At 41.1% G+C, this 114,579-nt stretch overlaps 6 protein-coding genes across 18 annotated transcripts; 3 read left to right on the top strand and 3 right to left on the bottom strand.

Annotated features, from left to right (window-relative positions):
- Window positions 1–3,429: 3,429 nt before the first annotated feature.
- Window positions 3,430–38,908, top strand: LOC106579873 (dedicator of cytokinesis protein 5). 2 transcript variants are annotated; one of them, XM_014160189.2, is made up of 51 exons: window positions 3,430–3,584; window positions 17,545–17,628; window positions 17,917–17,957; window positions 18,050–18,105; window positions 18,190–18,286; window positions 18,446–18,594; window positions 18,707–18,842; window positions 18,953–19,110; window positions 19,369–19,450; window positions 19,735–19,864; window positions 20,691–20,763; window positions 21,122–21,264; window positions 21,501–21,626; window positions 21,763–21,887; window positions 22,128–22,226; window positions 22,466–22,538; window positions 22,678–22,781; window positions 23,786–23,966; window positions 24,180–24,277; window positions 24,368–24,457; window positions 24,629–24,729; window positions 24,877–25,011; window positions 25,110–25,215; window positions 25,558–25,628; window positions 25,740–25,846; window positions 25,957–26,093; window positions 26,223–26,318; window positions 26,607–26,705; window positions 27,059–27,229; window positions 27,359–27,459; window positions 27,638–27,696; window positions 27,951–28,105; window positions 28,228–28,313; window positions 28,463–28,619; window positions 28,868–28,908; window positions 29,240–29,330; window positions 29,477–29,596; window positions 30,199–30,288; window positions 31,121–31,225; window positions 31,657–31,798; window positions 32,059–32,140; window positions 32,227–32,311; window positions 33,642–33,728; window positions 33,916–34,092; window positions 34,285–34,368; window positions 34,461–34,598; window positions 34,830–34,993; window positions 36,174–36,324; window positions 36,441–36,591; window positions 36,796–36,905; window positions 37,003–38,908. In XM_014160189.2, exons 1-51 carry the CDS (start codon window positions 3,542–3,544, stop codon window positions 37,105–37,107), a joined length of 5,592 nt encoding a protein of 1,863 aa, XP_014015664.1. In that variant the 5' UTR covers window positions 3,430–3,541; the 3' UTR covers window positions 37,108–38,908. The 2 variants fall into 2 exon arrangements, with proteins under 2 accessions (XP_014015664.1, XP_014015663.1); XM_014160188.2 differs by having other exon boundaries at window positions 36,438–36,591.
- Window positions 38,909–47,448: 8,540 nt separating this feature from the next.
- Window positions 47,449–53,142, bottom strand: LOC106579874 (coxsackievirus and adenovirus receptor homolog). Of its 2 annotated transcripts, none has more exons than XM_014160191.2 (8): window positions 52,931–53,142; window positions 52,418–52,509; window positions 50,362–50,531; window positions 49,905–50,106; window positions 49,465–49,617; window positions 49,214–49,336; window positions 48,994–49,132; window positions 47,449–48,879 (listed from the first exon to the last, which is right to left on the bottom strand). In XM_014160191.2, exons 2-8 carry the CDS (start codon window positions 52,497–52,499, stop codon window positions 48,630–48,632), a joined length of 1,119 nt encoding a protein of 372 aa, XP_014015666.1. In that variant the 5' UTR covers window positions 52,500–52,509; window positions 52,931–53,142; the 3' UTR covers window positions 47,449–48,629. The 2 variants fall into 2 exon arrangements, with proteins under 2 accessions (XP_014015666.1, XP_014015667.1); XM_014160192.2 differs by lacking the exon at window positions 52,931–53,142 and adding an exon at window positions 52,796–52,816.
- A 7,104-nt stretch (window positions 53,143–60,246) lies between these two features.
- LOC123729314 (uncharacterized) lies at window positions 60,247–61,996 on the top strand. Its single transcript, XM_045704195.1, has 3 exons — window positions 60,247–60,714; window positions 60,918–61,200; window positions 61,296–61,996. Exons 1-3 carry the CDS (start codon window positions 60,455–60,457, stop codon window positions 61,962–61,964), a joined length of 1,212 nt encoding a protein of 403 aa, XP_045560151.1. The 5' UTR covers window positions 60,247–60,454; the 3' UTR covers window positions 61,965–61,996.
- A 16,759-nt stretch (window positions 61,997–78,755) lies between these two features.
- LOC106579875 (leucine-rich repeat transmembrane neuronal protein 4) lies at window positions 78,756–82,100 on the bottom strand. The gene is made up of 2 exons (XM_014160193.2): window positions 81,666–82,100; window positions 78,756–81,187 (listed from the first exon to the last, which is right to left on the bottom strand). The coding sequence occupies exons 1-2, from the start codon at window positions 81,667–81,669 to the stop codon at window positions 79,566–79,568; spliced, it is 1,626 nt and encodes a 541-aa protein (XP_014015668.1). The 5' UTR covers window positions 81,670–82,100; the 3' UTR covers window positions 78,756–79,565.
- Window positions 82,101–86,730: 4,630 nt separating this feature from the next.
- On the bottom strand, window positions 86,731–91,140 carry ddx51 (DEAD (Asp-Glu-Ala-Asp) box polypeptide 51). The gene is given in 16 exon segments (NM_001139764.1): window positions 86,731–86,909; window positions 87,045–87,179; window positions 87,457–87,520; window positions 87,773–87,874; window positions 87,984–88,100; window positions 88,198–88,313; window positions 88,397–88,574; window positions 88,754–88,899; window positions 89,014–89,122; window positions 89,286–89,392; window positions 89,536–89,607; window positions 89,688–89,833; window positions 89,928–90,078; window positions 90,181–90,380; window positions 90,492–90,832; window positions 90,988–91,140. Coding segments are annotated over 16 exon segments (2,034 nt in total). The 5' UTR covers window positions 91,011–91,140; the 3' UTR covers window positions 86,731–86,882.
- Window positions 91,141–91,432: 292 nt separating this feature from the next.
- cenpe (centromere protein E) lies at window positions 91,433–110,672 on the top strand. 11 transcript variants are annotated; one of them, XM_014160197.2, is made up of 58 exons: window positions 91,433–91,620; window positions 91,917–92,026; window positions 92,122–92,211; window positions 92,787–92,905; window positions 92,990–93,109; window positions 93,922–94,003; window positions 94,110–94,177; window positions 94,257–94,331; window positions 94,423–94,474; window positions 94,601–94,688; window positions 94,776–94,905; window positions 95,026–95,145; window positions 95,246–95,398; window positions 95,497–95,638; window positions 96,429–96,504; window positions 96,594–97,020; window positions 97,119–97,175; window positions 97,846–98,013; window positions 98,235–98,309; window positions 98,444–98,512; window positions 98,615–98,746; window positions 98,873–99,050; window positions 99,161–99,315; window positions 99,700–99,993; window positions 100,091–100,237; window positions 100,321–100,434; window positions 100,514–100,597; window positions 100,710–100,826; window positions 100,919–101,140; window positions 101,237–101,341; window positions 101,430–101,642; window positions 101,747–101,809; window positions 102,358–102,456; window positions 102,615–102,776; window positions 102,874–103,095; window positions 103,376–103,459; window positions 103,546–103,662; window positions 103,752–103,973; window positions 104,070–104,177; window positions 104,266–104,478; window positions 104,561–104,656; window positions 104,753–104,836; window positions 104,923–105,039; window positions 105,129–105,350; window positions 105,526–105,609; window positions 105,697–105,753; window positions 106,009–106,089; window positions 106,197–106,334; window positions 107,526–107,720; window positions 107,811–108,026; window positions 108,131–108,343; window positions 108,455–108,658; window positions 108,754–108,930; window positions 109,034–109,146; window positions 109,303–109,400; window positions 109,491–109,626; window positions 109,718–110,034; window positions 110,444–110,672. In XM_014160197.2, the coding sequence occupies exons 1-58, from the start codon at window positions 91,451–91,453 to the stop codon at window positions 110,521–110,523; spliced, it is 8,070 nt and encodes a 2,689-aa protein (XP_014015672.2). In that variant the 5' UTR covers window positions 91,433–91,450; the 3' UTR covers window positions 110,524–110,672. The 11 variants fall into 11 exon arrangements, with proteins under 11 accessions (XP_014015672.2, XP_045559046.1, XP_045559048.1 ...); XM_045703090.1 differs by having other exon boundaries at window positions 91,446–91,620; window positions 104,594–104,656; XM_045703092.1 differs by lacking the exon at window positions 104,561–104,656 and having other exon boundaries at window positions 91,446–91,620.
- The last annotated feature ends 3,907 nt before the right edge of the window (window positions 110,673–114,579 follow it).

The raw sequence follows: 114,579 nt of genomic DNA, 5'->3' as shown, positions 1-114,579 counted from the left end.
TTCCAGTTCTCTGCTGCCAATGACTGGAACGAACTGCAAAAATCTCTGAAGCTGGAGACTCTTACCTCCCTCACTAGCTTTAAGCACCATCTGTCAGAGCAGCACACAGATCACTGCACCTGTACATAGCTCATCTGTAAATAACCCATCCAATCTACCTCAACCCCATACTGTATTTATTTTGCTCCTTTGCACCCCAGTATCTCAACTTGCACATTCATCTTCTGCCCATCCTACCATTCCAGTGTTTAATTGCTATATTGTAATTACTTTGCCACCATGGCCTATTTATTGCCTTACCTCTCTTATCCTACCTCATTTGCACATGCTGTATTTAGATTATTCTACAGTATTATTGATTGCATGTTTGTTTATTCCATGTGTAACTCTGTGTTGTTGTATGTGTCGAACTGCTTTGCTTTATCTTGACCAGGTCGCAGTTGCAAATGAGAACTTGTTCTCAACTAGCCTACCTGGTTAAATAAAGGTGAAATAAATAAAATAAAAAATAGAAGTTGTAGTAGAAGAAAATTGACTACTTAAAAATAGAAATGGCCTCAATGGCGTCTGTCAGTGCGCTCACATATGCATATCGGAACCGATACAATGAAGAGTCCTTTATGATTCTCTATGGTGTTTGATAGTAGTTGTATACCACTTCCTGAGTTTTTGTTTTGCCATTCAAGAAAAGTTATGTTGTAATAACAAAGGTCTGTCACATGATGGCAATATTGTGTTCCTTATTCACAGCTTGCGGAATTGCTTTTTATTTGACTGGTCTCTATGTCAAAGGATCTTTTTTTATATTAATACATTAAAGTAACCCATTTGTGGTTGAGATTATATTTGTGGAAGGTTTTAACATGGCAAAAGTGTAAACCTGAATATAACTAGAGATCTTTACTCTATGCAAAGTAAGGCCTATGCTGAATCATAAACCTAAGAATACACAAATCACAAAAATTCTCAGATCAAACAAAACCATGTCAAATTATTGAAAAGTATTTAGGTACATAAACTGCTCAATATATACCCACGTAAGTGGTCCAATCTTTTAATCACTTACAGGTGTAGGATCTTAATTTGACCAGTTTCTCACAACATGGAAATAATCCTTCTGTAACCGGAAATGTGCATTATTGTGTGGATTAGAATTCATAGTAATTTTTGTAGGGGTTGATACATGTTTAGTTAGGGCAAATCAAGTCTGACATTTTAAAGAGAAAATTACAAATTTTAGAAGCCTTTTTAAACCTTGAACGCACTACGAGTTTACATTTCCCCGCTGTGCAGGACATTTCCTTCAACAATGAGGTGATCAAATTATGATCCTGCACCTGTAGATGAGGCAGACAATGAGAAAGTCATTCAAAGAGAACAACATTCCCTAACATAAATAAGCCTAAATGCTGTACTAATATACAATAACTGTCCCTAATACCTATATATTTACATGGTAGACAGTACAGTGTGTACAGTGTAATTACATTGTAGGTACCTTATCTGTATCTGATATTTGTAATTACATGTTAATATGTTTATATGCATTAGATTTGTAAAAACGAACTTAAATGAATTGTAGCTAAAGTAAACCTTCTCTCAACACCCAATTATTGTTTAAGATTATTTTTCTTTTGTTGTGACTTATTTTTGCTAATTCTTTGTATTGTGCATGCCACAAACATGGATAGCAGTTGTAAGTGCTATGTAAATGTATACCAAAACTGTACCAATCATTTGTCTGCCATGTGATGTGAGTTTTGGGAGAATCTACTTTTAGGAGTTGAGGGCTGACTTCTAATGCCCTCTGCAGTTCCCCTACTGTTTCCATGGGGGATATGACATTTTGCAGAATCAAATGAAGATATATTTTGTGATGGTTAGCAGAAACCAAATACTGTATAATGCAAAAAATGTCAATAGCAATTGCCCTGCCCGAACCCGTGCGAAATTTACATGAGAACAATGACAGAGCAAAATGCACAGAGAAATCACCATAAAAATAGTGAGAGCTAAATCAAGCTGTCAAGGGGAAAAACAATGTAAATGGATGGCTAATGGTTATTGACAGCAACATTTGGTTGTGCAGTGCTATCAGCAACACATGATGTGAAGACAAAAGACTAAGTAGAATAACAGGCCGGATCCACTAAACAGCTGCATCGGTGAGGAGGGGGAGGGTGGGGCCCATTGTCTTACGGGGAGGCTGGGGCCCATTCATAAATAAAATATCACAATCAATGCACGTATTGATGCAAACTTACACAGACAAATGCATGAATGGTAACCTCAGACGGACTCATCCTCTAAAATACAAACACTGTGTGTACCTGATGATGATCAAGTAGGCTAATGCAATCATTTTCCTCATGTTATTTAATACACACACACGCACATCCTCTGACAGTGTCCACTGAGCCATACATTGTTGACAATGGGTCGATTCCTTACATTCCTGACCTTGAGGAAAACAAAGCAGTCAATGGTTGAATCACTAAAAATCTAAAAAGTAAAAATCATTTGAATCAAATAACATACGGTAACGTTAAAAAAAGTCACTAGAATATGCTCTATATCAGGGTGGAAGGTAGTCTAGGGTTTAAGAGTGTTGGGCCAGTAACTGAAAGGTTGCTGTTTTGAATCCCCAAGCCAACTGGGTTAAAACGCTGTCAATGTGCCCTTGAGCAATGCACTGAACCCTATATTGTTCCTGTAAGTCACTCGGGATAAGAGCGTCTGTAAAATGGGTAGGCAACTAGATTCAGCTGCCGGATGATTTTTGTTTGAGCGACTGGAACATAATTATAATAATTTTTACACTGCAAATTGACCACAACTAAGCCCAAAAATAGATTGCCTTTGAAAATAACAATAATTTCATACCTTGATTACATTGAGACATTATCACATGTTTTTTTTTATTCGTGGGAATACTAGGGAAAAGACTTCCTAAACTAAACACATTTTTAACAGATTTCCTGGTGATTTTTTTTTACATTTTTTTAACCAAAACTAACATCCCCAAAAGTCCTTGCAGTCCAGTTTTGGCCCATAGGCCGCCTCTGGCTGATCTATATTATAGTACACTCAGTGTCTGCATGAGTCTATACATGATACCTCTGCATTGTTACAGACCATTGCTCTCTCATGTCAGTCTAACTTTATCTCATGACAAAAATGTTGCTCCGATAATGAAAAATGTTTTATCAGTAATGTGCCCAGTTTTATTTTGCACAATGGATTCTCATGGTGAAAGGTATGGTATCCTAATGTACACTACACGGTGTAGTGTAAGTGAGTTTCTCTAATCACTTATTTGAAGTTTGGTTCTATTGTTACATTGGCCACATTTGTTCAATTGAATGATCTTTAGCCTACGCAACGAGGCGCGGCAACGCTTGCTGCTGGGTTCAATTGCATTGCCCTGTTTTTTTCCCCTCCCCCCTTTTGAAGTCATGATGGCGAAACTGTAGTGTTCAGGACGAGAAGTGTCCCACCCGCCCAGCAGTTCATCTATTTATTTATTTATCATTTCACCGCAATGACCCGCTGGATTCCAACTAAAAAAGAGAAATATGGCGTTGGTAAGTTAGACAACTATGTCGTCTTGTTTACAATTGGGTTGTATTCACACAGCAGTTTATTTACTAGTTGGCCGAGGCAACTAAACTTGGAAGTTATGTAGCTAGGAATCTTTAGGAAAAGGCGAAGTTAAGCTACTTTGACTGTCACACATGTAGCTTAGGAATCACTGAAAGAAAGTGAATGTTGATTCGACGTGAATACGTTTGGTCAGCGTGTGCTCTCTATGTCCATACAGTAACAATCCCTAAATCGAGTGGTTTGACTCGAAAATGAGCCTTGCTACACGTCGTGCCAGCTGAAACTTTCTTGCTGTCCATATACTGTAGCCTTAGTATACATGTAAGCCTATAGTTGGAAATGTGTAAGACTTTGTGATTTTAGCCTATCATATATCATGAAAACAACCTAGGCGCATAGACTACATGAGTCACTTTAGTTCAGGCATGCTGTGTGGAACGTTATGTGGATACACGCCCTCAAGGTAAATCAAAACTAATGGGGAACCATTTCAGAGAGCATGATGACATCAGTAGGCCTATAATAAAGCAATTGGGTACCTGTTGTTTTGTATTTAACCAGTAAAAGTCCATTCAGACGGTCTCTTTTTGCAAGCGATACCAGGGCTGCGTTCAGTACGTTTTTACGTTCTGGATCGTTCAATTGAACAGAAACGGTGCTGTACTGAACGACCAGTTGAAAAACGAGGAGGAGGGGTTGGTTGGTCAACGGTATCAGCATGGCCACTGCCCTTTAAAAACGTCACTCATTGTTTCAAGCCACACCCACCCACACGTACCTCAAAGTCTGTGTTCAAGAACGTACAAGAAAGTTTTGTGGAAACGCACCTCTGGCCATGAAGGCAGCAGCAATCAAATCAAATTTTATTGATCACATACACATATTTAGCAGATGTTATTGCGGGTGTAGCGAAATGCTTGTGTTCCTAGCTCCAATAGTGCAGTAATATCTAACAATACACATATCAAAAAGTAAAATCATGGAATTAAGAAATATATAAATATTAGTACGAGCAATGTCAGAGTGGCATTGACTAAAATACAGTAGAATAGAATACAGTATATACATATTAAATGATTAAAGCATTATGTAAACATTATTAAAGTGACCAGTGATTCCATGTGTAACCGATGTGAAATGGCTAGTTAGTTAGCGGTGGTGCGCGCTAATGGCATTTCAATCAGTGACGTCACTCGCTCTGAGACTTGAAGTAGGGTTTCCCCTTGCGTTGCAAGGGCCGTGGCTTTTGTGGCGCGATGGGTAACGATGCTTCGTGGGGTGTCAGTTGTTGATGTGTGCAAGGGTCCCTGGTTCGAGCCCGGGTTGGGGCGAAGAGAGGGACGGAACCTACACTGTTACACATGTTTATGTATTTTTTTATTTCACCTTTATTTAACCAGGTAGGCAAGTTGAGAACAAGTTCTCATTTACAATTGCGACCTGGCCAAGATAAAGCAAAGCAGTTCGACAACATACAAAAACACAGAGTTACACATGGAGTAAAACAACATACAATCAATGATGCAGTAGAATAAAAAAAAATAATAAAAAAATAAGACTATATACAATGTGAGCAAATGATGTGAGATAAGGGAGGTAAAGGCAAAAAAATGCCATGGTGGCAAAGTAAATAAAGTATAGCAAGAAAAACACTGGAATGGTAGATTTGTAGTTTGAAGAAAGTTCAAAGATAAAATATAAATAATATGGTGCAAAGGAGCAAAATAAATAAAATAAATAAATACAGTAGGGGAAGAGGTAGTAGTTTGGGCTAAATTATAGATGGGCTATGTACAGGTGCAGTGATCTGTGAGCTGCTCTGACAGCTGGTGCTTAAAGCTAGTGAGGGAGATAAGTGTTTCCAGTTTCAGAGATTTTTGTAGTTCGTTCCAGTCATTGGCAGCAGAGAACTGGAAGGAGAGACGACCAAAGGAGGAGTTGGCTTTAGGGGTGACCAGAGAGATATACCTGCTGGAGCGCGTGCTACAGGTGGGTGCTGCTATGGTGACCAGTGAGCGGAGATAAGGGGGGACTTTACCTAGCAGAGTCTTGTAGATGACCTGGAGCCAATGTGTTTGGCGACGATTATGAAGCGAAGGCCAGCCAACGAGAGCGTACAGGTCGCAGTGGTGGGTAGTATATGGGGCTTTGGTGACAAAACGGATGGCACTGTGATAGACTGCATCCAGCTTGTTGAGTAGGGTATTGGAAGCTATTTTGTAAATGACATCGCCGAAGTCGAGGATTGGTAGGATGGTCAGTTTTACGAGGGCATGTTTGGCAGCATGAGTGAAGGATGCTTTGTTGCGAAATAGGAAGCCAATTCGAGATTTCACTTTGGATTGGAGATGATTGATGTGAGTCTGGAAGGAGAGTTTACAGTCTAACCAGACACCTAGGTATTTGTAGTTGTCCACAAATTCTAAGTTAGAACCGTCCAGAGAAGTGATGCTGGACAGGCGGGCAGGTGCAGGCAGCGATCGGTTGAAGAGCATGCATTTAGTTTTATTTGTGTTTAGGAGCAGTTGGAGACCACGGAAGGAGAGTTGAATGGCATTGAAGCTCGTCTGGAGGGTTGTTAACACAGTGTCCAAAGAAGGGCCAGAAGTGTACAGAATGGTGTCGTCTGCGTAGAGGTGGATCAGAGATTCACCAGCAGCAAGAGCGACATCATTTATGTATACAGAGAAAAGAGTTGGCCCAAGAATTGAACCCTGTGGTACCCCCATAGAGACTGCCAGAGGTCCAGACAGTAGGCCCTCCGATTTGACACACTGAACTCTGTCAGAGAAGTAGTTGGTGAACCAGGCGACGCAATCGTTTGAGAAACCAAGGCTACTGAGTCTGCCGATGAGGATGTGGTGATTAACAGAGTCAAAAGCTTTGGCCAGGTCAATGAATACGGCAGCACAGTAATGTTTCTTATCGATGGCGGTTACGATGTCGTTTAGGACCTTGAGCGTGGCTGAGGTGCACCCATGACCAGCTCTGAAACCAGATTGCATAGCGGAGAGGGTGCGGTGGGATTCGAAATGGTCGGTAATCTGTTTGTTGACTTGGCTTTCGAAGACCTTAGAAAGGCAGGGTAGGATGGATATAGGTCTGTAGCAATTTGGGTCAAGAGTGTCACCTCCTTTGAAGAGGGGGATGACAGCAGCTGCTTTCCAATCTATGGGAATCTCAGACGACACGAAAGAGAGGTTGAACAGGCTAGTAATAGGGGTTGCAATAATTTCGGCAGATAATTTTAGAAAGAAAGGGTCCAGATTGTCAAGCCCAGCTGATTTGTAGGGGTCCAGATTTTGCAGCTCTTTCAGAACATCAGCTGAATGGATTTGGGAGAAGGAGAAATGGGGGAGGCTTGGGCGAGTTGCTGTGGGGGGTGCAGTGCTGTTGAATGCAGTAGGGGTAGTTAGGTGGAAAGCATGGCCAGCCGTAGAAAAATGCTTATTGAAATTCTCAATTATAGTGGGCTTATCGGTGGTGACAGAGTTTCCTATCCTCAGTGCAGTGGGCAGTTGGGAGGAGGTGTTCTTATTCTCCATGGACTTTACAATGTCCCAGAACTTTTTAGAGTTGGAGTTGCACGAGCGAATTTCTGTTTGAAAAAGCTAGCCTTGGCGTTTCTAACTGCCTGTGTGTATTGGTTTCTAACTTCCCTAAAAAGTTGCATATCGCGGGGGCAGTTCGATGCTAATGCAGAACGCCACAGGATATTTTTGTGTTGGTTAAGGGCAGTCAGGTCTGGGGAGAACCAAGGGCTATATCTGTTCCTGGTTCTAAATTTCTTGAAAGGGGCATGCTTATTTAAGATGGTGAGGAAGGCATTTTTAAAAAATAACCAGGCATCCTCTACTGACGGGATGAGGTCAATATCCTTCCAGGATACCAGGGCCAGGTCGATTAGAAAGGCTTGCTCGTTGAAATGTTTCAGGGAGCGTTTGACAGTGATGAGTGGAGGATGTTGCGCCTTCTTCACCACACTGTCTGTGTGGGTGGACCATTTCAGTTTGTCTGTGATGTGTACGCTGAGGAACTTGACGCTTTACATTTTCTCCACTGCTGTCCCATCGATGTGGATAGGGGCGTGCTCACTCTGCTTTTTGCTGAAGTCCACGATCAGCTCCTTCGTTTTGTTGACGTTGAGGGAGAGGTTATTTTCCTGGCACCACTCCACAAGGGCCCTCACCTCCTCCCTGTAGGCTGTCTCGTCATTGTTGGTAATCAGGTCTACTATGGTGTTGAAGGCTGAGCTATAGTCAATGAAGAGCATTCTTGCATAGGTATTCCACTTGTCCAGGTGGGTTAGGGCAGTGTGCAGTGCAATGGCGATTGCATTGTCTGTGGATCTATTGGGGCGGAAAAACAAATTGAAGTGGGTCTAGGGTGTCAGGTAAGGTAGAGGTGATATGATCCTTAACTAGCCTCAAAGCACTTCATGATGACAAGTGAGTGCTACGGGATGATAGTCATCTAGTTCAGTTACCTTTGCTTTCTTGGGTACAGGAACAATGGTGGCCATCTTGAAGCACGTGGGGACAGCAGACTGGGATAGGGAGAGATTGAATATGTCTGTAAACACTCCAGCCAGCTGGTCTGCGCGTGCTCTGAGGACGCAGCTAGGGATGCCATCTGGGCCGACAGCCTTGCAAGGGTTAACGCGTTTAAATGTCTTACTCACGTCGGCCACGGAGAAGGAGAACCCACAGTCCTTGGGAGCGGGCCGCGTCGAGGGCACTGCGTTATCCTCAAGTGGGCGAAGAAGGTGTTTAGCTTGTCTGGGAGCAAGACGTTGGTGTCCGTGATGTGGCTGGTTTTCCCTTTGTAATCCATGATTATCTGTAGACCCTCTCACATACATCTCGTGTCTGAGCTGTTGAACTCCACTTTGTCTCTGTGCTGATGTTTTGCCTGTTTGATTGCCTGACGGAGGGAATAACTACACTGTTTGTATTCAACCATATTCCCAATCACCTTGCCATGGTTAAATGCGGTGGTTTGCGCTTTCAGTTTAGCGTGAATGCTGCCGTCTATCCACGGTTTCTGGTTTGGGTAGGTTTTAATAGGTGGAAACAATATCCATCAATACACTTCCTGGTGAACTCAGTCACCGTGTCTGTGTATACATCGATGTTATTATCCGAGGCTACCCCAGTCCGTGTGATCAAAATAATCTTGAAGCATGGATTCGTATTGGTCAGACCAGCGTTGAATAAACCTTAGCACAGGTAGTACCTGTTTGAGTTTCTGCCTATAGGAAGGGAGGAGCAAAATGAAGTCGTGATCTGCCGAGGGGAGGGCCTTGTAGGCATCCCGGAAGAGAGAATAGCAGTGGTTGAGTGTTTTCCCTGTGCTAGTACTACAGTCAATGTGTTGATAGAACTTTGGTAGCGTTTTGTTAAAATCCCCAGCTACAATAAATGTGGCCTCAGGATATGTGGTTTCCAGGATATGTGGTTTCCAGTGTGCATAAAGTCCAGTGTAGTTCCTTGAGGGCCGTCGTGGTATAGGCTTGAGGGGGAATATACACAGCTGTGACTATAACCAAAGAGAATTCTCTTGGGAGGTAATATGGTCGGCATTTGATTGTGACGTATTCTATATCGGGTGAACAAAAGCACTTGAGTTTCTGTACGTTATCACAATCACACCATGAGTGGTTAATCATGAAACGGACACCACCGCCCTTCTTCTTCCTGGAAAGTTCTTTATTCCTGTCTGTGCGATGTACTGAGAACACAGCTGGCTGTATGGACGGGGACAGTATATCCAGAGATATCCATGATTATATCCAGTATATCCATGATTCCATGAAACAGAATACGTTACAGTCCCTGATGTCTCTCTGGAAGGAGATCCCCGCCCTGAGCTCGTCTACTTTATTGTCCAGAGACTAAACATTAGCGAGTAATATACTCTGAAGCAGTGGATGGTGTGCCCGCCTCCAGAGTCGGACTAGAAGTCCACTCCGAATACCTCTTCTCCGCCAGCCTCTGGCATAAGTTAACTTGCCCTAGGGGGTGAGAACCAAATATCAAATTCGGGAAAGTCATATTCCTGGTCATTGTGCTGGTGAGTTACCGCTGCTCTGATATCCAAAAGTTATTTCCGGCTGTATGTAATAACACACAAAACGTTCTGGGCTAATAGTGTAAGAAATAACACACACAAAAACAAAATACTGCAAAGTTGCATATGAGCTAGAAGCAAAGCTGCCACGTCTGTCGGCGCCATCTTGCAATCAACATTACACAATTTAAAAATGATACAATACAATCACAACAGCAACAACTTGATCCAGCCTACAGGAAATATTAACACTCATCCTGAACAGAGTCTTGCACCATCGTTTTAAACACATTGAGTCTGTTATTTGGTTGATATCACTGTATCAAGCAATAACACCTTTCATAGATTTTTACAAAAACAAAGTTATGTGGAAATTAATCACAATTTCATGTGGTTGTTTTTTCTCCATTGTTTACAAACATTGAGATGTGTAAATATAATAGGCCTACAGATTTATGAATTCAGCAGGACAAAAAATAACCATAATCTCGTAGAATGACTTAGGTCTCATGTACAGAATGTTAATTTTGTTCTGACACTAATTTGGGTTTCAACTTTGTTTGAACATGGATATTGGCATCATTCTAAAAATAACAATATTCTAGTAAGGAATGCCCTTGATTTAGCTTGCCAACCCCCAAAGTAGCTAGCATACCTCTGTGGAATGTTGTGTTCAAGTTCTTGTTCATCTTTTGCTATGTTTGGTAAAGACCACAGATAGACATGTCATTGTCGAAGGGAGACTGAAGTCATACTTTGTATTGTTGCTGTTCCACTACATTTTCCCCCCATTTTGAATATGACAGATGACTCCATGCAACTGTGTATTGGTTTGTTCTTATTTGGGTAGATACCGTTTGAAACAGACACTACTTTTTTAGTTATGTTTGTGTAATGCTGATACAATCAGAACATCCTTGAAGCTTGTTGTGTGTCAATTGCTGCTAAACGCTAGTAATATTTGAAAATAAGACTTACCCCTCACTTATGGACTAGCCTAATGTCTGTGATACATTGTATTTCAAATGTGGCTACCAATTTGTAATCGTCAAGATGCCAGTGATAGTGTAGAGGATGTCATTGCTATAGAATGAAGAAATTGACAATTCATTGATATAAATGCAATATCATCACTCATCAGAGCACACATGCATTTCACACAAACAGAGGTATAATGGGTTTGCACTCAAAAAGATGTCGCATAAAGCTTACGTTATTATTCAATGTTTTAAATTATTTTCACTGCATCAGGGATAGCGTACACAGACGTTTTGGCTTTACAGCCTTCTTCAGTGTGTAGGTACAATAAAACATGTCTAAACAGCATTTGTAAAGAACAGCAGATGGGCAGCAGGTGCTTCTAATCAGGGTTGTCACTCACCTACCAATCAGGGATGTGGCTTTTCTGGTCTACCTGTATATAAATGAGTCACAAAGAAATACAGAATTATAGGGTACGGGAGGGTGTACGAAGGGCGACTCACAAATCAATCGCCCCAGGTTTCCACTCACCTAAATACATTATATCAATTAATGAGATAGTCCACCACAAAGGACATCGGGCAAAGCCGTTCATAAATATGTGGGGCCAACTCATAAACAATATTTAAAATCTGATATGGACAGTGTTCTTCTATAACAGTCTAAATGTGGCATTATAGGAAGGAGGTGAAATCTAATTCTTTGTTTAAACTGTGTGGAAAAATAGATTTTAATTTGTATATCCACATGGCTTCTCTTTTAGAGTAATTTGTTGTCATAGTCACCTCTTCTACGTGGTGGATGAACTTTTTAGATCCCGCAAAAACGCAATTCTTTAATGGAAGGATTTTTGTTCTATGAAGTGTCTTGCAACTGGCGAGTTGATATCTTGACGTCTAATAGTGGATTTATGTTCTCCGAGATGTACTTTCAAGGTGCAGGATGTTTTTCCATTATAAATCTTATTACAAAAACACTGACATATAAATAACTCATTTTAGTAGTGCAAGTTCTACATTATTTTATCTCATAGGTCCTAGAAGTCTGAGGGCATACTAAATTAGAACATTTCCTTATGGTGCTACAAGAGGTACAAGCTCTACAGGGGAAACATCCTTTTATGAAGGCCTCTTTTCTCTCTCTGACCACATCTGATTTAACCAATATGTTTGATAGATGTCTTGATCGTTTATAATTGAATAAAGGTGGATTCTGGAAGGTAGAATTTAAAGACGAGTCTGATGATGATATGTGCCAGTGTTTCTTGACAATAGACTTGATGCCATTATGGCTATCATTGAAAGTAAGTATATAGTTTACAGAAAACAGTTTATTCTGTTTTTGTTGGGATTTGTTAAGTAACTGTCTTCTGTTCAAGCTTTTAACTTGTTTTTGAGCTTAATCAAGCCAGGTTTTCAAACGAAAACACTCGGAGAGTATTTGATTGTCTATCATATTCTTCCTCTGTGTCACAGATGCGACTCAGTCTATGACATTGGCTTCCTGGTAAACCTCTTTTTAGGGGAAGAGGGTGATAACTATCAGCTGTCAATATAATATTTTTATCTGTAGGTTTTCTGTGAACTGTAGTACTTAGAGATTGTCCCTTTGTAACAAGTACATCTAAGAAATGTATAAATGTAATGTTATTTTCCATAGTGAAGGAAATTGATTGTACTCTAGAGTAATTGTAGTTAAGATATTCATTTAATTTTGGAACCCGTCCAGATCATAAGGCAATCGTCTATATAGAGGATCCAATATTTGACATGATCTTTAAGGATTATTTACATAAATAAAATCCCATTCAAATTTCCCGAAATGCATTTCAATCTGATTTGGTCAGATTATAGAGAGCCGGTAGGATTTTGACAAGAGGCTGTCTGTGTGTGTTTATATGTAACCTGCCAACCAGGGATGTCACGGTTGAGGTGCAAAACAGTGTGAAGGAGCTGCACTAGTGAGCAGTGCTGAGGCACAGACAGTAGCGCTTAGCGGTGACAGAAGTGCTGCATCACAACATGCTTTGGGCAGATCTCTGCTGTTGCCAGGCATGGCTCTGGACACAGTCAGAACGATGTCAAGTTGGTGAAATGGGCAATTGTCACTCTCTGCATGACTAGAGGGAGATGTCATTTCTTTGGTTTTTTTATAAAGGCTATTGTTTCTGAGTTGGCAGAGGGAGTTTTAAAGTGGAACTGGCAGCATTTTAGCAACATGAAATGGTATTCAAGTCTGTTTATATACACCCCCAGGAAGAATGACACTTTTAAAAACATTTTCTGACAAGCGAGCACTTAGATATGGTAATTTTCACTTTTTCATAAATTCTTAGAACATTTGGGAATTAAGTATACTAAAGCATTTGTGAAAATTCTATAGAGGGAAAGCGTAAATAAAACGGAAAAAAACCCCACCTGTCTCATTCAGGACCGGAGTCTAGTCAGACCCATGCACCATAGCCAACCAGAGCTACAGTAGGCCTTTATACAAACAAGCCATTTACCACACAGGCCTGCCATCATTCACTTTGAACTGGACTGTGTGTTTACAGGCAGTTACAACAGCACGAATTTAGACAATTAGAACACATTCCCAAAAGCTACAACATACACCTGAATGGATTTCTGCAAATATGTCAATACCACGGAAGTCCTCTTACTTTTGGGACCATTACAGTCCTATTTATCAAACAGCCATAAAAAAAAAAGCTAACTGGCTGTAGTTGGCTAGCTACTTCCAGACACAAATGAGAGAACACCTCACTCTGACTATTTTACTCGCCCAAGCAGAACTGGTTAGCTAGGCTGTTTACATGTTATCTAGCGAGATTGTGACTAACTATTACTTTTTTTGCCTACATTTACTGACACCGGTCATATTCAGCAAGTGTTGTGCGTTCGTAAATTCATCAGTTATTCTACGCTCTGGCACACTGATGAGAGTGCTCTGAAATCCGAGTAGATAGTCAGTGAATTTGAGTACGCAGAGAGATGCTAGCTGGATAAGTCGTTCGAGTTCTTGCTAGCTAACCAAATGACACCTGCATCTCTAGCTGTGTATAGCCACCGAAAAACGAAGGGATAAAGTTAGTCACTCACCCACTCCTCCTAGCAGCTAGCTAACGTAAGGCTCTGTGTTTTTAGCTTGCTACATAAATAGATTTGCTAACCTATTATCCACGTTATGACTGACTTGTGATCATAGTTTGATTCTATTGACATTCACAGGTTTAGTTACATTTGTCCGTTTTTGTCCAGAATATTGAGTCATTGAAACTGAATCAGTGCATCCTGAATGGAGGCAGTAAACAATGTACCAGACCAGCTGTGATTTATAACCTGATGGCAATGTTTTTTTGGACTACCAATAAATGTATTGGCGAATTATATTAATAATACATTGAACTGCATCAATCCATTCTACCAACAATGCCTTAGTGTACATCATGGAATGTTGAGTCAAATGGAACCTATTTTTCAAACCTCGTATAAAGTTGGTTTTGTAGCACAAACTGGGAATTGTATATTTTTTACTGATATTATGATTGTCTGTTATCTACAAAGTAGTTAAAACGCTGTCAGTTCCACTTGAACTACGAATAAGGAAATGTTTTGATGAGGTTTGATGCTATGCTGAAATATATTATTTACATCCTGTATAGGCCTGAATGGCACCACTCTCTGCTACAACATGACTAAGGCCTATCCGATTGAATTTGTATTGGCCTATGTAATGTGATGAGCGATCTCAAATAATCTCAATGTTGACAAAGCCATACACAGCCAGGTGGATGTTTTTTCTTGTCTTGTAGATGATCTAGTCTGGATCCTTATTGTTTGTTGAAATTAGGTTAGTTGTACCACTGCACTATGAAAAAAAAGCGGTATTTGTAGAAGGTCTTTCAAAGATCATAGAAGATAAAGATCATCATAGTGGCTATATAACTGTTCCAGATCTACATATTACATTAGTTCTCACAGAACAAAGAGCAGTGATGAAAACTCGCCTATTCATTTGGATTCTATTCTACTGTATCTTGGACATTGCTCGTCCAAATATTTTATATATTCTTAATTCCTTTACTTTAGATTTTGTGTATTGTTGTGCAATTGTTAGATATTACTTGTTAGATATTACTGCACTGTTGGAGCTAGAAACACAAGCATTTTGCTACACCCGCAATAGCATCTGCTAAACACATGTATGTGACCAATACAATTTGATTTGAAGGGGAACTGCAAACAATTAAATGGGAAGGATACTTATGGAAAGGGAAGGATGCTTATGGAAAGAAAAGGATACTGATGTTCAGCTGTGAGGTGTGATGTGCTGAGCCAGTTGAAGCGTGCCGTGAGATCTAGCCTCCGGCAACAAGGATTATCACCATGCAAGTCAGGACAGAGCTCCTCACATTGTTCCTGTTATAGAGGGAAGATAATGCTGAGTGCTAGGCTTTGAAAGTGTGTCTGCAAGTCATGACAAGGAAGTGTGTGTGTGCGCGGAGAGCAAGTCAGCGGGAGAGCGAGAGAGCATACTGTGCTGTGTGATTTGTCTCCCACTCGTGTCCTTCGGAGAAGAGGAGGAAAGAGACGGAACCGTCTCCAGGAAGACACTTAAGTTAACAAACTGAGGAGAATAGAGGGCAGGGCACTCTGCTGACCCAGTTGGCTGCAGTATGCCCTGTATAAAGTGACCTTTAACCGACAGTCTCCTTTGGGATTTAGAAATTAATAATACATGATGTCAAGCCCCTCCTCTCACGCCACCTCCCTCAGTGTGGATGTTGTAATAAACCTGCAGGGGGAAAATTCCTCTTACTCCACCCAACACATAGCCTCAAGAAATGAAAAAGAACAGGAATAATGTTAATCATCTCTTTTTATTTAAAACGTGAGTTCAGGTTGAGTCCTAAAATCCTAATCATGAATACATGCATATACTGTACACTACCGGTCAAAAGTTTTAGAAAACCTACTCATTCAAGGTTTTTTATTTTTACTAATTTCTACATTGTAGATTAATAGTGAATACATCAACACTATGAAATAATACATATGGAATCATGTAGAAACCAAAAAAGTGTTAAACAAATCAAAATATATTTTATATTTGAGATTCTTCTAAGTAGCCACCCTTTGCCTTGATGGCAGTTTTACACACTCTTGGCATTCTCTCAACCATCTTCATGAGGTAATCACCTGGAATGAATTTCAATTAACAGGGGTGCTGCTTTAAAAGTAAATTTGTGGAATTTCTTTCTTTAATGTGTTTGAGCCAATCAGTTGTGTTGTGCCAAGGTGGTGGGGGATACAGAAGATAGCCCTATATGGTAAAATACCATATTATGGCAAGAACAGCTCAAATAAGCAAAGACAAAAATGACAGTTCATTACTTCAAGACATGCCGATCAGTAAATTCAGAACATTTCAAGAATGTTGAAAGTTTCTTCAAGTGCAGTCGGAAAAACCATCAAGCGCTATGATGAAACTGGCCCTCATGAGGACCGCCACAGGAAAGGAAGACCCAGAGTTACCTCTGCTGCAGAGGATAAGTTCATTAGAGTTACCAGCCTCAGAAATTGCAGCCCAAATAAATGCTTCACAGAGTTCAAGTAACAGACACATCTCAACATCAACTGTTCAGAGGACACTGTGTGAATCAGGCCTTCATGGTCAAATTGCTGCAAAGAAACCACTGCTAAAGGACTCCAATAATAAGAAGATACTTGCTTGGGTCAAGAAACACGAGCAATGGACATTAGACCAGTGAAAATTTGTCATTTGGAGTCCAAATTGAAGATTTTTGGTTCCAACCGCCATGTCTTTGTGAGACGCAGTGTGGGTGAATGGATGATCTCCGCACATTTATTTCCCACTGTGAAGCATGGAGGAGGAGGTGTGATGGTGTGGGGGTGCTTTGCTGGTGACACTGTCTGTGATTTATTTAGAATTCAAGACACACTTAACCAGCATGGCTACCACAGCATTCTGCAGTGATACGCTATCCCATCTGGTTTGTGCTTAGTTGGACTATCATTTGTTTTTCAACAGGACAATGACCCAACACACCTCCAGGCTGTGTAAGGGCTATTTGACCAAGAAGGAGAGTGATGGATTGCTGCATCAGATGACCTGGCCTCCAAAATCCCCCGATCTCAACCAATTGAGATGGTTTGGGATGAGTCGGACCGCAGAAGGAAAAGCAGCCAACAAGTGCTCAGCATATGTGGGAACTCCTTCAACACTGTTGTAAAATCATTCCAGGTGAAGCTGGTTGAGAGAATGACAAGAGTGTGCAAAGCTGTCATCAAGGCAAAGGGTGGCTATTTGAAGGATCTAAAATATATTTTGATTTGTTTAACACTTTTTTTGGTTTCTACATGATTCCATATGTGTTATTTCATAGTCTAGATGTCTTCACTATTATTCTACAATGTAGAAAATAGTAAAAATAAAGAAAAACCCTTGAATGAGTAGGTGTTCTAAAACTTTTGACCGGCAGTGTACATGTATTAGGATATGATTTAGAGTAAAATGAAGTTCAAAGCAATTGAGGGCCCTTCTATTAACTGCGTTTCCAGTATACGGCAAACACCGAATTCCACGTGCACCATGAGAATGCACCTGTACATTCGTTCAATGCATAAAAAAATTTGACTCTAACTCAAGCATGCTTTTTCACAGCGCCATATACCTTTTTATATACTTTTTATCAGATATGACTTGGGAAAAGGCCAAAGTCTATAAGCTTTTCTAGGCTCTTCATATCATTTTTCTGTCTCCACTTCTTTTATCTTGAGCTTGCTGGGGATTGTCATTTTGTGTTTGTTTGTTGGTTCACATAGTAAGACTGTCTCTCTTTTCTCCCCTGCCTGTCAATTCTCTCAGCAATTTATAATTATGACTCCAGAGGCGAGCAGGAGCTGTCTCTCCAGGTGGGAGACACTGTACATATACTTGAGACATTTGAAGGTGAGCATGAACAGTCTAGCCTCACTCACATACAACAAGCTGTCACATGTTAAAGAACAGTTTGCAACACTCTGGAACTTTGTAAAACATTGAACCAAGGCTGTGCTCAATACCAGACATGCATGGAAAATAATCAGCGATGTTTAATGAAATGCTCTTGAAAGATAGAATGGTCAATATCAGCATCTGGATCTAGTTTGCCCTCTTCTCATCAATCTTATCTATTGTATTTATCCCTATATCTCTGTCATGTCTCTATATCCATCTATCAATCTCTAATCTCCCCAGGCTGGTACAGAGGGTACACATTACGGGACAAATCACGGAAGGTATGGCAACAACCGTACATCCGTTCATAGTGTTTCATTGAAATGAGAAAATAGTTTGAAGAAGAGGTTTACGTTTACGTTTCATCTCACAGGGCATTTTCCCAGCCTCGTACATCCACCTGAAGGAGGCGAAAGTTGAAGGGACAGGGTAAGGTGTCACTCACTTCATGTCATGTTATTAGAAATGCATTGTATTTGGGATATCTGGTTATTTCTTTCCTTCCCCCTTCAGCCAACAGGAAATAGTTATCCCAGGAGACCTACCACTGGTACTGGAGCTCGGTGCCACTCTGAGGGAATGGGCACAAATATGGTACAAGCTGTATGTGGTACGTGGTAAATATTAGTTTCTTATCAATCTCCCTACTTGCATTTTATTCACTTTACCCTTCTACTGTTCTCCAACTCTGACACTCACTCTGTTTGGAAAAGTGTGACTATGTAAGTCTGGGTGGCTGTGATGATGAATATGACTGTTTGTTTGACAGAACAACAAGCCCACTCTCTTCAGGGGCGTACAGCAGATGGCCTACAGCCTCATCGAGTATCGATCTCAGATAGTTTCGGGAACATTGCCCAAGGATGACCTTGTGGAGCTCAGGAAGAAAGTCACAGCTAAGATTGATTATGGAAACCGGTATGAATTGTACTCGAATTCCACTGTGACATAAACGTGCTTGTAAAGTCATTGTGCTAAGAATATGCCCTTGTAAATCTGTCTAAAACTATATGTGCTTCTTTCTGTACAGGATTCTGGGTTTGGACTTGGTGGTGCGAGATGACGCGGGGAACACTTTGGACCCGGACTGCACCAGCACAGTCAGTCTGTTCCGGGCCTTTGAGACTGCATCCCGCAGTATAGATGACAGAATACAAGAGGAGAAGGCATGGGCCAGCTGTTGTTTTTCTCTCTCATTTGTCTCTCTGACTCATACTGGTTGCCCTGCCAGTGCATTGTGTGTGTGCTCATACAGTGTCTCTGTGCCCCTCTGTAGACCCGGCTGCAGAACCTCGAGATGAGGCGCCAGTCCCTGTTCAGCACGGTGCACACCTATAGTCTCTTCGTGAACCTCAAGAACTTTGTGTGTAACATCGGGGAGGATGCAGAGCTGCTTATGTCACTCTATGACCCTGACCAGTCTGAGTTCATCAGGTCAGATATCAATGTATTCAATTCATTGCATTATAGTAAACCAGATAACATCACGGCCAATACCATTTTCTGACACCATAAAGAAGCTTTTATCCCGTAATCATGTGTATTCTATGTCGCATATATGCAGATATTGCATAACATTATATCACCCTTTTGATATATTTGTGTATCTTGTCAAACACCGAAAAAGGGTTGTTACAGAGTGGCTATAGTGAGGTATGTGAGTTGGGATTCCTGATTCGTTTATGTCTGCAGTGAGAACTTCCTGGTGCGCTGGGACAGCATGGGCATGCCCAAAGAGATTGAGAAACTCAACAACCTGCCTGCCCTTTTCACGGTAACAGATGAAACCCTCCCTTCCACTTTCTGTCTTTTTTCTCTGTTGTAAATGTTATAAACTAGTAGCCATGTGGCCTGACAGATGGGCAGTGACAGTCCTTGGATGGGGCATGCTATGCCATGCCATTTATTTCCTCAGACAGGCTCTGAACTGCTCACATTAAGCTTTATGTAAGCAGATTTGCATAAGATATTGAATATTTTCTGCCAAGCAACTTTAATTGTACTTGCATTATGTAGTTCTTATCTTTGCATTGAAATTCTCTCCTCCAATCTGGCCAGGATCTGAGCAGCAGTGACCTGATTAGGCCACGTCTCTTCCTCGTCTGTCAGATTATCAGAGTGGGCAGCATGGAGCTCAAGGAGGGCAAGAAACACACTGGAGGGTTAAGGAGACCATTTGGTGTGGCTGGTGAGATGTCTTTTAATGGTTCACTATATTTGTTTGCTCACAATTCACACATTCAATTCAATGGAATTCAATTAATCTGAGATCAGAACACTTCCTATACTCCGAGTTTGAGTGAATGGGTAAATTGAGAGCCGAAATGAAAAGTTACAGTAGGAATCCCTGTCCTTGATAAAAGCCAGACACACCCTAAGCACACCTGCACCTGCTTACCTTCCTGACCCCTAAAACACTTCCAGGTTGTATGCCTCGCCAAAGAAGTCAGGGAAACGTTTTTTAACAGCCCTCTTTGTTTTGAGTGAAGGATTACATTTCTGTGTTGGATGAGAAATGGTTTCCTCAGGTGTCACAACAAATGGACTGAACCCAGAATCATTGGGAGCAATAGAGAGCTCTCATTTCCCTCAGCTATTTCCTAAGAAATTACACATTTTGAGAGAAAGAGGAATGCCGACTGAACCATCTATTGCAACACAAAGCTTAATGTCACACATACTGGCCTGCTGGAATCCTACCTATGCTGTTTTTGTGGAAGTCTCTTGTTCCCATTGTCTCTCTGGTACATTGCAACAGGTGTGTGAGGACCCTATAACTAGTTTTCAAACACAAACGACATTGTGGCTCTACTCTGTAGTTTACTTAATCAGAGTGAAAGACCTCTGCTGTAAAATGGCTCGAGCTGGGAAATCAAATACCGAAGATATTCCAGTGAGGCCATGCTAGCAGCAGCAGTGGCAATAACTAGAGAACTGAATTGATATCAGCTTATTATATTAGCCATGGCCCCCTATCACCGCAGCATTCACAACGTCATGGCCTCTGTTCACAGTGATGGACATCACAGATATTGCCCATGGAAAAGCAGACGATGAGGAGAAGCAGCATTTCATCCCCTTTCAGCAGTGAGTGTTTTAAAATCTCCAACAGCCTCTGCTCATTTTCACCCTGGGTTAGTGGTCCCCACTCCCCAGTCCATTTGAAATCAACCTGCTTTTATACTATTATAGTCAAATGGCTTGGAACTCTGTTAGGATACAGCATTATGCTTTCTATTGCTATACAATACTGTAGATCAAGTCTAGGTTTGTTGTGCAGTGTTAACAAAAATGCAACTGGAGACTGTTTACTATTCCTTCTTGGTCACATACACTTTTATATTTTGTGGATTTCCTCCTCCAATATCTTAATATGCTTTTCGTAGCTCTGTGTTTTGTGATCAATCCACTGGTCAGTCCCACTTTTCCAATCTATTTGTCCCAGGATAGCTATGGAGACCTACATCCGTCAGAGGCAACTCATCATGTCTCCTCTCCTCCCATCCCGGGTCATTGGAGAGAACGAGCCTCTCACCGCCGTCTTCAACAAAGTCATTAACACCCGGGAGGTCAACCACAAGGGCCAGGGTAAAGAGAGACCCTCACTGACATTATGTGGCAACAACTCACCAGTTTGCCCAGAATATAGCAGAGTAGAACAGAATATGAAATACAAAGGACTATAACTGGGAAGGGGCTTTTGAAACGTGGGTCTGGGTTCTAAATAGGACCATTACAGGTTGTGTGTATCGATTCTGAACATTCTGTTACTGCCTCTGTCATATTAACTTTCTCTTCGTTGACGGGCCCTGTTGGGTTCTCAGGACTGTTTGTGACCCTGAAGCTGCTTCCTGGTGACCTGTCCCAGGTCAGGAAGGACTACCCTCACTTTGTTGATCGCACCACCGCCATCGTCAGAAAGATGGGCTTCCCTGAGATCATCCTCCCAGGTGCCATAAGTTTACATTTTCATCTTTTGTAGCTGAATTGTGTCTGAAACAATGGGTTGCATACTTTGTAGCTGCCTTTACAGCAGTGCAAGGCAATAGATCCTTGTTTAGTATTAACCAACTAATTCTCCTCTAGGGTATGTGAGGAACGATATCTATGTCACCTTGCTGCAGGGGGAGTTTGACCGTGGTAAAAAAACGTCACCCAAAAATGTTGAGGTGATGTTGAGTGTTCTAGATAACGATGGCAATCTCATGGAGGTAAGGGCGCCGTCCTAACATTTTATATGTGCTTCCACCTTTCTTTCTTTAACAATTTTGATCTCAAGTATTGCATGTCGGTGAACTCATGTAGGTTGGTTGACTGTAAGACAACATTGTAGTTCAAGGTTTATTATAAAATTATCCCAATTAATGTTTACATGGGATGTAAAAAATGTTCTTATCTGCAAAAAAAAGTATCCTATGTTTGACTGAAGCTCATTCCATCCCCTTGAATAGAAAGCAATATTTCCTGGAGCTGGATATGATGGGATCACAGAATACAAGTCTGTAATTTACTACCAGGTCAAGCAGCCAAGCTGGAATGAAACAGTCAAGGTACAGTTAACTTACCAGCATCCCAGGTGTTTCTGTCAGGACTCTCCTCATGGTGGCTCAAGTTCAGCAATTACTTTTCCAAATCAATTTGGCAATTTAACCATAAAACCTTTAGGGGAGATATTGGCAAGGATTGTTTCACGCATACAAAATGCTAGACAGACACCAGATATTACTTTCTCTGTTCATAATCTTCTCATGATAGTCTTCTCCTCATCCTTTTCTTCTCCCCCTACAAGGTGACTATTCCTATTGAAGATGTGGGCCGCTGTCATCTCAGGGTGATGTTTCGACACAGATCATCTCAGGACTGTGAGTGCCTCACATTTCTAAAACACTCGACAGCCGGGCAGCCTCCCCTAACCCTCTGGGAGCTGGTCAGCATGAGTATGAATGTGTTCTTCAGAGTTGGTTGATTGGGTCCCCACTGACACGGCTGTGTTTCCTTTAGCTAGAGACAAATCAGAGAAGCCGTTTGGCATGGCGTTCGTCCGCCTGATGAAAGGAGACGGAACCACACTGAGAGACGGCAGACATGATCTCATCGTCTACAAGGTGGGACCAGCACACCAGTCTGTTGCTGTCACTAGGGTTGTTAAGGGAGGGTATATTACTGGAAACTTTTGAAGTTTACAAGTAAGCTACCAGAATTTTGGTATCTTTCAAGGATTTTATGTAATCTATCACAAGACATCTAGTGGCCCTTTTGGGTACTCAAATTATCACAGGTGTCTGTAATTGTCTCTGGCCCTTTTATGACCATATCACATATGAAATAATAAGATGATATAAAAAATATAACGGCAAAGCTGTAAAACATTAGCCTAAATTTAAACCATCAACTTGGTGAATACCATTGGTGTTTAATATGAGGGTTTCAGCATGATATATTAAGAGGGTTGGGCCAGTAACCGATAGGTCGATGGTTCGAATCCTCGAGCCGGCATGGTGGCAAAATCTGCCGTTCTGCCCTTGAGCAAGGCAGTTAACCCTAACAACAAGTGCTGCCCGGGCGCCCATGATGTGGATGTTGATTAAGGCAGCCCCCCGCACCTCTCTGATTGAGGGGTTGGGTTAAATGCGGAAGACACATTTCAGTTGAAGGCATTCAGTTGTGCAACTGACTAGGTATCCCCTTTCCCTATCTACTAGAAATTTGTGGACAATATGGACACAAATAAATACTATATATGAATATATATATTTTTTAAGTTATTCAGATATAAATGACCAAAGTTATTAGATTGCCATAGATGTTCTGTTAATTACCAAAATTATTAAAGATTTCAGTAACATTGGTAAATTACCAGTAGCTTTGCAACCCTAACTGTCACAGACCCTGTATGATGTAGACATCTTGGTGGAACCAGAAGGTTCTGATACATTTGACTACAGTTGGAGATCTTTCTTTCCCTGTAGGGATTATTTTTCATTATCGATTAAATAGTGAAGTCATTATTTTTTATATTTTATATAAAATAAAAAGCTCCCTGGTCAATGAATATCAAATGACATATCAATGAATATGTTCTAGTATTATATCTGTTTTTTTCTCTTAGGTTGACGCAAAGAAGTCTGAGGATGCAAAAACATACCTGACTCTGCCAGGCTCCTGGGCTGAAGTGGAGGAGAAGGAGAGGCAGACAGGGAAAAACTTTAACCATTCAGGAGTCATCCCACTCACCAAGGACAGCTTCCAGATTGGCACTCTCACCTGCTCCACTAAACTCACCCAGAATGGTACACAATCATCTCTAATCTCTAAGCACCATGGTGGAAATGGATATGAAACAATATATTAAGTATCAAACCGCCTCCAACAAATATAATAAAATACAACCAAACTCTTTCTGCACTTCGGCTCGTAATACAAATCAGAGTGGTGTTGACATACTCATTCAAGTTTATATGAAATCCAAGGGTCAGTAAACGTGATATGCTGCTGTTTTCCAGTGGATCTCCTGGGCCTGTTGAACTGGAGGTCCAACCCTGAACAGCTGGACCAGAACCTGCAGCGTCTGATGGAGGTTGAGGGAGGGGAAATTGTCAAGGTGAGTCTGACTGCTCCAGAGTTAGCATTCTTAACTGTCTTTACATACAAGGACACCCAAGCCTAATGCATTTGTCTTTTGTGGTCTTAGTTTCTACAGGACACACTTGATGCCCTCTTCAGTATCATGATGGAGACTTCAGAGGAGGAGACTTATGACACGCTGCTGTTTAATGCTCTGGTGAGTTCTGTACTGGTGGGTTACTTACTTGCATTAAGTTATCAGGATCAATGGCATCTGTCATTAATATACCAAAAGACAATTGTATATTAGAAATGATTAATGTTACACTCTTTTCCAGCAGGATTCTGTATTACACTGGTTCCTGACTGTGCTCTGCATTTCTTCTAGGTGTTCATAATCACACTGATTGGAGACATCAAGTTCCAGCACTTTAACCCAGTACTGGAGACATACATCAACAAGCACTTCAGTGCCACTCTGGCTTACATGTGAGTCTAGCTCTCTCCTTTCTCACATTTTCATCTCTATGCCGTTCATTTTTCCTTCCTCCTATTTTGACACCTCACCACCCATTCAGAATTCATTTATATGTAATTACTGGTATGCCTGAGTTCCCTATTCCATTTATTTTTCAGGAAGCTGACCAAGGTTCTGAATTACTATGTGGGCCATGCAGATGAGCCTGTCCTAACCGAGAGACTGTACTCAGCCCTCAAAGCCCTCAAGTACCTGTTCAGGTTCATTGTGCAGTCCCGGGTCCTCTACCTCAGGTATTATAGCCGGGACCTTCCTTCCTCATACATACTAATACATTTGCGAGACAATATTAGTTTGTGAAATGAGCAATGTCCTTATTTTGTTTACTTAGATTCTATGGGACCAGTGAGGATGCTTTCTTCAACTCCATACGGACACTCTTCCTGTCCTTCAACACACTCATGGACAGACCGCTGGATGAGGGGGTGAAGATAAAGGTGAGTTGGTTTAGGGGAGAGAAACTGGGATTGGCACTTACATGGTATTTCATCTTCTTTAATGCACACTGTTAACATGGCATAGCCTGGTAATGCAACATTTACTGTGTTATTCTGATAATTGTCAGCTGTTCAAACCAACTTACCCTTTCTATGTTTATGGAAGCCTTATGCTGGCTTCGTGAAAGATAGTTGAAGTAAAGTTTTACTTGATAAACTGCAGAAGAACGTTAATTAAAACACTTTCGAGCTGACTAGAGCTGTAAAACACAGAAGCCTTATCCGGTGATATTTCCCTCATGTTCTTTTTTTAAAGACTTTTGAGACCTTCGTCTTTTTCAGGGGGCGATACTGAAATACCTTCCCACCATCATTAATGACATCAAGAATGTCTTTGATCCTGTGGAGCTCAGGTAACTCCTTGTAATGACTTTTCAACTGTCGAATCTGCAGAAATTATACTTTTCGTGTATATAAAATGTCCTTGTCTCTTTCTGAATTTCATCCTGTCTCTCTCTCACTAGTGTTCTTTTGACCAAGTTCATTGAGAGCATCCCTGACTCTCAGCTGGTGCGCCAGAAACTTGGTTGCATGTGTAAGATGGTGGAGAGTGACCTTTTCAAACAATCAGGTACTGTAGTGCCTCTCTGGCTTAAACATAACTTTAGAATCATCTCTATTTAAAAACAGAACCACAGGATGACACATTTGAATAGGCTCTATTCCTCTTTGACCCCACAGAGTGTCGAGATGTCCTCTTGCCGCTGGTGACTGACCAGCTGAGTGGGCAGCTGGATGACCACTCCAATAAACCAGACCACGAGGCCTGTGTTCAGCTGCTCAGCACTGTGCTGGACAACCTGGACCGCAAGAATGTGGTGAGTGGCTACTGGCTATAGCACACCTCTATCTCTGCCATTAGAAACACTGAAATCCGTGACATCCATAACTCTTAACTGGATTGGTTTTGATACATTCATTTTTGATCTGACCTGTTTGTTTCCCAGGGTCCAACCCGGGGCCATGTCCAGCTGATTATGGAGCGGCTGCTTCGCAGGGTCAATCGCACTGTCATCAGCATGAGCAGAACCTCCACTCTCATTGTAAGACTCATACTCAGTACTCGGACAGTTCTTCGTCTAACTCAAAAGAAAAAGTCAAGTTACTTTCAATTGTTCATTTGGAAATGATTTATTTTAAGTTTACATGTACAAGGCACAGTGCTGAAAAGCTGCTTCTATGCATCCTATAAATAACTTAGTCGGCACTTATAAGCATGCAACAATGAATGATATCTTATAATTAGCTTCTAAGCATAAAACATGTTATATGTGGGAACCTAAAGTAGTTTTACAACTAAGGTGACTGATGCTCTGTTATCTCAATGGCAGGGTCATTACCTGGCCTGCATGACCGCCATCTTGAAGCAGATGGATGACATGCACTACGCCCACTACATCAGCACCTTCAAGACCAGACAAGACATCATTGTAAGTGGGCCGGCACACCTCCCCTGCCCTGGGCATGACTCTTCCTGAATCATCCAGTCGATAGCTGGCATTCAACCACTGGTGCTTGTAACTGCTCCTGAAGTGATTATCGATTATAGACATTTCATGGGACTGACTTGGAACATCGGGAGGATCTCCCTGTCTTGCTTCTTTACTGAGCTGTGTGGGTCTAATATGAGAAATGCAAGGGGACTGCTGTGCGTAGTTCAGGATGTTACTAATCGATCGGCTTGGTCAGAAACAGAACCCCACATGTTTGTGCAGACATGAGATGCATACATCTAGGTACTTACACTACTGGCAAGGTAACTGTTCTCCCTGGCCCACTACAGGACTTCCTGATGGAGACATTCATCATGTTTAAGGACCTGATGGGGAACGTTTTCCCCTCCGACTGGATGACCATGAACCTCCTGCAGATTGGTGTGTTTCTGCGGGCCATCAACCAGTACTCTGAGGTCCTCAACATGTACTTCATGGACCAGACCCACTTTGAGCTGCAGGTGGGTCTCCAGTTGCCACCTTCTGATGGGGTGGACAAAAGACATCCGTGTCTCTCTGCTAATGTAAACTTCTTTAGCTCAATCATTGTCCCAATGTCTGTGTAAAAACGTTTCATATTTTATTTTCAGCTCTGGAACAACTACTTCCACTTGACTGTGGCATTCCTTACCCACAAGTCATTGCAACTGGAATCCTTCTCTCAAGAAAAACGGAATAAAATACTGAACAAGTATGTTTTTTGTTGTTGTTTTTTTTGGTTCAATTAGTTTAAATACAGATTCCCTTAAACTAATAATACAAAATAAAAATTTGCACAGAGAACTGAATTTTATGTATAAGAAATGATGCTGTAAGTTCGTGTGCATATGCTCTACAGTATGTAGTATAATTCTATGTTGTGGTTACAGGTATGGAGACATGAGGAAAAGCATTGGCTTTAAGATCAGAGATATGTGGTATAATCTTGGTAAGGACTGTCCGGTGGTTGTTATCTCTGTAAGACAGAAATTCAACAAATAAAGACATCTATATAATGGCCTGTTCAGTGGCAAAGGCTCTGAGGACAATGTTTTATTGCCTAGTTTCATGGTGGTGGCCTGCTTTTTGTTTACCACTTTATGAGTTTACTGTCCTGTTGTTTGCATGAAAATGGAGTGCCACTTATTGCCCTTTCAAATGAGCTTGTGTAACATTTTGCTTCTGACTTTATGCATCCCTCAGGCCCCCACAAGATGAAGTTCATCCCGGCCATGGTGGGGCCCATCCTAAAGGCTACCCTGGTGCCTGAGCCAGAGCTGAGAAAAGCCACCATCCCCATCTTCTTTGACATGATGCAGTGTGAGCACAACTTCACTCCCAGCCGCACGTTTAACATGGTGAGATAGCTGCCCACGGTAGTGCTTCCTGTCTGGCTTTACAGTATTACTGTACAAACAGAGGTTCCCAGCTGTATTTGGCTGAGCATATTTTTGTTGTTGTTGTCTTTCTGTACCTGTAGTTTGAGAATGAACTGATCACCAAGTTGGATCAGGAGGTAGAGGGAGGCCGTGGGGATGAACAGTACAAAATCCTGCTGGAGAAAACGTAAGCACCCTGACAATAAACCTGCCAATCATTCAGAGGCTAATTCCTTTTTCTTATAAGTCATACCTCATGGTTTCATAGTCAAGACCTAAATAAGGACTATATAACTCCCTCATTCATTGACATTTTGCATTGTTGGTATTGTGTAGACTACTGGAGCACTGCCGGAGGCACAGATACCTGTCTCAGTCAGGGGAGGAGCTGGCTCTGCTGCTCAGCAGTCTGCTGGAGAAGCTACTGGCCTACCGCACCATCACACATGACGAGAGCCCTGAGCTCCGCATGAGCTGCACCGTCAACGTCCTGGTATGCCCTTACAGTACATCACTAAGAGACAGGAGAGCCTACCAGGTGCAAACTAACACCTCGGACTGGTTTATGTAGAACTCAAACTCTAATCTGAAAGATTGAGCCACACTCGCCACCTCAGAAGAGTATTATATCAAGATGTTATGTTTCTACACTGAACCAATTGATTTTAACCCCCCAAAAATATTATCAAGCAATTGTACAAAAGCGGAGTTTTGCCACTGTTTTTATTCTGGTTGTGACAGAACTTCTACAAGGAGAAGAAACGGGAAGACATTTACATTCGGTGAGACCGATGATTTAATGAATACTCTTCTTTGGATCCCATTTTGTTAGCCATCACTCTGGAGAAACAGGAAAAAGTCTCTGCACACTTCCAGTCAGATGCAAATTTATTTTAATTGTAACTGAGCTTTCGGGCAGCCAACCTTCTTCAGAGCAAGGTCGACTGACCGAAGCTCAGCTATAATTCAAAAGTGTGCGGGGACTCTTTTTTTTCTTTGTTTCTCCAGTTTTGCATTTTACCTCCAGCACCTTCACAAATCAGCTTTGAGTGTGCGGTAGATTCTACCTATTATCTGTTAGATATCACTCTAAAATACTGACCTCGTCCTCAGGTATCTGTACAAGCTAAGGGATTTACACCTTGTCTGTGAGAACTACACGGAGGCAGCATACACCCTGTTACTTCACGCCGAACTCCTTGAGGTCTCACTCAGATTAACATTCAATTCGACTTTCAATGAAAACAACCGTCTTTGCCTTTTTTCCATAAAATTCCAGTTAAAATACTATAACATACATTACTAGAAAACTAAATGCACTTTGTGTATTGTGTACATTGCCCTCCTCAGTGGTCTGACAAGCCCTGTGCCCCACATCTGATCCCCGGTCATGGCAAACATGTCTGGACCCAGCAGGAGCTCAAAGAGAGACTCTTCCAGGAGATCATCTGTAACCTGGACAAGGGCAAAGTGAGTTCCCACCCTCAGCCAGTGACCCTATTAGGAAGCATGATGTACATATGTGGTCAAATATATTGGCACCCTTGCACTTTGCAATGGAGCAGAATGTTCTGTTTTCTCTTTTCAAAAATTGTTGAATGGCTATTTTTACCTTGTAAAGTAGATAATGTTGGGACTTTTTATGAAATGTTTTGGTTCTGTGCTGTTGTGAATCAAACAAATACATGTAGGAACAACAAAAGTTTTTTTTTTACATTTCAACTTATTTGAGAAGAAGTTGTGAATCGTGCAAGGGTGCCAGTATATTTGACAGCATATGTAGTCAGAGATCCTATGCTACTTACCCCTGAACATGCCATATGAGCTACTGTCAGAAATATTTGTGTCTGTTTCATTTGCTACAAAAGAAGCTGAGGGCCATATTCAATCAAACATGGGTACCAGGTTTCTGGGTTAAGCTAAACATTTCTCCTGTTCATCACAGTAGATCAACGATGAAACCTGCTGTTAGGGTTTGATTGAATAGAGGTGTTAGTGACGGACAGATGGTGATGTCTAAACCATGTTCACATCTCGTGTCTTTTTACCAACTGCTGCATTTATCTGTTCAGATGTGGGAGAAAGCCATTGAGATGGGTAAACAGCTGGCAAAGATGCACGAGAACCAGATGTTTGACTTCATGGAGCTTAGCCAGCTGCTGGTAAGAGGACTTATCATTTGCTATCGTGTTTGTCTGAGATTTAATCAAAATATTGTCACTACTAAATAGAAATTGTCCCTAAAACATGCAAACAGTAAAACCCAAAATGATTATCCTCTTAGTTTCTACATGTAAAAAAAGAACGCTTGTACAATGCCACATACAATGCCAGAAAGGGATAGCCCACTGCGAATTTAGTGTGAGGCCTTTTCAATAGGACCAGTTCAACTGCTCTACTAACATGCTTTTCAGTGCCCACAAAGTCTAGGAGTTAATTATGGCAATAAATTGTTCACGATACATTGTCAATGGCTAGGACGACCATGTATTGTCTAAGACAGAAAGTCATTTCAGCTAGCTCAATCCAAATGACAGTGATAGTTGAAGAAAAAAACAACCCATTACTGCAGAAACAATTTGAGGAAATGGGGAAGATATCGGAGTTGCTGCCACACTTGTGTCAAACCTTTTTATCCAATAGTCCCACCCATGCATTGCCGGTTGACATACTGGCATCTGCCATTAGGAAGTAACACTCAGTTAATTATGAAGTGATACTCTATTTTAAGTCATGTTTTTGTAAATACTGTCATCGTGGTATTCAACAGTCCTTATCTGCAGTGGAGTTGTTTTGCTACACTGCTATGAATCTATGTTCATTATGGATCCTCCAATTTTGACACTTAACTAAGTTAAGTGCACAGGGAACTGGTTAGCTTCTACAGTATTTTAGGTGTTTCCTGTTGTAAGTTATCTGTGTTCCTGATTGTGGCTCTGTTATTTTAGCTCATTGTTACTATAGCCTCTATACTCTCCCTACTGTTGTACACAGAAACAGCAAGCCCAGTTCTATGAGAATATAATGCATGCCATGCGGCCTCAGCCAGAATACTTTGCTGTGGGATACTATGGCCTTGGATTCCCAACTTTCCTCAGGGTAAGATTATTACGTCTTTTCAGAAATCCAGCCTCCATAGCACATTTCAAGTTCTGTCTCGTTCGCCTGAGATATTTATATTTATGTGCCTTTTATTCATTTTACTAATGGAACTCTCCATAAAATGAAATGATAGTCAATATTAAAAATGTTTCACGGTGATGATGTAACATGCAGGCGATACTAGTAATCAGTTCCATAAAGCAGTGGGGGATTCTATGGATTGAATACCTTCCATGATCTTGTCAGGTTCCGGTTAGAATAGCCTTCATTTGGCAGAGTGGCACATTCCTGTCTACCACAGTCCATCTTTGACATTTTCTGTAGCATGTCATTCAATAACAACGTTCTAATTAAATCCTATCGTTCATATTTAATTTGCTACCGTATATGGAGACTCACCATATCTTTGAATGGATTTGCTCATACAGAACAAAGTGTTCATCTACCGTGGTAAGGAGTATGAGTGGCTGGAGGACTTCAGTCTGAAACTGCTGTCGCAGTTCCCCAATGCAGCCAGGATGACCAGCACAGCGCCCCCTGGGGACAACATCTGTAACTCCCAAGGACAGCGTATCCTTTAGGCCTGTTGCAGCATGCCCTCACGCTCCCAGCTATGAATGCTATTTAAATGTTAATTGGTGTTAATGCTTCTAGTCAGGACATTATTCATTTGATGTATTTCCCATTTATAAGTAAGTCTTATTATACCTTTCTCAAGGACAATTTTGAGCCAGTAATCCACTGGCCCCCGTCTCCGTTTTCCCCTACAGCACTAAAAAGTTTTTCGTTTTTTAATAATACACAGTCCTATCCTTACCTGCTCTTCACAGACATCCAGTGTTTTACAGTCAAGCCAGTCCTTACTGTGCCCGCCCAGTTCAAAGACAAGGGGGTTCCTGAGCAGATCCTGAAGTAAGGAACACAACAGCTTGTGGTTGAATACATTTTCTTAGTTATTACTCATGCAACTCATTTGTTTGTCCCTCTTCCTCTCCCAGCTACTACAGAACCAATGAAGTGGACCAGTTCCAGTATTCCAGACCCTTCAGGAAAGGTGCAAAGGACCCCGACAATGAATTTGCAGTGAGTACCTGGCACACAACTCACCATGCTGCAGAGCCCTAACAAAGACAAATTCCTCCATTTAACGCACACACTCTAAACTCAGGAATGTAGCCCTTTTCCAATCAAAGACATTTTTATTTGTCACATAAAATGCTTACTTACGAGCCCTTAACCAACAATGTAGTTCAAGAAATAGAGTTAAGAAAATATTTACTAAATGAACTAAAAAAATAAAAGAAAAAGTAACACAATAAAATAACAGTAACGAGGCTATATAAAGGGGGTACCGGTACCGAGTCAATATGCGTGTAGGTAGGGATAAAGTGACTATGTATAGATAATAAACAGTGAGTAGCAGCAGTGTAAAAACAAAGGGGGGGTCAATGTAAATAGTCCGGGTGGCCATTTGATTAATTGTTCAGCAGTCTTATGGCCTGGTGGTAGCAGCTGTTAAGGAGCCTTTTGGATCTAGACTCACTCCGTTACTGCTTGCCGTGCGGTAGCAGAGAGAATAGTCGATAATTTGGGTGGGAGGTGTCTTGGACAATTGTTTTGGGCCTTCCTCTGACACCGCCTAGTATATAGGTCCTGGATGGCAGGAAGCTTGGCCCCAGTGATGTACTGAGCCGTATGCACTTCCTCTCGATGGTGCAGCTTTTTGATGATCTGGGGACCCATGCCAAATCTTTTCAGTCTCCTGAGGGGGAAAGGTGTTGTTGTGCCCTCTTCACGATGTCTTGGTGTGTTTGGACCGTGATAGTTTTTGGTGATGTGGATACCAAGGAACTTGAAGCTCTCAACCTGCTCCACTACAGCCCGGTCGATGAGAATGGGGTGTGTTCGGCCCTCCTTCTCCTTTAGTCCACAATCATCTCCTTTTTCTTGCTCACGTTGAGGGAAAGGTTGTTGTCCTATAGGCTGTCTTACGTTTCTAGTGATCAGGCCTACCACTGTTGTGTCGTTAGCAAACTTAATGATGGTGCTGGAGTCGTGCTTGGCCACGCAGTCGTGGCTGAACAGGGAATACAGGAGGGGACTAAGCACTCACCCCTGAGGGGCCACAGTGTTGAGGATCAGCGTGACAGATGTGTTGTTGCCTACCCTTACCACCTGGGGGCGGATCATCAGGAAGTTCAGGATCCAGTTGCAGAGGGAGGTGTTTAGTCCCAGGGTCCTTAGCTTAGTGATGCGCTTTGTGGGCACTGTGGTGTTGAACGCTGATCTGTAGTCAATCAACAGCATTCTGACATAGGTGTTCCTTTTTGATTAGCAGTTGAATACAAGAGGTTGTTGCTCAAAACATTTGTGTTGTTGACCATTCATTCATATTTTCCGCCTCATGTTACAGACCATGTGGATCGAGAGGACAACTTACATCACAACCTATCACTTCCCAGGGATTCTCAAATGGTTTGAAGTGAAGTCCATCTCTGTTGTAAGTTCTCTCAGTAATGATAATGACAATCACAGTAAGACAAACGTACTGGTGTTAATGTGCTGTATGTTTAATCTAAACGCTGTTGAGTACTCCCTACCACCCATAGCAAATAGTTCCTACTCACCCAATTTGGTCTTTTACACTTTAATGTCTCCTCACCTCTCCTGGTTTTCCTACTGGTCAGGAGGAGATCAGCCCTCTACAGAATGCTGTGGAGACCATGGAGATGGCCAATGAGAAGCTCAGTAACCTGGTGCAGCAGCAGGCCTGTGACAGCTCCACGTCCGTCCACCCACTCTCCATGATGCTCAATGGCATTGTTGACCCTGCCGTCATGGGTGGCTACTCCAACTATGAGAAGGTTTGACTTGACTATTACTACCTAGGAGCTTGAATCCTATACAATTTTGTCTCACATTTCATTGAAGATTTGTAACCTGATATTCTTATTTTCTAGGTCACTGTTATTTTAGTTGGCATTTAATGTGCATATGACAACATCTTCATGTCTCAAAATGATAAACTTGTTTCCACCCCCTTTCTGTCTCTACAGGCATTCTTCACTGACACCTACATGCATGAACACCCAGACGACCTTGAGAGCATTGAGGTCCTCAAACATCTTATTGCCCTCCAGGTAAATCGTAATTCTCTCCTTGCTGTTGAACCTGTACTTAGACATACAGTACCTGCTATAAGAACAGAGGCTCCCTCCTCCTCTCCCATCAGATCCCTCTCCTGGCTGATGGGATCCGAATCCACGGAGAGAAATCCACTGAGCAGCTGAAGCCCTTACACAACCGCCTGCTCACCTGTTTCTCAGACCTGCGGGAGAGAGTGGAGAAGCATTACGGCGTCATAACCCTGGTCAGTTTCCAATGGCAAACTCTTATTTAATGTAAGAGTGTGCCAAATTTAGCTATTGGCTCCTCTGCCTCCCTATCAAACTTCCCTCATTCAAAGCAGAGTGTACATTATATTGCTGCAGGACCATAAATCTTGCTTAAGGCACTCTATTGTTGTTAGTGTTTTGCCTGTCATTCCACTTAGCCCCTGCCAAGTTTCCTGATGATGTTTAATCCCATTTGTGTGTCCCAGCCCTGCTCTCTCACTGAAAGGAAGAAGAGTCGTGTGGGCTCCGTAGTGATGCCCTACATCCTGTCCTCCACCCTGCGCCGCATGTCCACTGTCTCCACCACCTCCTCAGGCCTCTCCAGCAGCTCCACCTCCTCTAACGGACCCTCCCGACCCTCCTCCCAGGAGTCAGTCCCCATCCACCATCCTTTCTCCTCCTCCCAGGAGTCAGTCCCCCTCCTCCCCCCTCCCAGGAGTCAGTCCCCCTCCACCATCCTTTCTCCTCCTCCCAGGAGTCAGTCCCCCTCCACCATCCTTTCTCCTCCTCCCAGGAGTCAGTCCCCCCTCCACCATCCTTTCTCCTCCTCCCAGGAGTCAGTCCCCCTCCACCATCCTTTCTCCTCCTCCCAGGAGTCAGTCCCCCTCCACCATCCTTTCTCCTCCTCCCAGGAGTCAGTCCCCCCTCCACCATCCTTTCTCCTCCTCCCAGGAGTCAGTCCCCCCTCCACCATCCTTTCTCCTCCTCCCAGGAGTCAGTCCCCCTCCACCATCCTTTCTCCTCCTCCCAGGAGTCAGTCCCCCTCCACCATCCTTTCTCCTCCTCCCAGGAGTCAGTCCCCCCTCCACCATCCTTTCTCCTCCTCCCAGGAGTCAGTCCCCCTCCACCATCCTTTCTCCTCCTCCCAGGAGTCAGTCCCCCTCCACCATCCTTTCTCCTCCTCCCAGGAGTCAGTCCCCCTCCACCATCCTTTCTCCTCCTCCCAGGAGTCAGTCCCCCTCCACCATCCTTTCTCCTCCTCCCAGGAGTCAGTCCCCCCTCCACCATCCTTTCTCCTCCTCCCAGGAGTCAGTCCCCCTCCACCATCCTTTCTCCTCCTCCCAGGAGTCAGTCCCCCTCCACCATCCTTTCTCCTCCTCCCAGGAGTCAGTCCCCCTCCACCATCCTTTCTCCTCCTCCCAGGAGTCAGTCCCCCTCCACCATCCTTTCTCCTCCTCCCAGGAGTCAGTCCCCCCTCCACCATCCTTTCTCCTCCTCCCAGGAGTCAGTCCCCCTCCACCATCCTTTCTCCTCCTTCCAGGAGTCAGTCCCCCTCCACCATCCTTTCTCCTCCTCCTCTGAGTCAGTCCCCCTCCTCCCCCCTCCCCGGAGTCAGTCCCTCCACTCCCTTCATCCTCCCTTCCTGTGTTTGTCTCCCTCTTGGGCTACTCTGGTGTAGTCTATTTGTGTTGCTATGTTTGTAAGGATTATTTGTCTGTGCTTTTCCACATCTCACAGTGTGACATTCTGAAGTCTTGCACATGCCAGTATAACCCTCTAACTGTACACCTCCCCCTTGTCTCTCTCCCTGTCCTGATATCCATCATTAGTTCACTGTTGTCCCGTGACACCACCAACGATCGCCGGGCCTCGATGTTGTCCCGCTCTGAGGATGACAACCGGATCGGTCGAAAGAACCGAAAAGAATGGAGTGTGAGCAAGTCACAGGTTTTGGTGGAGAGACAGCCAGACATAGATGAGGTAACTACAACTATTTTTGGCTCATGCACTAAGGCACAAATGGCTAATACATTCGCAGTAATTACTTGACTGTGATTTCAAGGAGGGCTGTATCTTTGTACTTTACTCCTTAGCAGACCCTTCCAGAGAAGCCGCAGAGACCCAAAAGTCTGCAGTTTGGGGACCGTCGCCTGACCCTATCTCTGTTCCAGGGTGTCTCCTCTCAGCTCAGCCTTGACAACCCTCTCAGCCCCCTGCCAGCCTCTCCTCAGACTCCTCACAGCTCCAGTATGTAGCTTAGTTACACACAAAGCATACCTACAAAGCAGCCTATCCTACACAACCTTAAAGAAATGCTTACAGCTTCACCCTGCACACAGAAATATAGAACCCTGTTTAGGATCCCTTACCTCTTGTCCATGTAGTTCACACACAAATAGTTTTAGCTGTCATGCAGCCTAAAATGTGTGTTTTGTCACTCTCTCTCTGCAGCTTATTCATCTCTCCCCGGTGATAATGATGCCACCACTGACACTCCCGGAACACCCCCACCCATGCCACCAAAGAAACATCCCCATGAGATGTTTGACAACTCCCTTGAGGTACATCTTCACTGAAAACATCTATATTTTTAGTAAAATGCACATTGTGAAACAGAATATTTTTAACATGATCATTTTTTCCCCGGTCTCTCCATAGTTCCACCCTCCTCTGCCTCAGAAAATTGACAACAAGCCCCCTCCACCTCCTCCTAAAACCAGGAAGTCTATGTTCCCTGGCTCCTACGAGAATAATCCTCAGTGAGGATCCTCCACCCGGACAGCCCCTCTCATCTGGTTCAGAGACCTGCTGCCTGGGATAAGGGTTTGGTTCATCTTGTGGTACTGTAGCACTTTATTACAGTACTATTTCAGGACCAGTACTTTTACCTGTTATGTACTTCAGAATTGCATGTCAACAATTGATATTTCTGATACTTACTTCGAGTTATACCAACAAACTGGTACGTGTTATGTGTGTGCCCTGTGAATCTGTAAGAAACAGAAGCATAATTGTTTCCATACTAAAGTAATTGAATGGTATGTTGTAAAATGGAGTGTGACAGATGTCTTTGTAAGCCGTGGCGCATTGGGTCACACCTTTTCATATTTTGAGGAGAGTCCATTTATAGTCTAGTTTCCTGGGAATGGGGAATTAGATAAAGGTGGATTTAATTCATGATTTGGGAAGTGTATATATTTCTGAAAAAGCAATAATAACAATGACCTTAGCATATTTCCCAAGGGTCTTTGAGATGTTGTTGTATATAGTGTAGTATATATTTTGGGAATATCACTGCTAGGATAAGGAATGACCAAAACTTCAATTTTGTCTTTTGTCATTATGTGTTGGAATCACACTGGACTATTAATAATTTCCAGTGCCTGTTTTGGGCATTTATCAAGAAAAGCACAGGATTCATCAAGAAAAGCACAGGATTCATCAAGAAAAGCACAGGCGGTGACTGCATTTTCATGTTTTATTATGCGATATAGCTAGGTGAAAACCTTTTTTATTTTAGAATCACTATTGCTGATCAAGAGCAGGGAATTTGGTCTGTGACTCAGAACTGATTTTCAACAGACTTTGATTCTATTGTTGTTGATTATATAGTCTAAATCTATGGTTGCGACCCTGGATGACTTTTTGGTTCCCTCGACCCAGTCATAGATCATAGGTGGTACATGCGTAGTAGTCCTTTTTGGGGGAATTGAGATTTATAATCAAAATGGAACTTCCCCCCCAAATACGTTTGTGGACGATAGTCACATTGAATAACCTTGGCTAACTCATAAATACTGAGTAACTATGCATTACATATTTGTGTGATGAAAGCACACTAAGATAGTACCTCAATGATTTCAGAATCTTTAGAGACATGCACTGGAAGAATTAATGTAAATTAGATTTTTTTAAATTGTATATTTTTGACGTTTTATAAGAACAAAATACTGTATGTCTTGAACTCTTACTTTCTATACAAATCAGCTTGATATATTTAGCAAGTTGTCATTTTAACACAGTATGGCACAAACTCAATAATCTGTTTAGAGTTGGCGGTATTTTTTCTTTCCCAAGTCCTGGTGCATTTCATAGTTTCATTTTAAGCAACTCATCAAGCAACTTGAATTGGACAGATAGAAACATGGTCATTAACATCAATCTACTTTCAACAGTGAAAATTTCAACTTGATTTCTATATCAATATATACATTGTTTTGTATTATTCGGTCTCATATAGTTTTGTTTTTTTTCAAAACAATGCAATGCTCTCTTTGGCCTCTGAATTGCTCATCTATGGATGTAATCTCTTTCAGAAATGACCGTTTTCATGTATGTAGTGCAAGAATGAGTCAGTATTTTAGTTTGACTATTTCCAGGGATCAAAGATATTTTAGAAGGGAGCTAATATTTTTTGAATGAGTTTTTCTAACAATGATCAGAACAGATATTTGTAAAGAGATTTAAAGCTTTATAGTAGCATGGAGAGATGTAATATATACTTTTTTTTTACCAATAAAACTTGTAAATCCGACCAAACAAAAATAAAGAATTTAACAAACTGCTCCTTTGAATTGTAGAAGGTATTGTTACAACCAGCCTCTGTCCTCAGCAGAAGTTCTTAGAATCATTATCCTGTACTCATATCTATTGCTGGTGTCGTCCCTTATCTCTTATCAAGGACATATCAGGCACTAGTTGGAACTTCATTATACATTTTTGATGAATAATTATGTGATAATTGAGAGGATAATGAAGGACCTTGACATCTGGGAAGATGGTATGACAGTGAGATTCTTTTCATTCTGTCACGCAAAGCCTAATTTTAATTCCGGTAAATAGTGATGTGGAATGTGAGAATTTATGTCTGGCAGTAATTTCATTGAGATACCAGAGGTTCTACATGTAATTCTGCTTCAGTCATATTCATGCTTTATTTTTGTTCTGCATTGAGAAAGAACATTCTTCATAGCGGTATTAAATGTATCAAGATCACAACATTGTTTCTTTAAGTGGACTGTAGTATAACACAAGACTGTTACCTATATGTGAAAGCAGTCTGTTTCTGTACAGTAGTGTTGGCTGGGGAGGGAGTTTTACTACAAGTGTAATTTATTGCAGTAGGCCCTGTGTGATATGTAGATACTGGTCTTGGTAATCTGGCCTCCTAATGGCCTCTTCCTTCCTGTCAGATACTGGGGGACAGGATATCACTCTCCCTACAGTCCCTGAGTCACATGACTAAAGAAGTGATGCTTCCAGGCTGCCCTGTGATATTCGCTCATCCATGGACGAGTTTCATTAGACCTGGTTTTTATCGTCAATATTTAACCAGATCTCCAGGATATAAAAGTCCTCCGAGTCCTAACTACAGGCCTTTGACCAATAGACAGAAGTAGACTTAAATGAAAACTCCACCCAAAAACTAACTTGAGTTTGCATCATACGGGGGATGATTTCTGTATTTGGAAGGTTACATATCTTGAAAACCTGATTGCTGACAAGCAAATCATTTTGGGACTATGTCAACAATGGACTAATGAAACAAATACCAAAAAATCATTTTTGGGGGTGGAGTTTTCCTTTAAGTGCAGTTGAATGATCAGAAATACCCCTGTGTATCTCCACATTAGACTTCACTAGATGGTGCTAGAGAGAATGTAGCAATGGGGTATTGTCAGTGTTGCTGAATTATGAAAGATCATATGGCTGTCACATATTTGTCTTTATATTTTAGATTTGTGAGCAGAGGTTCTACAGAACATATATTCATCCACTATACATGGCACAGATTTTCAGCAAAATATTTGTTTACACTTCCCAAACGCAGTTTGATTGGTGGAGTGTATTGTTTGGTTGTTATGCTAATGACCTGGTTATAGATGTCAGAACAATTTACTGAACCATTTTAATCCCATTCGCTATGCTCTCAGAAACACACTGGATATTAGCTGTTGAGATCAGAGAAACAGGCTGTGACAAAGGCCCCAAAATGACTAGCCATGATATTAATAAGGCCTGTAAATCTTAATATCTATAATGGCAAAAGACACGGGAGGTTATTTAAGCAATAAGGCCCGAATGGGTGTGGTATTTGGCCAATAAACCACGGCTAAGGGCTGTTCTTACGGAGTGCCTGGATATAGCCCTTTGCCGTGATATATTGGCCAAAATAGCACAAACCGCCGAGGTGCCTTATTGCTTTTGTAAACAGGTTTCTTTCGCCTCCATATTCTCTCATATACCATGGCTTTCAGCCAATCAGCATCCAGGGCTTGAACTACTGTTTATTATCATGACTTAACTACACCACATAAAAACTGCTTAATTAAACTGATAACAACATTAAACAGAGACGGGGCTATTATAAAATAACGTGGATAAATAGTTTTTAAGCTATCTATTATAGTTTCATGACTGGAAAAATAAGAAACGCATTTAACCTAATGATGAAGTGAAGTGGTCAGACAAGCAGATGGCTCTAAACCCATACTATCCAAACACGTTAAATGTACGCCAGCCCACTGCCTACCCTGATCTGACCTCAGTGTTTGACTGTGTGAGCAGAGCTGGTTTTGCGTTTGGTCTCTGGCACCTTCAGCCAGGACCGACAGGGAAACTCATCCAGGCAGACATTGTAAGAGTGGAGGAGAACCTTCCAGAAGGTCTTCTTACCATAGATAAGAACCAAGGCACTGAAAGTGATATAGAAGAGGAAAGAGAGCAGAATGGCATTCTCTTTCTTCACCATTACCTGATAGTACATATAGAGCAACCAGCAGTACCAGCAGTATCACCCGCATCTCAGAGTCCAGCTTGGATGCGTGGAAACATTTGGTACTGGTCTTCATGTGCTGGAGATGGATGGCCAGGTGAACAAAGAACATGGTGAGGACGGCCATCAGGCCAGTTACGGCCCAGATATCCACTTTATTGGCTCCTTGCATGGTGCTGTTGGTTCTCTAAACAATGTCCACCAGCTTATTTAGGTGCTCTAAGATTAAACCAGAAATGTTGATAGTACAATGTGACAAATACAGTAGAAGTCGGAAGTTTACATACACTTAGGTTGGAGGCATTAAAACACATTTTTCAACCACTCCACAAATTTCTTGTTAACAAACTATAGTTTTGGCAAGTCGGTTAGGACATATACTTTGTGCATGACACAAGTAATTTCTCCAACAATTGTTTACAGACAGATTATCTCACTTATAATTCACTGTATCACAATTCCAGTGGGTCAAACGTTTACATACACTAAGTTGACTGTGCCTTTAAACAGCTTGGAAAATTCCAGAAAAGGATGTCATGGATTTACATTTTAGTCATTTAGCAGACGATCTTATCCAGAGCGACTTACGGTAGTGAATGCATACATTTCAAACATCTCATACATTTTTTAAATTTGTATTATTATTTTTTTTTTCCGTACTGGTCCCCCGTGGGAATCGAACCCACAACCCTGGTGTTGCAAACACCATGCTCTACCAACTGAGCCACACGGGACCCTGTTAGGCTAATTGTTAGGCTAATTGACATCATTTGAGTCAATTGGCGGTGTACCTGTGGATCTACCTTCAAAGTCAGTGCCTCTTAGCTTGACATCATGGGGAAATCAGCCAAGACCTCAGAAAAAAAATGGTGGACCTCCACAAGTCTGGTTCATCCTTGGGAGCAATTTCCAAATGCCTGAAGGTACCACGCTCATCTGTACAAACAATAGTACGCAAGTATAAACACCATGGGACCACGCAGCCGTCACACCGCTCAGGAAGGAGACGCGTTCTGTCTCCTAGAGATGAACGTACTTTGGTGCGAAAAGTGCAAATCAATCCCAGAACAACAGCAAAGGACCTTGAGAAGATGCTGGAGGAAACAGGTACAAAAGTATCTATATCCACAGTAAAACGAGTTCTATATCAACATAACCTGAAAGGCCGCTCCGCAAGGAAGAAGCCACTGCTCCAAAACCGTCATTAAAAAGCCAGACTACGGTTTGCAACTGCACATGGGGATAAAGATTGTACTTTTTGGAGAAATGTCCTCTGGTCTGATGAAACAAAAATAAAACTGTTTGGCCACAATGACCATCATTATGTTTGGAGGAAAAAGGGGGAGGCTTGCATGCCGAAGAACACCATCCCAACTGTGAAGCACGGGGGTGGCAGCATCATGTTGTGGGGGTGCTTTGCTGCAGGAGGGACTGGTGCACTTCACAAAATACATGGCATCATGAGGAAGGAAAATGATGTGGATATATTGAAGCAACATCTCAAGACATCAGTCAGGAAGTTAAACTTGGTCACAAATGGGTCTTCCAAATGGACAATGACCCCAAGCATACTTCCAAAGTTGTGACAAAATGGCTTAAGGACAACAAAGTCAAGGTATTGGAGTGGCCATCACAAAGCCCTGACCTCAATCCTATAGAAACTTTGTGGGCAGAACTGAGAAAGCGTGTACGAGCAAGGAGGCCTACAAACCTGACTCAGTTACACCAGCTCAGTCAGGAGGAATGGGCCAAAATTCACCCAACTTATTGTGGGTAGCCTTCCACAAGCTTCCCAAAACGTTTGACCCAAGTTAAACAATTTAAAGGCAATGCTACCAAATACTAATTGAGTGTATGTAAACTTCTGACTCACTGGGAATGTAATGAAGAGAAATAAAAGCTGAAATAAATCATTCTCTTGACATTTCACATTCTTAAAATAAAGTGGTGATCCTAACTGACCTAAGACATGGAATTTTTACTAGGATTAAATGTCAGGAATTGTGAATAACTGAGTTTAAATGTATTTGGCTAAGGTGAATGTAAACTTCCGACTTCAACTGTATATTAAAATTCTGTGATGTTGAAGTGTTCAAGGTTGAGGTGAAATTAGTGCTCAAATGTTTCAAATACCATATTTTGCAAGCCTTTTTATTATGGCATAAAATGTACTTTCAGATTCTTACATTTTTAACTCAGACATTTACCAGGGTTTTTGAATCAGAGTGACACATAGCCAGGACTTTCTTTTCTTTGTGGAGGAAATTTACAAATCGAAAATCAACTGGAAAACATTTCAAAGTCTACAAGGCTGAGGTAAGCACCTACACCATTGAATGTGGTTATTTTGTAACTTTACTTCAGACAAGGATCCCTTTGCATCTGATGTTTTCTCTTCATTCTTTTACTACAACTTGAAACAATTCAATATCTTAGCATTGAAGATGAAAAAATATTTGTTTTCAAAGGTTGGCTTTAAGAAGTAGCCTGAAGATGTTGACTGAGAATGGCATGAAGTTGAAGCACAGAACCTTTGATTTCAGAGTCGCCTGACTGGAATTTATAGAGAAGCATCGAACTCTATTCACAATACTATTTGAATTGGTGGCAATGGCAAAAGGCAGTGGTGGCAGTGCATTTCCATAGGCCTGGGGTGAAGATATGTGTTCATTGGGGGGGGGCATTCCGACTCGAGTTAAGTGCTGGTAAATTAAACGGAATTCTCTTTTATGCACTTTTCTCTCTACGCGTATTCTTCCCTGCTATTCATTTGGGGGGAGATCAAAGAAATGGTGTGGCGAAGGTGTCTATAGATACACTTTAGTATGACCTTGACTTGATTCCCTAATAATTCCACCACCTTTATATGGAAAGGAAACCATGAATAAGGTCTAGCGAACCTACCAGTTCCAAGTGGGACAAGCATCTACTTTATTTTTTCCAATTGAATCAACATGCACTGTAATGTATACATTGAGAGCTGTTGATAAGAGAAGGCGATTGTAAATACGCAATTGTTTTAGATGATTTTTTTCCCCCTGGAGACGAATGTGAAACCAGTCATATGAAGCAAACTGAAAATCATATCAACATGACATGTATTGCAGTCCCTTTTCCCAAGTGAAGTAGGCTATAAATAGCTGTGCCTTTATTCAGAATGTTTAATGTATGCCCTCATAATTTGCACGGATGAAATTTGGAGAGCCAGGCTTTTCTTAGTTTTACTTTACAATTTGTGTCATCTTAAATATTAACCACTATGGGGAGCCACCGTCAGTAATACCCACATACGTTTAGAACTGGTAACTAACTTTGTGTTAGTTTCCTTCAATTTTTATCTTACATTTTGCATCATTCCATTCCGTCTACCTTTCTTTCCTCTGTCACGTCTGTGTATCATATTAGGCTAACGTTGTGCAAAAATTTGTGGCATGAAGCCTATTTGAATCATTATGCAACACATACCATACGTAGCAGGTTAAACCTGGAGCCTGGTGCACGGTTCATGACGACTGGACCATTGTCATACAGTTCTGTGATTAGTAAGAATTAGGGTAGATTTATAGGACTATTGTTTCACCCTTATTGTACACTCCACGTTCCAATATTTCATGCATTGATCTTGAATATGGCAACTTTCAGCATGAATTAAACCACTATTTTTGAGTCATCAATATATTTTGTGCGTAAAGGCTCTCCAACCTTGTTTTTATATGATTCAGAAATACTTTCCTAACTAAAAATGTCCTAAATAATCTACCAGATCAGAGTATTTTTAAATGTACCACTTGGTGCTGAAACAGAGACGAATATGCATAGATTACTTTCTTTCATTGATCCCTATATTCTGACCCGTTCTCTAATTAATATAACCATAGACCACTTAAACTGGTAGGCTGAAAAACTTCCACTCACAGATGGCCAAAAACAATTGAAAGCCACGACCCCACTAGGCCACACCTCCAATATAATTTGCCAGTGTTCCTTGCCTTTTCAAATTAATTGTAGAGTTACCACCCATGCCTGTATTTGTTAGTTACAGAGACATGGTTGTTGAATTTGTTCATTTTCAGTCCTCGCCAAGTGAGTTCCTACTGGAGGCGAATGTTATTAAAATTAAACTTTTTAGGACAATAAATTAAATATCATAAGACCTTACTTTGATGGCCAAGTTTTACCTTATAACAGTGGTGTTAGGAACCTCCTGGTTTACAGGCCACATCAGGCCTACAAGTCATATTATGCTGGCTTGCAAAGTGATGTGTAATTGCTATTGGAAGACAGCCTGAGTTAGGGAATCCAACATTTGTAATTTTTATTCACCTGCAACATGCATTCAGAATGACTGTCAGGGTTAGGAACATTGGACTGGTTTAGTTTAGAAAAATGTTATTTATCTTTGATTGATTAATCTTATGCTACACAATCAATGTACATGCACAAGCACAGATATGAAAAACAATCCTAAAAAATGTTTTGCCGTAGAGCATGCTGGGAAATCTGATAACGATGGCCGTGGTTTTGATGGGAATATTTTACTATCCACAAAGTAAAACTGACACAATCACACTCAACACTGGCTATTAACTTTTTATGGATGGTGGCAGTATTGAGTAGCTTGGATGACTGACGTGCCCAGAGTAAACTGCCTGCTACTCACGCCCAGAAACTAAGATATGCATATTATTAGTATATTTGAATAGAAAACACTCTGAAGTTTCTAAAACTGTTTGAATGATGTCTGTGAGTATAACAGAACTCATATGGCAGGCAAAAACCTGAGAAAAAATCCAAACAGGAAGTGGTTTGTAGTTTTTCAAGTGATTGCCTATCCAAACTACAGTGTCTGTGGGGTCATTTTGGACTTCCTAAGGCTTCCACTAGATGTCAAGTCTTTAGAACCTTGTTTGAGGCTTCTACTGTGAAGTGGGGATGAATAAGAGCTCCTGGAGTCAGATGACTGCCAGCAGGGCATGAGCCTCAGCCATGGGCGCTCACGTGAGAGGTAGCTCAGTTCCATTGCATTTCTGAAGACAAAGGATTTCTCCGGTTGAAACTTTATTACAGATTTACGATAAAAACATCCTAAAGATTGATTCTATACATCGTTTGACATGTTTCTATGAACTGTATTGGGATTTTTTGAGTTTTCGTCTGACCTGCGCGTCGTGAATTTGGATTTGTGAACTGAAGGCGCGAACAAAAAGAAGTATTTGGACATAAAGGATGGACTTTATCGAACAAAACACACATTTATTGATGATCTGGGATTCCTGGGAGTGCATTCTGATGAAGATCATCAAAGGTAAGTGAATATTTATAATGCTATTTCTGACTATTGTTGACTCCAACATGGCGGATATATTGTATGGCATGTTTTTGTGTCTGAGCGCCGTACTCAGATTATTGCATGGTGTGCTTTTTCGGTAAAGCTTTTTTGAAATCTGACACAGCGGTTGCATTAAGGAGAAGTGTATCTATATTCCTATGCATAACACTTGTATTTTCATCAACATTTATGATGAGTATTTCTGTAAATTGATGTGGCTCTGCAAAATCACCGGCTGTTTTGGAAGCAAAACATTACTGAACGTAACGCGCCAATGTAAACTGAGATTTTTGGATATAAATATGAACTTTATCGAACAAAACATACATGTATTATGTAACATGAAGTCATATGAGTGTCATCTGATGAAGATCATCAAAGGTTAGTGATTCATTTTCTCTCTATTTCTGCTTTTTGTGACTCCTCTCTTTGGCTGGAAAATGGCTGTTTTTTTGTGTATAGGCGCTGACCTAACAATCGTATGGTTTGCTTTCGCCATAAAGCCTTTTTGAAATCAGACCCTGTGGCTGGATTAACAAGAAGTAAAGCTTTAAAATGGTGTATAATACTTGTATGTTTGAGGAATTTTAATTATGAGACTTTTGTTGTTTTGAATTTGGCGCCCTGCACTTTCACTGGCTGTTGTCATATCGATCCTGCTAACGGGATTCAAGCCATATTAACACCAACACTGGGGTTATTTTACACCGAGTGTTAATTTAACTCCTGAATCAACACTAGGTAACACTGGCCAATTTGCTCTGTGTATATCCGGTGGAATTACTAAACCAGATGTATTGCAGAATGACATGTTGCCAAACCACAGATACTGAACAAAACCTCAGGGTCCAGTTCCCATGCAAATATCCTTCCTGGAGCTATGGCCACAGATCTTCACATCCGTTCCACCGGGTCGATTTACATGTGATAAAGGGGGCAACCTGCGTTTGGCTCACCTTCATGTTCTGTGTGCTAAGATTAAAAAAATCCTTTGATCATAGACTTTCTTCAAGCTTTTATTCTTTGAACTGTCTGGCTTCTGAGGCCAGTCAGTATGAAATCAGTCGTTAACAAGTTTTATATCAAAATCAATATCTTAAATCACATATCTGACTGGCACACAATGTCATTCCGTATTAACAATCATTGGCCTGGTGTATTGAGGGTGGGGTCATTAGCTTTTTCTTTTGGTGACACAAATGTACAGGATACAACTGATTCAGAATCACGTGCTTGATTTAAAAAATGATTAGTAAAAAAATACATTTTCATTGAAAACTTATAGAAAAGATGACAAACATTTTGGTTACTTGTCTGTTAGACAAAATAAGTCGTACATAGAATAAAAAATATACATCTGACCAGTGGTGGAAAAAATACCCAATTGAGTAAAAGTGAAGATACCTTAATAGAAAATGACTCAAGTAAAAGTCACCCAGTAAAATACTACTTGAGTAAGTCTAAAAATATTTGCTTAAGTATCAAAAGTAAATGTAATTGCTAAAATATTCTTAAGTATCAAAAGTAAAATTCTTATATTAAGCAAACTTTTTTTTTTTTACAGATAGCCAGGGGTATGCTCCAACACTACGATATAATTTACCAATGAAGCATGTGCTTAGTGAGTCCACCAGATCAGAGGCAGTAGGGATGACCAAGGACGTTCCCTTGATAAGTGTGTGAATTAGACAATTTATGTCCTGCTAAGCATTCAAAATGTAACAAGTACTTTTGGGTGTCGGAAAATGTATGGAGTAAGAAGTACATTATTTTCTTTAGGAATATAGTGAAGTAAAAGTAGTCACAAATATAGTAAAGTACAGATATCCCAAAAAACAACTTAAGTAGTATTTTTACACCACTGCATCTGCCATACACTTTAAATATAATCTCTCTTTCTCACTCATTCTCATTGGCAAAATCCTCAATTGAGCTTCACGTGACTAAAACATTATCCATTGCACTATTTCTCCAATAGTTGCACTATTGCACCAAGAGTACTCAGGCTGTTGCACAAAGTACAGGGTGGAAGTAGCATGGGAATGAGATTATATATATCCTGTAATGCCGGGCCTGCATGTGATATAGCTGTTTATACTGAAGGTTGGCAAAATATCCTCAAAACTGACAGTTAAAAAATAGCAGGTTTCATGCTTATCCTTACCCCAACCCAAAACATTGTTACACAGGGTAACCATTACTGCTGTCATATTTCAGCACAGGTGGCAAATGAGGAGCTTTCTGCTTGCTGGGGGCAGGCATGCCTATGCTACTGTTGGTGTAGAAGCTCCTATTGTCTGACTCTGTCCTCTTGGGCTGACCTTTTCTCACTGAGCTATAGGCTGCCCCAGGGGGGGAGCGGAAGCCTAGGACCGAGCGGAAGCTGGAGTTCCTGCTGCTGGGTCGGCTCTCTGGGGCTGGGGCATCCTCCCTGTTGGGCAGGGCCAGGCCATGGAAGAGTGGCACAGAACGGTAGGAGTTAAACATATTTTAGTTTGTCTGCTGCATGTAATTCTTGGAAGGTATGGAATGTCATATTTCATACCTGATTTCATGGGCAACCTCTTTCTCATAGCGACGCTTGTGGCAGCAGCAGACCAGAAACCAGATGAGAAGCAGGAGGAGGAGCAACAGTAGCAGTGCACCAATCACAGCAGCTGCTATGATCCCTGCTTTGTTGGGAGCTAAAAAGGAAGTCATGATATTCAGAGACAGGTTCACACATATGCACCGTTCCTCACTTTCTTTCTCTCAATTAAACTTACGGTTGTATGCGTGCAGGGTGTATTTACACTGCTCTTTGCCCACAGGATTCGACACCACACACAGATAATTTCCCATGTAGCTCTCTGAGTGATTTCTTATCATCAGCTCTCCAGTCTGAGAGTCTAAATGGAACACAAAGACAATCACTGCAGCTACAAACCACACCTCACCTCAGTATATCAACAGGTACAGTAGACCTATGGTTATGTATGCCATGTCTTATCTAGAGACTTTAGTTCCTGTTTCCTACTTTGTGTTGCTGTGGGCGGGATGGCCCCTCCACTCTCTCTGGTCCAGACATAGTTAAGGGGGGTGGATCCCACGGATGACTTGCATCGGAGGGAGACATCAGCTCCCTTCTCTTCACCGCCTTCAACCCAGCACTTAGGCACTGATGGAGGGACTGGTGTAAGAGAAGAGAAGAGGTAAAACTGTCTCAGGAAAACAACTTCATAAAGAGTGTGTAGAGTAAGTATACAATACAAGTGAATACCATTTCCTTTGTGTAAATGTGTGGATTCCTTCTAAGTGCATTTCCACTACAACAAAATTTGTATATTGATAAGAACAAAAGGAGCACCAGGGTGTTCAAATTCCTTTTCAGTGATAAAGCAGATTTAAAAACAGAGGACAGTGGAATGATGAAACTGGTAAAACAGAAACCAGTCTGGGAGGGGCGGCATTCCTCACCCATCACTACCAGAGTGACTTTTCGCATGTCGACACCCGGCGCCTTCTTGACTTTGCACTGGTAGGTGGCTGTGTCTGAGGCTTTCACTGCAGAGATGGAGACGGATGCGTCTCCCAATGCAGGGTCTCCTGTGAAGTCCATCCTCTTAGACAAGCCGGGGTCCCCGTAATGTAATTTCTGCCCTCCTGTATAAGATATGACCTGAGAGGTAGAGATTTGCTTCAATGACAAAAACAACAAGTCTTGAGAACAAATGTTAAGAACAGGTTTTTCTACTGCAACAATGAGGATAAGATAGCCTGTAGCTAAACAACATTTCCAAGACTAGTCTGACATAAATGGTATGAGTGGATGTTAAGACTAACATATTCGTTTTACGACACGTTGGATCTCCAAACCCTTCCCTTAAGTTATCCATAACAAGACCCCCCTCTGTCTCCTGCTCTTTAGTCTCACCAGCTGGTCTTTCTGGGTCATGTCTGGATGGACACTCAACCACTCAATGTCCAGATCTCCTGTGTCAGAGGGGGCAGGGGTGTATGTGCACCCCAGCATGACTGTCTCCCCCTGGGCTCTTTGAATGGTCTGAGACCCTGTGGATGTTATCTGCATAGCCACTGTGACATCTTAGGGTTTAGAGAAAAACACACATTCAGGATTGAAACTTGACTAAAGTGACAAGTTCCTGCATTAACAGCATTGTGTTCTAACAACATCCTGTGACTGATACAACATACTGTACAATGCCTTCAGTTACAGCCTGAATTTAAAATGGATTACATTTAGATGTTGTTTGTCACTGGCCAAGACACAATACATACCCCATAATGTCAAAGTGTAATTACATTTCAGATTTTTTACAAATGAATAAAAAAATTAAATTGAAATGTCTTGAGTTAATAAGTATTCAACCCTGTTATGGCAAGCCTAAATAAGTTCAGGAGTACAATAATAGTCACATAAGTTGCATGGACTCACTCTGTGTGCAATAAGTGTTTAACATGATTTTTGAATGACTACCTCATCTCTATACCCAACACATACAATGTATCTCTAAGGTCCCTCAGTCAAGCAGTGAATTTCAAACACGGATTCAACCACAAAGACCAGGGAGATTTTCCAATGCCTCGCAAAGAAGGGCACCTATTGGAAGATGGGTAAAAATGTAAAAAAGCAGATATTGAATATCCCTTTGAGCATGGTGAAGTTATTAATTACACTTTGGATGGTGTATCAATGCACGCAGTCACTACAAAGATACAGGTGTCCTTCCTAACTCAGTTGCCGGTGAGCAAGGAAACCACTCAGGGATTTCACCATGAGGCCAATGGTGACTTTAAAACAGCTGTGATAGGAGAAAACTGAGGAAGGATCAACAACATTCTAGTTACTACACAATACTAACCTAATTGACAGAGTGAAAAGAAGGAAGGCTGTACAGAATAACAAATATTTCAGAACATGCATCCTTTTTGCAACAAGGCTCTAAAGTAATACCGCAAAAAATGTGGAAAAGCAAATTACTTTTTGTCCTGAATACAAAGTGTTATGTTTGGGGAAAATCCAATACAACACGGAGTTGCTTACCAAGAAGACGGTGAATGTTCCTGAGTGGCTGAGTTACAGTTTTGACTTAAATCTACTTGAAAATCTATGGCAAGACCTGAAAATTGTTGTCTAGCAATGATCAACAACCAATTTGACAGAGCTTGAAGAATTTTGAAAGAATAAATGAGGAAATGTTGCACAATCCAGTTGTGGAAAGCTCTTAAAGACTTACCCAGAAAGACTCACAGCTGTAATCTCTGCCAAAGGTGCTTCTACAAAGTATTGACTCCGGGGTGTGAATATCTACATTTCATAAAATGTGCAAACATTTCTAAAAACATGTTTTCACTTTGCCATTATGGGGTATTGTGTGTAGATAGGTGAGAAAACAAATATATGTAATAAATTCAGGCTCTAACACAACAAAATGTGGAATAAGTTAAGGGGTATGAATACTTTTTGAAGGTACTGTAGTTTCACTTCCACAACAGGGGTGTAATCATTATTCCAAACCATACAAAATGTGTTTCTATTAGACAAATTCAGGTAGGTCCTTCCCCGTTTCGTTTGCTTCCATTTGGTTCTGTTTGAGTCCTAGTGAATACCCCCAATTGTTGGACATCTGTTACGCAGTTCATATAAGTTTAATGTGATATATCGAACATGTAGGACAGACACCAGCTAATGGGTCAACAGAGACGGACGTTGTTATGCCCTGGCCTGGGACACTGTCTGGGCTCCACCCGGCTACATCAGGTGACATAAACCTCTTGTAGAAGTATGTGCATATAGTCAATGGCTGTCACACAGGCACATTTTATATCCCCTGACAAAGATAAATGGAAATGAATCTAGAAATGAATCAGTTTAAAAGTGGACTTTGTCTGGTGCAGCGTGGGCTTAGAAGGGCCCGAAATAGTGGATGTCATAGGGCGACTAGGTTAGGAAACATTGCATTACTCACCTGTAGTCAGATAAACTGTTATCACAAACATCATAGCTAACTGTAGTCTTGAGCATGTAAGGCACTTTCCCAAAGTGACCATGTTGGTAAACCTGTATGGCACATCAAGAGAAATATGATTACAATGACTACCTGAGTCATTTGAATGTGTACTTCCTCATTGCGATTTTAATCTAGTTTCTAGCAAACATTACTCAGCAAACAGGTAGTCTTTATCATGCACTGAAATGACAATAATAATGGGACACTTGTTTTCCCTTAACAACATACACTCACGCTTTCCGAGGGGTATAGACAACCCTGCACAGAATTAAAATATATAAACCTGTTCTGTCCAGGGCTAGAGGATAGAATAGACCGATCCTCAACGATACCTACCTATTGTATCCTCTCCAACTTAATGGCTGTTGCTGAGTGAGTCAGGAATTTGTACTTTAAACTCTCGAGTACATCAGCACATATTCCCGAGCAGTATTTAATACAACAATCACATAATGAATTAATCCAAATTACCTTTCTGCACAGCAATATTCCAAAGATAATGTAGTTTCCAAGAGGCCTGACAGAGTGAACCAGAACAAAACTTTTGCTTGCCTTCTCTTCAGTTGCTCTCACCTGAAACTCTGAAACAGGTGTAATCATTAGCCAAACAGCAACTAAAATGAGAGTTTCTATTGGACCAATTCAGGTAGGTCCCTCCCCCTTTTTGTTCCATTTGCTTCTGTTTAAGAAACATTTTGCAACTGAATCGGAGTAATGAGTACGAAGCTCAGGCCACCCCCTTCTCAATTACATGCAGTCCTTCTATTGCCTTAGGATAATTTAAACATTGTACTTTCTATGATTAGCAAATGTTGGCTAATCACTAACACCAACATGGCTTCAAATATTGTCTCTGCTTCTGATCTGATAAAATATGTCTTTAAATGTAGATGCATTTGCATTGTTAATAATTATTGCATGACTAGAATTTTTGTTTTAATTCTCTCAGTAATATATTGTGCTGGGAAATTGAGCATGAAAATAAAAATATATGTTTTGGCTCTTATACTGGAAACTGCTGTGTGTGGCGTATGTCTTTGGTGAGATTAATGATTACCAAACTGATAGCTGCCTCACCTCCTTAGCACTCCTATGAAACTACAGTGGTCTATTCATTACACCGATTGTGTTGCAAAACATTTCTTAGACGGAAGCAAACGGAGTGAAATGGGGTGGAACCTACCTGAATTTGTCCAATAAAAACACTTCCGTTAAACGATTAACGGTTTCTGTAATGAATACACCCCAGGCCTTTTCACAGAACCTCAACATACAACATACAATACCACAAAGCTACAACAATTACAGACTGATCAAGATTTGTGGAAATAATTAATATATCAATATACTGTACCATAGTTAATTACATTTTAATTTCCCTGTAGCTCAGTTGGTAGAGCATGGTGTCTGCAACGCCAGGGTCGTGGGTTCAATTCCCACAGGGGGCCAGTACAGAAAAAAAAAAAAACGTATGAAATGTATGCATTCACTACTGTAAGTCGCTCTGGATAAGAGCGTCTGCTAAATGACCAAAATGTTTTTTTTTTAATTATGTAAATGAAGGTTTTTGGGCAAGCCACATGAAAAAATACTATAGTATACTATGGTATAAATACTATAATATTCACTGTAGTGTTTTTGCGGACTTCACTGTAGTATTCACTTTAGTGTTTAGTATTTACTGTAGTATACTGTTGTATACTGTAGTATATACTATAGAAATTTATGTAGTGTTTTTTGTGGATTGTAGTATTCTGTAGTTAAACTGCAGTGTTTTTGCAGACTGTAGTATACTGTAGTACTTACTGTAGTGTTTTTGTGGACATTACTAGTGCTCTTCCATGCCGTCCCTAGGAGGGGTGCGTCACTTGAGTGGGTTGAGTCACAGACGTGATCTTCCTGTCTGGTTTTGCGCCCCTTCGGGCTCGTGCGGTGGAGGAGATCTTTGTGGGCTATACTCAGCCTTGTCTCAGTCTAGTAACTTGGTGGTCTGTTGATATCCCTCTAGTTGTGTGGGGGCTGTGCTTTGGCAAAGTACGTGGGGTTATATCCTGCCTGGTTGGCTCTGTCTGGGGGTATCGCCGGACGGGGCCACAGTGTCCTCCGACCCACCCGCCTCAGTCTCCAGTATCTATGCTGCAATAGTCTATGTGCCATGGGGCTAGGGTCAGTCTAATATATCTGCTGTAATTCTCCTGTCTCATCTGGTGTCCTGTGTGAATTTAAGTATGCTCCCTCTAATTCTCTCTCCCTCACCTCCCGGAGGACCTGAGCCCTAGGATCATGCCTCCGGGCTATTTGGCCTGATGACTCCTGGCTATCCCCAGTCCACCTGGTCGTGCTGTTGCTCCAGTTTCAACTGGTCTGCCTGCAGCTAGGGAACCCTGACTTGTTCACCGGACGTGCTACCTTGTCCCGGACCTGCTGTTTTCGACTCTCTCTCTCTACACCAGCTGTCTCGCATTGAATATTATATGACCCTGCTGGTCATCTATGAACTTTTCAACATCTTGAAGAACAATCTGGCCTTAAATGGCCATGTACTCTTATAATCTCCACCCGGCACAGCCAGAAGAGGACTGGCCATCCCTCAGAGCCTGGTTCCTCTTTAGGTTTCTTCCTAGGTTCCTGCCTTTCTAGGGAGTTTTTCCTAGCCACAGTGCTTCTACATCTGCATTGCTTGATGTTTGCGGTTTTAGGCTGGGTTTCTAATATCTTTTTTATATATCTTTAAAAAAAATTGTCTGCACATCTACCATTCCAGTGTCTAATTGCTATACTGTAATTTCTTCACCACCATGGACTATTTATTGCCTTACCTCCCTTATCTTACCTCATTTGCACTCACTGTATATAGATTTGTCTTTTTTCTACTGTATTATTGACTGTATGTTTGTTTATTCCATGTGTAACTCTGTGTTGTTGTATGTGCCGAACTGCTGTGCTTTATCTTGGCCAGGTCGCAGTTGTAAATGAGAACTTGTTCTCAACTAGCCTACCTGGTTAAATAAAGGTGAAATAAATTATTTTTTAAAATATCGCACTTTGTGACATCTGCTGATGTAAAAAGGGCTTAATAAGTACATTTGATTGATTGCTGTATAACTTACTATAGTGTTTTTGTTTTATTATCTTTGACATAGAATACTTTCTCCTTGAGGAAACCTACTGGAGAAATACTAAAAGAGCAAATATTCCATAACCTGTAGGTAGGTAGGTAGGCCTGGGGTCTAAATAGATAGTTCCGCGCTTCTGCTCTTTTCTATAACCTGTATTGCACACAATATGGTCTATACTTGACATAGGTTTCTCATTAATGGGTGGCACAAATACATTGGACACCTAAGGCTATAGGCCTTTGCATGCAATGCCCTGGTACATTTAGTATGTTAATCTCTGACAGCTGAACCGTCAAGTGGACCAATTATTGTTTTAGGAAATTAGGCTAACCCCCCCCCCATATGCTACACATCGAAACACAAGGAATAGTGTTTTTGTTTTAGGCTGTTTTTAAGGGCATGTAAATGTGGCTCATTTGGCCAACATCCCTCATTAATTGGTGGCGCTTGATGCAAATGCATATGGATGTCTGTTAAATTTGTAAAATGTTCGGTAAATTAAAATCTCTTAAGGATCAGAAACTTTTTTCAAATTTTTATCTAAAATGACATACCCACATCTAACTGCCTGTAGCTCAGGACCAGAAGCAAGGATATGCATATTCTTGATACCATTTGAAAGGAAACACTTTGAAGTTTGCAGAAATGTGAAATGAATGTAGGAGAATATAACACATTAGATCTGGTAAAAGATAATATAAAACAAAAAAACATGCGTTTTCTTTTATTTATTTTTTCATCATCTCTGAAACGCAAAAGAAAGGCCATACATTGAGATATAATTCTACGTGTAATTTAGATGTTGTCCACAAGATGGCAGCAGTGTGTGTGCAACGTTTCAGACTGATCCAGTGAAAAATTACATCACTACACAATATTTTGTTTCAAGTCTGCCAGGAGTTTGCTAAAAGGTGCCAAATTGGTCAATTTATACATTTTCAAGTACATAACTATAGAGAACATACAAAAATGCTATGGTAATAAAAAATGGAAGTTTGCACACTGCCAGGAATGTCATACATGATGGATAATTAGCATCCCAACAGAAAATACACTAACCTTCACACATCTAGATGGCGGGGTGGGTGTGGAAACAGAGACAGCAGTGGGGTCAAACCGTAGAACCCAGTTCCTACATTTCAATGTAAAAACTTCAAACAAAACTACACAAAATTTAGATTAACAAGAATTTAAGCTTTCTACTCTTATAAGACATGTCTATGTCCCAGAAAGTTGGCTGTTGTTTACAATGTCATTCTAGTTACATTATTGCATATTGAGCAACAACTGTCCCGGTTTAGGGACACTGATAAAATCTTCAATGTCATGTTGTCCAGTGCCAAATTTTCCTAAAGGAAACTCTGAAATAGCATATCGTTTTTTAAGATTTTAGAATATTCACATGAAAATGTTTTGCCAATTGGATAGAAACCTAGCTGTAGACACCCTAAAGACTCTGGCAGACACCCCAAAGACACTAGTCTAGTGTCACTTGATTATGTCTGCACATCATGGTTCACCAGCAGCCCCAAACATCTAAAGAATAAGCTACCAGCCAAACAAGCTTGTAACACTATTACTTAAACTCCCCCCTGATACTCCTCTGGAGATTTAAAATGTTTTTGTGTCTATCACTGTAATGTGACTGTATCTATGTAATTCTGTTTGTATTTTATGTTTTAAAAAAATAGGGACCACAATGGAAATTACAGTTGAAGTCGGAAGTTTACATACACCTTAGCCAAATACACTTAAACTCAGTTTTTCACAATTCCTGACAATAATTCCTAGTAAAGATTCCTAGTCTTAGGTCAGTTAGGATCACACTTTATTTTAAGAATGTGAAATGTCAGAATAATAGTAGAGAGATTTATTTATTTCAGGTTCTATTTATTTCATCACATTCCCAGTGGGTCATAAGTTTACATACACTCAATTAGTATTTGGTAGCATTGTCTTTAAATTATTTAACTTGGGTCAAATGTTTTGGGTAGCCTTCCACAAGCTTCCCACAATAAGTTGGGTGAATTTTGGCCCATTCCTCCTGACAGAGCTGGTGTAACTGAGTCAGGTTTGTAGGCCTCCTTGCTTGCACACACCTTTTCAGTTCTGCCAACACATTTTCTATAGGATTGAGGTCAGGGCTTTGTGATGTTCACTCCAAAACCCTGACTTTGTTGTCCTTAAGCCATTTTGCCACAACTTTGGAAGTATGCTTTGGGTCATTGTCCATTTGGAAGACCCATTTGCGACCAAGCTTTAACTTCCTGACAGATGTCTTGAGATGTTGCTTCAGTATATCCACATCATTTTCCTTCCAAATGATGCCATGTATTTTGTGAAGTGCCCCAGTCCCTGAGGCAGCAAAGTACCCCCACAACATGATGCTGCCATCCCCGTGCTTCACGGTTGGGATGGTGTTCTTTGGCTTGCAAGCATCACCCTTTTTCCTTCAAACATAACGATGGTCATTATGGCCAAACAGTTCTATTTTTGTTTCATCAGACCAGAGGATATTTCTCCAAAAAGTACAATCTTTATCCCCATGTGCAGTTGCAAACCGTAGTCTGGCTTTTTTATGACGGTTTTGGAGCAGTGGCTTCTTCCTTGCTGAGCGGCCTTTCAGGTTATGTTGATATAGGACTCGTTTTACTGTGGATATAGATACTTTTGTACCTGTTTCCTCCAGCATCTTCACAAGGTCCTTTGCTGTTGTTCTGGGATTGATTTGCACTTTTCGCACCAAAGTACGTTCATCTCTAGGAGACAGAACGCGTCTCCTTCCTGAGTGGTATGACAGCTGCATGGTCCCATGGTGTTTATACTTGCGTACTATTGTTTGTACAGATGAACGTGGTACCTTCAGGCGTTTGGAAATTGCTCCCAAGGATGAACCAGATTTGTGGAGGTCCACAATTTCTTTTCTGAGGTCTTGGCTGATTTCTTTTGATTTTCCCATGATGTCAAGCAAAGAGACACTGAATTTGAAGGTAGGTCTTGAAATACATCAACAAATACACCTCTATTTGACTCAAATTATGTCAATTAGCCTATCAGAAGCTTCTAAAGCCATGACATAATTTTCTGGAATTTTCCAAGCTGTTTAAAGGCACAGTCAACTTTGTCTGTAAACAATTGTTGGAGAAATGACTTGTGTCATGCACAAAGTAGATGTCCAAACCGACTTGCCAAAACTATAGTTTGTTTAACAAGAAATTTGTGGAGTGATTGAAAAATGAGATTTAAAGACTCCAAGTGTATGTAAACTTCCGACTTCAACTGTAGTGGCTGACTTTATTGTGCAATCATAGTCACTTTAAAAAATATTTGTGTATATACAGTATGGATTTTTTTAGCTGACAAATAAAATCAATCATTCAATCCAAACTGTGCAGCGGCCAATTGATGAATGGAAAGTGACATCTGTTACAAAACACCAAAGAGTTTAATGACATTTGGAGCTTGTCAAGCCAAGCCTTCAATACTGAGTACAAGGTAGGGAGGGATGTCTTTTCTGTTGTCGAGCTTGACATAGTCTATTTATTGTGGTGTTGGAAACGCAAACAGTACAAGGGGAGGGTCATGTGAGAATATTTTTAACGTTGGGGCACCTTGAGTTGGACCAGCCCCTCCCCCCAGTACATTTCCATCTGTCCCTACGTGATGTAATGTTGCATAGCTTTCAGAGACTGGCCTGCAACAGCCTCCACTCCTCACCAATCTCACAAATTGCACTTGGATGTTTAAAAAATTGCAGGAAAAAGACTCTCATGTGGCTGTCTTCACTGTTTAAAGATGGATTGATGTGATTTGTGGCTCTGATGATGTTGGGTACAGGGTTGATTGATTACCAAGCTGGTTGATGATGGGTGAATTAGGTAGAGAGAGGGGGATATAAGCCAATGGACTAAATTGGTCAGGGCTGAGGATAACATAAAATTATGCAGCATCGATCTACAGGGAATGCATTCACTTGATCACACTTTGGCTTCAGAACAGGATATTGGCTATTAGGAATTCTCAAAGTGCTTGCTAGAGCAATGCCGTCATATCTGTGCATATTAATTAGAATGAATAACAACAAAAATGTTGTAACTTAACAGATGCTGCATCAAACATGACTAGAATTTCGATGGGATTGTACACATCCCCGTAGACTCTCTCTGGTTCTTTTTCTCTATATGTACTACATATGTGTCTCTCTCTTTAAATCACATTCACACACACACACACACACACACACACACACACACACACACACACACACACACACACACACACACACACACACACACACACACACACACACACACACACACACACACACACACACACACACAAACACATTCCTCTCAACTTAGTGGAATAAGAGTTCAGTCAGCAAGACCTTATCAAAGTTTGTGTGTGTTTGCGTACGCTTGTGTGTGTGCATGTGAATGACTCTGACTCTCATGAGAGCAGGTGTTTAACTGCCCCAGTCTTTCCCCCTGGTGTAACATAGCTCTCGGACAACAGATTGTTGTGGGCTGCATGTGACAGGACAGAATGAGCATAGAGGGAGGGCACAGCACTGGAACAGTTCAACACAGGACTTAAATGACTTATTATCAATAGTTTTACAGTTTTTTCCAGTTGCTAACACACTAAAATGACATGCACAGCACAATTATTTAAACTGACACACAGAGAGCAAAACCTCTTCTCAAGTCTCCAAAAGTCTAAACACATTTTCTGCTTTACACACATTTTGCAATTGAAAATGGCACTTTTGAAATGCACCTGGCCAAACACCTCAATGGTTAATTTTTACCACTTCAATCAGGAAGTAAGCACTATGAAAAGACCATAGGTGAGCACCTTTTGTTTTACAACAACAATGGAAGCCGTTGCAGAGAGAGGAAGAGGAAGAGGGAGGGTGAGAATAAGAGGGGGAGGAAGAGTGAGAGGTAGGGGTAGAGCTGGTAGAGGAGTTCATGGCCAAAGAAGACAACAACTTTCAAATGAAATGAGAGCAACCTTAGTTGATCATGTTATCAACCATGGGCTGACAATGCGAGAGGCTGGACATAGAGTGCAGCCCAACTTCAGCCGTTTTACTGTCGCCTGTGTCATTCGGACATTTAGACTGGAGTACAGGTATGTAACCAAAATTTCTTTCACACTATGTAGTACACCCCATGTCATAATGTATCAGTTGGGTGACACCTGTTTACTTCATGAATAGCTGATGTCATACACTAACTGCACACATTTCCTGTAGAATTTACTCTACTGTGGGGGAAATATCTTTAGGCTGAATTGTCCAAGCCCTATATTTTAGTTTTTTTGTTTTTCTAAAGGACTGAGAGACGCAACCATGGTGGAGGAAGGGGCCAAATGTTCATCGGGGTACAGGAAGCTGCCATTGTAAACTTGGTTTTGGAAAATGATGAAATCAGATTACGAGAAATTCAAAGCCACATCATCCAAGACAACACCATATTCAACAACATTCAACGAGTCAGTCTGTCCACATTGGCTCACATTCTCAAGCGAAACCAAATCAGAATGAAACAACTTTATAAGGTGCCGTTTGAGAGAAACTCTCAAAGAAACAAAGAGGTCAGACGAGCATATGTGGATGTAAGTACAATATTGACTGCAGTACACTACACGCAACATTGTTTCCCAGTGTACTGGATAACACCATATTGACTGCTTTTGTTCTTTGTTTTCAGGGAGTACTGGAAATGGATGCTCATGCAATCCCACATGAGTTCATCTTTATAGATGAGGCTGGGTTCAACCTAGCAAAGACCAGAAGAAGGGGGAGAAACGTCATTGGCCACAGAGCCATTCTAGGTGTTCCTGGCCAACGTGGTGGGAACATCACAATGTGCACTGCCATCTCCAATACGCATGGTGTCCTCCACCGTCATGCCAACCTTGGACCATACAACACAGCCCATATTCTCACATTTCTGGACAGACTCCACAACATTCTCACACCACCAGAGCGTATGAATGATGCAGACCATCAAAGAACCCGGTACGTTGTAGTATGGGACAACGTGAGCTTTCATCGTGCAGCCCCAGTCCAAAACTGGTTTGCTGACCACCCACCATTTCTCGTGCAATACCTCCCACCATACTCACCATTTCTGAACCCCATAGAAGAGTTCTTTTCGGCATGGCGGTGGAAGGTATACGACAGGCAGCCCTTTGTGCGCATGCCTCTTGTGCAGGCTATGGAAGAGGCATGTGATGAGATTGATGTGGGTGCGATTCAGGGATGGATAAGGCACTCAAGGCCCTTCTTCCCTCGATGTCTGGCAAGGGAAGATATTGCCTGTGATGTGGACGAGGCGTTGTGGCCAGACCCAGCTGTGCGGCAAGATGCTGCCTAATTATTTTTCTTGCCTCTTATTTTTCAACATATTCTTTCTGCACATTTTTTCTGCAATTTCCTTTTTCAGTTTACTGGGTTTTTTTGTCAGCATATTTTTGTTCAGTCTAATGTAAATATATCTGCTGTGCATATGTTGCACTGACTTGTTTGGGGAAAAATAAAAAATTTAATTTTTCAACAGCATGTGTGTGTATCTGCAAATATTTCTGTGTATCTGAAGAATTTTCTACAATTTGAACTATTTTAGTATTATGGCAAAGCATACTAAAGATGAGAGTGCTTTTCATTATGCCCAACAGTGTGTAGTTGGTTAGACAAAAATCTGGTAATATGAATGAAGTGTGTGCCATTTCGTGCAAACGTTTGATTTTGATAATGCTATATGTAGTTTTGGTTGCAGTGCTTCATTTTGCAGGATATATGAGGTATTTTGCAGTTTGGGTGTGTGGTTTTGTGAATTGTGTTAAGTATTTTGAATAAACCAGCCTAGTTTGCAAAATTGTGTTTTAGCAATTGGGAAAAACTGTAAAACTGAAGCATTATACAACAAATGGGTGATAGTATTATAGTGTGTTGCTGTGTTGTTGCCTGCACTGTGTTTCTATGGCATGGAGACCTGTTCACAGCATCTGCCTGGACATCCTATCCTTTGTTAATTGTCCTAAAAGGCCTAACAGATGAAAAGCAGCCAAAGTGAATTTGTACACCAGCCAAGCCTCTGATAACACCATCTATCTTAATACATTTTACAGGGGGGGCCCTAATGACACTGCATGGTAGCAAACAAGCCACCTTGACAGATGTCGAAATTACAAGTAAACAACCTAACAGGGGAAGCAAACAAATGACCAAACTGGAGAAGCCAAGGAGGCTGCAGAAACATGGGCCTTGCCAACAGCCATACCTAAATAGCATGGCAGCTTGAGTCACGGTGTGTCAATGTCAGAGAGGCAGTTAAGCACATATATTTGTCTTTTTAAGGTGGGACGTCACTGCGACGAGGAGGGAGCTCCTTGCCAGGGGGCTGCAGTCAATCACTGCCTCAATGGCTTACGTGACTAGAATTCTGCACACTCAGGCTTGCTCATATCTGTGTATTCAAACCCTCTCAATTAAATGTAACCTCTGGCAGCGATGATTTGTTTTCGAGATATTCCTTTTCCTGTGAGTTGCAAATTGGCATTATCAAGGGACCACTTTACTGCCCTAATTATAAGCTAGTCCCGGGAGCCATTTTACCTACAATTATGCTCTAATATACACAGAAGCAGCATCATTGTCTTGTCGGCTGTCTATCATCATCACTCTCACCTCAACCTTCTCTCTGTGGAGCTAATTCTCCTGCATGATGACAGTTGTCTCCTTTCCAGCCATGGTGACTCATTTTGTGCCCCCACACTGTGTGGTATCCATGTGGCCACATTATAAAACCAATTATCAGCAGCCAAGTACAAGCTCAGGGCTCCTTTCCCTCTCCGTGACTTCTTTATCTCAGAGGCACAGACAGCTGCAGCAAAGGGGAGCATTGCATATTAAACCCAGGACCAGCTGTACACAGCATAGTATGACAGGGACAGGAATGCTGAAGTAAACAACATGGAACAATAAGCCTCAATAGATGGTGGATTACTAGTCCCTGCTCTAGACACACTAATCCTGATCATGTTGATATCCAGTTGGCTTTCACAATCACAAAGTATGTGTACTTCAGTATCAGTCATCATGTGTGCCTATTCAAGTCTTTTCATAAAGGTCACTGGATCTGATTTGAGGACTGATCATAAGCTTTAGAGTGGCATTCCCTGCCACAATGCAAGGGGGAAGTGGGAAATGAAGTCGTTGCTCCTCCACAGCCACTAAAATATCAGACCTGATATTGATGTCTTAACTCCTCCTAACACGTTCTCCCCTTCATTCTAAGCTGTTCTCTTTAAATTATTTAAGTCGTTTGTTCCCTCTCCCTGATGCTCCTGATTGAGGATAAGGAAGAGGAGGGGGTGAGTAGAGGAAAGAGGGTGAAGGCAGGTTATGTAGAGGAGAAGGAGAGTTTAGGCTTCTGAAAGATACAAACTATTTCGCAACATGTAATGCTTGTTGTTGATTGATGTATTTTGAAGGATAATCTCATTGCACCTATGTATTCAGCTATGCCAGGAGAATTTAACAAGATAAGAGAAGGTACATTGAATAAGGGGCTGAAATACAAATAGTGTTTATCTGTGCCAATAAATTGCTTCCTTTGTGTTTTAAGGACTGCATGGACATCGATTGAGTTGTTTTTATCTCATCAGATGAGATTACTCTGAGCTTTACCGAGAATATGTGCCAAGCCTTATCCTGCCCAGACAAGTCATGAAGGACAGAAATTGGAAAGTTGTGGTAATTTGGAATAAGTAAAAGTCCCAAATCTTAAAAGACATACCATATGGACCACTCCATTCTCCCCTATGGATAGTTTTTCACTTCACTGGCCTGGTTTTGCATCTATTCAGGATGGTTATATCTTATAGACCTCTAGTCTATTTGCTCTCTAAAAATGTTTACCTCACACAACTTCATCAATATTTATTTATTAAATCATGAAAGATGGCAGTGAACACAAATGCAAGAACCTTCCTATTGTTCATGCATTTTATGTTCCATAACTTTTTGTGTAAGAACAGTATTTCAACGTTCAGCCGCATGGTTGTAAAAATCAACACCCATCATAAGCATACAGTATGCAGTATGTTCACAAGATATGATGACCTCTGACAAAAAAGCTCTGCCTTGAAATTAGTTGCCAATATTTCTCTTTCTCTTCTTCTATTTCTACACACATCCAAATAAACACAAAAACAACACAAACATGCATTCACACACACACACACACACACACACACACACACACACACACACACACACACACACACACACACACACACACACACACACACACACACACACACACACACACACACATTGCCTCCAACTACAGTATTTGAGCTGAGATGGTGGACACCATAATCCAAGAGGGTATGCTTAGTCTGCCAAAGGCACTATAGTTTGGCAGAGAGGGAGGGTCCATGGAGATTGTAGTCTCCCAAGCCCTGCTAGGAGAAGAGAAGGGGAAGAATGTAAGGGCTGCCACTTTCTGATAAACAACTTCACATGACTTTCTCCAACTGTTTTAAGCTCACATTTCCAAGATACAAAATACCATGGCTGTCCATTTCCAAGATACAAAATACCACAGATTTGAGGGAGTATGTTGAAAAGTGGACAGTTTTTTAATCATGTAAAATGGTTGGCTCAGTAATAAGTACATTCCTCTTTACTTCTCGTTTACAAAAGGCATTTTGTTTCCTATTTCTAGCTAAAATGCTCTGGTTGTCATTGACCACTGGCAACTAATGTGGGACATCTGGCAACAACTGAATATGAAAGTGGCTCTATGTTATTGAATGCAGCTCATGTTGCATAATGTAAAACTGTTTATGCTCCAACACAAACTAAATAATTTATATGTATCCATAGTCTTCTTGTTATTGTAATTGAGAATGCAGAAATCTATTTTATTCCAAACTAAATATTAAATATTTGAAACAGTATAAAACTGTCACTTGCTTTTCAGGGGTGTCTAAAGGATTATAAAATGAGGACATTTATTTTCTTTAATAACTCTTTTGTGTATTCTCAATCTATTCTGTTGTGCTGTATAATTACTTTCAGTGTGTAAACAACATACAGTGACAATGTACGACAAAATTAATTAAGGCAATTTTCATCAAGAGTAATTACAGTTTTCTAAATCAATTTATCATTTTGTTGAGTCTAGTGCTCCGTGCTTGGTTGACAGGGCTTCCAAATGTGTGAATATTTACTGGATGGATTTTAGATTTGTACCATTATGGCAATCCCAACAAAACAAACTAAAAGTAATTGAAATGTTACATAATTACAAATTAAGAATAATTTGAATAGAACAATGTTGAGTAAGGTGCCCTACTATTTTATAAAATGTTACAACCATGTAAATAAAGGATATTACAGTGTAAATTCCATATTATATAGAGCTTGCTTTAAACTTTGAGTACAGTGACTTGCGAAAGTATTCACCCCCTTGGCATTTTTCCTATTTTGTTGCCTTACAACCTGGAAATAAAATATATTTTTTGGGGGGTTTGTATCATTTGATTTACACAACATGCCTACCACTTTGAAGATGCAAAATATTTTTTCTTGTGAAACAAACAAGGAATAAGACACAAAAACTGAAAACTTGAGCGTGCATAACTATTTACCCCCCCAAAGTCAATACTTTGTAGAGCCACCTTTTGCAGCAATTACAGCTGCAAGTCTTTTGGGTATGTCTCTATTAGCTTGGCACATCTAGCCACTGGGATTTTTGCCCATTCTTCAAGGCAAAACTGCTCCAGCTCCTTCAAGTTGGATGGGTTCCACTGGTGTACAGCAATCTTTAAGTCATACCACAGATTCTCAATTGGATTGAGGTCTAGCTCATTCCAACACATTTAAACCACTTGAGTGTTGCTTTAGCAGTATGCTTAGGGTCATTGTCCTGCTGGAAGGTGAAACTCTGTCCCAGTCTCAAATCTCTGGAAGACTGAAACAGGTTTCCCTCAAGAATGTCCCTGTATTTAGCCCCATCCATCATTCCAACAAATTCTGACCAGTTTCAAAGTCCATGCCGATGAAAAACATCCCCACAGCATGATGCTGCCACCATCATGCTTCACTGTGGGTTTGGTGTTCTCGGGGTGATGAGAGGTGTCAGATTTTCACCAGACATAGCATTTTCCTTGATGCCAAAAAGCTACATCTGACCAGAGTACCACATGCCTTCTGGCGAACACCAAACGTGTTTGCTTATTTCATTCTTTAAGCAATGGCTTTTTTCTGGCCACTCTTCCGTAAAGCCCAGCTCTGTGGAGTGTACAGCTTAAAGTGGTCCTTTGGACAGATACTCCAATCTCCGCTGTGGAGCTTTGCAGCTCCTTAAGGGTTATCTTTGGTCTGTTTGTTGCCTCTCTGAATAATGTCCTCCTTGCCTGGTCTGTGAGTTTTGGTGGGCGTCCCTCTCTTGGCAGGTTTATTGTGGTGCCATATTCTTTCCATTTTTTAATAATGGATTTAATGGTACTCCGTGGGATGTTCAAAGTTTCTGATATTTTTTTATAACCCACCCCTGATCTGTACTTCTCCACAACTTTGTCCCTAACCTGTTTGCAGAGCTCCTTGGTCTTCATGGTGCCGCTTGCTTGGTAGTTCCCCTTGCTTAGTGGTGTTGCAGACTCTGGGGCCTTTCAGAACAGGTGTATATATACTGAGATCATGTGACAGATCATGTGACACATTGTACACAGGTGGACTTTATTGAACTAATTATGTAATTGGTTTCACCAGATCTTATTTAGGGTCTTCATAGCAAAGGGGGTGAATACACATGCATGCACCACTTTTGCATTTTACATTTATTTGAATTTTTTGAAGCAAGTAATGTTTTTCATTAATTTGGACTATTTTGTGTACCATATGTCCATTACATGAAATTCAAATAAAATAAAATCCATTTAAATTACAGGTTGTAATGCAATAAAAAAGGGAAAACGATGATGAATACTTTTGCAAAGCACTGTATAACTCTGCTAAAGCCACATACAGTGCCCTCAGAAAGTATTCACACCTCTTGACTTTTCCAGATTGTGTTGTGTTACAGCCTGAATAAAATATTTATTCAATTACGTTTTTTTTGGTTACTGGCCTACACACAAATCCCATAATGTAAAAGTGTAATTATGTTTTTAGAGATTTTTACAAATGAATAACAAATGAAAAGCTGAAATGTCTTGAGTCAATAAGTATTCAACCCCTTTGTTATGGCAAGCCTAAATAAGTTCAGGAGTAAAAATTTGCTGAACAAATCACATAATAAGTTGCATGGACTCACTCTGTGTGCAATAATAGTGTTTATCATGATTTTTTAATGACTACCTCATTTCTGTACCCCACTCATTCAATTATCTGTAAGGTCCCTCAGTTGAGCAGTGAATTTCAAAGACCAGGGAGGTTTTCCAATGCCTCGCAAAGAAGGGCACCTATTGGAGGATGGTTAAAAGAAAAAGCAGACAATGAATATCCCTTTAAGTATGGTGAAATTATTAATTACACTTTGGAGGATATATCAAAACATCCAGTCACTACAAAGATACAGGCGTCCTTCCTAACTCAGTTGCCGGAGAGGAGGGAAACCACTCAGGGATTTCACCATAAGGCCAATGGTGACTTTAAAACAGCTGTGATAGGAGAAAACAGAGGACGGATCAACAACATTGTAGTTACTACACAATACTAACCTAATTGATAGAGGGAAAAGAAGGAAGCCTGTACATAATAACAAATATTTCAGAACATGCATCCTTTTTGCAACAAATCTCTAAAGTAATACTGCAAACATTTTGGAAAAGCAAATAACTTTTTGTCCTGAATTTCAAAGTCTTATTTTGGGCTGTGATGGGAGAAAACTGAATTTTTCAGGATAAACAAAATGAACTAAATTGAGCTAAGCACAGGCAAAAACCTAGTTCAGTCTGCTTTCCACCAGACAGTGGGAGATGACTTCACCTTTCAGCAGGACAATAACCTAAAACACAAGGCCAAATCTAAACTGGAGTTGCTTACCAAGAAGACAGTGAATGTTCCTGAGGGGCCGAGTTACAGTTTTGACTTAAATCTGCTTAAAAATCTATGGCAAGAGCTGAAAATGGTTGTTTAGTAATGATCAACAATCAATTTGACAGAGCTTTAAAAATGTTGAAAAGAATAATGGGCAAATGTTGCACAATCCAGTTGCGGAACGCTCTTAGAGGCTTACCATAAAGACCTGACCCGTCATCGCTACCAAAGGTGATTCTAACATGTATTGACTCAGGGGGTTGAATACGTATCTAATCAAGATACTGTATATTAGTGTTTTATTTCACAATTGTTGGAATTTTTCTTCCACTATGACATTACAGAGTATTTTGTGTAGATCATGGACAAAAATGATAATTCAATCCATTTTAATCCCACTTTATCACACAACAAAATATGGAAAAAGTCAGGGGGTGTGAATACTTTCTGAAAACATGTGATTTTCTTTCAGGTACAGTCAGGTAAAAAAATTGATGCACCCTTTATAAAGATGAGCAAAAAATAATAAAATAATACAAAATAAATAATTCAAATACTGAGCTATATGTATGCAATTGTTTTTCAATGATATTCTTCTATTCTTATACAGTTGCTCAGAGAAAGAGATTGCATCATGAATTTCAGTCCATTCACAAGGCATTTTCATTCATAAGTATAACAAAAGAGAGCAAGCCTTGGTGCTGCCGTCTAAATACAACAGTACTAATTCCATCAAATTGAGCTGGGTATTTAGTAACATGGCTGGCTGACAGATACTCCTCACTTTAAAACAGATTTTTAAAACCGGAAAATGTCCTCAATCTTATTGGGAGGGTGGAATCAAACATTTTACTGCAGACATGGTTCATAAAGAATTGATATCGACGTGCGTCTCTTTAAAAACTTAAATCGGGGGGCTCCCGATTGGTGCAGTGGTCTAAAGGCACTGCATCTCAGTGCTAGAGGCGTCACTACAGACCCTGGTTCAATTCCAGGCTATATTACAACCGTTCGTGATTGGGAGTTCCATAGGGCGGCGCACAATTGGCCCAGCGTTGTCCGGGTCAGTGTTTGGCCGGGGTAGGCCGTCATTGTAAATAAAAATGTGTTCTTAATTGACTTGCCAAGTTAAATAAAGGTTAAATAAATAGATAAAAAAATCAGCCACTTCTTTTCTCTGACATTTCATAAAATAAAGCCTAATGAATGGCCCATCAGTATTATTCTTTAACCTAAGTGTATAATTTGCTATGACAACTTTACTTTCTACATGACCGCACACATGATCAAATCATTACAGTCAGTGAGCACATTAAAAATGGGGAAATTGCACGAAGTTGTTCTATGAATGTAGCCATCTTGACGATCTTGTCAACAAGTTGGTATATTTTCTTTTATTACACTTTAATCTTTTGCTATTTTGTCATACTGTGTCATAGATGATGACATTGTCCTTGTCGTTACAATAAGTGTAGACTTGATGGAAATGAGCAAATTGTGAAATCATAATATAAAAATGCTATACAGGTATGAATAAATCCAAAACAAATTGTAACTATGGTTTTAATCAAATCAAATCAAATCAAATGTATTTATATAGCCCTTCGTACATCAGCTGATATCTCAAAGTGCTGTACAGAAACCCAGCCTAAAACCCCAAACAGCAAGCAATGCATGTGAAAGAAGCACGGTGGCTAGGAAAAACTCCCTAGGAAAAACTCCCTAGAAAGGCCAAAAACCTAGGAAGAAACCTAGAGAGGAACCAGGCTATGAGGGGTGGCCAGTCCTCTTGTGGCTGTGCCGGGTGGATATTATAACAGAACATGGTCAAGATGTTAAAATGTTCATAAATGACCAGCATGGTCAAATAATAATAATCATAGTAGTTGTCGAGGGTGCAACAAGCACGTCCGGTGAACAGGTCAGGGTTCCATAGCCGCAGGCAGAACAGTTGAAACTGGAGCAGCAGCACGGCCAGGTGGACTGGGGACAGCAAGGAGTCATCATGCCAGGTAGTCCTGAGGCATGGTCCTAGGGCTCAGGTCCTCCGAGAGAAAGAGAGAAAGAGAGAAAGAGAGAATTAGAGAGAGCATATTTAAATTCACACAGGACACCGGATAAGACAAGAGAAATACTCCAGATGTGACAGACTGACCCTAGCCCCCCGACACAAACTACTGCAGCATAAATACTGGAGGCTGAGACAGGAGGGGTCAGGAGACACTGTGGCCCCATCCGATGAAACCCCCGGACAGGGCCAAACAGGCAGGATATAACCCCACCCACTTTGCCAAAGCACAGCCCCCACACCACTAGAGGGATGTCTCCAACCACCAATTTACCGTCTTAAGACAAGGCCGAGTATAAGGCCGTTCACCTTCACACTCCTGGGCCAGACTATACTTAATCATAGGACCTACTGAAGAGATAAGTCTTCAGTAAAGACTTAAAGGTTGAGACTGAGTCTGCGTCTCTCACATGGGTAGGCAGACCATTCGATAAAAATGGAGCTCTATAGGAGAAAGCCCTACCTCCAGCCGTTTGCTTAGAAATTCTAGGGACAATTAGGAGGCCTGCGTCTTGTGACCGTAGCGTACGTGTAGGTATGTACGGCAGGACCAAATCGGAAAGATAGGTAGGAGCAAGCCCATGTAATGCTTTGTAGGTTAGCAGTAAAACCTTGAAATCAGCCCTTGCCTTAACAGGAAGCCAGTGTAGGGAGGCTAGCACTGGAGTAATATGATCAAATTTTTGGGTTCTAGTCAGGATTCTAGCAGCCGTATTTAGCACTAACTGAAGTTTATTTAGTGCTTTATCCGGGTAGCCGGAAAGTAGAGCATTGCAGTAGTCCAGCCTAGAAGTAACAAAAGCATGGATTCATTTTTCTGCGTCATTTTTGGACAGAAAGTTTCTGATTTTTGCAATATTACGTAGATGGAAAAAAGCTGTTCTTGAAACAGTCTTGATATGTTCTTCAAAAGAGAGATCAGGGTCCAGAGTAACGCCGAGGTCTTTCACAGTTTTATTTGAGACGACTGTACAACCATCCAGATTAATTGTCAGATTCAACAGAAGATCTCTTTGTTTCTTGGGACCTAGAACAAGCATCTCTGTTTTGTCCGAGTTTAAAAGTAGAAAGTTTGCAGCCATCCACTTCTTTATGTCTGAAACACAGGCTTCTAGCGAGGGCAATTTTGGGGCTTCATTATGTTTCATGCTTGCTTTAACTATGCTTTGTGGAAAGTTTTTTTTGGGGGGGGGGTTACTTTGGAGGTGACTATAACTATTTAAATACAGATCCCCAAAAACTATTTGAATACAGGTCTGAGAAAGCAACTACTTAAAAAATATATTTGAATACAGATCTCAGGAAGGGACTACTTTTCAGAAACATTTGATTGGCTGCCTTCAACTAATGTTAAAGGAATAGAACACAATCTCCTATACCAATGTATGTCAATATATCTGACAGTTATACTTGATCTGCAATAATTGTATGATACCTGAAAATACTGGACAAAGTCATTTCAAACATTGCAAACAGCAAGTTGGTTGCCTAGCAAAATTTACTTTGAACCTCTTTGTCCATCTGAGGGGAAGTGTTCATGTTTCAAACACACACTATACCATTTTTAAAGGGATAGTTTACTCAAAATACAAACTAACGTGATTTTCCACCTACCATGGCTATTGTTGATTCAAGAAGGCAGTTGGATATTGAGTTTCCTTCTGACACTTAATAGCCATATTTTGTTAATGTTAGCATTCTCAGAAACACTTAACATTAAACATTAAACTGTTCTTGTGCCTGTGTAGTAAAACTGTAATTACTTTAGGAGCAACATTTTATTAGCATGTTGTCACATAATACTTTGGTAATTGCATTTTAATTGCATAGCAATGAGCTGAGAATTTTTGTAACCTCTGTACACGAGGAATAGTGACTTCCTTATTCCACTTATGTAATAACTCCATTATTATGGAATTCTAAAGCAATTTCCAAAGTCCTATGTACCGACAATGTTGCTATTGTAATAATCACAAAGTTACTACACATGTATAAGAACTGGATGTAAAGCTTTACCTTATGTCTCACTAATTATTAAAATATATTTGTTAATTATTTTGAAGCTGCAAAAGTGGTCTAGTCTAATGTTGAGGTGATTCCATGTCCCTTGTGAATTTCATTATAGGCTATATTCACATCTGAGAGCCCTCCAAACCATGTGCTATTGATAGTATATTTTGACTAATTCAACTAACTGTTGAAGTTTTTGGTTCTGGCAGCCATCAAACATATATATTTTTTTGTTTTCAAATATTATTCGATTTTCTGAGAGGTATTCTAAATACTTGCAAATATTAGTTGTTTTTCTGAGACCTGTATTTGAATATGAAAGAAACTAGTTGCCTAGAAACTCTATATAAAAGAAAGAAACTCTATATAAACTATATTTGACTACCTCGGGTATTTGAAAAGTTGGTATTTTCAAATAAACTACAAAATACAACTATTTTCTGCCCAGGTCTGACACGAACTATGCATTATATTTACTGAATGGTGGGTGTATATTGATTTCATAATTTCATAATGAAATCAAATTGATCAAACAAAACCTTGTGCTTTAATAAATGACATATATAGGGGATAATTTCACAAGAGGGATGGTTATCTTACATTAATTTTTCAAGATTTGTATGTAGTAATTTACTTCATGCTTGCTACCCTGATCATGGTTGTACTAACAACACCTGTGTCGTCCAAATAGGAATTACTTAAATGATACACTTTCAGACCTGGTGACAGAAACCCTGTCTCCGCCCCTGAACATAAAAAAAGCCACAACAATTTTTTCATTCATTTAACTAGGCAAGTCAGTTAAGAACAAATTCTTATTTTCAATGATGCCCTAGGAACAGTGGGTTAACTGCCTTGTTCAGGGGCAGAACGACAGATTTGTACCTTGTACCTTGTCAGCTCGGGGATTCAATCTCGCAGCCTTTCAGTTACTAGTCCAACGCTCTAACCACTAGGCTACCTGCCGCCCCGAACAATACACAGTTCATAACGAGATGGGAGAGAAGGCGAGGTTGTAGGACTGAATCATGTTGTCTGTCTTCAAATCAGGGAGGTAGTCTCAATGAAATGTGTCACTATTTCGGAAAAGAAGAAAGTGGGGAATCAGGGTGTCCTGTTCACTTGAAATCCCATTAACACGTAAAAAAAATAACAACCGCAACCAAAAACAATGCTTGGCCCAACTCAAAAAGAAACAGCGAGATGAAGATCCACTGGACCAGAAGCAGGGCCTCTGTGCTGCACATACAGTGCATCAGTGGTGTCATGTCCTGACCAGTATAAGGGGTTATTTGTTTTGCAGTTTGGTCAGGACGTGGCAGGGGGTGTTTGTTTTATGTGGTTCGGGGTTTATTGGGCTATGCTACTATGTAAGAGAGGTGTTTGTTTAGAGTGTTTCGGGGTTTGTTGGGCTATGTTCTGTTAGTTTATTTCTATGTTAGTTCTAGTCTTTCTATTTCTATGTTTAGTTAATGGGGTTGACCTTCAATTGGAAGCAGCTGCTCCTCATTGCTTCTAATTGAAGGTCTTATTTAAGAGGGGTGTTTTTTTCTATGGGATTTGTGGGTAGTTGTCTCCTGTTTTGTGTCTGTGCACATGACAGGACTGTTTAGTGGCGTTTGTTTTGTATACGTTTTTCCTTCTTTTAATAAAAATAAAGAAGATGAGTATACACGTTCCCGCTGCACCTTGGTCTAATCCTTACGACAAGTGGAGAATGTTCATTTCCAACCTCTGGAGTGGTGAATGCCACAGAAGTGACCAGGAGGCATGATGTTGCTCCATGCAATTGGAGCAACATCATGCGTTTGCCCCAAGTGTAAATTCAAAGCTCTATCTATAACATTTTGGATTCACAAGTTGGAGGCTGTGAATGAATGTTTTTGACACTTAAGACAATACATTCTGCCTTTTAACAGGGTATTGTCTAGGGTAATTAATTTGACATGTTCAACACCAGCTCTACACAATCAGTAATACAAAGAGGAAGAAGAAAAAATCTATATAGGCTTATTGCAGTACAACCTGGATCATTTAAGCACATACTGTAGTTTACTAAAATTGCAAATCATAGCTAGCATAGGTTAACTGTGCATCAATTATTGTTTCCCATCTACAGTAAAACACCTAACTCATGAACCTCGGATTGTTCTCTTCACTGCCTCCTTTCCCAGATATAGCAGCCATACAGTGCTATAACCATCTGGAGTTTTCAAGACAATGTAAACCATGTTTCATCTATTAGAATTTTAAAAAGGCAGATTAAAATGCACATAATTACAACATTGCTCTTTTCTACACATACGAAGGCACATTTGTATTCCAAATAGGAATTCATCATAAATGCAGCAGCTGAAAGCATAATAAATGGGTATATAAATCTTGCTGCCAGCAGTACCTCCTCGTCATGACTCATACTGAGAAAGTGAAATAAGTGATGGGCACATAAATCCTTTTGAAATCAAATGGACATCAACCATTCTCAATGTTTGTTTGCATTCACTTTACATCACATGATGGCCATGGACACATCCCCCTCCTGCCATATTTCACTATATGACATTTCTGTATAGACATGCTGTTTAGTATGAGTAAGCTGTGGTTAGATCGTTATAACTTTCTCTGTTGGCCTCAAGAGCAGTGATCACTATGAATATTACACTCTATACACACCAAGCTGTCAAGTAGCTGCTTATACCAGCCTATACACAACACACATGAGGAGAGTCTCCAAGTCTGAGAAATGACATGTTTCTAGTTAAGGACCAGTTGAATGATGATAATACACAGTGGATTATTATCCTCAATTGAAGACTGTGACTGAATTCCACCCCTTTCTGATTAGATAGGATAGCTCAACGATGTAAATAGCTTTTGAACGCTGGCACCAAATTCCCCTAATCCTGTCTGGCTTAACACATGCACACATGCCTCCTTGCCCACTTTAATTTATTTTCCTTTCCGTTGAGGGAGTTGACTGTATGGAGTTGACTAGGGAGGGAGGAGGGGAAGACAGACAGAGGTGGGTGGCATTTTTCTAATAGCAAAAGTGCCCTGACCCTTGGGACCATGTTTGCTGAGTGGCTGTTGCCCCTGTTCTTTCCCTTGCCTGTTACACAGCAGGAACACACGGCCCTCCCACACCAACACAAACAGACACAGCATGGAGAGAGCTAACTTAGGCATTTGCCAGTAGAGGGAGAGAAAAGAGGACAATCACAGAATACAGTGAATGGTAATGGAGGGGCATGTTGCCAAGTTACTCAGTCTTACAGTTTCTTTCTATAGTGCAGATGACAGTATCTGTAATATGAATGGTTTAGTCAAATTGGTGTACTGGCATACAATGCCTACTCTGCCTAAACATAAGTTGACAACCAGTATGCCCATTCACGCTTCGTTTTTACTATTGACAGTATCTGATATTGTCATTGTCCCAACTCATATAGCTACGCAACATACAGCACCAGTCAAACGTTTGGACAGACCTACTTATTCAAGGGTTTTTCTTTTATTTCATAGTTTTGATGTCTTCACTGTTATTCTACTATGTAGAAAATAGTAAAAATACACATTTGGAACCATGTAGTAACAAAAAAAAAGTTAAACAAATGTATTTTAGATTCTTCGAAGTAGCCACCCTTTGCCTTGATGACAGCTTTGCTCACTCTTAGTATTCTCTCAACCAGCTTCACGAGGAATGCTTTTCCAACAGTCTTGTAGGAGTTCCCACATATGCTGAGCATTCATTGGCTGCTTTTCCTTCACTTTGCGGTCCAACTCATCCCAAACCATCTTAATTGGGTTGAGGTCAGGTGATTGTGGAGGCTAGGTCATCTAATGCAGCACTCCATCACTCTCCTTCTTGGTCAAATAGCCCTTACACAGCCTGGAGGTGTGTTGGGTCATTGTCCTGTTGAAAAACAAATTATAGTCCCACTAAGCGCAAATCAGATGGGATGGTGTATCGCTGCAGAATGCTGTGGTAGCCATGCTGGTTAAGTGTGCCTCGAATTCTAAATAAATCACAGACAGTGTCACCAGCAAAGCACCCCCACACCATCACACCTCCTCCTCCATGTTTCACGGTGGGAACATCACATGCAGAGATCATCTGTTCACCTACTCTGTGTCTCACAAAGACACTGCGGTTGGAACCAAAAATCTAAATTTTGACTCACAAGACCAGTGGACAGATTTCTACTGGTCTAATGTCCATTGCTCATGTTTCTTGGCCCAATCAAGTCTCTTTTTCTTATTGGTGTCCTTTAGTAGTGGTTTCTTTGCAGCAATTTGACCATGAAGGCCTGATTCACACAGTCTCCTCTGAACAGTTGATGTTGAGATTTGTCTGTTACTTGAACTCTGTGAAGAATTTATTTGGGCTGCAATCTGAGGCTGGTAACTCTAATTAAATGTATCTTCTGCTGCAGAGGTAACTCTGGGTCTTCCTTTCCTGTGGCGGTCCTCATGAGAGCCAGTTTCATCATAGAGCTTGATGGTTTTTCCAACTGTACTTGAAGAACCTTGAACAGTTCTTGAATTTTCCGCATGACTGACATTCATGTCTTAAAGTAATGATGGACTGTCATTTCTCTATGCTTATTTGAGTTGTTCTTGCATAATATGGACTTGGTCTTTTACCAAATAGGGCTATCTTCTGTATACCACACCTACCTTGTCACAACACAAGTGATTGGCTCAAATGCATTAAGAAGGAAAGAAATTCCACAAATTCACTTTTAAGAAGGCACACCTGTTAATTGAAATGCATTCCAGGTGACTACCTCATGAAGCTGATTGAGAGAATGCCAAGAGTGTGCAAAGCTGTCATCAAGGCTAAGGGTGGCTGCTTTGAAGAATATCAAATATAAAATATATTTTGATTTGTTTAACACTTTTTTGGTTACTACATGATTCCATATGTGTTATTTCATAGTTTTGAGGTCTTCACTATTATTCTACAACATAGAAAATAGTAAAAATAAAGAAAAACCCTTGAATGAGTAGGTGTGTCCAAACTTTTGACTGGTACTGTACTTCTGTACATATACAAGCAATGATGAATAGTTATGGCAATTTTTAAAGTGAACATTTTATAACTCCATCCTTAATTGATATCTAATATTCCACAAAAAGCACGCCTGCTTCCATATGAGTTTTTATGCAGCTGAATCAAAAACATGCAATTAATAAACATAGCCATTTCCTGTACAACAATTGTATTGGTCTAAAAATCATACTGAGCAAGACATTTAATTAAACTGCTTCCACAGCTAGGAGTGATTTGGCCCACGGTTCTTTAAAAGAGCACCGCCCCATTTTTAGACAATATCAAGCTGCCTCAGAGGAAGTATGAGTGTTCTCCTCATAAGTAGTAGTTTAGCCAAACATCACCTATTTTGACTATTTGTAAAATATATGATATTCACTCTTTTAGATACATAGCATCTATCCTTGAGAACACGTGTGATCTGGGGAAATAAATATTCCCTTAAACTAAGACCTCTGTTAAAAGCATAATAGTGATCAAGTGAATGCAATTCAGTGATTCTGCATCTTGAAGCAAACATTTCAATGTCATTGAGATCATAAATGAACACATGCTTTTAAAAGCCTGAGAGAAACAGATATTCAGCTATAGTGCTCTGGAACAATTAGCAACTATTATAAGGATAAGGACAAGAAAATCTGTAATGTGAAATGTAAATACAATCTAAATGGAAATATACACTTCCATAGAGCCTAGATAGAACTCTACCCTGTGAATCCTACATGGCTGCATTTATACTAGCCTTAGTGGGCTGGTATACCCCACACATCCATAAAACATTTGTCCCAGGTGCTGAATCAGATAGGATAAAAACTTTTATGCATTTTTCATAAAATTTGAAATTGTCTTGTTACACCATGTTTTATGTCATGGTGAAGTGCCTCAATAGAAAGCATACTAATGCTGTTGGCTTTTTTGGTATATTGCATGCCAGTAAGAAGAGTAAAAACAGGACAAAATAACATAATCATGTTTGACACCCATTATTTAGCAACTACCATTCACAAGTTTAATGACATAATTCAATTTCACATACAGTTACCATAATTCCATAAAATGAACAAGAGCTAAATATTGGAAAAGACTACACATAAAGTCTATCAGTTACTTGTATACAAGTATTAACACGAAGATCTCAATATTACTCAAGGATAAGAAAAGTGAAAAGTGGGGTAATGTGTAATCAACAGCAGATACAGATGTGCCATCTCAATTTGATCCCTCTTTTGTTGCTGAGAATTTTCCTGCACTGCAGGAAATGCACATTTCTAGTGTATTCAAGGCTTAAAAAGGCTTCTAACGTTTATTATTACTAGCTTAAAACTTGATTTGCCCTAAGGAAAAATGTATCAACCCCTACAAAAATGGCCATTAATTATAATCCACAAATTTCCTGTTGCTGCAGCATTTTTTTTCCTGCTGAGAGAAAGTAGGTTTAGGTTTATATTTACAAACAGGATTAATTCATCCGATCAATTTGTTCTTAATGTGATAACGTTCATTTAAAACAACAATAACAAGAGTCAAACAGAGGATGTAAGTTGTCAGTCACCATGCACACGGTGATCTGTACAGTGCATCCCTGTGGAAAACATTTAGCTCTGACTCCCAAGCAGCTGTAAAGTGCATTTTTAGGATGGATAACTTTAATTTAAAACAACAGTAAGAACAGAGTCAGAGGATGGAAGTTTAACTCAGTCTCCATTCACTAAAGAGGTTTACGGTGCATCCCTGTGTAAAACATTTACCTCTGACCCCCAGGCAGAGTGCGTTTTTAGGATGGACTTGACAGATCATACCTCACATTCCCTGGATCCTGAGATCGTGCAGGGGCAGGCCCTTGTCTCATTTACCAATGCATCCATGGTCTCAGAGTTTGAATGGTAAGTCAAATAATACTCTTGCAACTGAGAGTTAAGGTTAAGCTCCTGCTTCCGGGCCTTTTTTCTGCGCTTGTGGTTGACTGAGTGCTGCTGCAGCTGTCTCATGCTATTGGGGTAGCGCCTCCACGAGACATAAATTACCAGCAGGATCAGTGACACAGACAGAAATAGGGCTACACTGCCTGCAATGATTTTATGGAAGGCCATATGCTCAAACTCTAGTTCTGGGAAAAATGAGGAGGATTCTGGAGAGATGGAGGTCATGAGTATGGACTCTGTTGTGTCTTTGTCTGTCACAATGGGAGAGACAGATTGTGGAGTGAGTCTTTGTACAGTTGATGCAGGTAGACCTTGGGTTATTGTGGTCGTGGCAGAGAGAGGTGTGGTGGGCTTTTTGGTGTCCACAACTAAGGCTGTGGTTTGCCTCATGATCATAGCTGTGGTTTGGTCTACAACTGATATGTCCACACAGATTGTGTAGTTCCTCACTATGTCGATTACTCTGTCTCCCTGAACTGACTTGGGGCTACTGCATATCATGTTGATGTCCTTTGAGCCTCTGAAGTTCTTCAGCCAGGTCACCAGGGGGCAGATAGTAGGGCTGCAGTCCCAGGCGTTACCCACCAAGCTGATGGTGGTAATGGAGACCCAGGCTGAAACCGTGTCCTGAGACACGTTGCTCAGCTTGTTGGATTCAAGATTGAGTATCTGTAAGTTTGGCATACACTGGAAAACAGCTGGGTCCAAGATCTGAATGTCATTTCCTGAGAGGTCTAATTTTTGCAGCGTATGCCAGATCCAAGGCAGGCCCTGATTGATGGCTCGTATGCGGTTCCATTGCAAGTAGAGGACCTGTAGATTGTTAAGGCGTGTAAAAATAAAAAAATGTATCCTTGAAAATTGATTATGCTCCAGATGAAGCTCTTTCAACTTGAACAGCCCCAAGAAGGTGGTGCGGTTAAGGGTGCGTAGGTGATTGTAACCCAGGTCCAGGAACTCCAGGTTGCGACACTCCAGGAAAGTGCGTACAGGTATCCTGTTGAGACCATTGGATCGTAGGTGAAGGTTTTGGAGCTTACGCAGACCATAGAAATGACCTGGCTGCAGAGACTGTAGCTGGTTGTAGGACAAATCAAGATTGCGCAGGTTTGGTACAGCATTGAAAGTCTTATTTTGTAGAAGTGGAATTTTGTTAGAGCTGAGAATCAGTTCTTTGAGCCTACGCACACCCTGAAAGGCTAAGCTATCTATGGCGGTAATGGAATTGTGGTCCAGGTAAAGCCAGATGAGCTGGTTGAGATGAGCGAATTGGTAAGGCAGCAGAGTCAGTAGGCTGTTGTAGCGCAGGGACAGACCCTGGCATCCAGTAGAGATGTTTTCTGGGATGTCTTGAAAGATGCCAGACTCGCAATAAACAATCTTCCCTTCACAGCGACAACTTGCTGGGCACATCCTCTCCCCCTTGCTGAGCAGCAGAAGAAAAGATGACAGGAGAAGAACACATAAAAGATGCCTATCCCACACAAGGGTACCTGTAGATGAGAAGAGATTTGAGTGCATGGGGCTACCAAAGCACATCTCCATTTCAGTATGTGTGCCCTGTCACTGTGCAATGTCCATGACAGATTGATTGATATTTCAGGCAGATGTTTTTTTGTGTCATTCTGTGAAGTGAAAATCCTGTCAACTATGGGTGATGGGTCTTTCTAAGACAAACGCACAGCAGCAGAGAACAGACACTGAATAACTTTCACATTTCATACCACTTATGAGCTCAATAATATATAATGCATATTCATACATATATAAAAGGGCAGGTATATTACTCAGTGTTGGGTTTTAGAGAAGACAAACTACCCCTCATTATAAACCCAATATAATACAATACTGGTTGTACACTGCATAGGAAAAGCAAGCATCGAGGAGTTTTATGTAACAAAGCTTCAAAGCGCCATAACTTTCATGAAATAGAAATATGCATCTTTATGGGTTTCATTGGTGGTCACTTACCCATTGCTGCTTAGTGAAATACGAGCAATCCTTTCAGCACCATGGAACTGTCCAAATAATTCATTTAACTCCTTTCATTCGACACACGCCTTCTCTACCATTAGAAAACTGAAAATATTGCATGAATTGCCTCGTGAGTTTCAAGAGATGCTCTTAAATGTATACATCACTGACAATAATACTTTAAAACAGAATAAAAGACAAGTTAGAACGTAAGCAGTTCCAACAGTTCAATATATCCGCGGAAGATCATAATGTACTCATCCCTAAATAGCCTACTGGACTGGTAGTGACTTCACCCGTACGCGGCAAAAAAATGGAAATACTGGCTATGCGCAATAAACAATTCCGTTCAGGCGTGTCGGATTGCACAACCAAGTGCAACTGCAACACCTTGCGCCTTCTCGCTCTCTACATACACATGCATGCACCCTCGCAAAAGAGAGGGAGAGAGACATAGCCATAATGTCATTTGAAATGTCTCTATTCCTTTGAAACTTTTTTAAGTGTAATGTTTACTGTTCATTTTTTATTTAAATTGTGTGATCTATTTCACTTTATTTGCCAATGTAAACATGTTTCCCATGTCAATAAAGCCCTTTGAATTGAGAGAGAATGTCACTGTATAAGAATCGGTCACATTCGAGTTACTAAAATAGATAAACTGTGCATTTATTGAAAGATTAAAGTTCTTCAAAATACTCTGATTTATGAACGATCTATAATTATTTACAAAAGCTACCTTACTCATGACGAATTTTCATAAATAAGAAAAAGTAGCCTCCATAATCTTGCCTCCCTAATCTGGTTAAAACATAAAAAATGTAATGACTAATTTCGCTGTTGTAGCCTATAGCAGGCCGACTGCCCACAGTATCTATAAATAGCTTCACAACAAAATAGGAAAACGTGTTGTAACAACATTTGGGCTACATACAACTATAAGTAAAAACAAAAGATGTATAGTTTGTCACTGTAAAGTACTACAGGGGACCCTTCAAACATACATCATGTTCAGGTCTGCAATAACAATGAGAACAAGCTCTCCTAATACCTCAATGTGTTTGGGAAATCAGATCAGTGCTGTTCAAACTGATGGCAGGATAAAAGGAAATAATTCAGTATTTTGGCCTTAGTGATTTCTTATTAATCAGACATAAGATTGGATTTTTGTTTTTAAGTCCCTACCCAGCTAGCACATAACGTTCGGAGAACCATATGTTTCTTAGAGCTTGGTGAGAGCATGGTTGACCTATGTTATTTGCATACAACCTTCCTTAACTTTCTGTGAGTAGTGCAGGATAGTTGCTTGGCTTTGGAATATTCTCAGCACATTTAAGGAACTAGACAAAAAAATTAAAATCAAACATGGGTTACATTTCATTTCAATGTTGGTAATGTTCTAGGAACGTTCTCCAACTGGTTCGACATTGGGAACATTCTCAAAAGTTCAGAGAATGTTAAAAAAAAAAAACGTTCTGTGGGAATTTCAGTACTTCAGCATAACGTTTCATTAGAGGTTTCCTCATTGTTCTATTTAAAGTTGTGTTCTCAAATTGATCTAAGAACATTAAGAAAACTTTCCATAAAAACCACAAGAAACTTTGAGTAATATTCAGAGAACGTTTTAAGAATGTTATTTAAAAAAATACAATCCAGTCTCAGCATCAACAAAACTGTCCTTTCTTTCTTTCTCCCCTGACCCATCTGTCTATCGCCTCCTTTGAATTCCATGCTGTCACAATTACCAGCCCTTTCAAGCTTAACATCCTTATCATTTATCGCCCTCCAGGTTCCCTTGGAGAGTTCATCAATGAGCTTGACGCCTTGATAAGTTCCTTTCCTGAGGATGGCTCACCTCTCACAGTTCTGGGTGACTTTAACCTCCCCATGTCTACCTTTGACTCATTCCTCTCTGCCTCCTCCTTTCCACTCCTCTCCTCTTTTGACCTCACCCTCTCACCTTCCCCCCCTACTCACAAGGCAGGCAATACGCTTGACCTCATCTTTACTAGATGCTGTTCTTCCACTAATCTCATTGCAACTCCCCTCCAAGTCTCCGACCACTACCTTGTATCCTTTTCCCTCTCGCTCTCATCCAACACGTCTCACTCTGCCCCTACTCAGATGGTATTGCGTCGTCCCAACCTTCGCTCTCTCTCTCCCGCTACTCTCTCCTCTTCCATCCTATCATCTCTTCCCTCTGCTCAAACCTTCTCCAACCTATCTCCTGATTCTGCCTCCTCAACCCTCCTCTCCTCCCTTTCTGCATCCTTTGACTCTCTATGTCCCCTATCCTCCAGGCCGGCTCGGTCCTCCCCTCCTGCTCCGTGGCTTGACGACTCAATGCGAGCTCACAGAACAGGGCTCCGGCAGCCGAGCGGAAATGGAGGAAAACTCGCCTCCCTGCGGACCTGGCATCCTTTCACTCCATCCTCTCTACATTTTCCTCTTCTGTCTCTGCTGCTAAAGCCACTTTCTACCACTCTAAATTCCAAGCATCTGCCTCTAACCCTAGGAAGCTCTTTGCCACCTTATCCTCCCTCCTGAATCCTCCTCCCCCTCCCCCCCTCCTCCCTCTCTGCGGATGACTTCGTCAACCATTTTGAAAAGAAGGTCGACGACATCCGATCCTCGTTTGCTAAGTCAAACGACACCACTGGTCCTGCTCACACTGCCCTACCCTGTGCTTTGACCTCTTTCTCCCCTCTCTCTCCAGATGAAATCTCGCGTCTTGTGACGGCCGGCCACCCAACAACCTGCCCGCTTGACACTATCCCCTCCTCTCTTCTCCAGACCATTTCCGGAGACCTTCTCCCTTACCTCACCTCGCTCATCAACTCATCCTTGACTGCTGGCTACGTCCCTTCTGTCTTCAAGAGAGCGAGAGTTGCACCCCTTCTGAAAAAACCTACACTCGATCCCTCCGATGTCAACAACTACAGACCAGTATCCCTTCTTTCTTTTCTCTCCAAAACTCTTGAACGTGCCGTCCTTGGCCAGCTCTCCTGCTATCTCTCTCAGAATGACCTTCTTGATCCAAATCAGTCAGGTTTCAAGACTGGTCATTCAACTGAGACTGCTCTTCTGTGTCACGGAGGCTCTCCGCACTGCTAAAGCTAACTCTCTCTCCTCTGCTCTCATCCTTCTAGACCCATCTGCTGCCTTTGATACTGTGAACCATCAGATCCTCCTCTCCACCCTCTCCGAGTTGGGCATCTCCGGCGCGGCCCACGCTTGGATTGCGTCCTACCTGACAGGTCGCTCCTACCAGGTGGCGTGGCGAGAATCTGTCTCCGCACCACGTGCTCTCACCACTGGTGTCCCCCAGGGCTCTGTTCTAGGCCCTCTCCTATTCTCGCTATACACCAAGTCACTTGGCTCTGTCATATCCTCACATGGTCTCTCCTATCATTGCTATGCAGACGACACACAATTCATCTTCTCCTTTCCCCCTTCTGATAACCAGGTGGCAAATCGCATCTCTGCATGTCTGGCAGACATATCAGTGTGGATGACGGATCACCACCTCAAGCTGAACCTCGGCAAGACGGAGCTGCTCTTCCTCCCGGGGAAGGACTGCCCGTTCCATGATCTCGCCATCACGGTTGACAACTCCATTGTGTCCTCCTCCCAGAGTGCTAAGAACCTTGGCGTGACCCTGGACAACACCCTGTCGTTCTCCACTAACATCAAGGCGGTGACCCGATCCTGTAGGTTCATGCTCTACAACATTCGCAGAGTACGACCCTGCCCCACACAGGAAGCGGCGCAGGTCCTAATCCAGGCACTTGTCATCTCCCGTCTGGATTACTGCAACTCGCTGTTGGCTGGGCTCCCTGCCTGTGCCATTAAACCCCTACAACTCATCCAGAACGCCGCAGCCCGTCTGGTGTTCAACCTTCCCAAGTTCTCTCACGTCACCCCGCTCCTCCGCTCTCTCCACTGGCTTCCAGTTGAAGCTCGCATCCGCTACAAGACCATGGTGCTTGCCTACGGAGCTGTGAGGGGAACGGCACCTCCGTACCTTCAGGCTCTGATGAGGCCCTACACCCAAACCTGCTCGCTGCTCTGGCACCCCAATGGTGGAACAAGCTCCCTCACGACGCCAGGACAGCGGAGTCAATCACCACCTTCCGGAGACACCTGAAACCCCACCTCTTTAAGGAATACCTAGGATAGGATAAAGTAATCCTTCTAACCCCCCCTAAAAGATTTAGATGCACTATTGTAAAGTGGTTGTTCCACTGGATATCATAAGGTGAACGCACCAATTTGTAAGTCGCTCTGGATAAGAGCGTCTGCTAAATGACTTAAATGTCTTTGTTAAGTGTGCTCAGGTGTGTTGGCCACGACCACTAATTGGCCACATCTGATCATAATGAGCGCTTGGTTCCTATGAAATGGGGTCTGTTTGAATAGACTAAAAAGAACATGGCATGCTAGCTCCTTCCTGGTGGCGCAGTGGACTAATTCCATGGATAGAGAACAAAAGATCATATGTTTGTATCTCACTGATGCCTTGTCACAATAAAAAAGAAAGAAATATGTCTGCATGATTAATGCCCAAGGAAATACATTTCCATGCATTTTAACTGTGCTTGTAGTTCAAAACAGTTAACCCCAAATAAGCTAGTAGTGTTAAAGTCATGACCACTTGCTTAACATTGAGTGAGTCATTAAAATAATGTAGAATTTATTTTTTCAAAGCATCAACAAAACCTCCCAGGAAAACTTTCAAGGAACCAAAGTAAAATGTTCTCCGAACCTCCCTGCGACCTAAAAATAAACCTTTTTAAAACAGGTAATTTTTCACTTCTGTTCTCAGAACGTTTAAAAAACATTGTTACCAGTCAGGAAGCGTATGGCTTTGTTCCCACAACCAATGTGAAACCAAAAACATACGGTCCCACAACTTCCAAGGAAACAAATGTGCTGGGGATTGACATCATGGGCCTATCATTTTGCAACAGGTCATTGTTCACAGTGGGCCATGTGAACTCTGCTAGCAATGCTCAGCAGTGTTTAACATCTAGCCAATGGATTGTTTCATCAAAAACAAAGATTAATTGACATGTCCCATATTTATTTGAGAAAAACAAACATTTCACACAAAAGTCTACACCTGGAACCAAATCTTGTGTGCATGCTGACCACTGGTTTTGCCTGTCACAACAGAAGGAACAATCTTACAATATATTGACTCAAGTCACTGTGTTAGACGCGCTTCTTGGCCTTTTCACCCTGGGGGAAAAAAAGAAAAAGATGTACTGTTAAAAGTAATGACAACTTGCGACTATGATGACGATAATGCTGGAACAACAGACAACAGTTGTCCTCACGCTGTTTGTTTGAATTTCAGTGATCTGAGTCTACTACCTTTATGGTATTCCCCAACTCCAGTAGTGTCTGTTCATAGCGGGGTTCCATGCTCTTCAGATTCCCAGGCATGACTATCTGTTTGTGGATCCCAGGGCTGCCTGCATCCTTCACCATCTGAAGAAATTTCTTCTCCTATAGAATAGCAACGACCAACATCAACCAGAATTAGCATACAAGAACTGTAGATCTATAACTAAAGCAGCAATTTTATTAAAACTTGTCTGGCAGTTTAATCACAACTAAACCAAACTCAAATTTATTTAAATAGAAATGTGATTTTTTTTATGCAGCAGCAATGAAATTGACAGAATACTGCTTTTCTGCAATGCTATCATTTCAGCCTTGGCCACACATTGAAAATATGTCATTGGTCTTTGTGTCTTATGTTTGAAAAATACATCCATCTCACCTGTACCCCCAACAGAAATGTGAAGGCCAGTCCAGATTTTCCCGCTCTTGCAGTTCTTCCAACCCTGTGCCAACAAAAGGTTGTTGCACAGATTGGCAAAAGAACATTGCATACATTTAAGGGTCCCTTGTAGTACTTTACATTGACAAACTATGCATCTTTTGTTTTTACTTATAGTTGTATGTAGCCCAAATGTTGTTAGAACACATGTTTTCCTATTTTGTTGTATGAACATTCCATACAAAAGCTACAACAAATACAATTCAACCTATGCAGTTCCAAGTGTAACAGTCAAATAAAACATTAGCTAGCTTACCGGTGAATGTAAGTCCTGATGAACTGTGGTGCATCGTAGTTCACAACACATTTCACACCGTTGATGTCAATGCCTCTGGCAGCAGCATCAGTGCTGATCAAACTTGAACAGGAAATAAAAAAAAAAAAAAATATATATATATATATATATATATATAGATAGCAAAGAAAATAGGATATTCAATTATCCGCTAACAGACACTCATACTTACAGTTGGATCTTTCCCTGTTCAAATTCCTTGAGGGTTCTCATCCTCTCATTGGGGGAGAGTCGTGAGGAGAACTCAGCTGCCTGCACTCCACCAAAAAGCTGCACTAGCAGGAACAGTCTGTCAGAGAGAACAGAGAGTAAAATCAAATTGCTGTGGACATGTAAATCTTCATCCAATAATGCAGTAAGGAGAAAACCTGTATAGATTCACCAACCTGTGAGTGGCTTCTCTGGAATTAGTGAAGCACAGAATGGGACTAAACTTCAGGCGCAATATGAAATGGAGGATGAGGAGGGGCTTCTTACTCAGAGTGCAGGGCACATAGTATTCCTAGAAAAGAAACCATAATGGCACAATGCTCTGGAATATAGGAGAAATTATGTTTTTAAAAATTGGGATGTTTTGTAACTTACTGTCAGGCCCTGTGGGAAGTTAAACCTCTCTTGAGACTCAGGGTTGGTCGTTGACTGACTGTGGACAGAGCTGAAGAGTCTGGGCTGATGCAGGCCTAGCTGCTGCAACTTCTCTGGATTCTGAGTCAGTGTGGCTGAGAACAGGAGCTTCTGCAGAGGCATCTGCGGCGGTGACAAGCTGTCAAAGTAAAAATAGACGTATTACATCACTGAAATGCATATACCCTAAAATAATGTATGAAAGCACACAACCCATAGGTGCAGAACAGTTTGTATTCTCACTAACAAACAAACCACAGTTGCCAGTCCTGCATTTTCCAGTACTGTCTGAAAGAATGCTGAGAAGTGAGGTCTTACCTCGCTGCTGTGATAGGTGCAGGCTCTGTCCTCTTGAAGATTGAGACTGCTTCAGAAACTCTCCTGGGTCTGTAAACTGCCTTGGTCACCTGACTGAGCCAAGACTGGTGCATGCTGTCAATCATCCGGTCTGCCTCATCAATGATCTGCAGAGAAGGTTTGATATTGACCATCATGAAATATGAATCCTTTATTGAAATACTGTTAGTCATAACACCCATAAAAATACAAATTACATTGTACTAGTATTAGTGACTCACAAGGAAGCGGAGGTGTTCCAAACTGAAACCATCATTCTTATTGATGTGATCAACTAGTCTTCCAGGGGTTGCGACAACAATGTCTGCCAAACTGTGGCTTATTCCACCTCTGCAAAACAAGCAAAACATGTATTTCTTTCAGATCGATTTTCTATTTAAAATCGTGGTGTTATTTATGCAAAAATTACTATTTTCAATGAAAGGAAACTAAGCTTAAACAAATATAATAATTCATTATCCACCAAGGAAGAAAGACCTTGATGTGTCTTTACCTGTTTTCTGAGAGCAATGCCTGCTCGGCAGCAAAGGACTTTTGACCAGCAAGCATGACCACTTTCAAGCTGTTGCCTTCCGCATATGAACTGAATACTTTGCAAACCTGTTTGAGAAAACATTTAAACATTTTTCAAGCTCAGGTATGAATTACAGTATAAGACATTAAAAGACATTTCCCACTACAAGCTAACCAAAATAATCACAAGTTATCTCCATCATGGAGATTGAAGGTTTGACTCTAGTTACCTGCTGTGCAAGCTCTTTGGTGGGCAACACTGCCAAAACCCGGACTTTACATACAACTCGCCCTATCAGTGCCTAATGACATAAAAAAATGGAAAATTATGACTTATCTAATGAAAAAAACATATATATATAGTTAATAGTTTAATTCATACCTGAATAACAGGTATGACAAATGCCAGAGTCTTGCCACTCCCCGTTGGAGCAGACACACAAACGTCTCTGGGTTTGTAGCCCCCTCTTCCAATCAATAGACCATGAGAGACACTCTCTAAAATGGCTGGGATGACCTCCGCTTGTACTGCAAAAGGGAAACAACAGAAGTTGAGTACTTTCCCCTCCAACATTGTGACAGCAAAATAGATTTCAACTTCCAATCCTTCATGCCTGCTAACCTGGAAAGAGGTGATGAATTCCATTGCTCTCAAGTTTCCGTTGGAGTTTAGTACAAATTCCTGGGACATCACTGATGGGGACTAGGTTGCTTGTAATGTCTCTCTGGATTACATCTGGTTCAGCAAGCCACTTGGGCAGGACTCTTTGTACCTAACATATTAAATATATAAAATGTATCATGAACATACTGTAAAGACATTTCCCACTACAAGTTATATCAATGCGCTAGTGCACTTCACCAAACAATGGTACCTTTTGAATAATCTTTTTCTCAAATCCTCCCAGTATGGTGAAACCAGTCTGAGAGGGATTTGTTTCTGTGTCTTGTATTGACTGATCAGTCTGAATTTTCTCCACCATTTCATCATTTTTTAGCAGCTCTGTTTTGTCAGCAGCAGCAGCCTCTTGCAGGTTTCCATTCTTATTGTGGACAGATTTCTGCTTCATCCCATCTAAGGAGAGAAGCAAAGACAGACAATAAGGAATACTAATATAAAATAAATTCTTATGAATGTTATACCATTTCAACTGTATATGTGTGATATAAAATAATAGATACACACCTTTGTCCTTTTCTGTCAGTTGCATCTTTTTCGTATCCTTCTTCTTTCGTGCATTATCACCCTCGGAAAGTTCTTCAGGGTCTGGTGGGGACACATCCTGGTTTACTTGCTCTTTCCTCTTCTTTGGGTGTTTTGTCACATCGAGGTTGCCTCCCTTGTTTTTTCTTTTCTTCTTAACCGAGGTGACCCTGTCACTCTCAACTGTTGTTTTTGACTGGTATTCTTCTTGACATGACAAGCTCTGTTGCTCCTTGACTTTGGCCTTCCTCTGAAGCTTAGCCAACAACGCTTTGGCTCGAGATTCGTTGCTCGAGCCATCATCTCCCTCATCCCCAAGGTATCTGTGAAAAACATAGTCGTCAATGTACCTGGTTTCAGGTCCCCAATAAACACACTTTATAAACACTTCATAATATAACTACATAGCTAGCTGACTATATCAATCAAGAACTAAGGAAGCTAGCTAACGCTAGCGTACAACAAAAAGTGAACATACCTATTAATAAGGAACAGAGCCATTGTTCAAATGTTGAAAGGGGGCAAACAATGAGATGTGGGCAAGAACTTCAATAATGTAACGTTATCTAGCAGCCATTCCACCACAATAATATAAACCCTTTTTGCTGTTTCACACGTGTGTGTTTTCCCAGAGCTATTTAGAGAAAGGCGGTGTCTTCCTGTTTAAAGTCGCTTTAAAATGACGTTAGTAGGTTCAGGAGAAGAGTTGACAAAAAAAGGGTTGACCACTTTCAAACATTAAGAGGTAATGTTTTCTTTATATCTTGTGATTAAGTAACGCTATTCTTTTTATCTTATTTGTTCATAGCTTAATATTTTAACTCGTGTTATCAATATTTGTATATATTTTTTTAAATGCAGTGAGCGCGTTATGAAAAGCCCGCTACCCTCGGAACCCCCACCACTGTAATGTGCAGCCTTCCGAATTATGACGCCGTCCAATGAAAACAAAGGATAAGACATTGCGCACATTTTCAAACTCAACTTTTGAATCTAGCCAGAAAGCTAACGTTATTCATCGAGTGAAAGGGTCTTATTTTTTAAAATTGTATACAATGTTAGAGGAATCTGCTGTCAAAGTCTGTGTACGGGTTCGACCTCTGATAGAAAGGTGAGGCTATTTTCTGAACTTTTTAAATATAGCTAGCTGGCTTACTAGCTAACATTAGTAAAGAATAAGCTAGCAATTGTGAGTAACGTTAGGTATCGTAACATTCGCTAGTTGGTTAGCTCTGGCAGATGGCTAATTCATCTAACGTAAGCTAACAAAGCCAACGTTGGATAATGTTACGGTTTATGTCATCTACATTTTATAATAACTGATACATTTGAGAAATTAGCTTGCTAGTTAACGTTGCCTAGCTTTATCTGCGGATATCTGTCTAACGTTCGTTATATTCGTCGTAGGGAGGAAACTGCTGCAGAAAGCGCCGAGCCAGTCAAGTTGTATTGGAAAACGGATAAGAAGACAATTCATCAGGTTGATGATGGAAATCTTACCAAGAACTTCAGTTTTGGTGAGCTTTCAAAAAGGCGGGGATGAATGTTGTCTGTCATACTGTGTCTGAATGTGCAGGCAATCACTTCTGTGTCTGATTTGTTTCCCTGACAGACCGTGTATTTAGTGCTGAAGAAACAACTCTGCAGCTGTACCAGGAACTTGCAAAGCCTCTTGTTGTCTCCACTGTTGAAGGTTATAATGGTAAAGGAGGGATTGTGAACAAGTGCAATACATTATCTTCTCAGATTATAGTATTTTTGACCATAACTCTATTGTTATTTAACCAGGTAAGTTGACTGAGAACACATTCTCATTTACTGCAACGACCTGGGGGATGAATGAGCCAATTGTAAGCTGGGGGTGATTCGGTGACCGTATGAGGGACAGCTTGGAAAATTAGCCAGGACACCAGGGTTAACACCCCTACTCTTACGATAAGTGCCATGGGATCTTTAGTGACCACAGAGTCAGGACACCCATTTAACGTCCCACCCGAAAGACGGCACCTTACACAGGGAAGTGTCCCCAATCACTGCCCTGGGGCATTAGGATATATTTATTCCTACTGGCCCTCCAACACCACTTCCAACAGCATCTGCTCTCCCATCTAGGGACCAACCCTGCTTAGCTTCAGAAGCAAGCCAGCAGTGGGATGTAGGGTGGTATGCTGCTGGCTATATGAACACTATTTAGTAACACTATAGTTGTATTTGAAATCTCAATTGGGTTAATTTGTTTGTTGACATATATTAAGTGGCATACATTTATTTTCTCAGGAACAATATTTGCTTATGGACAAACTTCATCTGGAAAGACTTTCACTATGATGGGGAGTTCTCTTACTCCAGGAGTTATACCCCTTGCCATGGAGGATGTCTTCCAGACCATAAAAAATGTGAGTAATAGTAGTAGGTTGTTTATTTTCTATCATTTGCACATGTTTAGTGTTGTAAGTGGTTTGCTTTAATTTTTACTTTAGTGTCCAAAAAAGGAGTTCCTCCTGAGGGTGTCATACTTGGAGATCTACAATGAAACAGTGACAGATTTGCTCTGTGACAGTTGGAAAAGGAAACCTCTAGAGATCCGAGAGGGAAACAATGTAAGTTTGATGGATATATTGTAAGACAATATAACTGTTAGACGATAATAAAGATATGACTGGGGTGTATTCATTACACTGATTCTTGTGAAAAATGTTTCTCAAAGTGAATGAAACTAGGGATGGACCTACATAACCCATTCATAGACGATAACTACCTTTTAACGCCTATTGACGACAGTATCTTCTGGCCGAGGGAGTTTTAAGAGTCCCAACTCTCTTTCTGAATGTCAAAACGCATCGCTTGCGGTACAGTTTTGGGAACATATCTTTCATATCAGCAAAAAAAAAGGTTAAATTACTACACACCATTTTTATGGTTAGTGTTCCCACACGGCCATATCTCCATGTTACAGCGCTTGTTTACGGAAGACTGACAGAAGGCATAGGCTCCTGTGCTAATTGGCAATCTAGCGTGCCCCGAACACATGTGTAAGTGTAACAGAGGAGGAAGTATACTTCGTCAACTGGAGGCACACAGCATATGGATCTGTGCAAAACTGCTTCAGTAGGTGTATCTTTTTTCATTTGAAAGATTGTTTCTTGCTGATATGAAAGATAAGGGGCATATCAGCATACATTTTGAAAACCGTTTCTAGCGACGATTATTGACGTTTCCAAACATTATAACACAGCTTCATAATTGTAGTTCATCTCCGGATAAGGTTTTTCGAGACCTAGAACCCACCTTAATTTGTCCAATAGAAACTCTTTTGTTTTAGTTGCAAAACAGAACATTTTGCAACTTTGGACTGTTTACAACTCTGGTATTTTGAATGGTGGAATAAATGGTGAAATGCCTGTCTTTGCAGAAAAATGTCTATGTAGCTGACCTAACTGAGGAACTGGTGACATCTCCTGAGCAAGCCCTTGCGTGGATTAGAAAAGGAGAAAGTAAAATACTGTTCCTTATTTCAGCCATCATGCTAGACTAAGTATAGTCTATGTATGCTTGAATAACATACTGACACTTCTATTTGATGTTAAATGTATCCGCTAGAGAATCGCCATTATGGAAAGACAAAAATGAACCAGCGAAGCAGTCGTTCGCACACAATTTTCCGCATGGTGAGACATTTTGTTATACTTCACAATAGACAATGCATTTCTGGTATCTGCTGGAGATAATGCTGATGCTTTTTCTTAGATCTTGGAGAATCGTGACAGGGGTGACTCTGCATCTGGTGAAAATCCAGACAGCGCCATTATTGTGTCCCATTTGGTAAGCTGCCACAGTCAAGTGTGTTTTGTGACCTCCGATATGGGTCCTCCATTTTGTATTTTTTGTTACCAGTCTCTTCATTTTCATGTAGAATTTGGTTGACCTGGCTGGGGCTGAGAGAGCAAGTCAAACAGGTGCTGAAGGTAAGTGGTTTGATACCTGTGCTAGTGTAACAGTGTGAAATATCGGAATCTGAACAACCTTCATTTGGTGGTCGATTTCAGTTGCTTGTGGTATTTATGTGTGACTTTTGACAACTGATATTGTAGGTACACGTTTCAAAGAAGGATGTAATATAAATCGCAGCCTGTTCACCCTCGGTCAAGTGATCAAGAAACTGTCTGATGAAACCCAGAAGTACGTGTTAGTTATTTATACTTTTTTTTTGTTTAACTTATGCCATGTGTTTAATGTTCACTAAAGTCATTTTATCCATACATTCAGGGGTTTCACTAACTACAGGGACAGTAAACTCACCCGCATTCTCCAAAATTCCCTGGGTGGAAATGCAAAAACTGTCATCATCTGCACCATCACCCCAGTTACTCTGGAAGAAACACTTAGCACTCTTCAAGTGGGTGACTTTTTTTGTTGTTGTTGTCAGACTTCCATCTTAAATCCTTATTTTTAAATGTTTTAATATCAGACAAATGTTACATTCTTATCTAATCAACTGCCCATCTCTACAACCTAGTTTGCTAGTGCAGCAAAGAACATGAAGAATGATCCACATGTCACAGAGGTTTCTGATGACGGAGCCCTTCTGAGAAGATACAGAAATGAAATTGTGGACCTCAAGCGCAGACTTCATGAGGCAAGTCTACCTGTACCGGCTATTGGGGTTCTTTAGAAATGTTGCCGGCTCTCCTTCAAGTATTTGTAAATTCAACTTTTATTTTTGTACACTGCCTTAGGTCTCATCAGTCACTCAAACAACCGCGACAGAGAAGGAGACTCTGTCCCAGATTTTGCAAGAGAAGGATCAGCTCCAAAGAGAACAAGAGGACAGGATTAAGAATTTAACCAAACTTCTAGTCACTTCGTCAAACTTCGTTACCATCAAAAAGGTAGACTTTTAGTGCCCTGCAGATTAGTATCTGATGCCTTATTCCTTTATTTTAGTACTTATTTTATTTTTTATGTTTAACCATGTCTGTCTGTAAAGATGCCGAAACGTAGGGTTACGTGGGGTGGAAAACTGCCATCACCAGCCTTCCACCATGCTGGAGAATCTGACCTAAGCTTTGCTGAGCCTTTTTTCAAAAAAAGAAAAGCTGATATGTCTGTCTTGACAGAGCAGAATGAAGGTAAGTACGCATAGGAAAAATATACTTAATACCAATCTCAGTGATAGCTTTTACTCTGCTATATACGGTATGCCATATTTGCCATACTCAGTGTTTGACTTGGGCAGGAGCTCAATGGAGCGGAGTACCAGCACCTAAAATGTTCTACTGCTTGAGCTCCTGTTCCTCTTATAGAATTTTAGATTAAAAGTATTGTGGAGCAGTCCTCCGGAGTGGCACAGCGTTCTAAGGAACTGCATCGCCATGATAGAGGTTTACTACAGACCCGGGTTCATTCACGGGCTGTGCTACAACCAGCCATGGCTGGGAGTTCCATAGAATGGCTCACAATTGGCCCAGTGTCGTCTGGGTTAGGGGAGGGTTTTGTCGGGGATGGGTGGGTTTTTACTTGGCTCATCGTGCCCTAGTGACTCCTTGTGGCGGGCCGGGTGCCTGCAAGCTGACTCAGGTCGCCAGTTGAACAGTGTTTCCTCTGACCTATTGGTGCGGCTGGCTTCCGGGTTAAGCTGGCGGGTGTTAAGGAGCGCGGGTGACATTTCGGAGGACGCATGACTCCACCTTTGCCTTTCCCGAGCCTGTTGGGGACTTGCAGCGCTCAGACAATATCAAAATTGGGGAGAAAGGGGAGGTAAAATACAAAATAAATAGTATATTGTGGAGCTCTTGCACCTAAACAGTACCAGCACCCAAAAGTAGTACCGGAACCTATTTCAGTCCAAGTCAAGCACTGGCCGTACTGGTACATGAATCCTGATCAATTGCTTGTTTTTTTTTGTTTGTGTATTCACAGATGGCGATGAGTTCGATTCTACCTTTGACATGGAGATGAACCAGAGCAATCTGACTGTGCGTGGTTTTGCAGAAAGGTGAACATGGACTATTGCCATTTTCTTTACACATTCCTTACTGCTTGTTGTCCTTCATACTCATGTTCCTGCATTCTCTTATTTTCTAGTGAATTTTTATCTCCAAACCAACTGAACAAATTGTCTGAGAAGGTGTCCTGCCTGGAGCTCCAGCTGGAAAATGAGACTCAGCAGAAGCAGGAGGCCATGGAGGAAGTGGAGACTTTTCAGAGGAGGGTTGCGGAACTGGAGAAGCAGCTAGAAGGAAAGTCACTAATGCCTGCTGATGCACAGCTGGAAAAGGAGACTCAGCAGAACCAGGAAGACATGGAGGAAGTGGAGACTTTTCAGAGGAGGGTTGCGGAACTGGAGAAGCAGCTAGAAGGAAAGTCACTAATTCCTGTTGATGCACAGCTGGAAAAGGAGACTCAGCAGAACCAGGAAGACATGGAGGAAGTGGAGACTTTCGAGATAAGGGTTGCTGAACTGGAGAAGCAGCTAGAAAAGTCTCAAATGCCTGCTGATGCACAGGAGCAGGTTGGTGATCACCAATTCCTTCTCACTGTTTTATTGTGCAGAATGTTGAATCCTTTAATCTAAATGCAAAAAAATCTATAACTATCATTTTTTTACAGATGAAAAGGGGATTTGAAGAGACCATTCAACTCTGTGAGACGTTGGTGTCTGAGAAGGTATATAGCTATTTTTATATATACCGTAATTTCTGGACTATAAGCCGCTACTTTTTCCCCACGCTTTGAACCTCGCGGCTTAAACAATGACGTGGCTAATATATGGATTTTTCCCGCTTTCAAATAAAAAAAACATTCTGTGACGTGCTCAGTTTTTTGGCGGCATGAAGCTTTCATTAGACCAATGAAATTGCCGAACGGGTTCAGGTCAAACAACTTTTTTGTTTACTGTTTAGATTAAATCGAGCGCGCTTAAACTTCCCATCATTCTGATTACGGTAGTCATTTTCTCACCCTCATGGCAAAGACACGGAGAAATGCATATGATGCAGCTTTCAAGTTGAAGGCGATTGATCTGGCTGTTGGAAAAGGAAATAGAGCTGCTGCACGGGAGCTTGGTCTGGAGCAATGACTTTCTTGGTAGGCTACTGTTTACTGCTCATTTTTTATTTTTTGTTACAAGCCGTGTTTCGTTAAAGCCTGTGTAAATTTGTTTCAATGTACCGGTAGGCACCTGCTGCTTGTAATCATGTGCGGCTTTTAATTTAAACATTCAGTGGGTGTGGCTTAGATTCAGGTGCGCTCAATAGTCCGGAAATTATATATATATATATATATTACTTTTATTTTTTTATGAATACATTCACCTCACCATGCTGTCTGTTGACAGGAAATGGTTGCTACTGAGCGTGATTATCTCAAGCAGGAGCTCAACATCCTAATGGAACAGACTGAAAACTTGAAAAAAGAAAAGGCTGCACTTCTTCAGGAGATGGAGGAGAAGAAAGAGATGGATGAGTTCAATTCTTTGGAAGAGGAGAGCAAAAGAGAATATGAGGTTATAGACTGCTGCATAGATTGCCTAGAGATGTCAAAGTTATAACTTATTTCAATGTAGTAATTAAAATTGGAATGTGCTATGTATGGTATAAGCCAATTGCAAGCACATAAATATCATATCTTAGGGCCTTATTAGAAGTCATTAAGATGACTAGCACTTCTGAAATGCTCCCTTGTTGATTTGTAGCTTTGCACTCATTGCATTTATTAACCCTACAGAAAGAACTACTGAATGACATTTCCTCCTTAAAGAAGGCCATGGAGGCCTCGGGACGCAAATCTCAAGAGCTTGAGGTAAAACTACAAAATGTTTAGGCAGAAGCAAAAAGGTGCATCTAACAAGATGTATTGTATGTGGGTCTGTTTTGTCAATGAGTGCTGGGTTGCATGGCTCTTTGCTTGATTTGCCAAATCTGATCCATCCCTAGGCTAATCTGGTGGCAATGTCCGAGGAGCTGAAAAAGAAAGGCGACTGGGCAGAGGAACTACAAAGATCGGTACATTCATTTTTGATAATTGATTTGTTCTCGCCGTGTTCACAATGGCTGATGTTGCAGCACCACGCTGGTGTAACATAGCCATCATACTTTTCTCTTAAGAGTGACGTTGACTTGGTCCAACAAGTGAAGCAGCTGCGACGCTCTCTGGACGATGCTGAGGGGTTGAGCCGTGACACTAAGAAGGAGTGGGCCCACCTGCGCAGTGAAAATATCTCGCTCAAAGAGAGGGCTGTAAGTTTCCCCTACTTCAGCCAATATGTCAGTTTGCAGCCTGTATTTAAATGCAAACTGCACTCCATAGATTGACCATTATCATGTTGTATTAGCCCTAACTTTATGCTCTGGCCTTGCTTTCAGGTGACACTAACTGCTGGCTATGAGAGGATGGAAGCTCAGGTGAATGGGCTTCGCCATCAGTTGGAGACAGAAAAATCGAGCTTCAAAAAGATGCAGGTTGACCTTCAGAGGGAGTTACAGGGAGCCTTTGAGGAGAACACCAAGCTTACTACTCTTCTGGATGGAAAAGTTCCCAAAAGTTTGTACTGTTCTCTTTTGTATAGTATTTCCTCTTCTCCAGCCTTTCATGTATTTGCCATGTAGTTATTGAATGAGCTATCTAACATGGGGTGTCCTCTTTTTGCTTAGATCTCATAGACAGCATTGAACTTGAGAAAACAGTTGCTGACCTGAAGAAAGAGCTGGACAAGTCTCATGAAGATGAGAGAACCCTACAAGCTAAGATCGAGGATTTGAGTGCACTGCAGGATCTGCCAGATAAAGTGAACAGTTTGATGATGCAGGTAAACCTGTTTGATACGATGTAGAACAGTTCCCCAAATGTTTATAATTTGGTTGCTCAAGTATTGTAAAAAATATATATATTATTTAAAAAAATAATGTTGGACATAGAATATGGTAAAAACACCAGCAAATCATGTTCAACTGATTTTAATTTTGGGATTCTGTTCCAATGTATTCCCACACATAATAGAGAGATGTAATCAATGTTTTAAATGATTGTTTTGGGCTTCTTGCAGTCAATTTGTTGCCTACAAATTATGTTCCGGCCCCCTGACCATCCGCCCAAGAAAAAAATTGGTTGATCATCCCTGACGTAGAGCAACAGAGACTTGTGTTTTTTAAGAGAAGTCTTATCTTTTAATTAATGTCCTCTGGCTGTTCAGGTATGTGATCTCACGGAGGAGCTCTGTGCAGTCCAAAAAGAGAGAGACATGCTGGTGTCTGCTAAGGCCTGCAGTGAGGAGGAAGCTCATCAATTCAGAGAACTTGCCCAGAGCTCCCAGGAGCAGCTAGTCAAACTTCAAGATGACCTGAGCAAAGCAGAGTTGAGGGAAAACGACCTAACCCAGCAGTGCACCGACATCACTGAGCAACTGGAGACTCTCCATAAGGACTTGGCGCGCTCCTCTGTGGAGAACAGTCAGCTTCTGACTACTGTGGAAGAGTCCAGCCTGAGAGTAAATTGGTCTTTGGTCCTTGTTAAATCACATGATCTTGAATGTGTTTGTTGAATCTTCTGCAAGGCTGTCCTCCAACAATGTATTTTTTATTTAGCTGAAGGAGAATGAACAGCATCGCGCATCAATTGAAGATCAATTGTGTGGAATGCAACAAGTCATGAAAGAGTTGGAGGAGAAGCTTGCTGAGAGTGAATCATCCAAGGAAAGATATGACAATTTATCCCAGGAACACCAAGATCAGGTGCAGTGCCTCTCAAAACAACTAATTTCAGCTGTCTCCTTACAGTAGGTATTTACAATTTATTTGGTTAATTTGTACTTCAGATAAGGCAGCTGAGTGAGGAGGTGATACAAGTCCAGGCAGAACTAAAACGGCAACAGCATCTGAACTCAGAACAGCAGTCATGTGCCCAACAAGATGATCAACATCAGCTACAAGTCAGTGTCTTTATAAGTTATGGCCAGGGATAATTTTTTAAATGGAAGATTTAAATTGTTATCTTCCTCATTTGCACAGATACAGGAACTACGAGCTGCATTAGAGGCCATGACAGAGGAAAGGAGCCAGTTGAACAGTGACTTGCAGCAAAATATGGAAATGGTGAGGCCATGTTTTTGTTCATCTAACCGCTGCACTTTGATGGTGTAGCTAACTGTAAACAAAAACGTGAAGTGTCAGTTAAATTAATGTGATATGACTCTCTCCTCTATAGGCTGCAGAGAGTCAGGGACTTCTCCATTCCATCCAAGAGGAGCTCAGACAACAGAGACAAGTGAACTCTGACCTTGAGAGCCAAAGTTTACAGAAGGAGACTCTTCTAGAACAGCAGGTTAATTTGACTGTTACTACTAAAATGAATGTTTCTTCAATCGTTTTGTAATAAAACAATTAGATCTTACCCTTTTTTTATTTTCCTCAAAGATGAGGCAGCTGAGTGATGCACTTGAGTCTGGGGAAGCTGAGAGAGAACGTCTCCTGTTTCAGAAGACGGACAGCCCTCAGAATCATGCAGAGGAGTTGGAGAAGCTGCTCTCTACTGTGACCTCACTGACTGGAGAGAGAGATCAGCTCCAGGAGATACTGGAGGGAATCCGAGAGGAGAGGAACCAGCTCAAGAGAGACCTGGAGGACAATGTGGAGATGGTGAGTGATTGATTTAAATACACTATTTTGAAAATGCACACTAATTGCAATCGGAAGCTTTTTATATTACAAGTTTTACGTTTTATATTTTTGCAGATTGGAAACCAGGAGGAGCTACGGGTGGCACTTGAAAAGATGCACCATCAAGAGGAAAATATGAAACCTATGGAGACTGCAAATCTAGAGGAGCTGCAAAGTCAGGTAAAATGTGCTTTTACTTGCACAACAGAATTCATTGTCACATCAATTGAAGTGTAGATTCTAACATGAATACTAACCTACTCTTCAGCTGAAGGAGGAGCTTGAGTCTGTGCGAGCTGAGCGAGAGCGTTTCCTGTCTGAGAAGACAGATGGCTCTCAGAATCATGCAGAGGAGTTGGCGAAGCTGCTCTCTACTGTGACCTCACTGACTGGAGAGAGAGATCAGCTCCAGGAGATACTGGAGGGAATCCGAGAGGAGAGGAACCAGCTCAAGAGAGACCTGGAGGACAATGTGGAGATGGTGAGTCGGAGTTACTTTTATATCTATTGAAATACATATTTTCTGCTTTTATCATATTTTGTGTATCCATGTGGATTGACAGAATACATGTATTTGTTCGACAGCAACATCTGAACTCGGCACACCAGCCCCATAGAGAACATCAGGAGACTGACCTACGTTTGCAGGTAAGGCATTGTTTATACACTGAGTGCTCAAAACATTAAGAACACCTCTTCATGACATAGACTATGATGAAACCTATGATCCCTTATTGATGTCACTTGGTAAGTACACTTCAATCTGTGTAGATGAAGGGGAGGAGACAGGTTAAAGAAAGATTTTTAAGCCTTGAGAGAAGGATTGTGTATGTTTGCCATTGAGGGTGAATGGCATGACAAAATATTTAAGACCTACATCGCTGCTGGGTTTTTCAAGCTCCACAGTTTTATGTGTGTCAAGAATGGTCCACCACCTAAAGGGCGTCCAGCCAACTTGACACATCTGTGGGAAGCATTGGAGTCAACATGGGCCATCATCCCTATGTAACACTTTCGATATATTGTAGAGTCCATGCCCTGACGAATTGAGGCTGTTCTGAGCGCCCAAATGGCGGTGGGTGGTGCAGCTCAATATTAGGAAGACGTTCTTAATGTTGTGTATATTCAGGTGATGCCGAACACCATGTTTCAACTGTATTTGTTTATTAATTATTGCTTTATATTGTTGCCGATAGATTCAACTAGAGGCAGTGAAGGAGTTAGAGGAGCGGCTGGAAGCTGTTAAAGAGGAGCGGAGCCAGCTCAAGACTGACCTTCAGGACAATGTAGAGATGGTGAGGAAATGTTATACACACACACACTGCATTATTCATAATTGACGTGAGATTGAAATGTGCTTGTTGCACAAAGGTTTGAATCAGTAATCTGCTCTTACTGTATTTTTTGAAATGTGTGCATGTTAATGCAATTCATTTTTTAACCATTGTTTTAGATGATTGAGAATCAAGAGGAACTAAGGGAGGCTCAAGCGAAGATCAAATCACTACAGGGGAAAATCCAACAACTTCAGACTCAAAATGCAGATGTTGAGACAAGATTGAACACCATAAATGCTCCAGAGAATACGTCCTGTCTAGGAGAGCTGCAAAACCAGGTGAGGTTCTTAGTCAGTTGTCGCCACGATGCACTACCTAAATGCAACCAATGTGCAGGTTGAAGATATTTTTTTATCTCCAAACCAAATCCCAAAGATAAGGCAGCTGAATGAGGAGCTGAAGTCGGTGCGAGATGAGAGAGAGCGTCTCCTGTCTGAGAAGACAGATGGCTCTCAGAATCATGCAGAGGAGTTGGAGAAGCTGCTCTCTACTGTGACCTCACTGACTGGAGAGAGAGATCAGCTCCAGGAGATACTGGAGGGAGTCCGAGAGGAGAGGAACCAGCTCAAGAGAGACCTGGAGGACAAAGTGGAGATGGTGAGTCTTAACTGTTGTACCCTTGGGAAGGCCATTGTTGGGGTGTAGATTGGCGCGTCAAGCTGTGAGTGGGGATGTGAAAGGAATATGCGTTCCCCCTGGATCATACAAGTACATACAGAACCTAAACATCAGCAACATCTGAACCTAGAGGGAACATCAAGAAGCTCAATTTCAGCAGCAAGTTAGTCTCTGTCTATGATTGTATATGGTGATGTTTGAATATAGTTGAAACACTGGATAAGTTTCATTTGTATTTAAATGTTTAACTTTTGTACAGCTACAGCAGCTAGGAGAGGAACTGGAAACCATGACACAGGAGCGGTGTCAGTTGAAGGGTGACCTGCAAGAAAATCTGGAGATGGTGAGGCCATGGCCAAATGTTTTCCAGTTAACCAACCCTCTGACATTGAAGTGTGCTCCAAGTCTAACACGTTAGCTTTATTCCAGGCTGCAGAGACTCAGGGACTTCTCCATTCCATCCAAGAGGAGCTCAGACAACAGAGACAAGTGAACTCTGACCTTGAGAGACAAAGTTTACAGAAGGAGTCTCTTCTAGAACAGCAGGTTAATAGCCTTTTTCCTTTTTGACATGTAGCCTCTTCAGATCACATGCATATTGATGAAACATTTCACCTGTTTCCCCCCTGATAAAGGCTAAGCAGCTGAATGAGGAGCTTGAGTCTGTGCGAGCTGAGAGAGAGCGTCTCCTGTCTGAGAAGACAGACGGCTCTCAGAATCATGCAGAGGAGTTGGAGAAGCTGCTCTCTACTGTTACCTCACTGACTGAAGAGAGAGACCAGCTCCAGGAGATACTGGAGGGAATCCGAGAGGAGAGGAACCAGCTCAAGAGAGACCTGGAGGACAATGTGGAGATGGTGAGTGATAGATTATACACAATGTTTAGACAATGCTCACACTAATTGCAATCAGAAGCTTTTTATATTACAAGTTTACGTTTTATATTTTTGCAGATGATTGAAAATCAGGAGGAGCTACGGGTGGCACTTGAAAAGATACACCATCAAGAGGAAAATATGAAACCTATGGAGACTGCAAATCTAGAGGAGCTGCAAAGTCAGGTAAAATGTGCTTTTACTTGCACAGCAGAATTCATTGTCACATCAGTCGAAGTGCAGATTCTAATATGAATGCTAACCTACTCTTCAGCTGAAGGAGGAGCTTGAGTCTGTGCGAGCTGAGCGAGAGCGTTTCCTGTCTGAGAAGACAGATGGCTCTCAGAATCATGCAGAGGAGTTGGAGAAGCTGCTCTCTACTGTGACCTCACTGACTGGAGAGAGAGATCAGCTCCAGGAGATACTGGAGGGAATCCGAGAGGAGAGGAACCAGCTCAAGAGAGACCTGGAGGACAATGTGGAGATGGTGAGTCTTGACTTAAATTCTACAATACATTGTTGATTTTATTACTTATTTAACCCATGAATATGTGATATCTTTAAACCAGTCCATCAAAGTCCAGGAGGAGTTGAAACAGCAGCAACATCTGAACTCGGAGCAACAGACTGAGAGGGAACATCAAGAAGCTCAACTTCAGCAGCAAGTTAGTCTCTGTCTATGATTGTATATGGTGATGTTTGAATATAGTTGAAACACTGGATAAGTTTCATTTGTATTTAAATGTTTAACTTTTGTACAGCTACAGCAGCTAGGAGAGGAACTGGAAACCATGACACAGGAGCGGTGTCAGTTGAAGGGTGACCTGCAAGAAAATCTGGAGATGGTGAGGCCATGGCCAAATGTTTTCCAGTTAACCAACCCTCTGACATTGAAGTGTGCTCCAAGTCTAACACGTTAGCTTTATTCCAGGCTGCAGAGACTCAGGGACTTCTCCGTTCCATCCAAGAGGAGCTCAGACAACAGAGACAAGTGAACTCTGACCTTGAGAGCCAAAGTTTACAGAAGGAGTCTCTTCTAGAACAGCAGGTTAATAGCCTTTTTCCTTTTTGACATGTAGCCTCTTCAGATCACATGCATATTGATGAAACATTTCAACTGTTTCCCCCCTGATAAAGGCTAAGCAGCTGAATGAGGAGCTTGAGTCTGTGCGAGCTGAGAGAGAGCGTCTCCTGTCTGAGAAGGCAGACGGCTCTCAGAATCATGCAGAGGAGTTGGAGAAGCTGCTCTCTACTGTGACCTCACTGACTGAAGAGAGAGACCAGCTCCAGGAGATACTGGAGGGAATCCGAGAAGAGAGGAACCAGCTCAAGAGAAACCTGGAGGACAATGTGCAGATGGTGAGTTTGACTTAAATTCTCAAGAAATTAACATGATTTATTTGACCCATGAATGTGATTTCTTTGAACCAGTCTTTCAAAGTCCAGGAGGAACAACAAACAGCCCAAGTCAGTAAAAGCCTCCACTCATCCAGGTAATGGTGTCTCATAGTTGCTTGTTTACTGTTTTGTTCAGATGCAGCAGCTAGAGAAAGAAGGCATACACATGAGAGATGAGAGGGCCCAGATTCAGCGAGACCTGCAGGAAAATATGGAGATGGTGAGTCAGTATTATTTATAGGCCTGTATTAGTTTTAACATTTGCATGTTTATAGATAGAATTTTAAAAAGCGTAATCTCGCCCCAGAGGACATTAGAACAGCAACACCTGAACTCACAACAGCAGGCTGAGAGCGAACAACAAGTGAGTCGTAGTTAAACTATATCAACTATAAAAGAAACGACCCTGTCTTTACAAAGATAATTTGAAAGATGAAAGGAGCCAGCTGAAGAACAACTTTCAGTACGGTATAGACATGCTGAGAGTCTGTATTACTGTTCTGAACTCAGAGAAGCAGATTCATAACGTGAGTGAGCCAGGAACCAAGCTTGAATGAGGTTTTGGTACATGTGGTTTTGGATAAAATGGATTTAAATGTTTACGTTGCGTTTCCTTCAGATGAAGCAGCTGGAGGAGGAATGTAAAGGTTTCAAAGAAGGACAGTTTCACTTGAAAGGCGAAGCAGACACCTCACACAAGGTTTTTCATTGTATTGTTTTTCATTGTATTGGGTAACAAGTAATTCCTTCTGCTGTGTCTGAAATTGCTGTGGCATTTTTCAAATTAACTTTCCCCCTCCATTCCAGATGCTTAGTGATGCGAATGCAACCATCTCCATATTGACAGAGCAGATCAATAACCTGGAGCAGAGCACCAGCTGTTGTAGCACCAGGGCAGGAGAGGGACTGTGCTCCAGACTGGAAGCTTCAATGCAGAAGCTCCAGGTGGGCTAGAACTTGATTTTATACTGAACAAAAAATGTAAACGCAGCAATTGCAGTTCATATAAGAGAATCAGTCAGTTTAAATAAATTAAGCCCTAATCTATGGATTGCTCATGACTGGGAAAACAGATGCCTTAAAAAAAAATATATATATATATATTAATAATAATAATAATAATAATAATAAAAAAGTAGGGGCGTGGCTCAGAAAACCAGTCAGTATCTGGTGTGACCACCATGTGTCGCGCTGCATGAGGCAAATCTCCTTCGCAAAGAGTTGATAAGGCTTTTGATTGTGGCCTGTGGAATGTTGTCCCACTCCTCTTCAATGGCTGTGCGAAGTTGCTGGATATTGACTGGAACACGCTGTTGTACACTTCGATCCAGAACATCCCAAACCTGCTCAATGTGTGACATGTCTGGTGAGTATGCAGGCCATGAAAGAACTGGGACATTTTCAGCTTCCAGGAATTGTGTATGGATCCTTGCGACATGGGCCCGTGCATTATCATGCTGAAACATGAGGTGATGGCGGCAGATGAATGGCACGACAATGGACCACGGTATCTCTGCATTCAAATTGCCATTGATATAATGCAATTGTGTTTATCTGTAGCTTATGCTTGCCCATACCATAACCCCCGCCACCATGGGGCACTCTGTTCACAACTTTGACATCAGCGAACTGCTCGCCCACACGATGCCATACACATGGTCTGCGGTTGTGAGGCTGGCTGGACATACTGGCAATTTCTCCAAAAAGACGGAGGCAGCTTATAGTAGAGAAATGAACATTAAATTCTCTGGCAACTGCTCTGGTGGACATTCCTGCAGTCAGTATGCAAATTGCACGCTCCCTCATCTGTGCCGTTTGTGTGACAAAACTGCACATTTTAGTGGCCTTTTATTGTCCCCAGCACAAGGTGCACCTGTGTATTGATCATGCTGTTTAATCAGCTTCTTGATATGCCACACCTATCAGATGGTTTGATTATCTTGGCAAAGGAGAAATGCTCATTAGCAGGGACATAAACAAATTTGTCCATGAAATAATTATTTTGTGCATCTGGAACATGGAACCAACCCTTTACATGTTGTTTTTATATTTTTGTTCAGTGTATATTTCAAAGTCCTTTACAAATGCTCGATTCGATGGCAGCATAATAAAAGCAATAATTCTATCCCATTGCAGGTGTCCCTTGTGAGGCTCCAGCTTGTAATCGATGGTGCTTCTAAGCCTGGACATGGGCCCCTGGTTGGTGTCACACAAGTTGAAGAAGTCATGATACTGAAACTGTTGCCCCTTCTTCCAAAGCCCACAAAAAAGATCTATAGCAATATCAATAGATCTACTGTCCAGATCACTAACGCGGTGTGGGATACAAAGGTACGAATAATCACGTTTTGTCATAGTTGCTATTTAAAGTTTAACTGCAATAGTAAACAGTTTTTGCTAAATTGAGTGAAATCATTTTAGGTGCTGCTGAAGCTGTGTGCCAAGGATTACAAAACCCATGTTGAAGCCCTGGTTCAGAATGACTTGGCTGTATTTGAGGAGAGGAGACTCCAGGACCTGCTCCTCTGTAGAGCCCAGGCACCCAGTCACTCAGTCAAGGTGGTTGAGAATGACCTCCTTGGTGTCTGGGACGAGAGACTGTCAGAGCTGTTGGACAGGAGAGAAGGTTACCTCCAGGTGGGTGGGCCTCACATTACTGCACAGTTTGGTTTTGTCTGTAAAATGAAACAGAAAATATATCTTTATACTGTTAAACTAATTGTCTTGTATCATGTTCTAAGAAAATGAACAGTGTTTTGAAGAAGCTTGAGGAGAGCCTGGCCACTCACCCAGCAGCAGTGTCAGAGGAGCTTAGGGTGCGAGAGAGGAGCAACGAGGAGCTGAATGCTCTATGCATGGTCCACTCACCGGACTCAGCAGCAGTGGAGAACTTCCTGGTGCGAGAGCTGGCCCGGCGCTCTGTTTTGGCACAGGCCAACACACTGGCTCTCCAGGTAGTTAACCCCATCAATAATCTCCAGTCTTAGTTACCACATACGGAATGTCAATTGTATCGCTGAGGTTGATCATGGTTTGTCTGAATGGTTTTTCCTCTTGCCTTGCAGGGATTGCGAGATGAGCGCTGTGGTCTGCTCAAAGAGCTAGGCGTGGTCCGAGCACAGGCTGACAGTCAGCTGAAAGAAGAGAGGAGTAAGACCTCTACTCTACTGCAGATACTGGAGCGTGCCCCCGTCAAGACTGAAGCTGACCTGCTGAGGGACAACCAGCAACTTGCCCTGCAACGTCAGCAGTTGGATGGGGAAATCAAGGTACCATTTTAACCAGTTTTCAATCTCATGGATGATTTCCATTTTTCTAAGTGAACCTGTGATTAGTTTACTACAGGTACGTTTTCTGTTTGCAGGAAATGCAGATGAGAGTTGAGCAGCTGGAAGAAGACCAGATCAAAGCTGCTGATAGCATCTCAAACCACAAACAAGCCACCCAGCTACTACAAACTGAGCTTCAGGATGCTTGTGCACAAGTCAAGGACAGGGAGGGCTCCATTGAAATCCTAAAAGAGAAACTCAGAGAGACGGAAGTAAGGTTTGGCGCAAGGTGGAATTTCACCCCTGAGCTTTTATTTGTATTTTATGTGGGATGTGTTCAATACTGTATAAAGTTGTTTTATTTTTGGGGTATAGGTTCTGGCTAAGAGAAGAACATCACCTAGTGCTCTTGAGCTTGAAGAGCTGAAGGCTAAACTTTTGAAAATGGAGTTGGAGATGACTGCATCATCCTCTAAACACCAGGAAGAGTAGGGCCTAATTTCTTTAATCATGCCCTCCTATGTCATAGAAATTTGTATTCTTTCTTTGTTTGTCTGATTTGTACCACTGCTGAATTTGAGTGTCTCTCCCGGAGTCATTGGAAAAGATGCATGTTTAGGACGTTCTGCATTTGTTCCCCTCAGGTTACTGAGGATGACGACAGTCCTGAACCACAAGGAGGACGCTCTGAGGACGCTGAAGGAGACTCTGAGAAGATCACAACAGGAGGGAGAACAGTCATGTAAATCTATTAATAGAATTTGAGATGACCGCAAAACAGCAAGTTAATATTTAGATGAGCCCTAATTTGAGATGTTTAATTCTATTGCAGTCAATGAGGGACCGGATCTGCATGCCAGACTGATAACCGCCAGAGGACGCATGGTCCAAAGCAACATTCTCCTTGAAAAGAACAAACTTGAGGAGGAACTGAAAAGGCTACAGAGCAAAATTTCTGAATTGGAGAGGTGAAGATGGATCTGTAAGATTACTGTAATGGTTTGACGTTTCTTGCGAGCTCATATCACTGACCTCTGCAGTTTGTCTCTGTTTTGACAGCCTTGTGTCCACTCAGCAAGGAGAGATCACAAAGTGGAAGGCTAGAGCAATTAAGCTGAAGGAGAATAAGAGGGACGTGGTAGACAAGCCTCTGTCTCCATCTACTCCTACAAAACACCGCCTTCCCATGAATTCTGAGCAGTTCCTCAACTCTCCCAAGAGGTTCCTCAACTCTCCCAAGAGGTTAATTGACTCTCCCAAGAAGTTCCTCGACTCTCCCAAGAGCAAGTTCTTCGATGTCCGTCCAGGCTCTGAATCCATGTCGATCAACTGTCCCAAGCAGTTTTTTGATAACTCCAACCTTGGAACCATTCAAGGTAACTACGGTCAAATTTACTTGACTTTACCTTACAATTTCAGTTTGTATTCAGTCACCCAACAGCAGTTGGCCTTAATGAAATGACATGTTTTACCAGAGGTTGCGGGTATTCCCATATCAGAAATTGAGGCTGCTGGAAGTGCAGAAGAGGGTAATTGGTGTAATCTGTGTGTTTGGGATAAAAGTGTTATTGCTAGTTGGAGCACGAACACCTCATCTGGCTGTTAATGTCACATACTGGTGTAATGGAGTAAGGTATCATAAGGGTTGGTAACAAAATTGTGATAACGTTAGTAACAGTCATGAAGTGTTAACTCTATATTTTGGTATTATAACCTATACCAGGCTTGATTTGGTTCTGCATTGTTTTTGATTTAGTATTGTTTTGGCTGATTTGGTCTTTTCAGATGCAAGCGCAAGTGTGGATAAGAAGGACGAATGGTGGCCTCTGTCACCAAAGCAATCTGATGTATGCAAACAACAGTAAATGTTTTACCTAATTGTACTAATCATTGTCTATTTTTCAACGTTGGAAATATTTTCAATGTTTTCAATTGTATGTCAGTCAATTTTAGCTTTGATCAATTTGATTGCATGTTTTATTGTTTAAAATAAAGAGCTGTTTCTTGAATAAGACTCAACTCAACCAGCTTTCTTTTTTGTAATATGACTTGCAATTTCAAATGTTCTGACATAACAGCAGATGGCATGCTTGCACCGTTTTGTTTAAGATTTGCCATGTTTTGACAATGGAGGATTTGAAACGTTCTCTAGGCAAGGTGGTCTTGATGTTCAGTTTCTCCCATTTAATACTTTTCAGACTATTTTTTTAACTAAAGAGTGCTGTTTTTGATTGAGGAGATTGTCCATTCATGACTCATCATTGGAAGAGCTTTCTAAATCCACAGTTTAAAAATTAACTGATTTCCCTTTTGACAATTCCAGAGATGGAGGATCACTAGGGTAATTACTGGAATAGTTCAGGATTTTCCCACTTTATGTTAGATGGTTCTTCACCCCGAAAGTAGTCTATGGGCCAGGGGAAACTAATCCATGGTTCGGTTTTCTTTAAACAGCCACGACAACTTCTGCTGACTTTAGCCACCACAAAAGAACAATCAACGGAAGTGATCGTTTTTAAAATTTATTTACATGCACCTAAGTTACAGGTAACCAAATATTGAGTTGATTTTAGGTGATTTGCTTTGTGCCTATAGAAAGTCTGCACCTTGAACTTTAAAAAAAATGTTCTGCCTTAATTACATCTATAAAGGGATTAAGTAGTTTTTTTCCTACAGATCTACGCAACCTACCTACATTTTCAAAGTGAAGGAAAGTTATAGAATATTCCAAATTAACAAAATAAACACTGAAATATCATAATTAGGTGAGTTTATTCTTGGTGGATGCACCTTCTGCAGCCATTTCAGCTGTGAATCATTTGCATTAAGATTCTACCAACTTCTTAGGGCAACAGCCATTGTTTTTGTCAATTTCTCAGGCTCCAATATGGTTGGAGATTGTTGATGGACAGTAATACTTAAACCGTAGCCACATTTTTGGGGGGCCAACTTTTACTTCACTACATTCCTGAAGAAAACATGTACTTTTTACTCTGACAACCAGAAGTACTCGTTACATTTTGAATGCTTAGCAGGACAGGAAAATAGTCCAAATCATGCACTGATCAAGAGAACCTCCCTAATGCCTCTGATCTGGCGGACTCACTAAACATATGCTTCGTTTGTAAATGTCGACGTGTGCCCCTGGCTACCCATACGTTTTAAAAACGAGAATGATGGTGTTTGCTTATTAAATTGAATTTTAACTGACTAACTTTTTTTTATTAACCTTTCACTAGGCAAGTCAATTAGGATCAAATTCTTATTTACAATGACTGCCTACCAAGAGGCACTTAAGTACTATTTAAAACCAAATGCTTTCAGACTTTAAATCAAGTAATATTTTACTTGGTGACTTTTTCAGATTTTCTATTAAGGTGTCTTTTACATTTACTGAACTATGAGAATTGGGTACTTTTCCACCACTGGTTGGTGGCACCTTAATTGAGGGGCTTGTGGTAATGGCTGGAGTGGAATGACATCAAACACATGTTTTCCATCTGTTTGATGCCATTCCATTTGCTCAATTCCAGCTGTTATTATGAGCCGTCCTCCCTTCAGCAGCCTTGTGTGCTAGGAACACTCAACACCTCTTGGAAATCCATTCTGTCATCTGCATTTTCTTTTTTTGTAATTGTCCTGCAAAAAAATAAAACCCTATCCCAGGGTTAGGTTTTCAGAAGTTGAGCTGTTCAATTTTTAGGTATTTTCAAGTATTGTGGCCGCATCATGTTATGGGTATACTTGTCATCGGCAGGGACAGAGGTTTGTCAGGATCAAAATAAATATGAAAGGAGCAAATCTGAGAAAGTTAGAAGACCCGAGTCACTGAAAATGTGGAGTTGATCTCTAGGAAAAATTTTGATAATTCTGGATAAGAGCGTCTGCTAAATGACGTAAATGTAAATTTAATCCCTTTTTAGATATTTTAAGGCAGCAAAATGTGAAAAGTTCAATGGGTGTAGATTTCTATATACATGCCCCTATCACTTCCATTGATGGTTAGTTTGTGGTTTTAAAGAAAAGCTAATCCATGGTTCAGTTATTTTGGCACATAGACTGCTTACGTTCAGGTCAAGGAACCATCTAACAAGTTCAAACATCCTGAACTACTCCTTAAGCGACATGCCAGAATGAAACTCTGAATTCGTCTAAACAACTATTTGTGCAGGTAAACGGGAGCCCTGAATTGGTCTACTTAGACTCGGGTCTCAGTAGCTGCCCCAAGGCCACATTCTTTTGGTCACTTCCTCTGTATGGCTTCACATTTAAATGAAGAAAGGTTAACTTGGAGGGTGTTTTTCTCCAAGTGCTGCACACAGTGGTACACAAAGTCCGTAATCGCGTTCTTCCCGTTGCTCTCTCGGTTGTGAGGACAGAAGAGTAATAACTTGTAGAGAGTGCTGTAACACATCAAAGGTAATTTGATTTTACGTTCCCAGACGGAGGGGAAGTAAAGATGACAGATCTAGAGATACTGATATACATGGCTTCATTTGTACTCAAAGAGACAGGTTCCAGTGTCTGAGCCCTGCATACTTATCATCCAGTACAGGTCTATAACCTAATGACTGCACCAGCTAAAAGGAAATGACTGACTGGCTTTGAATGAGCCATGAGACTGCGAGCCTGTTGACATTTGAACAGAAGTGACTGTTTAAGAAACGCAGTTTGCCACTTTTCTACAGTTTGTTTCTCATATTATGCAGTACAAGAAGATGGAACACAATTAGTGAGAACAAGGACAGACCTTGGTATGAACATGGAAGAGAATAATGGAGACCTTCTTAAGGTAATTACAAGCCTGAACCAGACATTCCCTGAGCACAAGCTGTCCGAGTAGCCCTCATTGTAATTATAGTAAGCCAGAGTCAGTTTTATCCACTCTTCTGCAGCCCAGCACTACTTTCCAATGTTTCTTTGTTTTGCCTAATTGTATTCTTATTTATATATTTACATAATGTGTTACAGTGGGATTCATCCAGGAAAGGCCTTTCCCTTGTTCAATTATTCAGGGCTCAGTCACAGACAGTCATTAAAGTTTCATGGGAGACAATTTGGAGGCAGTGCTGGTCGCAGAGTGAGGTGACCATGCATGCACGGTCGCTTTGGGAAACAAAAAAGGCCTTGTTGCCTTTAGAAATGTTTGTTGTGAACTTGTGACTGAGGAGTAAGTGACGTGGAATAAAAGTACATTCATCATTACATTTGGGGACTATTGACCCAGAAACTAGCAGGTGGTATTTTATGTTGATCAAATGTATTTGATTAGGCATGTCACTTTGGGAGTTATCTTATCTCTCTTAGTTGTCCTTTTGGGTACTTCAGATTATCACAGGTGTCTGTATCTTTGGCCCTCTGTGTGGCCTTATCACATGTAAAATGTCTGAAATAATTAAATAAGATGATATAAAAAACAGAATGGCTAAGTTGTAAAACATAAATATAAACCACCAATTTAGTGTGTACCATTGGTGTTTGTGAGGGTTTCGGCATCCTTTATATTCTTTTTTAGACTCTTAGTTAAATAACTATGTCAATATGCATTTATTGTAAATGTTTTGGCATAAAACTGGTGGCAGTTGTGAAAAAGTAATTAGTTGGAAGAGTTGCATTGAAAATAATGCCATTGCTGATTTAGATGCATTTTTCATTAACAAGGCTATTTTCTGTTGAACCATATGGTTTATCTGCTATACACTTGTGGATAATATTGACTCAGATACATACAAAAATTATACTATATATGAATAAATGTTTTAAGTTATTCAGGTATAAATGACCAAAGTTACAATAGATTGCCATACATTTTCTGTAAATTACTGAAGATTACCAGTAGTTTTGCAACCCTACTCTTGAGACAATATGTAATACTGATGCACACAAATAGATAACCCAAAAATGTGTCTCCTTATAATTAT

The sequence above is a fragment of the Salmo salar genome, chromosome ssa20 (assembly GCF_905237065.1).
Source record: "Salmo salar chromosome ssa20, Ssal_v3.1, whole genome shotgun sequence".
Lineage (NCBI taxonomy): Eukaryota > Metazoa > Chordata > Actinopteri > Salmoniformes > Salmonidae > Salmo > Salmo salar.
The sequence above is the reverse complement of the archived record's forward strand: the minus strand, read 5'-3'. Positions and strand labels throughout refer to the sequence as shown.

Coding starts and splice junctions, on each gene's coding strand:
- LOC106579873 (XM_014160188.2), top strand. CDS start 3,542: ATGACCCGCTGGATTCCAACTAAAAAAGAGAAATATGGCGTTG. Junction 19,111..19,368: donor GACCAGTCTGAGTTCATCAG/GTCAGATATCAA, acceptor TTATGTCTGCAG/TGAGAACTTCCTGGTGCGCT. Junction 19,451..19,734: donor ACCTGCCTGCCCTTTTCACG/GTAACAGATGAA, acceptor CAATCTGGCCAG/GATCTGAGCAGCAGTGACCT.
- cenpe (XM_014160197.2), top strand. CDS start 91,451: ATGAAAACAAAGGATAAGACATTGCGCACATTTTCAAACTCAACTTTT. Junction 101,810..102,357: donor AGACTGACCTACGTTTGCAG/GTAAGGCATTGT, acceptor TGTTGCCGATAG/ATTCAACTAGAGGCAGTGAA. Junction 104,657..104,752: donor AAGCTCAACTTCAGCAGCAA/GTTAGTCTCTGT, acceptor ACTTTTGTACAG/CTACAGCAGCTAGGAGAGGA.
- LOC106579874 (XM_014160191.2), bottom strand. CDS start 52,499: ATGGTCACTTTGGGAAAGTGCCTTACATGCTCAAGACTACAGTTAGCT. Junction 50,532..52,417: donor AACAGTTTATCTGACTACAG/GTGAGTAATGCA, acceptor CTAAACCCTAAG/ATGTCACAGTGGCTATGCAG. Junction 49,618..49,904: donor AGTCACTCTGGTAGTGATGG/GTGAGGAATGCC, acceptor CTCTTACACCAG/TCCCTCCATCAGTGCCTAAG.
- LOC123729314 (XM_045704195.1), top strand. CDS start 60,455: ATGGAAGCCGTTGCAGAGAGAGGAAGAGGAAGAGGGAGGGTGAGAATA. Junction 60,715..60,917: donor ACATTTAGACTGGAGTACAG/GTATGTAACCAA, acceptor GTTTTTCTAAAG/GACTGAGAGACGCAACCATG. Junction 61,201..61,295: donor TCAGACGAGCATATGTGGAT/GTAAGTACAATA, acceptor CTTTGTTTTCAG/GGAGTACTGGAAATGGATGC.